At 48.7% G+C, this 142,073-nt stretch overlaps 2 protein-coding genes, 2 long non-coding RNA genes and 1 other non-coding gene across 6 annotated transcripts; 2 read left to right on the plus strand and 3 right to left on the minus strand.

Annotated features, from left to right (window-relative positions):
• The first annotated feature begins 50,115 nt into the window (after nt 1-50,115).
• EFR3B (EFR3 homolog B) lies at nt 50,116-103,206 on the plus strand. The gene is made up of 22 exons (XM_077152295.1): nt 50,116-50,192; nt 51,097-51,224; nt 59,614-59,764; nt 72,339-72,460; nt 82,055-82,204; nt 83,157-83,291; nt 83,821-83,899; nt 84,508-84,643; nt 84,814-84,975; nt 85,287-85,398; nt 85,681-85,732; nt 87,422-87,594; nt 88,106-88,181; nt 88,537-88,698; nt 89,696-89,827; nt 92,056-92,123; nt 92,850-92,977; nt 93,743-93,834; nt 96,156-96,204; nt 97,072-97,178; nt 98,435-98,484; nt 98,902-103,206. The coding sequence occupies exons 2-22, from the start codon at nt 51,118-51,120 to the stop codon at nt 99,005-99,007; spliced, it is 2,349 nt and encodes a 782-aa protein (XP_077008410.1). The 5' UTR covers nt 50,116-50,192; nt 51,097-51,117; the 3' UTR covers nt 99,008-103,206.
• Nucleotides 81,517-84,990, minus strand: LOC143676954 (uncharacterized). Of its 2 annotated transcripts, XR_013172324.1 has the most exons (3): nt 84,884-84,990; nt 82,179-82,398; nt 81,517-82,079 (listed from the first exon to the last, which is right to left on the minus strand). It is a non-coding gene; the product is annotated as an uncharacterized LOC143676954 (long non-coding RNA). The 2 variants fall into 2 exon arrangements; XR_013172323.1 differs by lacking the exon at nt 84,884-84,990 and having other exon boundaries at nt 82,179-83,036.
• LOC143676953 (uncharacterized) lies at nt 85,275-87,532 on the minus strand. Its single transcript, XR_013172322.1, has 3 exons — nt 87,402-87,532; nt 86,093-86,284; nt 85,275-85,366 (listed from the first exon to the last, which is right to left on the minus strand). It is a non-coding gene; the product is annotated as an uncharacterized LOC143676953 (long non-coding RNA).
• A 1,667-nt stretch (nt 103,207-104,873) lies between the features above and the next one.
• On the minus strand, nt 104,874-107,817 carry POMC (proopiomelanocortin). Its single transcript, XM_077151818.1, has 2 exons — nt 107,686-107,817; nt 104,874-105,692 (listed from the first exon to the last, which is right to left on the minus strand). The coding sequence occupies exons 1-2, from the start codon at nt 107,815-107,817 to the stop codon at nt 105,042-105,044; spliced, it is 783 nt and encodes a 260-aa protein (XP_077007933.1). The 3' UTR covers nt 104,874-105,041.
• A 24,530-nt stretch (nt 107,818-132,347) lies between these two features.
• On the plus strand, nt 132,348-132,418 carry TRNAE-UUC (transfer RNA glutamic acid (anticodon UUC)). The gene has a single exon. It is a non-coding gene; the product is annotated as a tRNA-Glu (tRNA).
• Nucleotides 132,419-142,073: the final 9,655 nt, after the last annotated feature.

The raw sequence follows: 142,073 nt of genomic DNA on the forward strand, positions 1-142,073 counted from the left end.
AGAGAGACATGAACAGGGGGTGATGTAAATGGCATTGAGTGTTTAAAAGTCACGACATCATCATGGGGCAGACCTCAGAGGAGTTAGCAATGGACAGAGGATCAGACTCTTGGGAAGAGACATGGATGCTTCCAGAATGCCCACATACAATTACAAATTTAAGTGCGTAGGGGGCAGCTGATTAGCAACATAGAGATACCAAAATACAACCAGAAAATAGTGGGTAACCTGAGATAACAATAAGGTGAATCAGAAAGTTTACCTAAATGTATCAAACTATGATAGACTAATGCACCTATGTTCTTTATGAGAACAATTCCATCAAGAATTTCAATCCCATTGGCAGGTATGTTCTCATAAGATTTGCAATTAAACAGGAGAGTTCCTAGTCTCAGGTCCACTGCAAAAGTATGGCTCCCTGGCTACTCCTTTCCCAGGCTCTCATATGACCATTCCCATTACGTGTTCCTGCTTTAAGAGTTGGTACTATACAATAGATAGGGTGGAGCTTTAGATGTATTAATATAGACCTTTGAGAGTATAAGAACACCCACACACCCCTGTCCCTGGTGTCCCCAATGCCTGGGACAACCATGAAAAGTAGTTCCCTCCTTGATGGCTTCTCTCAGCTATTCTATGTCAATTGAAGTTGGGAATTACTTTGCTTTTACCCACCTCACATGCTTTTATATTATGCTGTGGTGCTAATTATCATCTCTTTATTACAAAAGCATCTATTGTCTCCTTGGCTAAGCTCCTGTGGTGTAACCTTTTTTCTTTCTGTTTCCTCTTGGCCTGCCTCACCTACATGACCATTAATAAAAGCTCTCCAGGACTACCTTGTGGCAACCTTCTCTTTGCTCCATGGTCTTTGCCTTTTCTTCTGCATGCACGCATCCTTTCCCAGCCATGTTCACTAGTGCTTTCTATTTGTAGAACTCACACTTCCCCTTCCTTAGGTCAGGAGGGGGTGGGGCTCAGGAATCTGCTTTTTAGCAAACTCCCTAAGGAGTACAGATTCAAGTTGAAAGGGAAAGCCCTTTGTGGAACACCTTCTTCAGTTGCCTTATAAGCTCCTTGAATAGCGGTATTGGCCATTCTCATCTGCTACTTTTGTTACTACTTCATAAATAAGCAGCTTAATCATTTGCAATCTAGTGAGAAATAGAAGAAAGAGAACAGAGCTTGGAGGAAGACCTAGACTGGAGCCCTGCTTCTAGGATTTATTAGTTGTGTGACTTTGGGGATGTCTTTTTTTTTTTTTCACCACGTAGTTGCATATTCATCATCATGATCATTTCTTAGAACATTTGCATCAATTTAGAAAAAGAAATAAAAAGAAAACAGAAAAAAAATTCATACATACCATACCCCTTACACCTCCTATTCATTGATACCTAGCATTTCAATCTACTAAATTTATTTTGACATTTGTTCCCCCATTCTTTATTTATTTTTAATCCATATGTTTTACTCATCTGTTCATAAGGTAGATAAAAGAAGCATCAGACACAAGGTTTTTACTATCACACAGTCACATTGCGAAAGCTCTATCATTATACAATCATGTTCAAGAAACATTTCTATAGACTTGTTTTAATTAGGGCATTTTCTCAGCCTTAGAATGTACACTTACAACTTATTAAATTCCCCTTTTGAAAAGTCATTCTGTTTCTGGTATATTGCATTTGGCAGCTAGCAAACTAGAACACTGTTCTATGAGGCCGGCATCATTCTAACACTAAAACCAGATAAAGATGTCACAAGAGAAGAAAATTACAGACCAATATTTCTTATGAATATAGATGCAAAAATCCACATAAAAATTCTAGCAAATTGAATCCAATAGCACATTAAAAGAATTATACACTATAATCAAATGGAATTCATTCCAGGAATACAGAGATAACTCAGCATAAGAAATTCAATTAATTTAATACACCACATTAATATAATGAAGAAAATAAATGACATGCCCATCTCTATTGATGCAAAATAAGCATTTGGAAAAAAAAGTCCAGAACCTTTTCTTGACAAAAACAGTCAGGAAAGAGGAATAGAAGGGAAATTCATCAACATGATAAAGGACATAAATGAAAAAGCCCACAGCTAACATTGGACTCAATGGTGAAAAGATTGAGAGCTTTCCCGTAAGGTCAAGAACAAGACAATGATTCCTACTTTCACCACGCCTATCTATATGTGTACTTACTGGAGATTCTAGCCAGAGCAATCAGGCAAAAAATAAAATAAAATAAAATAAAAGGCCACCCAAATTGAAAAGGAAGAAGTAAAATTATCTCTATTTGCAGATATCATTTCCTATACAGAGAAAATGTTGAAGAATCTATAAGAAAGCCACTAGAGTTAATAAAGGAATTCAGCAGAGTGTCAGGGTATAGGATAAACATGGCAAAAATCAGTGATGTTTCTATATACCAGCAACAAACAATCCAAAAAGGAAATCAGGAAAACAATTCCATTTACAACAGCATTTAAACGAACCAAATGTCTAGGAATAAATTCAACCAAGCATATAAAGAATTGTTCACTGAAAATTACACATATTGCTGAAAGAAATTAAAACAGACCTAAATGAATGGAAAGACATCTGTTTTGGTTTGCTAATGCTCCTGGAAATGAAATATGCAAAAACAGGTTGGCTTGTATAATGGAAATTTATTAAGTCACAGTTTACAGTTCTAAACCTATAAAAATATTGGCTTAGTCCAAACTAAGGCATTAGAGAAAGATACCTTGATTTAAGAAAGGCTGATCTGTTTAGTTGAACACCATAAGTAGATGGAATCTTAAATAGGGTGTGAGATCTTGTTGGTTTGTCCAGGTTAGTGCGATGCCCCAATATATCCCAGAGTGATTTGGGCAGTGAATAAAAAGTATTCGCAAAGTCCCCTTGGGGGACTTGGGGGAAAAGAGGAATTTTCCCCATTTGGAAAATTCCTGATATTTTCACAAGCAATGGGGACAACCAAATCAATAGGCTGAGCCCTCGAGCTTGGGGTTTGCCCCTATGTAACTTATTCCAGCATTGGATAAGCTAAGCTTACTTAAAATTAGGTCTAAGAGTCACCCCCCGAGAACTTGTTTTGTTGCTCATATGTGGTCCTTCTAGCCCAACTTGGCAGGTGAACTCACCGTCCTCCCTGCTACATGGGACATGACTCCCAGGGGTGTATTCCACTTATATGAAATAACTAGAGTAGGCAAATTCATGCAGTCAGAAAGTAGAACATAGGTAAGCAGCAGCAGAGGGAGGAAGAGTGTGGGGTATCTTTTGGGGTGATGGAAAAGCTTCGGGAACGGATGGTCACTATGGCACAACATCGTGACTGTGATTAATCCTATTGACGTGTTTGGGAGTGGTTGAGATGGGAAGTTCATGTTGTAGATATATTATAACAATTTTAAAAAGAGTAAAAGACTAAAGGACAATGACAGTTAAATGCAGTACACAATCCTGGAATGGATCTAATAATGGAGGGGGAAATCCCCACAATGACATTACTGGGTCAATTGAAAAAATTGGATTATAGACCACACGCTTTATATCAATATGAAAATTCTTGGACTTGGTAATTGTACTCAATGTGTTTACATAAGTAAATATTCCTGTTCTTAGGAAATTAATGCGTGCAAGTTTTAAATGGTGAAGCATGATATATGCAACCTACTCTCAAAGGTTTAGAAAATAGCTAGATAGGTAGATACATAGATGATAAATGATGATGACAAGAGAGAGACAGCAGGAAGAAAAAGAAAGCTGGATGATAGCTAGACAGACAGACAGGAAGGAAGGAAGAATGGAATAAAAAAAAAGAAAGAGAGAGGGCTCCTTTCCCCCTTGCCCATGAAGCTGAGAGCAGAGTCAGCCTTAAGAAGCCAACTCACTGCTTCCTGTCGCCTGGGCAAGACTGAGCCCTTTAAAGTCAAAAGAGTCTCCCATGCAGAAGGCGTGTATGGCTGGTTTCTTGCCACCCCAAGGACCACTTCATAAGGGGAGGAGAAAGAGAATGCACAGAGATGCAGGTGCATTTTATACTCGCTTCCCTTTCTTTTCTGGGAAAGATGAGGGGTGGGATTGGGGGTTTGGGAAGACTTTGCTCTGTACAGCCCTGGTGTGCATCTTCAACGCTCTCATGGCAGAAGCTTCTGAAAGACTGGGTTGTGAGTCAGGGAGGACGTGTGTCTGGGCAATGGTCAGTGATGACCTTCTAATTCCATACCCAGTGGCCATCCTGTCTCCTCCTCCTCCACCTACTTGCAGCATTTCACACCGGTCATAATCTCCATCCAATTTATAGCTGCTAAAATAGTCTTCCCCACTGAATAAAGACAAAAAAATCTTGTCTGGTGCTTCAACGCCTCCCTAATTGGCCCAAATCCACCTTTCTTACTATATCTCTTACCATGTCCCTTTATTTACCATATGTTCCCAGAAAATGAACCATTTGCTTTTCTTCATAAATATCCATGACTTGCTTGCTACCTCCTGCCTTTGCTCATGTCATGTTCTTCTCTAGAAGGTCCTTTCCCTACCTCTTCACATTTAATCCCTTCCCTGAACCCTCTCAAACCACCCAGCTCTTCCTAGAACTTTACTTTTATCTCTCTTCCAACATGTCATTTTTCTGCCTTGTCTTACCTTTTTTGCCAGACTTTCAATTTGCTGGAAGGCAGGGACGATCTCATGGCTCTCTCTCTATTGTAACTGACAGTCTCTTGCATGGAGTAGACTGTTGGTAAATGATTTTCCATAAATTAGAGCATGAGCGAGTCCTAACCCATCAGACATCAGATACTAATGGGTTTCAAATTTCAAATGGACCTTCTTTTTACATAAATGCTGGTATATAGATGTCTGAACTTCTCTATTATTTTCACCTAAGAGTTACTGAGCATCCTTTCCCTTGGGCCATGTCAGTAGACTGAAGGGAGCTAGCAGTCCTGTGTCAGAAACACAAAAGCTAGGCTAGAGGTTTAGAAGCTGAGAATTGGGGCTGAGTATCAAAAAAGAATCCTGTGGCCAAGCAAAGTTCAGTGAGAGGAAAGTGCCCATGGCCAGGAATTCGTAACTACAGAACAGCCAAAGGCTCTGCCCGTGAGTATAAAAGTCAGCATCCATTGGTGGTGGCAGTAGCAGTGGCAGTGGTGGTTCAGGTGGGTGTTCAAGGGTCAAAGCCAACTGGAGGAAGTGACTATCCATGCCTGGGAATGGGAGTTAGCTCAGCAGGGCCAGGGTAACTTCCTTGGAGACCTATATCTGGCCCCATTGAAATCCTGGGGCTTCTCCTCCAGCAGCATCAATTTTCCAGTCCTAAGGTCTCGAGTCTTAGTCCAGCATCTCACATGTCCTTCTTTCTGTATTCCTCCCTAGTAACCAGGTTTACAATTTTCTGGAGGCATTTTACTCCCTCTCCTTCAATTTACTTTAAGCCACCCTTTGATCAGGCCAACCAGCCTCTGGGCAAGCCCATTCCAGCCATGGTGAGATGCAGGTCTATGTTTTCCATGGCCCAGAAAGCCAGATCTGATGTTCTGAGTTCATCCACCCCCCAAGTTGTTCACTTCCCATTTTTTCATTTCTCTTCTAAGTCACACCTAACAGCAGGAAGAGGAGATGAACAAAATGACACCATGGGCCTTCAAGTCCTTCTGAAGGTGGGTGGCCTTGGGTCTCTGAATGAGGAGTGGGGGTGGTATTACACAGGCTAGAGAGGGATGGAGAACAAGTATCTCCAGATAGCTGAAAGCAAGGAGATGGTGACTAAAGTCTGTGCAAAGGCCATCACAGAAGCAAGTGGACTTGAATATGAGGTTCACAAGGGAAAGGAGCTCCATCCACAGGGACCACGAGGAGTAGCAGCAGCTAAAGAAGACAGCCTGCTGCTGCACTGGAGGGTGAGCACAGCGTAAGCCCAAGGCAGTGCAGGTGGTGGCTGAGAGATTTGTCTGATAGTTTTAAACCTCAACATGAGCGTGATCAATATCTCAAACCTCCCTTCACTAGGATAAAATCTGCCCGACAGCAGCCTCCTCCTCGCTGTCCATTCCAGATGCCCAGGGCCTGGTCTCAGGGCAACAAGGACTCTGTCCTGCTGCAGCCCTCCTGCAGCCCAGGGCAGCTCAGGCGCACCTTGCTGGGGGTAGGTCCTCCCTACCTGGCTGTGTTGTGGAGATACATTCTCAGCACTTGGAGACCCACTACTCCTATACCTTGGCATTACTTTTATAGGCTGTTCTTTCCCTGTGCCTTCTGAGAAGTAGGTCAAGGTAATTAACCTACTCTGAAGGAGAAGTGCCAGGGGTTCAAGTCACCCTCGGGTTCTCCCTGGGTACTTCTCTAGAGTTTATGATATTTTTTTTCTTAAAGCTATATCCCTGGGGTTCTCATCTTCTTTCTTCTTCCCTCCCTCAGGAGGGCCCTTTCAAGCTGCTGGCTGCTCAGGGTGGTGCCGAGAACAAGAGCTGCTGCTGCTGTGGTGGCTGAAGCTGATCAGGAGATCAGAGGGTTCTGTGCAGACCCAGGCAGGCTAAGGAAGCTGTGTAAGGCTGGGGCATGAGGACGCCAGACCCCTGTAACCAAAGGCAGACCCTGATTCTGTGAATAAAGCCCAGGATGTAAGAGAGGGTTCCTGGGCTTGAGGTGATGGCTGGGGGTTGCCTCCTGCTTCTAAGCCTCAGGGAAATTCAGCCCCTGGTTTATGAGCCATGAGGAAACCCAGATCCTCTTTCTGGGGCTTCTCATGGCAGAGAGGATTGTTTGAGCCGCCACAGCAAAGGACATATTCAGAGTGACCATGCTAACCCAGGGAAACTTGGCCAGGGAATAGTAACCTTTAAGACATGGTTCCTCTGGCCTGACCAAATCATCCCAGGAAGCCCCAGACTTTGGATGGCCACATTTACAAGGATCCACCACTGATGAGATATAAGGACACAGCAGTTGAGGAGCCCTCTGGGATGGGAGTGGCACTTAGAGGACCTCGTTTGGTATGAATACCCTGAGATCCTCTCCAATCCATACCCTCTAAATCCAGGTGATAGATGAAGTAACATGCAGGTGAGGAAGAGGAACAAAAGCTGGGAAGGAAGGCGACATGGAGGTTGGGACTGCCAGGAAGAACTACTTGATTTAAACTGCATGTTGTCACACATATATGTACAGACATACATCTGTATGTCACTGAAGGCACCATGGCATGATGGAAAGAAGGGTCTTGGGGCAATGTCCTGCTTGAATCCCTGATCTACAGTTTGCTAGAGAGTTACCTACTTAGTTTCCCAGGTATAAAATGGGCCTCAGTTTCCCAGCTATAAGATGGAAATAATGCTACTGACCTTGCAAGGTTGCTGTGAGCATTAAATAGATGACCTGCATAAAGCACCTGGCACACAATCTGTCCCCTACAGGTCACTCGGTAAATATTATTTCCTTCCCATTTTCCTTCCTACCATGCCCATCACCGTCTTTGGATTTTTGCAGATAAAGCGAGAACCTATCCCAATCCTGACTTTCCTTCCTTTCCATAATTCACCCAAACAGCTGATTCCCACTGGGTTTCTTTTCAGGGGCACATCTGGAGATCGGGACCCTCAGGTTCTGCTCTTCTATTTCAAACTGTCAGTTAGAAGGCTGCGCTGCCCCTTTGTCTTGGTTTTCTCATAGGTGAATAGCACCACTGCCTGAGACTTCTATAGCGCCAAGTTCTGCACAGATTTTGTCTATACATCTTGACCACACCCCAGAGAACCTGAATATGAGCCGGGATTTCTCCACCACTGAGCATGTGGAGCCCAGAGGGTGATGTTGTCTGCCGAGCCCGTGGAAGAGCCGAGAGAACGAGCTTCTCCTCGCAGCTCTCACCGGCAGCTCGGTGGATTTGGAGAAGCAGCTTCCTGGAAGGGTGCCCTCTGGCTTACACAGGTCCCCAGCCCCCTGGCCCAAGCACTCATGCCAAAGGATGTAGGCTGGCCCGCGTACCTCCCACCCATGTGCCCTTAGGAGACACCTGCCAGTAGGAGCTACTTGGGAGCACAGATTACTGGGTGTTGGGGTGGGGAACCAATGACACCTTCTAAGGAACGAAGGAAAGGTTGACAAAAAATATATACAGGATACCCAGTTCAATTTGAATTTCAGATAAACACTGAATGATTTTTTAGTGTAAGTACATCCTAAATATTGTATGGAGTTATTCTGGAAATTAGGACCCTTGAGTTCTGCTCTTCCATTTTAAACTGTGAACCAGAAGATTGTGTTCTCTGCTAAACAAGGAGTAATTTATAGTATAAGTATATCCCAAATTTTGCATGAGAAATACTTACACTGGAGGTCCTGTATTTCAATTTGCTCCATCTGGTAACCTCAGCGCTAACATGGAGAACTTTGGGCACTCGAGGTCTTCCCAACAAGGCCCCAGACTTCTCAGACTCCCTTTCCTCCTCTGCTCCCCTGCCCACCCTCTGCCCCAGCCAGATTCTGTCCTCACCTCAATACTTTCTAAATTCTGCCATCTCTGACCTTTGCAAATTTTAATCCCTCTGCCCAGAATTATTTACATTATCGCTGCATTTAGAAATCCTACCCATTCCTCAAAGTCCATCTTGAAGGTTTATTTTTTTTCATTAAGAAGCTCTACCCTGCTCCTTGTACTGCCTCTGCGGTGGTAGTTATACTTTATGGCAATGTTTGCTCATCTCCTCTCTCCTAAGTGCCTTCCACAGTGTCTCACACAAGCTAGGGGGTGATCACTAGATGTTTGATGACAAAAGAATGAATTAATTCCCAATTGAAGTTTGTGCCTCTGTGCAGAATTTACCCTATTCTTCCTTGTCATGTAGTTTTTTTTGCCAGTGTTTGTCTTGTGATCCCTGCTAGGCATTTCACTCCTGGAGGATAGACCCAAGATCCCCATAGAGCCCAGTGCACTATACTGCAGATTCCAGGGCCTTCATGAGTATCTTTGTGTTGAATAGAATTGTGGGATGGGAGTATCTCTGGGTGTCCAGACCAAGCCAGAGCCCAAATTCTCCTCTTGCCCTGGTTCGGGGAAGACTTTCTGCAGATCCCAAAGGCACCTGGCCTGGTCCAGGAAGTGGAGAATAGAGACCAAGCTTCTTTGTGAGTTGCCTGAGGATCTAAAGGGGTATAAGCTCCAGGGACCTTCCCAGAGTTTCCTATGGGGCTTCCTGGGCTCACATGTACTGCTCAGAGAGGTAAAGAAACAGGAACGAAACCTGGAAATAGCAAAAGGGTGGGGGTGTGGGGGTGTGGGGCTTTGGGCTTATGGGATTGACGCGAGAGAGAAATAGGAAAAATGGGTTTGACATGCAGTGGGGAGAGCGCTGTTCCAAGAGTTAGGCAACCTGGATTCTCTCCCTGGCTCTCTCCCTGCCTTGGGTGCCCATGGTATGCTTTCCTGTAGATTTTATTTAAATTTTCCAACAGTCCTGCAGGAAGCTAATGTTCAGAGAGGGCAGATGGCTGGCCTAAAGACACACAGCCCAGTGCATCTTTGGAAGCAGAATACAAATTAACCCCACAAGGTCTCAGTTTCCTTTTCTGTGAGATGAGAGCATCACACCTGCTCTAACTGTAGTCGAATATTTTCATATTATAAAACAAAACAAATACTCAACCATTGGGCAAGAGGAACACATAGCCACTGAAAGAGCAAGGGAGTGTGCAAAATGTGGTCAAATAAAGAGGAGACTGGTTAAGGCTTTGGGAAGCCGTGGTCGCTCGAGGAGGTACCGTCAACTTGTAGGGTCTTGCCTTGAGCCTTTTGCCCTCTCTGTTTCAGGGTCACCAAGGGTGGAGAGAAGGAATTTAAACCAGCCTCCAGGCACAGGTGGAGAAGACAAAGCTCGTGAATTGCGCGTATAAATCTGGGAGGGGAAGAGCAAGCTGACTTTCTGCAGCAGTTGGGGGATGCGGGGGCTTTTCCCGCGTACCTGGCCCGGCAGGACGCTCCTCGGTGCCCAGCACCTGGACAGGGAGTGGCCCGTGGGTCACAGCTGAGGCTTAATTAGAGGCTCGGGTTTAGCTAAAGGGGCCTGGAGGGGCGCGGGTCATCTCCCAGTTCCTCCCCTTGCGCCCCAGGCGCCTATGCATCCGGACAAATCTAGGGGAGGGGGCCACGAGTGAACGCGGCTTCCAGCGTCCCCGCAGGTCCTGTCGGGCCCGTGGGCTAGGGGACACCTCGTCTGTGGGCCTGAGGACTCCGACAGCAGCAGGGAGCTCGCGTGGGTGATCCTCCAGGCCCCGGGGGCGACGGCCTCGGAAAAGGCGCACCCGGGGGTGTGGGGTGCTCGTGGGTGCCTGGGGAGTGGGGGCGGGGAGCAACAGGGGGCGGGGCCCTGCCTGGGGCGGGGCGGGGGGCCGGAGCCGCCCCGGCAGTGGCCGAGCCGAGTGGGGGGCGGGCCTCATTAGCCTAGCCCCGCCCCACCGGGCCCAGACCCCGGAGCGCGGAGGCCGGGCCGCCTGTCCCAGCCCTGCCCCGGCCCCGGTCCCGGCCGCCGAGTGGGCTCGCGCTGCTCCCCGCGCTCCTCCCGCGTCCGGCCCGGCCCGCTCCCCTGCCGCGGCGGTGAAGGAAAGGCGGGCGCGGCTGGAGGCCGGGGGAAGCGACGCGGCGCCGCGGGCCTCCCGGGCGGCGCGGGCGCGGCTGAGATGTACGGTAAGGAGCGCGCAGCTCCGGGCTCGGGCCGCGGCGGGCGGACTCCTCCAACTTCCAGGGCGCGGACCATTGTCCCCCTGCGTGGCCCCGGAGCACGGCGGGGCGCGGGCTCGGGGAGCGCGCCGCTGCGCTGGGGAGACAAAGGTGCATCGGGGAGGGGGACCCTTGGGTCCCCCGGCGCCCCCCGGCGCCCCCCGGGCCCGGCGTTTGCTGCCGTGGGCGGTGGGCGGTGGGCGGTGGTCCGGCGGGGGCCGCGGGGCTCGGGGAGTCGCGGCTTTCCCGGAGCGGCGGGGTTCTGGGGACAGCGGGTCCCTGTCCGAACCTAGCGGAGAGGAAGTGTTGGTGGAGATGGCGGTGCGCAGAATTTGCAGAATAACAAAAGCGGTTTGTGTCCTGGGAGTTATTTGCGTGGAAGCCGGTCCAGGGCTTGGGGAGACGCCTTTTGCACGCCTCAGCCTGGCTGCGGGAATGCGGGAAGCGGCGCCCGCGGTGCCCAGGGCAGGGGATCGAGTCGGTTCTGGAAGCCCCATCTCGCGCCCCTGGATGGACTTGGCCTCTGCGCCCCGTGGGACCCAGGTTCCCTGAACTTCTAGATTTGCCTTCTCCAGTGGCGACGGGAGGAGAGGGTGCACCGCCCACTTGAGGCCCCTCTACCTGCCACTGATATGCAGCCGTTAGCCAGTCCCCCACAATTCACTGCCCTCCATTATAACTCGTCTGGAATTCCTCAGACTTTGGAGGCTGTGTGGCTGAAGAAAAGGGGCACTTTGGGTCCCACAGTGCAGTTCTGATGAGTGGGGCACTGGAGAGCTAGGCCAGTGTAGAAATCCTCTTGGTCACAGAGCCCCCAGGTGCTCAGGGCTGCTTGGAGAGGTTGATGTGACCGCAGTGGCCACAGGTCCATCAGCACCCAGGGCTCAGGGCAGCGTCCTAGGGCCGGTCGAACAACTGGGGCTGGGCTCACCTCTCACCCCCACTGGAAGGTAGAGGCTCAGGTGGCACCTGAAGGTGAAGTGTTTGGGAGAATGGCGTGTTCCCAATTTAACCCGTCGCAGGGACTGCTCAGTGGCTTCGCTGAGCGAGCAGATTGTGAGTCACAAAGTTTGTTGGAAGCAGAGGAAGCTGAGCTCATGGTGGAAAGACTCAGCAATGGACCGAGGCTCCTCTATGAAAGGGGGAGGGACTCAGCCTTTTAATCAGACTCCTTCCCTGCCCAGTTGGCTATAACTGCCTTTCTGCCATCCAGGTTGGGATGCCAGCAGGTCCCCTGGCATGAATTATTGCCCTTGGAGGACCAAGTCGGGGGCGGTTGACCGCAGAGGCTTGTGCTGCTGGCCAGTAGGGACCCTGGGGACAGTATCAAGATGGTTACATTTTGTAAGCAGAGAGGCTGTGAGGGTCCCAGAAGAGGACTTTATTTTCTTACTCTCTCTGTTTCTCCCCTGGTTCTTTCCTGCAGAGTGAGCAGCCCGACACTGCAGATCATTTGGCAAAGCATGTGACTGCAGGGGCACCCGCAGTGGGGAAGGAGTGAGGCTCATCAGAATGGGCAGCACTGGGAACCCGAGTCCTGAGGGGTCTTCCCGTTGCATTGATTCTGAGGCAGTTTGATGACTGACCCTGGAATGTGGGACAGTCCGATGATACTTACCCCTGAATGATTCATAGAAAGATTATAATGAAAGAATCCTCCCCACTGGGAGGGCTGTCTGGATTTTAGTTCGCTTTTTTTTTTTGACTGTTGTTACAAAATTTAGGGATCTGTGTGATACTTGCTATCATTTGCTCCCCAGAAGTCAATAGAGTGATGAAGAAAAGATGTGGGCAGGGAAGGGAGATTGGGAAGGCATAGAATTATAGGTGTGTTATTTTTGGCTCTTATTTGCTGCCTAGATTTTCCGAGGGGGTTGTCCAAAGTGACGGTTAGATGGAACAGGGCAGAATGAAAGCTGGGGTTTCTTTGCTCAGTGCTATGCCACACACCACCACCACCCCCATTACTCCTTGATGCCTCTGGTGAAAATGCTCATTAGGAAAATGCTACCTAAGGAGCACAGGGGCGTGAGACCCCTATGTGGAGCCAAAAGTGGCCCAAGAGCTTTAGTTCAGGCAGCCCCTTGACTGCCGGCCTTGCTGACTTGATCCATTATAAACTCATATATATCATCTGAGTCCAGTCACCACCGTGAGCCCCCGGCTGCCCTGCCTCCCCATCTTACCAGCTCGGGGCAGATTTTCTCCGTATTTCCTGTTCCCCCACCTCCCCTTACCTCTGCCGTGGACAATTCTACCTTCTTGTGTCCTCAGTCTCCTGCATCTCTTCCTCCTGGCTTTGGAAGAGTAAGGGCTCCTTGCTTTGCCAGAGGCTGCTGTGCTATTGAGGGCAGCCAGGAGCCCTAGACCCGGGCTAGCCTATCCGAATGCAAGCGCCAGGTCACAGCTATGTGGCCCTGGGCAAGTCCAATGTTTCCAGGGATCGTATCTCGGCATAATGATCTGCTCAGACTGGTGAGCTGCCTGTCACCTCCCAGGTCTGTTGTGAGCCTCGAGTGGGGTGATGTCTGTGACAGCGTGTTGTATAAGGCTCTGCGCTTGCAAGACAGGTTACTCAAGAGCTTGTGCCCTTTGGATCTTCTTAGCCTTTACCTGTCTCTGTTCCTCTCTGCCAGTTCCTGCAAGCCTGCTCACTGGCCCTCCACTCCCCCCAGGCTAAAGAAACCCTCAGATCACCTCACCTTTGCTAGCTGCTCAAGCCCCTTGGAATACTTCTCTCTTTTCTTTTCTTTTTTTTTTTTTTTTTGCATGGACAGGCACCAGAAATCAAACCTGGGTCTCCTGCATGGCAGGCAAGAACTTGAGAACTCTGCCTGCTAAGTCACCATGGTCCGCCCTTTTTATAGCTTTTCTTTACTTCTCTCTTTTCTTTTACCACATTCACCCCTGCTGCCTCCCCACCACTCAGTCCTAAACCCCAGCTGTTTTCTGGAAATTGCTGTCCGAAAGTGACCATGATGTCCCACGGTCTTGTTTATACCTACGAGCACATGCTGATCAGGGACATGGAAAAATAAAGGCACTTGGAGGGGAGGAAGGGTCGTGGTGGATGTGTGCACATTCTCTGCAAAAGTAGATTTCCACTGGCTTTTCTCTCTGTTGGCAGTATGTAACTAAGTTTCCTTATTCCTCTTGCCTGGGCGAAGCTGCGAGAGGCCTGCCTGGGAGCACCCGACTCACCCCGAGGGGCGGCCGCGTTCCCTGAGAAGTGCTCCCCTCCAGAGTGAGGGCAACTGGCCAGGGGCAGGGTCGGAAAGCCTTTCCCCAGGCCCACCCTGGGTACCCCGAACCCGCAAAGACACACGCTGCTTTAATTCCTCCTCACCTCGAAGTGCTGCCCCGTATTCGCCATATGCCTTCCTCCCTGCCTTGGGAGCTGGGATGCTGGCTGCAGGGCAAACAGTAGTGTTGCACGACTTTTTGCAAATGTGCTTGACGGAGCAGCCTGCCGGGCACGTGCAACTGCAGGAAGGGGGTGTGGGAACTGCAGGATGGGGAGACTCCCCCTTTGCAGCTCCCTGCAGGCTCACCCCGCGGGACCCTCCATAGGTACTGCCGCGCTTTATCCCAGGCAGCTTCCGCAAGGGCGCACCTGCCACGCTCGCGTGCACACGTACTTCAACCTCCTACCCCAAATCTTGAGGCCTCTGTGGCCCCGTGGCTCTGTGGATGGCTCGTGCATGTGGGACTTGTGTGGTCTGCCGCCGTCTCTCCCCCCACCTGCTTCATTCCCCTTAGCGCGCACAGAGTAGCAGGGCCTGCTTTCTCTCTCTTTTGCTGCCCATGGCTCAGTGAATTCAAACGACTGCGGTTTTCTTCTTGCACATGAAAACAAGTCATCAACTTACATCTGGAAAAGGGAGGAGGAGAAAAATCACCCGTGGTCCTTCCAACCAAGACCAGTATTTTATGTTGCCACCACTATACTTTTGCACTCGCCTGCTGTTGCCCTCCTCCCACCCCCCTCTTTTTGCCAGTCGTGGCTGTGTTATCCCAGGAGCACCCACCTGAAAGCCCCACATCCCCTCAAGCCCAGGTAACCCGGACCCCAGCCTTTCTGAGCCTGTGTCCTGGCTCTAAAAGGGTAACAGTGCCCATCCTAGGGCAGAGATTAATTAACATAAGTGACTAATGTCAACTGTCCCCTTCCTTTTATACTATCTCGTTCCTCTCTGTTTCGGAGTCAAAAATAACCAACACAAACTTGGGTCCCGTGTATCTAAGAACAGGGCTTGGGATACTTTTCTTTCTATCAAACAAACAAACAACAAAGCAAAACATTTTTTTCTTGTAGTCATCCAATCCTTCTAGAAAACTTGGAAAATATAGCAAAGTCTAAACAACTATAATTGCTTTTGATGTGTGGATATCTTTCATTCTGTGCATTTGCTTATGTGGTTGAAATTATTCATTTTGCATACTTTTGCATTCTATTTTCTTCCACTTAGCATTGAAATATACACATTCCCCCCAAGTTGATCAAAACTCTTTGGATGCCATTTGTGATGACCTGTAACAGTCCACTGCCTGACTGTGGCTTTTCCTTGTTGTACATTTAGGGTGATTCAGTGTCCTACCCGTTGGATGAATAGCCTGGTGCCCAAAGCTTCCCCTGGACTTGGGCATATTTTCCTAGGAGGTGGCTCTCCGAAGGTGTGAGTCAAGATGTATAAACATCTTTAAGGCGTGGTACGTGCTGACAGATGGCTTTCAATTGTATCAGTTACACACCTACCTGCAGTTAGGAGAGCACCTATCCCTATACTCTCAAAAGCATTAAATCTTGAAGGTTTTTTTTACCCTAATCTTTGCTAATTTAAGAGAAAAATTATGTCATTTTAACCTATATTCTTTATTAATAGTAAACACTTCATATAGTGAATTGTCACATGAGCATGAGTGCTTTGTCTATTGAGGATATTGACCATTTGCCTCTCATCTACTTTATGTTCTGTGTTCCAAAGGGAAATAGACAGCAGCTATCAAGTATTTGTGGCATGCCCGCAATGTATAAAACTATGAAGTTTTATAAACCTTATAAACAGGTACAAAAACAAATGCAAGTCCTTTCCATCAAGAAGGTTACAATTTGAGTGGGCAAACAAGTCATGAAACATTCAAAAAATTAAATGCTGCAAAGGTAAGTTCAGTTAAATCTCACAAAGTTTTGCAAGGTGAAAGAGATCACTTATCAGATGGTCATTAAGTACTATCTCAAAGTGGGAGAGGCCACTGCAGGGGTCAGCCAGTTGAGAGGGCTTCGGAGGGGAGCAGAGGCTTGTGCTGGGCTCTGAGGGGGGAGGGGGGAAGGGGGCATGCCAGGTAGAGACTGCAGAGCGAGGCAGCCTCTGGACATGGGGAGAGAAGATCTATCCAGGGGCTCAGGGGCCGCTTGGATTTGGACAGTGTTTAGCGAGAATTATATGATGGTAAGGAAATGAGGTTGCACTAAGGAGTTTTCGCTTCTCCCTGTGAACTGCGGAGCCACTGAAGGTTTTGAACTGTCAAAGGACTGATTTGGGCAATGGGTGATTAGGGAAATGAAGGTGGAGGCACTGTGCAGGATGAATGAAGAAAAGTGAAGGCAAGGAAACAGAATAGTAGCCTCAGAAGTGAGAAAGCCCTGGGCACAAGTTACAGCTGACCATCCACAAGAACCAGGGCTGCCCCTAGAAAAACAAAAACAAAAGGCAGGGGGGTAGGAAGGGGTAAGGTGAGTTGAAAACTTTAAACATTCTCTTGGTACATAAAATGTGGCTTATATAAGCAGATATTAAACCAGTTGGTTTTGAAGTTGATAACAAATTACTTAGACCGGTAAATTTATAATAATGTAACTTGTTCTACAAAGGATTTAAGGAATGTATTTTATATACATATGGACATGCAGTACCATAAATAGAGATCAAAGCAAAGAAAATCTAAGAATAAAACAAACAAAAAAAGAAGCCTGGAAAAAGCTATTTCAGAAAAAAAATGAACATTAGCAGGCTCTATGGCAAATTCGGTTTAGAGCTTCCTGTAGGCCAGAATTAAGAGGCGGAAAAAATCATTTGCAAGATTTGTAGCATCATGGGACCGCAAAATGGTTCAGCTGCTTTGGAAGCCAGTCTGGCAGTTTCATGCAAAGTTAAACGTAGGCTCACCATAGCATCCAGCAGTCATGCTCCCACATATTTACCCCAATGAGTTGAAAATTGAAACCTGCAACATGAATTCTTATAACAGCTTTCTAACTGCCAAAGCTTGGAAGCAACCGAGATATCCTTCAATAGGTGAAGTACATCCATACAGTGGACTATTATTCACTGATAAAAAAGGAATGAGCTATCAAGTCACACACACAGGAAAAGACATGAAGGAACCTTAAATGCATATTGCTAAGTGAAAAGCCAGTCTGGAAGGGCTACTTACTGATTCCACCTGTAGACATTCCGGAAAAGACAAAACCATAGAGACAGTAGAAAGATCAGTGGTTGCCAGGGGGGAGGGGAGTGGGGAAGGATGCATGGGTGGAGCCCCCCCTCCCCCGCCGGCATTCAGGGGGGTGAGTCTGTATGACGCTCTGTTGGTAGAAACGTAACGTTATACTTCTCAATTCCCACAGAACTGTGCAACCCAAAAGGTGAAGCCTAATGTAAACTATGGACTTTAGTTAAGAATAATGCATCAATATCAGTTCATCAATTCTTAACAAATGTACCACAATAATGCAAGATGTTAATAATAGAGGAAACTCTGTGATGGGGGAGGAGGGGAAAGTTAATATGAGAATTCTCTGTACTTTCTCTGCTATTCTTCTATAAACCTAAAACTACACTAAAAGCATAAAGTCTATTTTTCAAGAAAATTTATAGCAGCCATCTAATAATGATTTAAAATGCAAATGTCTAGGACAAATATAGCTTTGGGGGAAGCTAAGATCTGAGGAAAAGTCCTCCCTGAGTTCTCCCGAAAGGGAAGGTATTTCATAAATACGGGTCTAAATTAGATTTTTCTTTTGAAATCATGATTACCTAAATTTGTTCTTTACCAATTTTTAGCATATAAGCTGGGTCCAAATATCCTTGCCCTGCTGGGTAAATGAACCCTGAGCTCGATTTCTCCTTTTATTTACCTCTCTGTAACTTGTGGCCCTCTGCGTATTTCAGCTCTAAATGTGTTCTGAAGAGCAGTAAGATTATTCCTCCTAGAGCTTCCACTCATGGGCGGTGAGGGGAGTGGCTCCTAAGCACGTTTTGTGTATTATCTGTTGGAATTCTCCCCCATCCCTACAGTCAGGGATTGTCATTATTCCCACTTTGTAGATGGGAAGACTGAGGCGGGGAAGGTCTAGTCGCCTGCTCATGGCTGCACAGCTGTGTGATGGGGCTAGGATTCGCCCCTGGACGGACCAGCTCCAGAACGTGCACTTAAGCCCCTACCATGCTGTCCCTAAAATAATCTGAATGTTCCAGAAAACACAGTCTTCCCCTTAGCACAGCTCACTGTACTTCACAGAGTCACACACATGAATTTGGGTTGAGCAGGAGGGTGCAGAGGACATGGCTGAACTGCTGAAGGGTCCCAGAGCTGTCAGCAGTGAGGCCTGTGTGGGCTCCCTTGGAGCCTCTGCTTCTGGCACCTTTCCCACCTCCCTTTTCTTTGTTTTGCTTTTCAAAGGGAGAAAGGTCCCCAGGAAGAGGCTTGGGGACACCTAAATGAGGAGAGATGAAGGAAGAGAACAGCCAGGGAAGTAAGTAGGTGAGGCTGGAAGATGCGATGCAAGCCCTGTGATGGCGTAGAAAACAGGGGAGCAGTGGGCATGCATTTCAGACAGACAGACAGACAAAGCAGAGTGGGCTCATCATGATCAAGATTGGGTCACACCCTCGCCTGGATTGGCAGTGTCCTTAGAACGTACCCCACAGTCTGGGCTTGGCCTGGAGGAGAAGAGGGGGGTGGGGAGCTCCTCGAGTAGGAGGAGCTTCTGTTTCTCTGATAGTTTAGCAGAGAGTGAAACTTGAAAAGTCCCCCCCTGTATCTTTAGGTCCAGGAAGGCTGGCGCTGCGATGCCTGCCTGCAGGAGGTGGGGTCAAGAACTAGGCCCCGCGTGGTGCAGGTCCCCACTATGAGCAGATGTTTCATGTTTACGCAGCAAGGCCAAGTGGTGCGTGGGGCAGCCTGGAATCTAGGGAGGGACAGTGGTTCACATGCCAGATGGCCACTTCCTAGCCTTAGGACCCTGGACAAGTTCATCCTTCTCTGAGCCCATTCCCTCCCCCATAAAATGGAGATTTTGACTCTGTCTTGCTCAGGGGAATGTAGTGAGGAATTCGAATGAGACGTCCATCTGCTTGCAGGGCACTGCCTATGAAAGGTGATGGACAGCTGACTACCATCTGAGCAACAGCCTGGATGCTTCTGGGGCATAGCCATGCCTTCCCCAGGGACAGTGACGACCCCTTGTGCAAGGATGGGTGGGTCGTAGTTACCTTTTTTTTTTTTTTTAGTCATTAGACAGAAGGATCTCTTCTGAGGTTAGAAGAAAGTTATGTTCAGTCCTGTGCACTGGGCACGGCCTCACTGACGCCCACCCACAGGGTGGGCCCCTGATAGAGGATAACTGTACATTGGCTTCTCTGCAGCACTTCCTCGGTAGGGCAGCAGTCCCTGGCGGTGGGCCCCCTCGCCCCCGCACCTGAAAGACGTGACAGTCTTCAGGCTGCAAAGAGGACTGAGGGTGACATCTTCTTCCGAACCCTTATTCTAACCCTCATCCTTACTCATGGCTAAATTTAGCGCTTTTTATGCCATGCTGTTCTGTTCGTGATCTCACTTAATTCAGAACAGCCCTTCGAAGGTGGGTGTCATTATTTCTCTGGGATTGCCGAGGAAACTGAGGTTCAGAAGTTAAATCACTTGCCCAAGGGCCTGCAGCTGGTGAGTGTCTGGTCTCTGCGCTGCCTTTGAAGCAAGCACATGATCACACAGCTTCATGGGAGATAAAAGCGCTGCTTTCCTGCCTCATGGTACACAGCAAATGCTACTACAAGCGAAGAACTCTGAACTGAATGTTTTAGTAGATTTTTAAATAGTTTAGTTATGACTTTACTTCTGGGAAGTGGGTCAGCTGCAACCCTCCTTGGGCACCCATATGTGTCATGCCCTAACGTATGTCCTTTGCCTTCGGGGGAAAGGACTATAAATCTGAGAATTGGGATTCTGGGGTTCATATGCTAACTTTCTCCTTACCTCTTAGAAGGCCCTAGATGAATTTAAGCACCCAGGGACTAGGATTCTTAACTTGGCACAGCTCCAGCCCTCATCGTAACCATTCGTGAAGACTTTTCTCTGTGCCCCAGCTTTCCTTTTAGGTGGCTTATACTTGAAATTACGTTTATAAATCTCATAAAGAATAATCCTGAAATTATAATAACGTTCATCGAGACCTTGCCAGAAGCTCTCTTAGAAGGAAACTGCTTGCAACAAAGTGATTTATTCCCAGCGTTTTGTAACTTCACACTCCTTGTGCAAGAGGGATGCTTCTAGAAGAGGCATGTAGCGTGGATGCTGAGAAAAATTCAGAGCTGTGTAACCTTCCAGCAAGTCTTCTCCGTGCCCCCACTGTATCTTATTGATTAGTTTGTTAATGCTGCCGGAATGCAATATACCAGAAATGGAATGCCTTTTATAAAGGGAATTTACTAAGTTAAAGTTTATAGTTCTAAGGCCATAAAAATATCTAAACTAAGGCATCCAGAAAGAGATACCTTGCCTCAAGAAAAGCTGCTGTCTGTCACATGGGAAAGCACGAGGCGGGTGTCTGCTGGTCTTTGTTCCTGGTGCCATTACTTCCACTTCTGATGCCAGTGGCTTCCTCTCTAAGTGTCTGTAGGCCTTCACTCACCTCCTCCAGATACAGCTCTGGGTTCCGGCTTGCTTAGCGTCTCATGCGAAGGCACGTGGCAACGTCTGCTGGGCTCTGCATCTCCAAACATCCGTGTCTAGGCGTCTGCTCTCTCTGTCAGGGGTCTGAACTCTCTCCAAAATGTTTCCCCATTTAAAAGACTCCAATAAACTAAACATGACACACCTTAAATGGGTGGAGTCTCAGCTCCAACCAACCGAAGGGCACACCCACAATTGAGAGGAATGTGTCTCCCTGAAAACAATCTAATCAAAGTGTTCCAGCCTACAATATTGAATCAGGATTAGAAGAACAAGGCTTTTCTGGGGCATATAACAATTTCAAACCAGCACACTTATCCTTTGTGTTATTTGTGAACTTGTCCCACCGAATGTCATTTATTTTTTCTCTATCTCAATCATCTTTGTTTCTTCTAACATCTAGCAGAGATATTTGACGTATAGTAAGAGCTCAATTGTTTGCATTCAGCTACAAAATAATTATATGCATCATACATATGTGCATAGCAGCCCCTGTTTCCTGGGTACAGTGACACGGGGCTCGCTGGGGATTTCTTTAAGGTCAAAGAGAATCTGCAGGGACTGCAACAGTGTTTTATCATCTTAATATGCCTTCCCACATTGGCCATCATTCCATAGAGAATAGAGAATATACCAGAGTCTCCCCATTTCCTTTCCCTCCAGGCTTTGATGATGTCAGCCTGAGAAACAGCTGCCCGGCTGGGTTGGTTGAGGCCGCCAGGGAGACGTTCTCAGGCGTTTCCTCCTTGGATTACGGAGCGCAGAATAGATGTTTCAGTCTTTTTCTTCAAAAAGGAAAAATGCCTGTGTTTATTGAAAGATGCTTACTTAAAAAGCCAAATTTCATTTGGTTGTAACATAGGGAGGAAATACTGGTCTTCCTTTCAAAATAAAGCAACTTTTAAAAGCACCATTATATTTAATTCATTAAAAAAATAATCTATGCAGCGCTTCAAGAAACAACTCTATAGTGTTGTATATTATAAACTGGTGACATCCTACTGTTGAATTATGTACCACATTTTTGTCTTTTATGCTTCTTGAGGTGTTAATGAGAAAAAAAGCTTTTTTTAAAAAAGTGTGCCTTGCTGTATTTCTTATGCCATTTATTAAAAAGCTGCTTTCGTGGTAAAATTATGTTGGTTTGAAAGGAGGAAATGGCAAGGTTAAGATGTGTGAATAATTTCTGTATATACGTATAACCAAGTACAAACATTGATGTATAATGACAGTATAAAGTGCTTTCAGGTTTGTGATGTCTAGTGATATGGAAAATATAAGCCTTAAATCCATTCGATTGCATGGTAATTAAAATTGGCATAATAAACATAGTTTATTGGGGGAAAGTAATAACAATAACTGATTTCTTTTACTTGTGTTCTTTACCAAATTGTTGCATCTGGTTCTGGGAGAATATAATATGTAGCATCTTCCAAAACATCTATATAGCATGAGAGCCTTAAAATTACTTAAACTAGAGACAAACATGAAGCCTTCACATTTTTCAGTCTTTTTGGTCACTGTAGAGATCTTGAAACAGCAAATGATTAAATCCCAGTGCCCTTAAACCAATTAAAAAAAAAAAAAAAGGAAAATCACTGAGTGGTATAATTGTGACAGATCTTTATTTTGCTCGTTCGTGCATTCTGTTCTTTCACAAAACAAGGAAGAGGGAAAAGGCCCTTCGTGCAAAGGCAGTGAAATGTCTTTTCTGTTGCTTGCGAGGGACCAAGGTGGCCCTGGGTCGGGGATTACACAGCCTCGGGGTGCTTCGGCTGTGGGAGGTGGGCAGGCCCCGTGTGGAGACAGGTGCGCTGCGCTTCACGCAGGTCAGGGCCGGACGAGGTAGCCAAGAGGACACCGCCAGGGCCCCCCACTGTTTTCACCCAGCTCCTGGATGCGGCGGGTCCTATTAGCAGGTGTGGGTCGAGAGGCTGGTGCCAGTCACGCTGAAGTCTGGAAAACGTCAGCCCCTGCCCAGAGCTATTCCTCGCGACTGCTAGAGATGTCCTCTTCTCCTGCAGCCCGCCCTCCCCGAGAAGGAAAGGGCTGCGCGTTCCGGAGGGGAGTGGGTGGTGCCGGGCGGTGCGCGGCGCTTTCCTTCTGCTCTGGCGAGGACCTCCTGGCCGGGCGGCGCTGCCTGCCAGCCCCGGCTGTCTCTCTTGCATTTTGAATTTGGGCACGAATTTCAAGTGCTCTGAGCTTTAGTTTTGCCATCTGTGAAGTGGGTGCGCTGGACCGGATGTCTCCAAAGGGTTTCCTGGCCCTCCATTCCAGCCAAGGGTGGGGAGCAGCAAGGCAGGGACCCCCGATGAGCCCACAGCAGGGGTTCCGGGCAGACCCGGGCGCTAATCCAGGCATGGCGATCTCAGAGTCTTTAACTTGGCTGTGCCTCAGATTCCTCATCCTTTATTCCTGTAAAACAGGGATAAAGATACCTTTGTTCATTTAACAGTGTCCATCTCCGGGCTTGTCTCTCGGGAGAGTAGGAGTGTCGAATGGATGGGTGCATGTGATGACTGTGCTGGGTGGGGTGGGGGGAGTCGGGTGCCTTTTGAGTGCTGGGCGCTGTGAGAATCCTGCATGGTAAGAATTCCCTTCCCTGTTTCCACTCTCCATTTTCAGATCAGGAAAATAAGTTACAAAGACTTTAAAAGCCAAGGTCCCCCAGCCCGTTATGCGCAGAGCTAAGAACGGGTCCGTTGTATGACAGCCCTGGCCTGTGGATGCTGGAACATGGGTGCATGTTTGGCAGTGACGTGCTAGTCTGTGGCTTGGGATAAGACCAGAGACGGTCATCATCATACTCTTTGGAACTGGAAAGCTCCGACTCAGTTGAAAAATGTCATGAGAGTGCCACTGTTTAAAAGAAAGAGCATGTATATAAGGGAAGGGAAGGGTCTGTGTGCTCCCGCATTCTGGGAAAGAGGCTGGCGGGATTGATCAGATTTGCAGGCTCTGTGAGGAGTAGTCTGAGTGATGCCTGGGTGGGGGGACTGCAGGGAGAGAGCCATTGTCCTGAGCTGTGACAGGTGCCGTGAGTGGGCTGCGTGGCTGCCCATCAGGAAGGCCTGCCAGACGCCTGCTGTGGGGAAGAGTGAACAGTGGGTGCAGCTGCAGGCCCCAGCTCCGTCACAGGGGCAGCTTTCGGATTGCAGGTTGATTTACCTTTTTTTTGAAACCTGTGTTAAAACTTTTTATTAAGGAAGATTTCAAACATTCAGAGTCCATTGCATGCGCTGTCTTCCTCACTGCTCAGCTTCATCAGTCATTCATATTTTTCTAGTATTGTTCCATTCCACCGCTGCCACCCTTACTTTTTGGGTGAGGACACTGAGAATACATTAAGGCAAATCCCAGAGAACTCACCATTTCCTTGTAAATACTTCCATCTATATGGCTAACCGATAAGGATATATTTTATTCTATGTAACCACTGTGCCGTGGTCAAATCTAAAATTAACAGTAATTCTTTAATATCATCTTATACATAGCCCATGTTAAATTTTCTGTTTGCCTCTATCATGTCTTTTTACAGTTAGTTTATTCAAATCATCTCCAAATAAAGCCCACAAATTGCTTCTGGCTGTTATGTATTTTGTTTCTTTTATTTATTTATTTATTTTTGTACCCTTGATTGGTTGGAGAATTTGGCTCCTCTGCTGTCTGGGCTTTAAATCTGACTCATGAAACCCCTTTGGTGCCTTTTCTTCGGTTCCTCTGTCCCCTAGGTTTCCCAGAACCGGGTAGATAGACCTACAGGTTTGACTGGGTCTTTGCTTTTTAAATTGCTTTCTAGGTGTTGTTGTATAGTTTCTACTACACTCCTTCAAGAGACTCAGATGGGCCTAGCTGGCTGGTCCCTTTCAGAGATGCTGGGATTCATCAGTGGCTTCAGGAGGGGTTGGCCTCATTGCTCCAGAATGAGGTTTTCCAGCTGCAGTTTTCCTGATGATTTAAACACACCTTTATGACCATTGCCTGGATCATCATTTCTTTGGGGTTAGCCAAGTGGTGATTTAAAAAGCTTCTATCATTGCTTCTGCATTTACTAACGGTCTATAAAGAAGAACTTCCCCTCTTCCACTGCTTGCCGACTACGAAACCTACCTTTTTAAGCAAATGAGATTTCCGTATGCAAACAATACTTAATATCAATAGTTCAGTTTAGATGTTGTCCAGTCTCACCCCAGAGTTATATGGGAATCCTTTTTTGTAAGGTTGAACAGTGAGTAGATGATGTCACCAGGAGTGGGTCGGCTTTTGATTGAACTGCCTTTCACACGGGCAACTCTAAATGGCCTAGCTACTCCAAGGTGAGGAGCAACAAGCTTTATCCAAAAAAGGAAAAGGTAATGCCACAGCAGGGAGCCAGACTAAAATCAGTGCATGTGGACTGGGCGAGAGAAGATTCAGAGAAGCCTCTAGAACGCTAGCAGTGGTTACTTCTGGGTGATGGGATCAAAGATGACTTTAATTTTCTTAAAAACTTTGTATTTTCTATATTTTATAAAGTGAGCATGTATTTTATAAAGTGGCACAACACAAATAGAATTAAAACATAATTAACATAATAGAACAAAGCTGAAACAATTTAAAAGATAAAAACATAATTAACAAAGTAATAACGATTAACATACACAATAAAAACATATCGAAATATAACAAACATAAAACAAATGTAATTAGAGCAAATCCATGATGATAGCATTCAGATAGTAGCTGGGGGGTGTGGGGACTTTCTGAAGGGGTTGGAAATGTCCTTGTTTGGGTCGGGGTTTCCCCAAGTGGATAAACAGTTGTCAAAATTCAAGGAACCAAACACTCAGGATATATGCATCTTACCGAAGGTTAATTATATCACAATAAAGCTGTGTGAAACCCAGGCAAAGAAGGAAAAAAAGGCATGCAAACAATCCCGGAGCTGTTTTGCAGTGCTGGCGGGCAGTGAGCTAGAAGCCAGCCAAAGCCGGGTGCCAGCCGGCACCAGGGATCTTGCCAGCAGCCAGTGGCCAGCACCCAGTGAAGGCGTGCATTGTGGCCAGCACCCGGGAAAGCCTGCATTGTGGCCAGCACCCTGTGAAGGCGTGCGTTTTGGCCAGCACCCGGGAAGGCCTGCGCTATGGCCAGCACCCATTGAAAGCGTGCATTCAAGCTCAGGGCACAGCAGCCGAGGAACTGGACTGGGAAGTGCGGCTAGTGGCTGGCGGCTGGGAGGCCAGTAGTGCCTGCAGGGCCGTCTGGGTGGGTGGCTGAGTCAGGGACCTGCCCTCTGAGCACTGCCCTCGGCCTCCCTGCTCTGCCAGGCCTCCGGCGCCAGCTCAGCACCGACCCACATGCGGCCAGGCAGGGCTGGGCATGTGTAACCAAGTGGATTTTCCCATCTCCTTTGCCGGCTTTTGTGAGCTCGCAGCCCTCTGATGGCCTTGTTTTTCATCTGTTTCTTGCTAATATACTGGTTTTGTGACCTCTCTGCATAAAGTCCTGTACGTCCCAGGCTAAAAATGGATTTGTTTTCTGAGCACTGAACTGAATAAATCTTGGGTTCTGCTTTGCAGGCTGGGGGTTAAGTGTGAAGACCCTGGAGCCCAACAGAGCAAGTTTGAATCCCAGCTGTATCCTTCTTAGCAGCTGTGCAGCCGTGGAAAACTTAGTGAATTGCCCTGAGCCCTCTTTTCTTCATCCATTGCTGAGGGGTCTTAAATAAAATAATGTATTGCAACTCTTAATAGCTCCTGGCACATTAATAAATGTTAGCTGATGTTGGAATTATTAGGAGAGGTTGTAATACATTTTGTAGCATCAGCTGATCCCTTTTAATGACAGTATAGCTGTAACAGGGCCACCCTCTCCGGAGGTCTGCAAATCTGCCTTGGCGAGCTCATTCTTCTCTCCTCTTTTAGAGCTTTCCAAGACACTGTCCCTTTCCAGTTGGTTTCAGTGTTCAGATACGCTTTCAGCTGCTTTCTCCTTCCATCTTGTTTTTGCTCCTTGCAATGGATAGAACCTCTTGAGGGACTTGCTTCCTCATGCATCCTTGCTCAGAAAGCCCATCCACACTGGAACTGCTTAATTAAAAATGGGTCTTGGCTGTGCTGGGCCTGCTGCTTACTTTGCATTTTTTAGTAGGGCTCAACCGGGTGCTTGTTTTGCGATTTAGCAGAATTCTGGTGCTTGCTCCTGAGACTGTTTTGCATTTCAAAAGTGTTGATTCTGAAATTTCCCTTTGGCACTGCGACCTCCCCGGTCCAAGTTTGTGTGTCACAGCTCTGGGCATGGCGCCTGATTTGTGTTCTGGCAGCACCCCTCCTGCTGCGACAGACTCTCTGATTGTATACTTGGGCTTTTGAGTGATTGATCTTGGATTCTTAGCCTGTAAGAGCCTGCATCTTAAATCTGTTCATTCGTTTGTGTATTTAAAGCACTCTTGCTCTCCATCAATTTGGCTCTGTAACAATGAAGCTTCCTCTGGTTTCTATATTTGATTCTGTGTGTGCATTTGGAAAGCTGGAGGTGCGTAACCCTGCTTTTTATAGGCTGCCCGGTGACCACAACCGGAAACCGGTCATATTTTGGGAAAGGGAAAAGCATAAATGTATTGTAAATCCTGAGTCCTGATCTCCAGTTCTCAGCTCCAAATTTAAACCACATCACCGGGGAAATTTCTAACACTGGATTGTCTTCATGGGATGGAGTCCACCCTGGGCTGCAGGCCCTTTAAGAGTCATCGACAGGAGTGCTCCTTATCCCCATAGCTCACGTGGAAAAAGAGGGGCTGTCTCAACCTGCCGAGTAGTGAGCACAAAGAGGAAAACAAATGTCAGAACACCTTTCAGCGAGCTGTGCACAGATGCACGAACTGCTTTCATTTGTTGAATAAATAATTCCTGTAATACTTTACCATGCTTCCTGCAGCAGCAGTATGGGAAGCTGAGATTAAGCCCTTCCCAGCTCCTCACCCCCCTCCGAGGTGCCAGCGTCACCTCTCGACTGAGCGCCGTCCAGGTCACCACAGAGCTGTCTCTGCCGCCTCCTCACTTCTCACTGTGGTTTCCTCTCCTGACCATCTTTCCTTCTGGAACTTCCCCCTCCCCAGCTGCCCAGGCAGGACGGTTCCTCTGGGTTCTGGCCTCCCCCCCAGCCCCCCTCTCGCCCCTCGCTGTGCAAACGCTGTGGGGCTCTGCCCGCAGCCTCTTCTTGATCTGGTCTCTAAGTGTCCCCCCTGGAAGACCCCTCTGCCTTCAGCTGTCCACTGTTCACCGACCCTCTCGTGTAGGGTCTTCAGCCTGCATCTCGCCGTCCTCTGGTCTGATCCCAGATGTCCCCGCTTGGCTTTGGGGCAGGGGGACCCCAATTGGAAGCCTTCATGTTCCTCTAACTTCCTTTTTGACCCCCTTAGCACTCTGCCTCGGGCCAGAGCCTGCAATGCCACTCCCCCATGTCATACACTAACTCGTGTGATCCCCGAAGTTTGTCATGCCTCCATCCAGACTCTTGTCTTGCCAGGCCTTGTCTGGCTCCTCTTCCAGGGTGCTCGCATTCTCAGTGGCCTCCTGAGAGGGTCCATCCAAGGAGTCTACTCCATGGGGAGTAGACTCCTTGCACATAGTAGGAGCACAGTGACGGGTAATGGTGGCTGTTCTTTAGTAGAAATGGCAACTCTCCCCTCTTGCCCTGGCCATTGAGGGTCTCTGGCCCCCTCCATGACACTTCCAGTTTCAACTAATGAAATGACCCTAGACAAAGCAGCCAACTGAGTTGGCTCCTCTGAGCTTTTGCTGATGCTGTTCCCTCTGCCCAGAAGGCTCTCCCTTCTCCTCTTTGCCCACACCTTTGCCACAGCCCTCTCTATGGGGAGCATCCAAACCAAAATGGCACCACCTCCATCCTCTGAGTCCCAGCGCCCTGGCTGTCTGACTCGAGGGATGCTTGCACTTCCTTTTGCTTACACACCACCTTTCATTGCAAAAGGGTTAGAGAATCACGGGGCAGGAATAGTGCCTCCATCTCTTTCCATCGTCCACCATGTCTGATGCACTCTGTGCGTTTGTATTGCATGTATGATGACAGAAATAAGTGAAGTAGCTTCTGGGTCTCTACTCAGCTGCTTTGCATCAAAATCCCAGGAAGAACAGAGCTAAGGAAGGAGAGAAAGAAGTTTCTGTGTGTGCTTTTAAAACAAGGAATCCAGATCTTCGAAAAGATCACTATTTTCATCACATCTTGCAAGGAGATTTTCTTAAAGGGAAACAGAAGGAATAGTAAAAAATATTTAAAATATAAAATAAAGTATAAAAATTATAGTTATTTTAAATGAGTAATACATAAAACCTTTTTGTTTAGCTGAAAGAATTCAAATAAAAATGAAAACTCCAAGTCAGGCCACCCTGGAGAACTTTCTGCAATGATAGAAATATCTGCACCGAGCATTGTTGCAGCTGTCAGCCACGTGTGGCTTTTGAGCACATAAAGCGTAGTTAGTGCACTGCAAGAACTGAAATTTCAATAATTTAATTTATGTTAATTTAATTTTAATTTTAAATAACCACAAGTGCCTGGTGGCCACCACGTGAACCCTCTTGTCTCTTCCCCCAGCCCCCATGTCCCCCAGTCCCCTCGCTGGAGGCGACTGCTGCTAATGAAGTGCTGTGTGTCCTTGCAGGGTTTTCTCTGTGCATTTTCAGTTTATTTTACACGCTTATTTACATATGCCCCAAGTTGGCCTGTGTGTATTTCACACAAACTCCATCATGCTACACGTGTTCCACAGCCTCCTTTTTAATGTACAGTCTGTTATGGAGACCTCTCTGGGGCAGTGCACCGCGGTTCTGCTTCGTTCATTTTCAGCGGCTGCAGAGTCCACTGCACAGGCCCCCGGGCTCATTTAACCAGTCCCCATGGAGGAGCATCGGACTTGTTTCCAAACAAAGTTGCCCAACCGATCTCTTACCGTTTCCCCTGTGCACATGAGCAGATACAGCTGCTGAGAAGTGAATTTCTGGGCCGGGAGGAGAAAGGATGTTCATATCCCACCCGCAGGTTTCCTAGCCCTGGTTCTCCTGGCCCCCACCCCCGGCAGGGTCAGGCTGGCATGTAGCACCAGCGCCCATGGCTGAGACGCTGCCCTCGAGCCATTATTATTTCTTTTGCAGGAAGCCAGCAGCTGCTTCCTCCTCTGATCTCTGTTTTCAATCCCTGTGCTGAGAGGCTGAGACCTCGATTTTATCAAGCAGGCTGTGATGGGCTCTGAAAATTCTGCGACATTAATAACAATTGGAAGAGAAAGATGCAGACAGCAGGCATCTGTGAGCTGAGTGAGGTAAATGCGAACTGGAGAAAACTCAGAATAGTCGGTGCCTTGATTTTAATTAGATTTCTCAGACCACGCTCATTGCATCCATTTTGGGGTGCAAGTGTAGGGGCAAAGGTCATGATAACTGGGTATAAGGGCCCCGTAGTTGCCAGCATGTGAATATCGGCCCTGAGCAGTCAAATCATTAGACTTACCCGGGGACCCAGGCCTCGGCCGCAGCAGGGGGCCGGTGCACCCAGAACGAAGGGAGGAGACGCTGAGCCAGGAAACCGCTGCCAGCTTCTGCGGCCTCTGGGCCTCCTGCACGTCCCCCACACACACCTTTTTTATTTTATTTTAATTTTAAAGCCTGCGGAACTAAATGTTAAAGATCCCAAACCAAGTCCCCAGTGGTTGCAGGAGGCTCATGGTGATGTGAAAATCTACCCCTGAAGGAGTTATGATGGCCGAGCTGGGAGAGGTGGTGGAGAGAGGCTCTGAGCAGCAGGTAGCACCTTTAAATTCAGTGTGTCCACCCAGCAGCCACAATGGGGGACAATTGGCAGCAGCTGGCCATTGTCTCACAAAGGAAGGGAGTCAAGAATGAATGTGGGACTGGATCAGCGTCACAGAGGCCTGGAGGGGACAGGCCCCGTGAATCAGTCTTCATACAGGTCATTAGACCACACTCAGAATTGAGGGAAAAAATTTGCAAAAATCCATACAAGGTGAATGGAAATGAAAATAAAGGGGAAAATTCACCTTCAGGGATTTGCAACTCTACTAAATCTGTTTTCTTTTCTCCACTTTCCCTGTTCACATTTAATCATAATGTCATCGTTTTGGCCATACTATGGACACACTTTAGTGTGTATCTGTCTCGTTAAACACGCCATCCTAGGAATTTTTTCATGTCGTCACTTCGTCTTCTAAATAATGCCAATAAGATTTGCACTTAAATTATTTATTCAAGCACATTTCAGGCAGCTGGGTAAGTCTCACCGAGTTCCTTTGTTTACAAACAGCCTGGTGAAAATGTATCCTGTGTCTCTGATTCATAGAAATCTAATAAATAGAGCACTGATACCAAAGCCTCCTAGCCATTGTTCTCCCTTTAAGAGTTTTTCTCCCCGTCACTTGTCAGATTTATTTCTAGTTACTTTTAGCATTTTTGCATGATGCTATGTATTTTTCTTCCATTTACTCTCTATATATTTTGTTTTTATTGTGGTAACGTATGTACAGTACAAAATTTCCCATATTCACGTGGCATTAATTACACTCACACTGTTGGGCACATCGACCCCCAAAACTTTTCCACCCCCCCCAAACGGAAGCACTCTACCCATTAAACAGTAACTCCCCGTCCCGCCCCCCCTCCCCTCGGGATTTTCAACCAACTTTCCAGTGCTCTGGTTTTATTGAGCAGTCTTCAGACTTGAACCCCGATTTCCTTCATTGCAAGCCTCGTGCCTGGTCTAGGGGTGCAGTACTGTTGATACATATGGCCGTTCTGCCGGGTGGGACAGTTTCTAGTCCACTTTCCAGGTCAGCTGTGGCGGCTGAAGCACCCTTGGTGGGGGGTGGGTCCCAGCTTGGTCTCTGGTTCTCAGCTCCTACCTCTGTGCCGTCTTCATGGGCTGGCGGGGGCTCTTTCTCAGGGTTTGGCCCGTCCGGTCCTTCCTTTCTGTTCTTTTGCCACTGCCCTGGGGCTGGGCCCTTATTTCTTCTGCTGCCGGCATGGTCCCTGCTCATTCGCTTGATGGCCTCCCTTCATCTCATCTCCCTCCAGTTCTTTCCCTTTCTAAACTCACCCCTAGAGGATGCTTAATTCATCCTAATTATTCTTCCTCCTACTTTGTCTCACCCTCTCTCACCTCCTTTTCAACCACCCTCAAGTAGCTGCACCCAACCCCATAGGTGAGGGCCCAGCTCCTTGCCTGGCTGCCACGACGTCTTACAGCCTCTGGCCCAGGAGACACCTACTCAGCACCTCCTCTGCAGCTGCCCTCAGCCCTCTCCTGACCCTGAACAAACAGGTCCCATTCTTGAGTTTTGAAATAGCCATACCTTTTGAGCTTATTTCTGGAAATTCAGATTATTCAAGGAAATAATCCAGCAAATGAAAAAAGCTATAGTACACACACATTCATTCCAATATTACCGTTAACAGCATGAAAATGTAAATAAGATGAATGTCCGATGGCATGGAAAAGGTTCAGTAAATTATTGTGGATCTTCTTGCTGGAATTTTAAGTACACACTGAGAATGATAATTACAGGAAAGATGCTTAGGGAATAGGATACAGGGGACCAGGGAGCTTACATTTATGGATAAATTATGGAGCACCTACTGTGTGCAGTTTGCGCTCGATGCTGTACTCATCTCCATAGATGAGAAAACCAGCAGTGGGCGTGGACGAGTTTTCTGTGATCACGTGGCTCATAATCCCAGTTTTGTTTAATTCCAAAGCCCTCTGTGATGTTGGGTTCTGGTATCATCTTGGCCAAGTGATGATGCCCAGTTATCTGGTCAGACAAGCACTGGCCATACTGTGCCATACCATTGCTGTAAGGATGTTTTATGGCTGGTTCATAAACTGGAAGACTGGTGCGTTAAGTCATCAGTCAGTCGTTTGCATCTATGGCTGACCACACCTGCTGATCAAGTAAGGTGTGTCTCCCAAATGAGATAATTCAGTCAGTTGAAGGTTTTTTAGGAAGAGAGACTCTTTCACTGCTTCTTCAGCCAGCAAGACTCTCCTGTGAAATTTGTCCAAACCCTTCATCAGAGCTGCCAGCTTCGCAGCCTGCCCTATGGTTTTGGACTCTTCCATTCCCACGGTTGCATGAGACACCATTATAAATCTCGTATTTACAGGTATCTCCTGTTGTCTCAATTTCTCTAGAGAACCCTGACTAACACAGCATGGTACCAGGACTGGGGTTCTGAATCTATTTTAGTTTGCTAAAGCTGCCAGAATGCAATACACCAGAGATGGCTCGGCTTTTAATAAGGGAATTTATTTAGTTAAAAATTTATAGTTCTTCAGGGCAAAGGCAGCTAGCTTTCATCTGAGGTTCTCTGTTGCATGAGAAGGCACACAGCAATGTCTGCTGACCTTCTTTCCTGGCTTCTTGGTTCCAGCGGCCTTCCCCGGGGTGATTTCTTTCTGCTTCTCCAAACGTCTGGGCTGCGCTGTGAGTGCTGAGATGAGGTGTGCTGACTGCTGAGCTTGCTTCTGACCTCTCTCTTTTAAGCCTCCAGCTAATTGAATTAGACCTCACACCTTGTGGAAGGTGCTCCCCTGAGCCAACCACAAATGTCATCAGCCCCAGACGCATTTCCCGTACTTTTGATTGAAGTCCACAGGAACAGAGCAACGGGGCTCCATCACCTGGCCAAGTGGATGCCTGAACCCAGCTGCCACACCCATGTTCTTTCCATGCTGTAAAATATAAAACTGTGTGCACACTATGATTACAGTTCTTGCTGGAATGACGGTATTGAGGACTGTTCATTTAAAAATTGTCTTCCATGCACGTTAGTTAAATTACTCCGCTCTGCACCGAGAGTTAGGTGGTAGTGCCTCCAAGGAACTCCCCAGGAAGGTTGAGTTCCAGAACATTTCTACCTGTACTCGTCTGGCCTGGACTGCCTGCCGCCCCTCCCCTTGGCCGTTCAGACCTACATCCTTCAAGGCTCTGCCTCTTTCTGCCTCCCGTGAAGTCTGTCTTGACCAGCCCAGCCAAGGAGCCTGTGCTCCTCTGAGCTGCTCTAGCACATGTAAACCTCCATGCGGCCCTCAGGACACCCAGGCTGGTTCGCATTGCATTTAGTGCCTGTGCCTTTTCTCACTGAGGAGCCCTGTGGGGGCCCTGAAGGCCAGACTCTGTCCTATTGATGTGTCCTCTCCCCCTGCGGCCCTGGGCACGAGGAGGGCCCACTCACGTGTTGGTAAGCCTTAGTTCTCCCTCTGGGGTGGTCATTCCTGCCTGGGTCACTCCGAGGGGAGCGGGCAAGGTCCTGGCCCCGTGTAAGCGTGTCTGCAGGCAGAGCAGACACAGTGCCCAAGTCTGCACCAGTTGCCAGGCCGCCTTGGTACCCCCTCCACGCCCGCGTCTCCCGTAGCTAAAGGGGCGCCAGCAGTGAGAATCCGATGCTGACACGATCCACAGATCCGGCTGCGTTTCCCAGCTGTGCATGACTTTAAGATGCTCCGCCCGGGAGGTAGTCTTCCTCTACAAGACACTCGCCTCACTGTCCCCCGCCTGGGTATTTACTCTCCCTTCCAGCCTCCTGTCCCCCCGAGGGGCTGCAGGCCTCCCTTGCTCCTTTCCTGGCCCCGTCGCTGCCTCCCGGGGTGATCCGGACAAGACATCTGACCTCTCTGAGCTTTGGTTTTCTCATATGAAGAGCGAGACTATTAGCCACAGGGTTGTTACATTTTGTTTCATTTTTTTAAATAAAATGCTTGGTTAGGTACATAACAGGCAGTCAGGAAACCGTGTTTTCTGCCCACCCTCTCCCTAGATGGAAAGCCTCTCTCACAAGACAATGAAATAGTTCTCTTCTGTTCTAAATCAGTCTTGGCTGACACTTTCCATCCTACTCTGGTTACCTCAGCGACCCTGCTGTGTGCGGAACGTTTCCTCGGTATGATCCTGAGAATACCTCCCACGTTCCTGCGGAATGGATTTTCTTCTCTCTTTTTACCTGTCAAAAATCCCAGGTGTTCAGAGGCAGAGGCCTCAGCTGTTCAATGCATGCAGGCCCGCCTAGTGCTCGGAGCCTGGGCTCGGCGTCCATTGTAAAGCAGTGATGCTTGTAACAGCCTCGTCGGCTTTTTGCAGAGATTAGGTGAAGCCATGCAGGTGAAACACTTAGCAACTGCCAGGCATGAAGCAGCCAGAAAAAAGTTAGCTGCCGCCGCCGATCACAGTAACCCCCAAGGAGCTTTGTCCTCGGGGCTCCGAGACCCGGCGCGGCACCCACCTGGAAGTGGACTTAGATTTCTTCCTCACCGTTTGAGCTTCACACTCCAGCTGGGCAGTAAAGCTGAAAGCCTTGAAGGGCCTTCCTCGCTCTGGCACTCCATTTTGTCCGGTTGGTTCTCTTCCCATTGGCTCCACCCTGCCTTCTTTTTCCTAAGCCGGGAAAGAGATTTTCATAATGATTGTCCTGGGGACGGCGTTGGCTCAAGCCATCGAGGCCGCAAGACCCGCAGGCTGCGCTGTGCCCCCTGGCCTGGCCTCACCACCCCTGAGGCCGAGGCCCCGTTCTTCCCATTTTGCAGATGAGGAGACTGAGGCACAGACACGCTTATGAGAACTGGACCCGGGATTTGAAACCAGGCAGTTGGGCACCTGAAAATGGCTTGGATAAATTGTTCCCACTTTCAATAATCCAAGAGTCAGGGAGATGGGAAAATATTCTGTTTATTTGAATCTGTTATTGATTTGAAGAATGACGCCAGAGCTCAAGGAAGCCCAGAGTAGGTAAACAATTGAAGCTCTGACATTAGAGCAATCGAAAAAGTTTCTCTCGTTTTAAATCCCTGTCCTCGATGAAGGTGGCAATCAGATTAGCCAAGACTGGACAGAAAGCAGGGATGTGCTGGAAGCAAAAGGAGCTTTGAAAGGTCAGCTCCTGACAGCTATTGGTTTGTCTGTGAATTCAGACAAGGTGTGTCCCAAACTATTCCCCCAGGGAGACTTCAGCTGCTGTTTAATTGCACTTCAAATTTACAGCTGTCTGGAAACTCAGACCCTGCCTCCTTTCCCAAACTCACTTTCTCCAGCACCCAAATCTTCCCTGAACCTGCCAAGACAGACCCCAAGTCTCCGCCCCGGCAGACTCATGCACGCAAGCCCCCCAGCCCCACCCCAGCCACGCAGCACCGTTCGATTTCCTTATGACCAATAAAACAAAATCAGACTCCCCCTGTGTAACTCCCAGCTTGAAATACCCAGGGTAAATCACTGCATCACTCAGAATAATGAAAAATTGAATTCTACAAAGGGGAAATAAATCAGAGTTTGGTCAGATAGTAAATAATCATTAAAATAAGGTTTTGAAAAATATTGAGGGATCAGTTCACAATATATGCCCACAAAGAAGAAAGCAGGTTTTAACACTGTATTGTGTGATTCCGATTTTATGTATATTTTTTAAAAAGCATGCACAAGCACTGAAGCAAAGGCTAGAACAAATACACTAAAAGTTTAATAGCTACCTTCAAACTGTGTGATTAGAAGTGCTTAAATTCATTTTTATTTTTTCCATTTTATAGATTTGTACACATGAGCATGTATTCCCTTTAAAACCAGAAGCAAGAAAAACAGGGAATGTAAGAGAGAAGAGAACATTTTGAGTTTACTTAAATCTTCCCCTTTGAAGGGCTGTGGAGTTTTCTTTTCAGGGACTCATCAGTCCTAACCAGCTCTCTCCAACCCTAGTGACCAGCTCAGTTGTGGCTTCTTCCAGGAAGCCCTCCTTGACTCTAGCAACTCAGTAATTTCTTCCCTTTTGTAGACTCCTTGGTCTCAGCATGCTGCAGTATCACCTTTAAGTGTCCAGGGCGCTCAACTAAAGAATAAATTCCTTGAGCACTGACCCTATATGTTTGACACCTCCTCCCCTCCCCACAGCAAGCACCGTGCACGCCCCTAGGATTCACTTCACCTCAGTGGAGCTCAGGGCCTGCTCCCCCAGCCCTGCTGAGTCTCTCGGAACTTTCTTCAGTTTCCACCAATTCATCGGCCAGGGGTGTCTGTGCCATTAGCCCTGGATTCAATTTTATTGTAAATTGTTTAAAAATAATTCAGTATGTTTTGGTGACAGGAGCAATCAAGTCCAGCCCTCGCCTTTGCAAGGGAGATTGTAAAGCTAAAAAATAAATATGGACTATTTTGAGCAAAAAGACCCTTTTCATGGTGAGCGGGGATAATGGCGTTGATGTTTACAAGAAGGAAACCAAGCGCCAGGAGAGGAGGTGATTTCCCTGGGTCCCACGGAGATCAAAGGCAGGCCCAGCCGCGCCCTGCCAGCCTCCCTCGAGTTCCGCTGGGCACAGGTAGTGTACCCCGGTCAGAAGAAAATGAGGAATTTACAGTTTATTTGGGGAAAGAAAACACGAGTCACGGAAATAACTTAGCAGGCAGGGTAGAAGACAGTGTAAGAAATGCCGTACACGATGATACTGTGAACCATTGACTGCACACTTTGGATGATTACCAGTATGTGAATGTATAATATATAGCAATAAAATTGCATTAAAATTAGAAGAAAAAAATGATAATACTGTGCAAAGAATACAGAGAAGTTGCAGTGGCAGAGGCTAAAAGATGGTGGGGTCAGAGCAAGCGGTCAGGCAGAGGCTTGCGGGGGCGCAGCCAGTCAGGGTCCACCAGGGCCCTGGGCCCGCGACCGTGGCGCTCCTGCCCTCATGCCATCTCCAGCCCCCGCACGGCCCCCGGCCCCCAGCCCCCGCACAGTCCCCCACCCCCGCCTCGCAGGACCTGGGGCACCCGCAGCCGAACTGTGCCCCTGCCTGCTCCTCCGTAGAGCCCCCCCTTCCCCCCCCCGGTCTCCTGGACGGGCCCTGGTGGACGTGACAAAGGCCATTCCAGGTGCAAAGCAAGGACAGAGGCCCACCTCTGATGGTGGATGGACACGCAGACAGAGCAACCACTCCTGCTTTGGGGGGCATCCCTTATTGAGTACTAAGCTGAAGAGTTTAATTTTGTGTATGGGGAGCCCCTTCTAACTGCTTGACTGGGCAGAAAACAAAATAAAGCAAAGATGTGCTGCAAAACGACATACAGAATGGATTGAAGCAAAGAGAATGGCCGGGGGGAGTTTCCAAGGACGGGGTGTCAGGCATCAAGGATGGTCCCAGGATGGTGGTGGCTGTGGCGAAGGACAGCACAGGAGGGACTTGCAGAATTGTTGAGGATATATTTGGTGGAAAGTGATGGAGAATTAGGGGAGCCACATGGCAGAGATGTGCGTGACACTGGGCAGGATAGTAACCTTTCTGGTCCTGTTTCTTTAGCTGTAAAACGAGAGTGATGCTCCGTGCCTTGTGGGGCTGTTATGAGCCTTATGTGAAGCATTTCTGGGCACCTGGCCTGGTGCGCGGAGCAGGTGGTGTCATTAGAGATTGAAGACCTGCCCACGGGAGGCTGGGGCGACCAGGAGGAGAGAAAGGACGTCCGTGTATCTCAAGGGGCCTGGCAGATGGTGTGGGTTGGTACTGGGGAATTGGGGGAAGGAACCTGACTATTGAAAAGCAGGTGCATTTAGCTTTTGAGATGATTTCACGGTGAGTACTCAGATCCAGAGGACAGATCCATCGAGGAGACCCAATCAGGCCTGCAGAAAAGAGGGCTGTGCTGCCTCGGGTCGTGGGGACACAGCCCACGTGGGCTGCCGGCTGCTGGGACCCTGCTGGGGTGCGCTGGGCAGGCAGAGAGCTGGGCCCGCGCCTCTCCCGCTGGCTGGGCGCCAGGATCACAGCGCAGGGACTGAAGCATCCCCACCCCCACCCACCCAGAGCCGCAAGGGTGACCGTGAGGAACTGTCAGGATTGTGACCACAGGCCAGGCCAGGCCCAGCAGGAGCAGGGGCAACCGGGGGAAGCGGGCAGGAGGCTGCTGGGTTGCACTGGCTGGGCAGAAGGAACCTTGACCCCAGGCTGTCCACCCCCCAGCATGTCCACCTCAGCCCCCACCCAGGAGAGAATGACTCCCGTGACTCCGGTGGTGGCAGCCCCAGGAAATAGCCAACGGTTGTCCAATAGGGACATTTCTCTGAGATCGCCTAAGAGGGCCATAGCCTCCAGAGAGCTTTTGCTAACTGCCTTATCATACCCTCACTGACTGAAGCTCGTGGATTTCTCTTCTTTGCGATCACACATTCATTCCTTCATCCAAACAAAAGGTAATGGCACCCCCGTGGCTGCAGCCCGGCCCGGCCCTGGGATGCAGCAGAGGCAAGCAGACAAAGCTGTCAAGGAGCTTGTGTTCCTGGGGGAGGAGAAGGCAGGAGACCAATGGAAAATGTGTCCGCTGGCAGGCAGTGCTGAGGAAAGGAAGAAATTGGGACAGATAATTAAAGGCGGTGCTATTTTAGGAATGGTGGGAAGTTCTCCCCAGTTCGGTGACATTTGGTCAGAGACCTTAGAAAAATGAGAGTGGAAGTCTGGAGGATACAGGGCAGAACATTCCAGAACATCCCAGCACATTCCAGACATAGGAAATATTACAGGCAAAGGCCCTGAGGCAGGATGTGCAAAGCAGCCCCTTTACAGTTGGGGTAAACTGAGCCAGCCAGAGAATGCGAAGGGGCAGGGAGCAGGGACGGCCTCAGGTTGGTAGTTTTCAGCCGTGGGGACCCTGAAATCTTGTAATGCTGCTCTCTGTGATCCCTCCTGAGTAGACTTTCCAGTAACCCGAGCAGCTACACAATAGTGAACCTGGCCATGTCATTTTCCCCTCAAAATAGGTATTAAAATGTGAAGCGAGGCAGATCTCGTGGTAGAAGAGGATCCTTGATGAACTGTCCTTTGGGGTGCTGTGGCTGGACCCCCCAGAGAGTGGGAGAGGACCCGCTGAGCAGTGCTTCTCTCTCAGAAATAAAAAGGCCTTTCCTTGGTCATATAGCTGTGAACTGAGCTCCACCTACTTGTGAGTGCTAACATTAAGAATAAATGCCATCGGAAGCAAGATCTAAAGGAACATAAAACACTCATCAGTTAATCTGTCATTAAAATGAACTCTTGGGCGGGCCGCGGTGGCTCAGCGGGCAAGAGTGCTTGCCTGCCGTGCCGGAGGACCCCGGTTCGATTCCCGGCCCCAGCCCATGTAAAAAAAAACAAACAAACAAAATATAATAAAACAAGAAAATGTTTAAAAATGTTAAAAAAAAAAAAAAAATGAACTCTTTTCGGCTCTATCCTGAACAAGAAGGTGGCGTGAGAAGCTTCAGGGCTCCATCCCCCCACAGAAGCTTTGAGTAACCAGTGAGACTGGTGGAAACACGTTCCCCAAAGCTCCAGAGCAGTTAGCGTGTACACAACAGGGCCAGCACCAAATCAATAAAGAGACTGCTTCAAAGCAGAAGGATGGCTTCATCAGTTGTAACCAAGGTACCACATTAAGGCCAAGTGTTAATAACAGGGAGAATTGTGTGTGTGAGGGGGGTACCTGGGGACTCTGTATTTTCTGCATAATATTCTGGAAACCTACAGCTTCTCTAATTAAGAAAAAAAAGCAGGAGGGTCTCCTGGCACCCCTGCCAGCCCCTTCCCCACTCCTTGTGACCGGCTGGCATTTCCAGTGTGGGTCCTTGGTCCCCATTTCACAGCGAGCAGAGTAACCCTCACATGTCCTGGGAGCTGGTGGCCCGAAGACTGCTGGTGGCCCCAGAACGTGCCCTGCCTGTAGGGGAGCTGTGCAAACAGGGGAGTTCCTAGGATCACATGTGCCTGCCTAGGACAGGACAGAGGTACAGAAAGGACCAGCTGGCCGCTGTACCCTGGCCTGAGGCTTGTCTCTGGGCCTAAGGGAGAGCACTTGCATGGGCCGATCCCCAAAGGCTGGGAAAAGTGTGATCTTTTTTCCTTTTGTTTTGTTGTTGTTAGTCCTTGGCATTCACAGAAAGCTCTGTCATAGCACTAGCTGATACAAGCTTAAGAAACAGCTAAATTCCAGTAGTAACACAATAAAATATCAAAATACCCAGGTTTCAACAAAAATTCCAAAACATACAAAGAACCAGGCAGTGATGACCAAGCAAAGGAAATGATTAAAGCATTAGAAACCATCAAGAGGACAATCAAACCTGGACATTCCAGACAAAGATTTTTTTTTTAATGGTCCTACATATGCTCAAAGAGCTAAAGGAAAACGTAGTCAAAGAACTAAAGGAAATCAGGAAAAGGATGAATGAACACAAAGAGCGTCTCAACAGAGAGATGGATCCTGTAAGGACAGGACGGATGCTGGACAGTCAGGCTGTTGGCTGGAGACTGTTGCAGAAGGTGCTGCTCCGGTCCCTCTTCTGTTAATAGGAAAGCCCAGAGGAACTGGCATTTATCTGGACTGTCAGTTGGATGAGATTTCGTTCTACAGTTTGAACCAGAGGTCTCATGTCCATACATTCATTGATAAATTTTCTGAAATACTCAAGCCTTGCTTCTGTATTGGATGTGATTCTAAACCTCTTACCATCTGTACAGTAACAGATGAAGAATGATAAAATACCTGTATGGCTGTCTCATTGCTGCATTGGCTTCCTGTAATTTATGGAGAGGAGGTAGAATATTACACACTATCCATGAATCTAGCACTAACAATTTTTGAAAACTGTTTCCGTGACTGAAATGAAGTTGTTTCAGCTCATTATTTCACTGGGTGTCATTGGAACTAACAGATGTTGTGAAGATTAACTGGGTTTCTGGAATTATAAGACTAAAGTGCACAAAACTGTAACTTTGTACCTCCAATAAATATATTTTAGACACGTATGCATTTGCTCTGTACTTACACATTTATGTGTTTTATAAGTGCTTTAAAAATTCCAGGTGGAAAAGAAGTGAGAGCTGTGGTCAGACAATTCCATGTGGATCTGTTGGGTTATGTACATCTTGTGAACAGAGGTGCTTACTGATCTGAACTGCCTTTTCAAGGATGATTGTATATGGGTCAGCCTTGGATGGGACAGACTGTTTCCATCTGGAGCAAAGGGCAAGCTTGTTTACTGCAGTGTAAAATAAAAATTGTCTTCTCCCTCTGAAAAAAAAATAGAGAGATGGAAATTAGGAATGAAAACAAGCAGAGCTGAAGACCACCATAATGGAAATTAAAAATTCCCTAGATGGATTCAACAGCATATTGGAGCTGGCAGAAGAAAGAATTGGTAAGCTTGGAAATAAGACAGTTGAAATCATCCAGTCTGAGGAGCAAAAAGAGGAAAGAATGAAGAAGAGTGAAGAGAGCCTGAGCAACCTGTGGGATCCATCAAGTGTACCAATGCAGGCATTGTGGGGGTCTCAGAAGAAGAAGAAAGAGAGAAAGGGGCAAAAAGAATATTCAAAGGAATAATGGTTGAAAACTTCCCAAAGTTAATGAAAGACATGAATATGCACAACCAAAATGCTCAATGAACTCCAAAGAGAACTATGCTACAGCATATTATAATCAAACTGACAAATGCAAAAGATGAATTTTGAAAGCCTCCAGAGAGAAGCAGCATATCATATACAAGGAAATCCCAATAAGATTAAGTGCTAATTATTCACTGGGAACCATGCAGGCAAGAAGGTTGAATATCTAAAGTGCTGAAAGTGAAAAATTGCCAACTAAGAATTCTATAACCAGCAAAACTGTCTTTCAAATATGAGGGCAGAATTAAGACATTCCCAAATAATCAAAAGCTGAGGAACTTTGTTACCATTAGAACTGCCCTACAAGAGATTCTAAATAGAGTTCTGCAGGTTGGATGGAAAGGACAATAGACAATAGGTCAAAGCAGTGTGAAGAAATAAAGATCTCTGGTGAGGTTAATGTAGAGTAAATATAAATGCCAGTGCTATTGTCGTTTTGGTTTGTAACTCCACTTTTTACTTTCTACAGGATCTAAAAGGCAAGTGCATAAAATGTAATGATAAATTGATTACTCTGGACTCATAATGTATAAATATGTAAACTGTTGCAAGAACTACAGTAAAGGTGGGGGGACGGAGAGGTATAGGAGCCTAGTTTATGTATGCCACCGAGGTTAAGTTGGTATCAAAACAAGTGAGATTGTTGTTGATGTACAATGTTAAATTTCGGCATCCACAAAGGAAATATCAGAATATGCAAACTCATAGAGACAGAAAGAGTACAGGTGACGGGGGTGGCGGGGGAGGCGGGCGGGTACAATGGGGAGTTGATGCACGGTGAATATAGGGTTTTTGTTTGGGGTAAAGGGAAAGTTCTCGTAATGGATGGTGGGGAAGGCACTGCCACACTGTAAATGTGATTAATTCCACTATACAATATCCTTGGAAGGGGTTTGGATGGAAAGATTTCTGTTGTATATATGTTTCTACAGTTAAAAAAAGAAACAGAGAAAAGGAGATAATGACAATTAAATTCAATACGTGATAGCTGGAAGCTAAGAATGGAGGAGAAAATGCTCAAAAAGACATTATTTGGGTATACAAAAAATTGTAGTATAGACTGTCAGCTTTATACCAATGTAAAATTCCTTTGAACTTGGCAACTACACTTAAGGTGATTACATAAGTGAATATCCTGGTTTGTAGGAAATGTGCACAGAAGTATTATGTGTTCAAGGAGCTTGATGTGCAACCTGCTCTCAGATGTTCAGAAAATAGATGATTAGATAGCTAGATAGATGATTTATAGGAAGGAACGAAGGAAGAAGGAGAGGGAGGGAGGGCAAAGACGAGGTACATGTGGACAATGGCAGCGGTGGGGGGAGGCTAGTGCACGTTGGAATTCTCTGTGTGGGGTTTGTATTCTTTTTGCAGTTGTCTTGTAAAGTTGAAAGGACCCAGAGCCTGGAGCTGCGGACCAAAACCTTCCCCAGCTCTTTGCCTTATCAGAGAAGAGACTTCCTGCTTTCCACTCTAATTACCTACCCAGGAAGTGTGGCGTGCTACACACGGCTTTCTGCCCTCTGGCTGAAATTTTTAAAAAATCCCTTTAGCTATATGATCCTTCACGTTCTAAAGTGGAGCAGATAAGGTGGTAAAGTGATAGCTTTAGGTTTGTGTGCCCAGTGATTTCTTGCGTTTCACTCCTCCAAGCAGCACACTGTCAGCTGTATGGCTTTATAGTTATCCACCCCATCCTCTTTGGAAATTCACCATGTGGTTGCTTTAAAAAAATAAAAAAGAAAAGACAATTCTTACTTTCTTTATTTTTCTCCCAAAATAAGCTGTTAATTTTGTTTCTTTATTTTTTCCTCAAAACTGGGTTTGTAAAGGGTTTTAAATAAAATTTAAAAAATAAAAACTCCAGAGTCCAACTTAGTGGGATAGTTTTCAGACACTTGTATGCTGGCCTCCTTATATGAACACCCTGCTTCCATACCTCCCAAGATTCTACTGTTAGAGATTATTTTCTTCGGCTGTTAGGATATCAAAAAATGCATGAAGCCCCTGGAAGACTGTGTATCAGCTACTAGCATCTTGTAAGTTAGTGAATAGATCACTGAGATAGAGGATTTGGGGGATACTAATACGGCACGTTTTTGGAGCCAGAGTGAGTGCCAAAAGACCCCAAATGCCTCACCTATGTAAATGTTCCCAGAATTGATTACTACCCAATCTCACACCCAGCCACCTCTGCCTTCTCTGCTTCTGTCAAGCAAGCTCTTGGTCTCTAGTTATCATACCTGGGAACCTGGAGTCACCTTCTGTACCTTCCTCCACTTCTTCCCCGGGGAGCCATGCCAGTCTTTCTTGATCCTGGCCCTTCCTCTTCTGTCTTCACAATATCTCTCTAGTTCGCGCAGCTACCCCCGCCCTCAGAGTGGGCAATTGGCTAACGTCACTCTGCCTAAACGTCCCATCCTGCGTGCCACCTCTGGATTGATTGTTACCTTTCTAGCCCGTTGTTCAATGTTGTTCTCCGTCACATCTCAGCTCTGTCTTCCACGCCTCTCCTTCCAGGAGCTGGGCAGGAAAGAAGAGGCACTCGGCAATGCGACGGGACGTGCTATCTCATTTAATCCTTAATTCCCAGTCCTCTGGGAAGGAAGCATTACCACCTTCATTTGTCATATGAAGAAACTTGGATTGATGTTTAGTAACTTATTCAAGGTCATACAGGAAGAAACTCGAAGAGCTGGCATTTCAGCCTAGGCCTGCCTGACCCCAGAGCCCAGTGCTCCGGTGCCTGGAGATTCAAAGTGTGGTCCCGGCCCAGGCCCCACCTGGCAGCCTGGTGGAAATGCTGTCTCGGGCTCCACCCCTGAGCAGCTGGACGGGAATTTGCATTTTAACAAGATACCTCGTTTGCAAGTTACACTCAAAGCTGGTTTGCCTTTAGTTTTCACCTGCGCCTTTAGTTTCCTAGTTCCATGACAATGCAAAGCCCATCCTTTCCCTGGTATACTAATTAAGAACATGACCTCTGGGGCTAGATTTTTTGGGTTCATTTCCTGGTTTTGCTATTTTACTAGCTGTGTGACTCTAGACAGGTAATTTAGTCTCTTGTTGCCTCAGTTTCCTCATCCATAAATGGGATGGGGGGAGGAGTTGTGTCTACCCCATGGGGTTCTTGGAAGGATTAAATAAGCGGATCTTAGAAAGGGTTTAGAGCCATGCCCAGCACATAAGGAATGAAGCACCGTCTTTTTCACCCCTGTGAATCCTACCCCAAGTCTTCCTGCCCCTCCTCTCCTGGGAAATCTTCCCCTGCCCATCAAAGTTCAAGTTGTTTCTCCCTCTGGATTCTAGAGGAGGCTAGGTGGGGGCTCTGGTCTGTGTCTTAGAGAACGGCTCTCCTCCTGCCATGCTGGGGAGGGCACTGAGTCTCAGTGTGAAATGACAGGAGCAGGGCTTGAGTCCGGCGCTTTTTGTTCTAAACACAGCACTGCTTCCAACATGCTGCATTCACCTGTCATAGTAAGAATAATTGTGCCTTGAAAAACAAGTCATAAAATACTTATCATATGGTAGCACAACATCATACACATAATTGACACCACTGAATTACATATCTGGATGTGGTTATGGGGAAATTTTTAGGTTGTATGTTACTAAAATAAAAATTAAAAAAAAAAATCTTCCAACCAAGGGGTAAGAGGGGACATTATTGGGATAATTGAGAAAAAAAAAATTGCAATATGGGGTGTAGGCTTTATAGCAATGTTAAATTTCTTGAACTTGATAGCTGTCTGTAAGATGGTTATATTGTGATTGTCCCACTTTTCAGGCAATGTACCTGGAAGGGTTGAGTGTAAGAGGAGGGGGATGTATGCAACTGTATTAGTTAGGGTTCTCTAGAGAAACAGAACCAACAGGGAACACTCGCAAATATAAAATTTATAAAAGCGTCTCACATAACCATGGGAATGCAGAATCCGAAATCCACAGGGCAGGCTGTGAAGCTGACGATTCCAGTGGAGGGTCTGGACGAACTCCACAGGAGAGGCTCGCCAGCCGAAGCAAGAATAGAGGCTGTCTCTTCTGAATCCTCCTTAAAAGGCTTCCAGTGATTAGATTAAGCATCACTCATTGCAGAAGACACTCCCCTTGGCTGATTACAAATGGAATCAGCTGTGGATGCAGCTGACATGATCATGATTTAATTCCATGAAATGTCCTCATTGCAACAGACAGGCCAGCACTTGCCCAACCAGACAAACAGGCACCACCACTTGGCCAAGTTGACACATGAACCTGACCATGACAGCAACCTACTCTCAAATGTTTAGATAATAGATAGATGATAGGTCAAAGATGATTTTGCACAATACTAAAAGTTGGTAAATCTAGATATCTGAGTGAGGGGACATATTAAAGTTCTATGTATTGTTTCTGTATTATTTTTGCAACTTTTCTGTAAATTTTCAGGTTTTTTTTAAAAAGGTGAAAAAAAGGTGTTCATCCGTGATATTTATATTATATAATGGAAAACAGAGATACTGGTTTCAACTGATTTGAGTTTAAGTTGCTTACTTTTCAGAGATTTGAATATGCTAATTTGCACTGAGTCTGAAATAGGGTGATTAGAAGCACGTGGCTTCATGTATTTACTTGTCCTTGAGATCCTTCTTCCGGAGAATAGCTGTTGTCCGGCAGCTAGTGTCTCATGGAACCATCTGGAAACCATAGCTTGGCCCTCTTGAGTCTCCCCTCTGGGTCCAGCGTACCTTCCAGCCCTGGGCAGCCACTTCTTCCCTGCCCCCCCCACCCCTGGGCCCCCACCCCCGGGCTCCTGAACCCCCTCAGGCGCTCCTCTACCCACTCTGGTCTGCTGTGTGCGCTCATGTTGCATCACGCTTGACGTGAGGTTTGTAGAGTTGATGCCGAGGAGGGCAGGTGTGGGGACTCTGGCTTGGGGCAGGTGGCCAGGTCACCTTGGGGGTCAAGGTCACATTACATGGTTACTTGGGGCACGTGTAGAGCTGCGCTGACAGCGCGGCCGCCTAGCAGACCCATGGGCCAGCGATGCTTAAGCTTCAGAACGAAGATTCCCTGATTCTAGGCCCCTGGGCCTCCGTCCACCTTGGTCACTGTTGCTGAGTGAGTGGTCAGAGGGGACAGAGCCACTTAGATGCGCCCAGCCCGCATCAGCCTCCTGGCAGGTACCAAAGGGCCCGGCTGCACTGGGAATGGAAAGAAGGACTGAGGCCACCAGCTACCCCTTACCCGAAGCCCCCAGGCCTGGGCCTGCTCTAGGTGCTTTCCAGGTGTTCACATAACTATCCTGTGTGACACACTCCACCCCACCTGAGCAAGAAGGACACTCACGCTCAAGGCCACCCAACCAGGAAGCAGCAGATGACCACTGTGCCCTCAGAGGGCCTGGGCAGGCGGGAAAGAAAGAGCAGATGAGAGGGAGCCCCCAGGACCTCGTTAGGAAGCCCTCCTGCCTCCCGAGAGGTGCCTGGGAGAGGCCAAAGCACCGGCACCCTGCTGGGGAGGGGACACCTGCCGGGGAGGGGACACCTGCGGGGGAGGAGACACCTGCCGGGGAGGAGACACCTGCAGGGGAGGAGACACCTGCCGGGGAAAGGACACCTGCCAGGGAGGAGACACCTACCAGAGAGGAGACACCCACTGGGGAGGAGACACCTGCCGGGGAGGAGACACCTGCCGGGGAGGGGACACCCGCCGGGGAGGGGACACCTGCCGGGGAGGGGACACCTGCCGGGGAGGGGACACCCACCGGGGAGGGGACACCCGCCGGGGAGGGGACACCTGCCGGGGAGGGGACACCTGCTGTCCTCACTTTTCCTTCCGGCTCTCTTACTCGTCCCAGCCGGTGGGGAAGTGCACCGGGGCCTGGACTGTGACAGTTTCCCACCGAGGGCCCTGCTTGGTGACTCCAGGGGCATCCGTGCTGGGGAGGGTCTTCCAGGGGGTGGCGTGGACTACACTGGAGCAAAAGAGGGGTCTTGAGGAGTCCGCCTTAGAATAGCAGGGAGCAGGGGGCACAAGCTCTCTGGCTTACACCTGGGGAGAATTGGGTCAGCGTCTCCAGACCAGGATGCAACCAGCCTGCTGCCCCGAGGCGCCCCCGCCCTCCCCCAGCCGGCTTCTGGGGCAGCCTTCTCCTGGCACCTGGGCCTCGAGCACCTTGAGCTCAGCCTGTCCAGTGCGGCCCCAGCTCACAGGCCTCCGCAGAAAGGGTTGAGGAAGGAACGGACTAGGATTTCTTTATTCCTAACTCCACCATGTTTCTATCTCCTCACTCCCTTGCAATGCAAAGGGCCAGTGCCCAGGTGTTAGGGACGGAGCCTTGGGCGGCCGCCCAGGACAAAAGCAGCCCCGGGGAAGGAGGGCAGGTGTAACTCCTGGGCGTGGAGGCCCAAGAACGTGCCCCAAAGGACGCCGACCCACCATAATAAATAGTCCTGGGCACCAACAGCGCGGAGCCCTCACCCCTTCTCCCAGGCACAGCAGGGATGAGATGCGGGACGCCAGACCCAGGAGCCGGGCAGCCACCACGTGGGAGCCCTGAGAGCTGGTCCCGCAGTGCGGCAGGCCGGGCAGGGCGGCCGAGGGCGCGCAGCCGCTGGGGGGAAGCCGGGATTGCAAGCCCGTTATCTGATACCTGCTCCCGCCAGGTCCCCACTGCCTCCCGGGCACACCCTGACTTCCCCAAGTCTCCCCGGGGCCCCAATCGCTGCTCTGGTCCTCCCAGCTGGGCCCACCCCCCAAGCCCTCCCAATCAAAACTCCCAGAGAGCAGCTTTTCTCCTCTGTGTAAAGCTCCTTGTATGATTAAAGTGATTCCCACTTAAGCAATTCATTCTTTTCTGAATGACCCGTAGGCCTAATTTTTCCAGGATGCACTTGCATTTTGAGCAAAGCGCTTGTACAAAACAATTAATTTTTAATTGGCGGAATAAGGGGGCAATTATTTGGGGAGATGGGAAGGTGGATTTTCCCAGGCTTTCGCCTGTTCTCGGCCCACCCCCCTTGCCTCCTGCATGAGAGCCCTGCGCCCCCTTCTCCAGAGAGGCCACGAGGCGTGGACTGGGGTGTCGAGGGGCACTGCTTGCCTTTGGAGAAAGATTGAAGGTTTTTGATTCTCTTTATTAATTAAAAATTTGTATGGTGGGACCTAGAGCTGTCAACTCTTTATTTTGCCAGAGTCCCTTTTATTATCACCTATGTACTAATGCCCTCGTTTCACAGCAACAAACGACTAAGAAAGATGCAATCTCAGACAGCCTTCTAAATGGACTGCCTTGAGCTTTCTAAAGATGCCCAGCATTGTTATTTCCTTCATTCTGCCCTCAACTGTTGAGAACCTCCTCAGGGGCTGGCATCTAAGAACCACCCTCTGGGGGCCCTAAGGCCCTGCCCAGCTCTAAAAATGCCACAGTTTTCAAATACCACAGTCACGCTGCATTAAAGAGGCATTTTTCAAATGTTAATAATTAATGGTAACACTAATTTATCATAGTTTCATATAACATTCCGTAATGGAAATGACCCCAGGAGAGAGAATGGGGGTGGGAGAAGCGGAGCAGAGGATAGGGGGCCAAGAGCAAATGTGGAGGTGGGAGGGGCAGGGGAGGGCACCTGCACCCACCTTCCCAGGACACCCAGCGAGATCCGTGGGCTGCAGGAGGCGGTTCTAGAGGCAGGTCCCCAAAGAGATAGCTCTTCCCTATGGCATGAAGTGGGGCCGGCTTGCTGGCTGCACCCTCACGTGTGCCCCTGTCTGATCTCCATGCCAGAGGCATGACATGGGAACAGCAAATGTCTTGGAATTTGGGGTTGGGAATCAGCGGGATGCACCAACCCCAGGAAGGACGGAGCGCTGACTCTCTAAGGGAGGGACCAACCTGGATTTGTCTCCTTTCAAGCCGTGCCCCACCGCCCCAGCCCGGTTTCTCCTCCCTGACCGGGAGGCCCCCCTCACAGGCTGTCTCCCGCCCCAGGTGTGTGTGGCTGCTGCGGTGCCCTACGCCCCAGGTACAAGAGGCTGGTGGACAACATCTTCCCCGAGGACCCCGAGGTAAGTACCGGGGACTTCTGCCAACTCCGGCATCAGGATCTGGGCTTCCTCCAGCAAACTGAGCCCTGAGCATGAGGACACCCGGATGTCTCTGAAGAATCTGCAGAAGTTTGTCTTGGCAAGCTGGGAGCTGTTGCCACACAGCCGAGACTTGATTCTCCCGTGTGTGACGGTTTCCTTGGTCTGTCAGCTCTCCTGACGGTCACATTTCTCTGCTGCTTAGTGTGACCACTCCCCTGGCATGGGCTTGGGCCCGGAGCCCATGTCCTTGTCCCCAGCACTCTCTGGTGACTGCAGGTGTCTGGGTGTGTGCACTGCCAGGACAGTTCCCAGACGCCACTCTGGCCTCAGGCTGCTTTACTGGGCTGTGATTTGGGAAGTGTCAGGATCTGACATTTTTGACTTGCTCACTGGGAATCCATGTCCCCTTCTTGGGGCAGTTGGATGGATCAGTTGGAGGATCACATTTCTAGCATCTTCTGGAGATTTCCAGAGCTCCTTCCTTCCTATTCCTGTCTTAGTGCAGGATATCTGTGTTTAATCCTGAGTCACTATTAATGAAGCCTTGTCATTCATTCACACACACTCATGTGTACACACACACACCTATACACACATATGCACATGCATCTGTGTATATATGTGCGTACACATGTGGGTGTTACAAGCACATGCACACGCTCGTGTGCATTTACATCACTTGTCGTTCTCACCCGGGTGGGGAGATCCTGGGAGGCAGGGGCTGTGCTGGCATCACCTTGGCAGCCCAGATTCCCATGCGCCACCTGCAGCACAGATGCCAGGCCCTCCGTGGGGGCCAGTTAAATTGAACTGCTTCTTGCCTTTGGACGGGCGTGCTTCCAGCCAGGGCCGGCCGTGGCCATGTGAGCTGTCTTGTTTACAGGATGGCCTGGTGAAGGCCAACATGGAGAAGCTGACCTTCTACGCCCTCTCAGCCCCGGAAAAGCTGGACCGCATTGGCGCCTACCTCTCGGAGAGGCTCATCCGCGACGTGGGTCGCCATCGATACGGGTGAGGGGGACAGGAAGGTGGAGAGAACGTCACTGCAGGGTGTGTGCCTGGGGCCCCGCACGGCGTTAGTCGACTGCATAACTGACCACCCTGAGAACACGGGACAGGGTGGGCGGAGGGGTTTCCACTCGCTCTCCCAGAGCAGTTGCCGTATGACCCCAGGGTCACCGAGATTTGGGGAGGGCGATGTCCACTGCCCTGGAGCCGCTCCTTCATCATCCAGTCTCGGGCCAGGAGCCCCGGCACACACAGTCAGGGGCCTGGAAAATTGAGTCTAGCCCAGAATGTTCCCTTGCTCAATTCACTGTCTCAAATAGTAAGAGGAGCCATCTACATCCCAGTGGGAAGGCAGTGTTGGGTGTGATTTGTCCATTAAAAATACATGTAAATAAAATCTTTATAGTCTTCTGTGAGGGATGGAATTCCTATGTTTAAAAGAGAGAAGAACTCTTAAAAGAAATGACCACTCAATGCATTTAATTCTTTAAAAATATTTTAATGTCAAAAATAATAAAAATGTAAAGGACAGAAACTGAAAAAACTGTTTTAAAAAAATAAGGGAAAGGATTCAAACTCATAAGTTAGTAGGTCATAACAAGTAGTGGGAGTGAAGTAGGAAATTCATAAGCTGAAAGGTTTGAGGCAAGGACTACAAGCAAGCAATTTGCAAAAAGGGAGACAGATTCTGTGACAAACATGGGGTAATACTCAACAAAATTGTAATCAGATATGTGAATTGGAATAATAAGATATAATTTTCACTTATCAAATTAAGAAAAAAATAAGTATAATTTTCACTACTAACCAAGGGATGGTAAAATGAGAGGTCTTTTTAGCTTTTCTAAAAGGAGTGTGAATTCGTTAAACCTTTCTAGATAATAATTTTGGAATATGCATCAACAACCTAAAAAATATCTATGCTCTTTGACCCAATAATTCCATTTCTATCAATCTACTCCAAGGAATCGATCTTAAATACAAATCTAGCTTAACCATAGAGATGTTCATTATGGTTTTTTATGACAGTGAAAATAACTTAAATACCCACCAAGAGAATAGTTCAGTAAATCATAGTGTTTACACTTTGATGAAACGTTACCTAGTCAATAGAAATGGTGATTATAAGAATGCTTTCCAAATAATTTGGAAAATGCCTTAAGTAAATAAAAAAATAGAATTCATCATATGCATACAGTGTTTACAATTAAGTTAAAAATAAACAAAAAGGACAACAAATTTCAAAGCCTAGAAAATATAGTATAAACAAATATGCCAAAATGTATATTTTATATATACCAAAATGGATATTTGTGGGCAGCGTGGTTGCGGGGTTTTGTGTTTTGTTTTCCATCTACTTTTGCAATGAGTTTTCTAAATACCCCTTTTTGAGCGGTGTCACTTCCACAGTGAAAAAAGTGACCTGCAGGGCAGCTGCATGTGCTGTCCCCACCATCACCCAGGATCCGAAGAGCGGCCGGATGGAAGGCTGAGTTCTGGTGCCCCTGGTGACATCGCTCGCGGACAAAGGGCTGGGAAGCCTTAGGGCAGTTGGTCCTATGTCCTGTTGATTCTGTTCTCCACAAGGCCTTCCGCATCCCTCCTCTTCCTTCCTCTGCTCCCTCCTTTCTCCCGGTGGGTTTAGCCCAGAATTGGCTGAAGCCTTGGCTGTTGCCTCCTTGCGTCCCATCTTACCTTTTCCAGTCCTTCCATGTGAACACTGCTGAGTATGAGCCTCCAGGACATGAACTCAGAGCTGCACGTTGCTGACTCTTTCAAACTGACATCCAAGCTCAGCAGCTTTTCTTCCAGGGTCTTCCCTGACCTGCTCGCCACGGCCCCCGCACCTGCTCTAGACTGGTGGCCCCAGAACCCCCAGGCCTCTGGGCCTCTCTCTACCCATTAGACCTGCCGGCCCCCGACCCGCCTCCTGGGGTGGAGGGATGTCGAGCCCATCCCGAACTGTTTGCACAGTGCTGGCAGCGTGCGCAGCATCAGAACGCGCCATCAGCAAATCTTAAATCAAACCACCCCTGTTGTCAGAGGACCTACAACATTACAGTTCCATGACCATTTAAGTAGCAATATTACATTACATGCCCAATAAAAGGAGCATGAATATACTGTACAAGCTGATTATATAAAGGGCCTTGACATAGTATCGAGTAGACTGACGCACGGGGAAATGACTTTCTCCTAGACTGAACCTAAAACTAATAAGCTAGCTAGAATATTAAGCATTTAATACTAATTTTGCCTGCCCTCTCTGCACTGATGGTTCTCGCCATAGAAATGCTCTGTAACCAGCAGAGGCACTTAGATTTATTCCTCTGACCTTAGAACTGCACACTGAAGTTGTCACCATCCTACTGAAAATAGCCTTTCAGCATCTAAGTATTTAAAGCCGTGACGGTTCAGTGAGGGCTTTAATCATAAACATTTGGAGAAGAAAAAATCTCTTAGATCCGATCTCTTGTTTTCCCTCCTTGCCCTCCCTAACCTCCCCTTTCCAAGCCCACACACATCACCATCATCTCCCACGCCAGCGAGGGCAGCTTGGAAGAGCAGAGACTATTTGCACACAGATGTCTGAGGCCCGTGTCTCCCGGATGTGACGCAGGTGTCTTTAGTTATGGTTTGACCACACGGACCCAGACTCAGATGTCAGGTCCAGGGACAGAGCCGCCCTCTTCTGCCTCCTCGCCGGTTGTGTGTGAACTCCGTGTTCATACGTGTTGGCATCGGAGGGGATAATGAAATGTGGGCAGAGAGGGGATAAGACGTGTATCCCAGGGTATTGCTAGCATGGAACAAGACGGGCAGTGAAATGCAGAGCAGCAAATTAAATGAGAATTCCTTATGTTTCTCCTTCGTTGTGCCATCCCTTCCCAGCACAGTCCACCTTCTCTGCAGTACCCCTCACACTGGGGAGCCAGGGCGCTACCGGCAGTGCAGGGTAAGACTCAGTCAACAGGGAGGATGGGTTGGTGGCGTGCAGTCAGGATCCCCATGGCCTGGAGCTCTCACCCAGTCTGGCTGAGCCCTGGAGGATGGAGACCCCCATGCGCAAGAGAGAGCTGGGCTGCTCCCTGGGGGAGCCCAGGAGCTGAGCCGGTCTGGCTCCTAGAGACACAGATTCCTTTGAAGGACTGAGAACCTGGTTTCTGCCAGATGAAAGGGTCCATCCTTTCCTCACTTGGCTGAGGACAACCTCCTACTCCTACCTTGGGGTTCTAAAACCTAGGGGGTCCTGCCCAAGAGTGAGGGTAGCCAAACACATTCAAACTACCCAAAAATAAGAGGTTCTTTGCCAAAGCCATTGATCTTGGAGTGATTCTTGAACAATGGCCCTACTAAAGCTGTCCCCCCTCTTCCTGCCTGCTGGCCCTAACCCCTGACCCTGAATCTGCCTTCCTCTCCAAACTAAGTCTGGTTCCCACATTTTGCATTATTGTTCCTCTCTTCCTGGAGACGCATTGCCTTCCCTGGTTCCTAGGGTCACTGCCAACCAAGCACAGAGCATTCAAGCAGAGCCAGCTGCAGATTCTGGGACTTAATACAGATACTTCTTACTCCATCCCCAAGCACCAAGCCCCCTGAGTGTTTTTCTCTGTTGTTATACTTGCTTTCTGCCTTGGTTCCTGATGCTGAGTTCCCATGGCTATAACCTGCCAACTCCCCTCCCCGGCCATAAACCCTAGTCCATCCTCAGTCCTCCTCACCTACTGGGAGGCTCCTCTTAGACATCTGGGACCCTTGTTTGTCCACTTGGGCTGTGGTCTCTAACGTGCTTTTGCCTTCACCCATGGGCCCTGCAGTGGCCCTGTCCTCCTCGTTAGCTCCCTCTGCCCATCCTGCTCTGAGTGCCCAGCCGGCCTGGGTCAGATTCCAAGATGATCGACCACCTTGGGCCCCTTCCAGGACACCAAGCCTAGATCAGATCTCTGCTGAGACTGGCTGGTCTGACCCTGATCTTGCGGAGTGGGCATCACCCTAAGTGCCCCATGCTCTGTTCCTCTTGACAACAGAGGCCTGGAGGGAAGGACGTACCCGGGAAGGTGACAGGAAGATGGGACAGACGCACACAGCACTGGGTGGGGCTCCGCGGTCCATAGAGTTCCCATCTGCTGAGGAACTCTGAGAAGTTGAAGTTTATAATTACAATCCTTCCATCCTTAGTTTGGAGTCTTTACATTGTGGGGTCAGAGATGGAAACAAAGGATATTCCAAGAATTAGACCTTGAACTTTTCTACTTTTCAATGTCACCCTTTTACCAAAATTTTCACTTTTGGTCAATAGCCAATTTTTTTTTTTCTAACAAAGGATGGTTTTTCCTTATCCAAGCATTTTCTGGGATTTTTCTTTTTCCCTGAAAAGGGAAAGCAACAGTCAAACCTCTGGGATTTGGTAGGCCTTCTCCGTTCTTCTCTTGGCTTATTCCAACCCACCCTTTGTTTTCCCTCATAATTGAAACTCCATAAAATAATGGTGAAATGCCTGCTGCCTTCTTCATATTGAAAGGTGCTAGAATGGTTTACAAGCAAGGCAGAAATCCACCCTGCCTGCCTTCTTTCCTGCCTGCAGTGTCAGGTTGCCTGAATGTGCCCGCATTTCTCCGCAGGGAGAGCCTGTCCCCCTTGGAAGGGCTCCAGCCCAGGTGGCCCCACCAGCCCTGCAGGTTCAGAGTCTGCTTCACCGGGGCTGGGGCTGCAGGGGACGGCAGGGCTGTGCGTGCAATCCTGTCTCAAGGACAAGGCATAGGGAGCCCAGGCGAGGCTGATCCCCCGGAGTAGGGAGGATAGACTGGGCCTCAGGCTCTCGAAGGGGCTCAGAGCCCCGTCTGCCTTTGTATGTGAAACACTCTAGATGAGTGCAAGCATGTTCCATTTGTGAATATGCACAGAAATGATTATTTCAGAAACTTGGCTCATCGAGAAGAGGAGAGAACGATTTTATAAAAGTGGAAAGGAAATGTTCACAATACAGAGGCTGGTTTTCTCATGGTTACTTGGTGTAGGGGTGAGATGAAGGGTATCTGAGACATGGCATCTGATGTCTTAAGAAAAAAAATAACAATTTAGAAGATGTCATGACACTGCTATTTATATAATACACTGTATTGCTTTATATGTTTGGTATAAAGCAGACATGTGTTCAAGGTAGTTTGGACACACAAGTGAAATCGGGCACTGCCACAAGAAATACCCTGCAGCCTTGCTTTGTGGACCTGTCCGATAGTCATACTTCCTGTGCTTTTTAAAAACTTAACTAAACTTTGTTTTAAAAAAATCAAGAATTTTTAGCATGTGTCAAGCATTCAAAGATGGATATGGTTTGGATCAAGACATAAAGAATAAATCTTTTAATTTATCCTTATTATATACATTGGCATATGAGCCTCAGGCAATTTAACATTTTCAAAAGCCCGAGGGACAGCTTTACTGCCATCTTTTAAGAGAGTGTTTTGCTACTTGCTTTTGACTTAGCATTAACTTGATTTGTTAGCACTGCTTTTAGCTTTTGGAGCTCTCTGCTCCCTTTACACTCCCTGCGTTTTCCTTTAATCAGGAAGTACTTTTCCATTCCACCTAGATTGGCTTAGCAAGCAGAAGGAGCGCCACTCTTTCGTGGCACCTAGGCAGAGAATCTTGTGAACTCTGAGTTCATGAAGTCTTGTGATGACCTCACCTCTATCGGGATAGAATTTCCAGTCTTTAATTCTTCTCTTTCTGATGACGTCAGTCACTCACTTAATTTGCTTTGGGCTGCCTTTAATTTCACCATCAGGTTTCTTAAAGCACTCCTAATTCCCATTAGGCCCCTGGGTTATTCACCAAAAGTTGGGTGGCTCTGGCCATACAGGGTGTTTATTTTCTCTCTTTTTCATGTAGCAGACCCCTGGTGCATGGCTTTCATCTCTGAGTCTCCAGTTGTTGCCCCTTCCCAGCCAGCAGAGAGTACAGGGCGCACTTTGGTCCTTTAAGCTGGTGATACTGAAGTTGCTCATGTCACTTCCCCCCATTTTAATGGCAACATTTTTGTCACGTGGCCTCGCTTAGCCGCAAGAGAGGCTGGGAAAGGTCTCTAGAGAGCAGCCGCATGCACAGCTAAGAGTCTACATGTCTATGAGAAAGGGAGAAAATGCCTTTTAGGGGACATCTAACACTCTGCCCCCAGAAACCTAGTTCCTTAAAGGAAATTGTTAAGATTTTAACCAGAATGGTTTCTGAGAGATTTGCAGCGACTTTCTCATTGGAAGTAAAACAATAACCTTTTACTCTGCATGTCTTCCTTGTTTTGTTTAGGATGTGAATGCTTTGTCCAAAGGGTACATCTTTCCATGGCCGGGCCCACCTACCCAAGCTGGGTCACCGCCCGGGAGCAAAGGCTGAATTTGAGCTTAGAGATGTATTCTTCAGTCTGAGTAGGAATTTGATTCCTGGAATTTTTCTTGGGATTTAGGAAAGGCATTTAGGAAGACAATGACTGAGATAATTGGGGGTTGTCCTGCAAAGGCCAGTCTGGGAGGGTTTGGATGTTTTTAGCATGGAGAAGAGAAGAGCAGAAAGACGAGAATGCTGTTTTCAAGCGGCTGAAGGGCCGGCAGCTAAGACAAGAGCCCTCCTCCTTTTTTTGCTCTTCTTGAGAAAAAAATGTGAATAAAGGATGGAAATTATTAGGGCTTAGCTTGAAATGGTAAAGAAGCTTTTATTTGGTTGTGCAAGCTAGAGTGGCCGACTTTAGTAAACTGTTCACCATTGGTGTCGGGTATTCCTAGTCTTTGGAGGTGCCCACTCAGGTTTTAGATGTTAGAGGGATTGTTTAAGATGCTTGAGACGTTAGCCAACATGGAGCACCCACTTCATAAGGAGGAAAAGAAATGTTCATCTGTGTCTGTATCATCTTGGCCTACAGATGCTCCTTCGGTAGGATAGGTGGCATTAGAACATGGCATATGCTGCCAGCCATATTGTTGGCATAGAACTTCTGAAGTTTTCAAATACAAAACTCACGAATTTTGTCTTCTTTAAGTCTTACAGTTGGCTGGTCCTCAGGTCTATCTCAGATTCTTCATAAAGTTATTCCTGGCTTCCTCCCTCCTTGAGCCATATCTCCCCTTCTTCTGAATTCTTATGGGACATCACGCATGATTTTCTTGTGGTGTTTGTTATTTTCTCTTTAAAGGAGGTATCTATGTATCTATCTCATGCAAGAGACTCCAGGCTCCCTAAGTTGAAAGACTATCTTCCTTGTCCTCATGTCACCTGCACTCACTGGGACAGAGCTTTGGCCTCAGTGCATGCTCCATAGACACTTCTTGACTTGAATAATCGTCTGTCAGTGGCCTTAGGTTCAGAATTTGCTGGGCATCAAGCCCTTTCACTTGTGCAGTTGATCCTCATTGCCTGTGGCTTCCATAACTGCAAATTCACCTACTTACTAAAATTTATTTGCAGCCCCCAAATCAATACTCACAGTACTTTCACAGTCATTCACAGACATGCATATAGGACAAACAATTTGAGTTGCCCAACCCATGCCTTTCCAACTGAGGTCTAATTTAATACTTGCTTAGAGCTTTGAAGGCTCTTGGTCTTGGCTAACCTAAGCCTCTAGCAAAACAAGGTGAAACCATCTTTCTGTTTCATTTCTCACGCAGTAAACAAGTGTCCTTTTTGTGCTGTTTGCATTTTTGCTGGTGAGTTCATTGTTTAAAATGTCATCCAAGTGTAGTGCTGAAGTGCTGTCTGGTGTTCCTAAGCACAAAAAGGCTGTGATGCACCTTATGGAAAAACTGTGCATGTTATGTATAAACTTTGTATTACAAGGCATGAGTTTTAATGCTATTGGCCATTGAGTTCCATGTTAATGAATCAATCAGAAATATTAAATAAGGTGCTTTTAAACAGAAACACACAAAACAAGGCTGTGGGCTGATGAGTTGATGAAAACACTGTGACCAGAGTGTCCCAGGAACCTGGCCCTGAATCCCTGCTGGAAGCCAAGGTTCATTCATCTCTGGCACAGTATTTGTGGTGACTTTATCAAGCTGACTACAGCAAATAAAGAGAATAAATCATATTTACTCATAAAATGGTTTTCCAAATCTCACCTCATGTTCTTAACCCAAAAAAGAAGGAGGGGGGGAGGGCTATGTGACTGGGTCTCTAGGTGCCCTTCCAGCTCTAATTCATTGTGATTCTCGGCCACAATGGGCTGCAGAGGGAGACTGGTGGGATCAGCTGCCCAGGCCCTGGTAGCGTGTAAAGGAGCCTCCTGGCCCTGGGATCTGCCCGGGAGGCTTCCACACTGAAATGCAGATGGCCCTGCTCGTGCCGCAGGGCCGGGGCGGGCGTGAGGGCACATGACGGCCGTGTGCTGCTCTCACAGGTACGTGTGCATCGCCATGGAGGCGCTCGACCAGCTGCTCATGGCCTGCCACTGCCAGAGCATCAACCTCTTCGTGGAGAGTTTCCTCAAGATGGTGGCCAAGCTGCTGGAGTCGGAGAAACCCAACCTGCAGATCCTCGGCACCAATTCGGTAAGGGGGGCCCCGTGAGGGCGAGGGAAGGCGGGGGCCCAGCCTGCATCTGGGGGGCTGAGGCTGGGGCCAGGTGGGTCAGGGTTATTGGGTTTGGTTCCAGTCTGGATTCTGACCCTAAGATCAAGACATGGCTTGTCTTAGTGTCCCCCTTCGTGTGAACACAGGGGCATGAGTCTTACTTTCTTAGATGAGTTACAGTTCATACACCATAAAATTCACCAATTTCAAGTTAACACTCAGTGATGGTTAGTACATTCACAAGGTTGTGCAGCCATCACTATATCTAATGCATTTATCTTCTGGCTAAGGTTTTCAAACTTTTGTTGTAGTTTTAGATAGTTCCCTTAAAGGGCGAGTGGGGCTCAGCTTTGGGTCTCGGTAAGTCCTCAGGCTCTGCAGTCCAGTCTCAGTAGAAGTGACAGCTTCTAATCATGAGGGTTTATGGTTCTGTGGGAGAAGGGCTATCACATATCACGTATGTAATGAACTCCCAGTTGCATGCATGTTTCTGTAGCACACGCTAGAATGTCCTGGTTACTTTCTTTCATGCCTTGTCTTCTCTCCTCCTCACTCCCCTTTCCCCTTCAGGGCACACTTGCAGCTCCAGCTCAGCATTAAAGCCCTGTCTGCACCTACTTTTACAGGGTTAGGTGAAGCTGTGAGCTGCCTGCAGGTATTGCAAAAGAAACCAGGGTTCGCCCCCTAAGCATTCCCGACATGAGTTTTCCAGATTTTTACAGCATAGGTTAGAATTGCTTTCCTGTTAGGATGATTCAACTGGGAGATAATCTTCCAACTTTACTTTCAAGGACCAAGTCTACCCACCTCTTCCCTGCTTTTCTCTCTGTGAGCCAGCTGCCTTTGACAAATTACATATACAGGGTAAAGTCTTTTGTCAGGTTGCCCTGGCAACAGCTTCAGATACCGTTTCGGTTGTCCTGTTTAAGATAACTACAGTCTAGAAGAGAACATCTGAATAGGAGATAAACCAGTCATCAGGCACCCAGACAGCATCTCCCGGAGACGGACAGAGAAGGTGGCCTCCGGCTCTAGCCTTCCCCACATTGCAGCCTGGCCTGGGGTAGGCCCTTTGTAGCTACAGTTAAAAATTCTGGGCCCTGCAGATTTCTGGGTTCCATTTCACAGTGAACCACTGCATTAGCAGAAGAGCAAGTAAAGTCATAATTACTGCACTGCAGACAATGGCACTCATTCAAGGGCAGGCCATTATAGGTAAATTAAGTCAAATGAAGTCGGAGGCAGTCTTCCTCATTCTGTCCCTCATCAGATGCTCTGTGCAGATCTTGGAGCCTCTTGCTTTGCAGTCTGGGATGGCTGCTGTCTTCCTGAGAAGAGGGCTGTTCTTGCCTCATTAGAGAACCCCCAAATAATGCTGGTGCTTGGCTGGACCTTAGAGGCAGGAGCTTGGGAGCTCCAGGCTGCCTTCCACAGGGGCGCAGGGCTTCGCGGGAGCTCCAGGTTGGCTGGGGGTGGAGGAAGAAAAGAGCTCCTGGCTTCATTTTAGCTGTTTGCATGGAAGCTCACAAAATTTACTGGATAAAGAGTTTTGCTGCCAAGACATTGAAAGAAAAGGAAGGAAGGAGGGAAAGAGGCAAAGAAAGAGGGAGAGAAAAAGAGAAGAAGACGAAAACCTTTGGATTCTTGAACAGCCTCTTTTTGCTGGGTGTCTCTGCCTGGACATGAAGGTGGAAAGAAGTCAATGACTTGCCCATGTCCTGCAACCAGAGCACTAGCTTTAGACAGAGGTTTATTCAGCCCCAGAGCCTGTGCCTAGAATCTTCCTGGAATCTGGCAGATGGCAAGGTCAGAGACACCTCGTCGGGCCCCACCCAATGTGGGGTCCTCTCCCTAGAACCCTAGCCATGGACCCAGCCTCTGTGCAAATGCACCCCTGCAGCCAGCCTTACCATGCCACCAGATGTCCACAGCCTAGTGGGTGAGAAGTCGAGAAAAATCCCCCTCGTCCTGAGCCAGCTCTGCCTCCCTAATACTCTCCCCTCACACCTGGCTTTGCTCTGCCTGACTCAGCTCAGAATGAATCTCCTCCTTCTACAGAGCCCCTCTGCACACACCCCACCCCCGTTCCAGGTTCCCGAGCCTGGCCATTGTCAGAGTCTTCTGGAGACCTTTGGAAACCTACAGATTCCCAGGTTGCAACCCAGACCTACTGCAGCATCTCCAAGGTGGGACCTGGGAATCGATATTTTTTAAACTTTCCCAGGTGATGCTCTCAGCCACATTTGGGAACCACTAATACAGTCCAGTCTTAAACCTAGGTAGGATTTCTTTCTTTTCTTTTAATTCTAACATCCCTGATGGTGATTCATCCATTTTGTACTTGATAACCCTAATGACCAAGGGGTCTTGAGACTTTTGCTACAAAATCCAAACTTGCTAATTCCACTCCTACCTATCAATGCAATAAAGTACAGTTTTTAAAATTTATGCTTTCAAGCCCTCGATGACAATACCTGTGCTTTAAGTATTCTCCTTGGGGACCAGGAAAGTCAGGAGAAGTTGGGGAGTGAGGTCCCAGCTACGCTCCTTATATGCTCAGGGATTCACTTCTGCACACCTGCCTTGCTGCACAACGGGTCCGCGTGTGTGTGTCGGGGAAAATGTAAAGGACCATGTGCCCTGGCCTCTTGGGGTCACTCATGATAACAGACTGAAAATATTAAATCTGAGTATACAGAGATCCTACAACATGAGCAAGTAATATATCCCACCTAGTGCCAACAAATATTAAAATATTATGTAGACTCATGGATTTAAAATGTGCACTTTCGACTCTGAATGACCCCAAAGTCAATGGCATGTTGGTATTGTGCTTTCTTTACTGCACAACCTTAAGTGGAACACACACTGAGGCTGGTGCAAGAGCTGACCCGGGCGAGGGCTGCCTCCCTACAGTGTGTTCCAGCAAGTTCTCTGAGTTCCAGCCTCAGTCTCCTTCCTGGTGAAACAGAAGGGCTGTGGCTGCTCAGTGTCCATCCTTCCCCCACCTGCTCCCTTGCCCTCCCCATCCCCATCGCGACCTCTCACCGCCACACCACCCTGGGTCCCTGCTTTTCTCTCCTAGGTTCAGCTCCCACTGAGGCCCCTTCGCTTCCTACCCCAGCGCCCGGACCCAGTAGGAACCACACTCGGTCCCCCTGCCTCGCCTTCCCCAGCCCTGCCATGCCCTGCCATGCCCGCTCTGCCCTCTCTGCCCAGAGGCTCCCGCCTCAAAGCCCAGCCTCAGAAAACCACCCGCCGTGGGAGCCGGGGCCCTAGAAATGCGGCTTTGTAAGTTCTTCCCGGCTTCCAGGTGGCCCCTTTGCTGATTCTTCGACCACTCCCTCTCGCATCCCTCTCAATGATCATTTCAAGCCTTCTAGTTTCTCCTCAAGTCCCTTCCCAAACCTGCTTCTTCAGTCTTACAGATGGCCTTGCCTATTTCTGCCCACCGAGAAAATAGGGGCTCTCAGGGGGTTCACTATAGCCCATGGTTTGCATTGGGCTCTATAACAGTGTTGTATAGTCCCATCTTTAAACATTTTTCTTCTAATACTATATATACAACCTAAAATTTCCCCTTTTAGCCACAAGTGTATAATTCAGTGCTGCTGATTACATTCACAACGTTGAGCTGCCCTCACCACCATCAGCTACCAGATCTCTTCCATCACCCCAGATAGAAATAAAGTGTCTACTAAGCATATCTCCCCATTCCCCACCCTCACCCTGGCCCCTGCTCCTGTATTCTCCTTTGTGTCTCTATAAACTTGCTTATTCTAATTATTTCATGGGTGAGAGCATACAATATGTGCCCTTTTCATCTGGTTTATTTCACACATGATATCTTTGAGGGTCATCAATGTTGTCACATGTATGAGAACTCCATTCCTAGTTACGGTGATATTGGCCTCAGAGAATGAGTTTGGGAGTATTCCTTCCTCTTTAAAGGACCTAAAGTCTATTTTGCTATACTTTAAGTCAAAAACCATTATGAGGGACAAAGAAGGTCACTGTATATGGATAAAGAGTTCACTTCAACAAGCAGCTATAATAATTATAAATAACTATGCAGAGCCCCAAAATACATGCAGCAAACATTGACAAATATGAACAGGGAAATAGATAGTTCTACATTAACAGTAGGAGACCATTTTCAATCATGGATAGAACCCCTAGACAGAAGATTAAAAAGGAAATAGAAGACCTGAATGATACTCCAAACCAACCAGGCCTAGCAGACCTACGTAGAACACTTCCCCCCAACAACAGCATGCGCAGTCTCCTCTAGTGCACGTGGGTCATTCTCCAGGATAGTCCATATGTTAGGTCAAAAAACAAGTCTCAATAATTCCAAAAATATTTAAATATACCGTTCTAGCTATCCTAGCTCTCTTTGGTTACTGTTTGCATGGTATATATTTTTCCTTCCTTCCATTTTGAACTTACTTGTGTCTTTGAATTTAAGGTAAGTCTCTTGTAAACAGGATTTCGTTGGGTCATGCTTCTTTTTATCCATTCTGCCAATTTCTGCCTTTTGACTGGAGAGTTTAATCCATTTACATTTTTTAACTTTTTTTATTGTATAGTATAACATATATACAAAGCAAAGATATAAAAAAGCAATAGTTTTCAAAGTACTCTTCAACGAATGGTTACAGGGCAGATCCCAGAGTTTGTCATGGGCTACCATATGATCATCTCATATTTTTCCTTCTAGCTGCCCCAGAATATAGGAAACTAGAAGGCTTAAATACTTTTTTATAATCACAGTCGACTTTTTTTCCTTCTATTTTGGAAACAATAAAATATATACAAAAAAAGCTATAAATTTCAAAGCACAGCACCACAATTAGTTGTAGAACATATTTCAGAGTTTGACATGGGTTACAATTTCACAATTTTAGGTTTTTACTTCTAGCTACTCTAAAATAATGGAGAATAAAAGAGATATCAATTTAATGATTCAGCATTCATATTCATTTGTTAAATCCTATCTTCTATGTATAATTTACCATCACCTTTGATCTTTCCATACCTCTCTTTAGGGGTGTTTGGTAAAGGCAATTCTAAATTTTTGATATTGGAAGGGTCTGTCGCTAATATGGGGTAGGGAGATGGAGCTAGCTGATGTTCTGGAGAGGCTGGGCTAGGTTCCAGGACTCATCTGGATAGGGACCCATCTGGAGGTTGTAGGTTTCTGGAAAGTTACTCTAATGCCTGGAACCCTTGTGGAATCTTATATATTGCCCTAGGTGTTTATGATTGGCTGGAATGGTCCTGGTTGGGGGTTGGCAGGTTGTGATAGGTAGCAAGGTCTACCTGAAGCGTGCATAAGAGCAACCTCCAGAGTAGCCTCTTGACTCTATTTGAACTCTCTCGGCTGCTGCTATCTTATTAATTACACTTCTTTTCCCCCTTTTGGTCAGGATATAATTGTTGATCCCACAGTGCCAGATCTAGATTCATCCCGGGGAGTCATCTCCCACATCGTCAGGGAGACCTTCACCCCTGGATGTCATGTCCCACATAGAGGGGAAGGCAATGATTTCACTTGCAGAGTTGGGCTTAGAGAGACTGAGGCCACATCTGAGCAACAACAGAGGTCCTCCAGAAGTAACTCTTAGGCATGCCTATAGGTAGTCTAAGCTCTTCCACTACCTACATAAGCTTCACAAGAGTGAAGATTGAGGGCATGGCCTATTGATTTGGGTATCCCTAAAATTTGACACAGTATCAGGGGATTCCCTGATGCTAAGGTTTCATAGTTCCACAGTCTTTCTCCCCTCCCTCAGGGGACTTTGCCAATACTTTGATTATCTTCTTAATATACTCTAGGATGTTTCCAGGCATTCTATTTACATGTAAAGTCACTACTGAAAGTGCAGATTTTTCTTCTGCTGTTTTGTTATTTTGTCTTTATAAGTTGTTCTAGTTTGCTAGCTGCCAGAGTGCAATATACCAGAAACAGAATAGCTTTTTTTTTTTTTTAATTACATGGGCAGGCACCCGGAATCGAACCCGGGTCCTCGGGTATGATAGGCAAGCATTCTTACCTGCTGAGCCACCATGGCCCGCCCTGAATAGCTTTTAAAAGGGGAATTTAATGAGTTGCTAGTTTAACAGTTCTAAGGCCAAGAAAATGTCCCAATTAAAACAAGTCTATAGAAATATCCAATCAAAGGCATCCAGGGAAAGATACTTTTGTTCAAGAAGGCCGATGAAGTTCATGGTCTCTCTCTCAAGTGAGAAGAGAGATGGCGAACAGGGTCAGGGTTTCTCTCTCATCTGGAAAGGCATGTGGTGAACCCGGCATCATCTGCTAGCTTTCTCTCCTGGCTTCCCTTCACGAAGCTCCCCGGGAGGCATTTTCCTTCTTCATTTCCAAAGGTCGCTGCCTGATAGACTCTGCTTCTCGTGGCTATGTCATTCTGCTCTCTCAGAATCTCTCTTTCTCCAAGATGTTTCCTCTTTTATAGGATTCCAGTAAACTAATCAAGACCCACCCAAATGGGTAGAGACACGCCTTCACCTAATCCAGCTTAACAACCACTCTTAATTAAATCACATCTCCAGAGGGATGATCTAATTACAGTTTCAAACATACAATACTGAATAGGGATTAGAAGAAATGGCTGCCTTTACAAAATGGGATTAGGATTAAAACATGGCTCTTCTAGGGTACATACATCATTTCAAACCAGCATACAAGTCTTACACCTTTTTTGATGCTCAATTCTTAAATTAATGCCTACTTTTAGAGTTACTTGATTTTTTTTCATATTGTACCATTATGAATCGCTTCTATTCTTTTCTGTATATATTTTCAGATATTTTCTTTGTGGTTACCATGGGGTTTACATTTAACATTCTAAATCTGTAACAATCATGCTTGATCTGATACCAACTTAACTTCAATAGCATACACATACATTATTCCTATAACCTACCTTTCTGTTGTACTTCTTATAAATTATGGCAGTATATATTATACGCCCCAAACCATAATTTATCATAATTTTTTGTGCATTTGCATTTTAGAAACGTAAACATTAAAAAATTGAGTTATGTATCCAAAAATACAATACAATAGTACTTGAATTTATATTTACCCAAATTGTTACCTTTACTAGAGGTTATTTCTTTATGCTGCTTTGATCCACTGTCAGTGGCCTTTGCTTTCGGTATGAAGAACTCTCTGTAGCACTGGGAAAGTCTAGTGGTGACAAACTCCCTCAACTTTTGTTTATATGGGAATGTCTTAATCTCTCCCTCATTTTTTAAAGAAAGTCTAGCCAGATATAAAACTCTTGTTTGGCAATTATTTTCTTTTAGCGCTTTTAATATTTCATCCCACTGCTTTCTTTCTGCAGTGGTTTCTGATGAAAAATCAGAAATTTATTTCACTGGGACTTCCTTGTACATAAGTCATTGCTTTTCTCTTGCAGCTTTCAGTACTCTCTCTTTATCCTTTATAGTTTCATTATTATGTGTGTGGGTATGGTTCTCTTTGCGTTTATCCTGTATAGGATTCACTGGACTTCTTGAATGTGCATATTTGCATCTTTCTTTAAATTTGGAAAGTGTTCTGCCATTATTTCTTTTACTAGTCCTTCTGCCCCCTTCCCTCTTCTCCTTCTGGGACTCCCATGGTGCATATATTAGTATGCTTGATGATATTCACCGGTCTCTTATGATCTACTCTTACTCTTTTTTCTTTCTGCTCCTTATCCTGAATCATTCCAATTGTCTTATTTCAAAATCACTAATTCCTTCTTCTGCCAGCTCTAATCTGCTGATGAAACACTTGGAAATTTTTCATTTCAGTTATTGTAGCCTTCAACTCCAGTAATTCTGTTGGATTCCTTTTTAAAATTTCTCTTTATTGAGACTCTCATATTGTTCATTCATTGTTTTCCTCATATCCTTTAATTCTTTCTCTGTGGTTTCCTTTATCTCCTTGAGTATATTGAGTATCTTTTTTTTTTTAAGTCATTTTCTGGTCCTTTGCATTGATGGTTTCTGACTTTTTAGCTCATTCCTTTGGATGGGCTATCATTTCCTGTTTCCTTGTCTTTGTCTTGTTTTGCACTGTATATTTCAATATTTTAAAGTGTGAACTCTGAGATTTAGTCTCTGAGCTGTCTGTTCCTTAAGCTTTTATCCAACCAGTGATAGGACAGAGATTTCCTTGAGTGCCAGGAGCTAGCAAATAAAACCCAAAATAAAAAGCACCTTTCACAGTATTTGCAAATTAGCTCTGCTTTGACTGATGTCTCCTTCAGTGCTTAGCCTCTCCCCCCGTGCCCCATCAAGAAGATAAGCATGAGGCAAATGCAAAGTGCAAAATCATCTCTCTTTTATCTGAGCCCAAGTAGAATCTCCTTTTCCTGGGCTCATGTTTGCTTGTGGCCTTAGGAATTCCCATTTACAAGAATTGGTATGCCCTCTCTATTCCCTACGAAATAGGCTTTCATCCTTTCCTGGATGCTATGTTGTGTAATTTAATGCAGGCAATCCTTTACCCCAAGCCACTTCAACTTAATTATTTCTTTACACCACTTTAGCTGCCTACAAGTTGTTTCTGCCTGCAGGGCAAGTTCTTAGAGGGTGAACCCACGACAGGTTTCCTGATTCAGTCTTTCAGCTTGCAACCCAATAGTTGGCACCAAAATACAGCCACCCCCATGTGCACATAGGAGTTATTCTGCCCCCTCTGGAACAGGGCCAAGGGCCCACAGTGGAGCACAGGCCTCACCGCACACCGCTCCAGGGAAGGCTTGGGCGAATGGCCAGCAAGAGTGCCATGAGCTTTGCTACCCTTTTCAGCTGTGTTTTCTTGTTTCAGCACTTGCCCTGTTATTGAAGCCTTTAACTATTTTCCAGAGTTTTGAGGAACATGGCTCTGCCTTTTTTAACTTTTTGATTACAATGTATAACATATACAAAGCAAAGAAAGAAAAAAGCAATAATTTTCAGAACATACTTCAACAAGTAGTTACGGGACAGATCCCAGAGTTTGTCATGGGCTACTATTCCACCATCTCATATTTTTTCTTCTAGCTGCTCCAAAATATTAGAGGCTAGAAAGAATATTATATAGTGATTCAGCAGTCATTCTTTTTTGTTAAATCACATTTTCTCTGTTATGCCTCCTCTTTCTCCTTTGATCCTTCTCCCAATCTATATAGATCTTTGGGCAATGTCCCTTCTGACTTTTTCATGCTGAGAAGGGTGTCAGCACTAAAGAATAGGGGGATGTAATTAATTGATAATCTTGGAGAGGCCAGTCCCTCTGAGTTTTGGTATTTATCTGACCTAGGATCCCTACGGGAATTATAGTTCCAGGAAGGCAAACCTAGTGCATGAAACCTTTATAGACTCTCAGTTCAAGCCCTCAGTGTTCCTAAGAGTCAAAGAGAGTGGCATTGTTTGGGATTTAGCAAACCATGGCAATTAACACTAACTGAAACTTATATAAGAGTAACCTCCAGAATAGCCTCTTGATTCTATTTGATCTCTCTTGGCCACTGATGCCTTATTTTATTACACTTCTTTTACCCCTTTCGGTCTGGAAGGTGTTGTTGATCCCATGGTGCCAGGCCAGACTCATTCCCAGGAACCATACCCTACATTGTCAGAAAGATTTTCACCCCTGGATGTCATGTGCCACATAGGGGAGATGTTAATGATTCTCCTTGTGGAGTTGGGCTTAGGTAGAGAGATGCCACATCTGAGCAACAAAAGACCCGTCTTGGAAACAACTCTTAGGCCTCCTTATAGGTAGTCTTAGCTTTTCCCCTACAGAAATAAGTTTCATATAGGCAAGCCTCAAAAATCAAGGGCTTGGCCTATTTTCTTGGGAGTCCCCAATAGCTAAGAGGGTAACTGGGATTTCCTAGATGGAAAAGCTTGATAGTTCCATGTATATATTTTTTCCCCTCTTTGGACCTTCAAGGGACTCCACCAATACTTTTTAATTATCAACCCACCATAGTCTTGAGATGTATCCTGCTATTATATTAAGCTATACAAAAACACAAGGCCTCTAAAAAATAATAATAAATTTTAAAAAAAGAAAAAGATAAAAAACACAAGGCCTTATTCCTGTTCTGCCAGTTTTTGCTAGTTGTTCAAAGATTCCATTTGGGGACAGTCCCCTGGAGCATCTCACACCACCACCTTGGTTGACTGGACATCTGTAAAGAATGTTGACAGTGGGAAGGTGTGAGGTGAGTGGACAGGAGAGTATGTTCTAGGTCTAAGGAATTACTTATGCCTTGGTTGGTAGCCAGGAGATTTGCAGGACATGATCAAGTCACAGGAGGACTGTCACTCTGTTTGTAGTGAAAGCTGTTCCAGGTAAAGAAGGTTGCAATAAACAAGGGCAGTTGGGAGAAAGGGACAGTGGATTGAAGTCAAAACCACTTGCTTCTCAAGGGCTGCCCATCCAGCTAGGATTTGTCTTAGTGAAACAAAGAATGAGTTCCCATTTCTTCATGTGTAGGTAAGCAGAGGGAAAACGTCCTGCAGTCTAGAGCCGTGAGGCAGTTGTAGTTCGGTGGGGGTGGGGGTGGAGGATATTATGGTTAAACTTAGTATTTTTAGTTATAGCTCCATTGTTGATGGCAGGAAGTTGTTTGGCTCAGAATGCATGTCTGTTGAAGAGGAAAAAGCTACTTCTGCTTGGAGACACTCAGCTGGTGCTAACGTGAGGCCAAGCAGCTCAGCTTCCATTTTCCAGAACAGGGGAGGGCATTTTTGCAATGTCAATATTTAGCAATTGCTTTCTTTTATTCGCCTTTAGTGACCCTCAGTTTTCACGCAATTGTGGCTCCTTCTTGCCGTTTGTGAAGGTTGGCGATCTCCTCCTGCAAGCTTGGCTCCCTTTGTTGCATATAAAGAGCTGAAACTTTGATCCTGAGCTGAAACTTTGATTTTGAAAGGGTGGCCATAGCAGCGCCCGTGGCCTTTGATGTGCTCTGTGGTCAGAACCTTCAGTTCGTTGCTATGGAGATCTTCCTCACCATATCTTAAAAAAAAAGAAAATCTTTAGTCTTTCACACTCTTGAGCATTAGCAAAAGGGTTTTAATAAAAGCCGTCTGTTAGTGGGAATTAGCTATGGAGGGATGAAGCAGACCAAACACAGAAAGGAATTTTAAAAACATAGTCACTGGTCACCCAGGTAAGAAGGCCCAGTGAACTCCTGGAGTGTTGACAGCAACCAGATGCACCCGTCGGGGAATAAGGAGCTGGCAGAGTGCTGGCTGTTTCAAGCCTATAGGGCAGGTGCTCTTGCTGCCCCCATTTTACAGATGGGACACCTGAGGCACAGGGAGCTTAAGTCACTTGCCCCAGGTCATCTGACCAATAAGTGGAAGAGCTGGGATTCAAACATGTAATGTGGCTCCAGAACCTTCTCATAACCGTGCACAGCCTCTTCCAGCGGGGCTGAAGGTCTCGCTCCCTGCCTCCCCAGAGCCTTCGAGTCCCCACCCCATCCCGGCCAGGCCTTGACACATTTTCCAGAGGCACCTCCACGGTGGGGTGGCCCCTTGACTAAGACCCCGTGAGGCACCCCTAATTGGCCCCCTTGGTTTGTAAACCAAGGTTTCCGGGTTTGTCATCCTCGTGTTGGCTCCTGGAGACTCCAGAGCCCTCGGGGGGTCCTCTGGGAGCTGCCCACCCCCAGGACCGAGCCCCCCAGCCAGCGCTCCCTGACAGGAGCAGAGGGTCTCTGCTTCCCCACCGGCACACTCGGGGGAAGTCTGTCCACCCACGGGCCCCTGAAGCTCCTGGGGAGACCTGGTACTGAAAGGGCCCATTTCCTCAGATTGTCCCGTCGTACCCCTCGTGTCCACAGGGCGTTGGGGACAGGCACGGGACAGTCTCAAGATGGAATGATGGAGAATGGACTTGAGGTCTAATCTCTTTACAAGAGTTTGGGGCACTAAATTTATAACACTAAGCAAAGTAACCTCTAAGAGTCATATTTGACTTTTAGTAATTTAACTCCATTTAGGCCATGACTCGCTTCTCCACCGGAGCTGGCGGAAGGCGCCCACCGGGGGCTGCACGTGAGCTGCAGGGGGCGGCAGCCGAAGCAACCAGCGCCTGAAAATGCTGAACCCGCCCCGAAATATCAAGCCTTAAAAATTTATTCAAAATTTTTCCAATAAAAGCAGCAATCACGTTTTTAAAAACCCAACTTCGGTTGTGTCCTTGTTTCCCAGATGTCATCCCGGGGGTGGTTGGACTCTGAGTTTCGATCTGAACCTCAGTCTCTCAGCCCCGTGGGTGGGCTCAGCTATCGGCTCCGGGGACCCCCTTGGTCCTTGCTCCGCTTTTGCCCTCTGCTCACCCCCGCAGGGAAGGGCCGAGAAGGGTCACTGCTGTGCAGACAGGACAGGAAGCGGGGACGGGGTGCTCAGCCCCGGGAGGCTGGGCTGTGGGTGCCCGGGGCGCCATGGGGCAGGTGGGGAGCTGGCTCCCTGAAGGAGAGGAGGGCAGCGGGTGCCCTCTCACGTGCTTTCCCTTCCTCCTCCCTGGCAGTTTGTGAAGTTTGCCAACATCGAAGAGGACACCCCATCCTATCATCGGAGCTACGATTTCTTTGTGTCCCGATTCAGCGAAATGTGCCACTCTAGCCACGATGACCTGGAGGTCAAGACTAAGTGAGTCCGGGACGGGAGGAGGGAGGACGCCAAAAGCCTCCTGGGCCTGATGGTTCCCAGTCCAGGGCTGCCCGATTTCACTGGTGTTTACTTCTGTGCTGATGTCACTGGGGAGACAGCCCCGTGAGGCCGTGGGAGCAGAGCAGGAAGAACACCTGGTGGGGCACAGGTGGGCAGAGAGCACCTGGCGGGGCGCAGGTGGGCAGAGGGCACCTGGAGGGGCGCAGGTGGGCAGAGGGGACCTGGAGAGGCGCAGGTGGGCAGAGGGGACCTGGAGGGGTGCAGGTGGGCAGAGGGGACCTGGCGGGGAGCAGGTGGGCAGAGGGCACCTGGCGGGGAGCAGGTGGGCAGAGGGGACCTGGCGGGGAGCAGGTGGGCAGAGGGGACCTGGCGGGGCGCAGGTGGGCAGAGGGGACCTGGAGGGGCGCAGGTGGGCAGAGGGGACCTGGAGGGGCGCAGGTGGGCAGAGGGGACCTGGAGGGGCGCAGGTGGGCAGAGGGGACCTGGCGGGGAGCAGGTGGGCAGAGGGCACCTGGAGGGGTGCAGGTGGGCAGAGGGCACCTGGAGAGGCGCAGGTGGGCAGAGGGGACCTGGAGGGGTGCAGGTGGGCAGAGGGGACCTGGCGGGGAGCAGGTGGGCAGAGGGCACCTGGCGGGGAGCAGGTGGGCAGAGGGGACCTGGCGGGGAGCAGGTGGGCAGAGGGGACCTGGCGGGGCGCAGGTGGGCAGAGGGGACCTGGCGGGGAGCAGGTGGGCAGAGGGCACCTGGCGGGGCGCAAGGTGGGCAGAGGGCACCTGGAGGGGCGCAGGTGGACAAGCAGCCAGCTCTAGGCCCCCTGTGTGTAGATTCTAAAGGAAACACCTCTTGAGCCAGAAAACAGGGCTAAACTTCAGATGCTGGTCCTTTAGTACAATTTGAGAGCTAGTAACAGAACACGCACACAACACACTGATCATTCTTTTGTTCAGAAGTACATGCATTTACAGACCCCAGAAACCACCTACTCACCATTATCCATAGAAAATATACACCCAGACCAATCAAAAGGCAAAGTCCTTACCCCACTAATGAACCCTGCTGACCTCTGGCCGCCTCACCACCTCTTCTCTCCCCCAGCTCCCTCCCCTCCAGCCACTGTTCTCACTGTCCTCAAACACAGCAGGGACATTCCCGCCACCTTTACACAGCCTGTTCCTGTGCCTGGAAAGTCTCCTCCCAGGGACGCGCAGAGCTCACTCCCTCACTGCGTCCAGCCTCTGCCCCTTGGCCCTGCCCGTGAGGCCTTCCTCTCGGCCCCACCCCCACCCGGCACACTCCCCTGCCCTCAGCTGCCCGGCTTTCCCTGTAGTGTGCATCCTCTCCAGACATGTTCTGTAGGTTACCTGGTAGGTCATTCACTGCATCTCTCCCCCACTGGAATGTAAGCTCTGTGAGGGCAGGAATTGTTGCTGTCTTTATGGATGCATCCCAAGGGCTAACACCATGCCTGGAGAACAGGAGGCGCTCAGTAAAAAAGCGTTGAGTGAATGAAGGAAGGAAGGAAGAAGGAAGGAATGCTTTCAGATAAACATCTTAAATTACAGAACACACACTTTTAAATTTTTTAATTTAAAGTTTTAAATTTCACATGCACACTTTCAAGCTGATAAAAAATAGTTCTCATAGAAATACACTCTCCATAGAAATAAAATCACAAAGAAGTTTGCACAAATATACACTTGCACAGATACAGGAAGCAAGGCACACTGTCAGTTGGAGAAATTAGTAAATGGGTGTTTGGTGCCAGGCATTGTTCTTGGAACTGTAAGATGCTAAAGAATTAGAAGGTAGGTCCCTGACTATGACAAGTGTGATCAATTTGGTGAGGCTCTAGGAAACTAGAGAATATGTTTAAAGGAGGAGGGTGGGGAGGCTGGGGAGAAGGAGGAAGGGGAGGAGGGAAGAGGGAGGAGGGAGAGGGTGAGGGATCAGCTCCCGCAGCAATCTAAGCTCCAGGAGGAGCTCCCAGGAGGAAGTGGTCATGGCCGCAGGTGTCCTCTGCTCAGAACGCTGACAGCTGGGCTGCTTTTGACCCTGAACTCGGCTGCTGGCTCCTGCTCCTCTAGCATCTCAGAGGGTCTCTAGAGTGCTGAGTTTTGTGCGACAGCAGGCCAGGGACTCTACAACAAGCTGCTTCACCACAGCTGGTGATCTGGGTTGGATGGAAGGGAAGGGGAAAGTGTCCAGACATCTCTCTCCCCTGCCTGCTAGCTCCCAGGGCTTCCAGGGCTGCAGAAGGACCCGGGCAATCCCGGGGCCCCTTCCCTCCAGGCTCCCACCTCCCTGGCTTCCCCTCCTCAACCAATTAAGGACTTTCTGGGTCTGGGGCTCCCAAGTGCCTATGATGAGACCAGTGAGGGCTAAAGGGGGAGGGAGCCCCTTGCCCTTTCCCGAGTTTTGCCTCTCTGAGCAGCCACCTCACTCCAGAATTGGTACAAAGAGGCAGAAGGGGGCAGGAGCAGCTGGGGCATGGCATGTGTCGTGGGAGGTGTAGACTTGTAATCAGGGGTGACTGTCACCGGTGCTGGTCACTCAGGCAGTGCCATGCTTTTAGCAAGGAGAATGGAGGGCATGCTCCTTGCGCGGCCACATGCACACGCACACACGCGCACACAGGCTGCTCAGCAGGAGGAGGAGAAGGCGCAGAGGCAGGCCTGCTCAGCACGGCATCCTGACAGCAGCAGGAATCTTCTGAGCAGCAGCCAGGTTGCTGAGGTTGCCCAGGGGAGGGTTTTTCTAGCATCTTCTTTTTGCCTCTCTCCTTCATAAACTCCCAGTACCCGCTACTTCCTGAGGTTTCCACCTGCCGCCCAGGGGCCAAGTCCCCAGCAGTGGTGGGCGTGCTGGGTTATGGGGACCCAGAGGGTGCTTCCGGTTGCCTGTGGTTCCCCTATACAAAGTCTCACAAAGAGGGGCGTGTTGCAATTTATCAGAGCCGGGGTGTCAGCAATCTCTGAACTCCCCTTAGGGTTAGAGGCTTCTCAGGCCCCTTGTGCAAGGGTAGGTCCCACAGAACCCGTTGAAAGGATCCCCCAAACCTGAGCTTTCCAAACTTATCCTGAAAGGGTCAGCCAGCTGCAGACCTCATGCAAAGTAATGTGGTCATGTGGAAAAGGGAGTCTGGGGAACCCAAAGGAGTGCAAGGGGAAGAAAAATCAGTCACTTTCACACATAAGGGAGCCCTGGGTAGAAATGTTTCCAACAGGCCAGGCTTCTGGCCAGCCAGGCTCTCTTGGGTGCAACACATGAGTCCAGCATGTTTGGGATGCAATGCTCTTGTGCATTTGGGAGTTCATTTAGCCCGGAGCCAAGAATCCTAAGTGGAGAGGTATACTAGTCCCGGCACTCTCACGTCTGGACAGAACGCAGGTCAGGATCAGATTGGCCGAGAGTTTCCCTGGGGAGTCGGTGTCCACTACTGGCAGCCCTAACTCATCCTGGGTCCCGGTGGTGACAGGCTCCCCCCACCCCCAGGCCCGGTCACCCAGGTATGTTCCAGGGAGAGGCCCTAGTTTCATTTAAAACTGCAGATGAAAATATAAATGGCAACTAAGCATTCAGAAAAATCTGCTCAACTCCAATACTAATCAAAAGGATGAAAACTGGTTTTGGGGTGTTGACCTTGTACCCTGCCACTTTGCTGTACTCATTTATTAGCTCTAGTAGCTTTGCTATAGATTTTTTGGGATTTTCGACATATAGTTGAACTGCAAACAGTGAGAGTTTTACTTCTTCCTTTCCAATGTGGATGCCTTTTATTTCTTTTTCTTGTCTAATTGCTCTGGCTAGAACATTTATCACAATGTTGAATAACAGTGGTGATAGTGGACATCCTTGTCTCGTTCCTGATCTTAGGGGTAAAGCTTCCAGTCTTTCCTCATTGAGGATGATGTTGGCTGTGGTTTTTCATATATTCCTTTTATCATGTTGAGGAAGTTTCCTTCTATTCTTATCCTTTGAAGAGTCTTCATCAAGAAAGGATGTTGAATTTTGTCAAATGCCTTTACTGCATCAATCGAGATGATCATGTGTTTTTCTGCTTTGACTTATTGATATGTTATATTGCATTAATTGAAACAGCCTTGCATACTTGGAATAAATCCCACTTGGTCATGGTGTAAAATTATTTTAATGTGCTACTGAATTAGATTTACAAGTATTTTGTTGAGGATTTTTGCATCTATATTCATTAGAAAGACTGGTCTGTAATTTTCTTTTCTTGTAGTATCTTTGTATGGTTTTGGTATGAGGGTGATGTTAGCTTCATAGAGTGAGTTAGGTAGACTTCCTCATTTCCAATTCAAAAAATTGGAAAGGATTGATACTAATTCTTTCTTGAATGCTTGGTAGAATTCACACGTGAAACCATCTGATCCTGGACTTTTCTTTTTTGGGAGCTTCTTGACAACTGATTCAGTCTCTTTATTTGTGATTGGTTTGTTGAGGTCATCTATTTCTTCTCCAGTCAGTGTGGGTTGTTCATGCCTTTCTAGGAAGTTGTCCATTTCATCTACATTGTCTAGTTTATTAGCATATAGCTGCTCATAGTATCCTCTCATTACCTCCTTTAATTCTGCAGCGTGAGTGGTTATGTCCCCTCTTCCATTTCTGATTTTATTTATTTGCGTAGTCTCTTTCTCTTTCTGTTTGGGTCTTTTTTTTTTTTTTTTTTTTTTTTGTCAGCTCAGCTAAGGTCCATCATTTTACTGATTTTCTTGAAGAACCAATTTCTGGTTTTGTTGCTTTTCTCTTTGTTTTCATAGTCTCAATTTCATTTATTTCTGCTGTAATCTTTGTTATTTCTTTCTTTTTGTTTGCTTTGGGGCTCATTTGCTGTTTTTTTTTTTCCTCTGGTTCTTCCAGGTGAATAGCTAATTCCTTGATTTTTGCTCTTTTTTTCTTTTTTATTATTGGTATTTAGAGCAATACATTTCCCTCTTAGCACTGCCTTTGCTGCATCCCAAAAGTTTTGATATGTTGTGTTTTCCTTTTCATTTGCCTAGAGATATTCACTGATTTTTCTTGTAATTTCTTCCTTGACCCACTGGTTGTTTACGAGTGTGTTGTTTAACCTCCATATATTTGTGAATTTTCTGGCCTTCTCTTATTGATATCCAACTTCATTCCATTATGATCTGAGAAATTGTTTTGTATGATTTCAGTCTTTTTACATTTATTGAGACTTGCTTTGTGACCCAGCATATGGTCTATTCTTGAGAATGGTCCATGAGCACTTGAGAAAAATGTGTATTCTGCTGTTGTGGAGTGTAATGTCCTGTAAATGTCTGCTAAGTCTGGTTCATTTATCACATTATTCAAAATCTGTTTCTTTATTGATCCTCTGTCTAGATGTACTATCCATTGATGAGAGTGGGGAATAGAAGTTTCCAACTATTAATGTAGAGGTGTCTACTTCTCCTTTCAGTATTGTCTGTGTTTGCCTCATGTACGTTGGAGCACTCTGGCTTGGTGCATAAATATTTACAATTATTATGTCTTCTTGTTGAATTGTTCCTTTTATTAATACAGAGTGTCCTTCTTTGTCTTATTTAATTGTTTGACATTTGAAATCTAATTTGTCAAATATTAGTATAGCTATTCCTGCTCTTTTCTGGTTGTTGTTTGCATGAAATATCTTTTCCCAACCTTTCACTTTCAATCTGTTTTTGTCCTTGGGTCTAAAGTGAGTCTTCTGTAGACAGCATATAGATGGGTCCTATTTTTTAATCCATACTGCCAGCCTGAGGGTGAGACACAGCAGGTTGACAGACATTCCCATGTCTTTTGATTGGGGAATTTAATCCATTAACATTTCATGCTATTACTGTAAAGGCAATACTTTCTTCTACTATTTTGTCTTTTGGATTTTATATATCTATCTTATTTTTTTCTCTTTTTACCTTTACTGATAGCCTTCATTTCTACACTCTTCTCCACACCTCTCTCCTGTCTTTTCCTAGCTACCTGTAGTGCTCCCTTTAATATTTCTTGTAGATCCAGTCTCTTAGTCACAATCCCCATCCCTAGTGACTGTCTGAAAATATTTTAAACATCCTCTCTCTCTTTTTTTTTTTTTGCATGGGCAGGCACCGGTAATCGAACCCAGGTCTCTGGCATGGCAGGTGAGAAGAACTCTGCCTGCTGAGCCACTGTGGCTATCCCTCTCATTTTTGAAAGACAGTTTTGCTGAGTATAGAATTCTTGATTGGCAGTTTTTCTCTTTCAGAATCTTAAATATATCATACCACTACCTTCTCACCTCCATGGTTTCTGCTGAGAAGTCTGCTCATAGTCTTATCAAAGTTCCCTTGTATGTGATGGATTGCTTTTCTCTTGCTACTTTCAAAATTCTCTCTCTGTCTTTGACATTTGACAATCTGATTAGTAACTGTCTTGGAGCAGGTCTACTTGGATCTCTTCTGTTTGGGGTATGCTGCACTTTCTGGATCTATAACTTTATGTCTTTCATAAGAGATAGGAAATTTTCAGCGTTTATTTCCTCCATTGGTCTTTCTGCCCTTTTCCTTCTCTTCTCCTTCTGGGACACCCATAACATGTATGTTTGTGCACTTCATGCTGTCATTTGATTCCCTGAGACCCTGCTGATATTTTTCCATTCTTCTCCCTATCTTTTCTTTTGTGTGTAGGATTTCAGATGTTCTATCCTTTAGTTCACTAATCCTTACTTCTGCCTCTTCTACTTCTGTTGTAGGTCTCCATTGTTTTTTTTTCCATCTCTTCTATTGTGCCTTTCATTCCCATAAGTTGTGCTATTTGTTTTTTCAAACTTTTGAGTTCTTCTTTATGTTTGCCCAATGTCTTCTTTATAACCTTCATCTGTTTTGACATTATCGTCCCTGAGCTCATTGATTTGATTTTTGATGTGATTTTGCATATCTGTTCAAACATCCTGAATTAGATGTTTTAACTCCAATATCTCATTTGAAATGTTGGTTTGTTCCTTTAACTGGGCCATATCTTCCCTTTTCCCCATTATGACTCATTATTTTTTCTGGTGCCTGGGCATTTGATTTCCTTAGTTTATTCTGGAGGCCATTTTCACTCTTTTACTCAGGGTTTTCTTGTTTGTTGGCTTTGTTCTCTATCTGTTCTTTGGCATTCAGTTCAACTTATTCTAGACTCTAGCATAGGTTCTGTTTAACTGATCAGAATTTTTCAGCTCTTGTTTTTCTGCTTCTTGCCCTGCCTATATGGAAACTTTTTGGGGGAGAGTCTTCTCAGAATGATCAACCCCAGTCAGATTTTCCCAGACAGGAAGGCCCACGTCTCAATGAAGAGAGTAGCCACTATCAAGTTTCCCTGAGGGCGAGACACAGTAGGTTGACAGACATTCCCATGAAGCCTCTAGATCCAGCCCAGCATGTGATACTTGTGTGCCTGCAGCTTCCCCCCAGTGTAAAATGATGTGGTGCCTTTAATTTCAGCAGCCTTTCCCTGACATTGGGGTGATTGAGACAGAGGCTGAGGTAGATCATGGGCTTGGGTTGCTTCTGTTTTCCAGCCCCTGGGGGCTGAACTCCCTGAAGGAGGGTCTCCACTAGAGCTGGGCCCCATCCCCCTTTTCTTGGGGAAGATACACCCTTTAGGGAATTGTCCCCATTCACCTATTTACTTTGTCTCTCAAACATGCCTTAATCCTGCCCTTGCCTGGAGCAGTACTGAAGCCTGAGGGTGCTTGCATTTCTATCTCATGAGCTGTAAAAAAGTAAAAAAAAAATTAAAGAGAGGGAGAAAAAGTCTTTTCAGAGCAGGACCCTAGCTCCCCAGATTTGCCAATTAAGATTTGGAGTTGGTATGTGGCTCTATGTGTTCCCAGGCTCTGTGTGCCCCCTATTCTGGGAGTCCAGTCCTTTTCCATTATTTTGTGCTGTCCAACTCAAAAAGTCTCTGATTTGTTTGTTTCCCCCCTGTCAGCCCCTCTCCCTCTCTGCCAAGGGGAAAATTCCTGGTTCCTTTAGTGGTTACTCCAGGTTTACCTGTGCTCTGGATCTAGTTTAGCTGTCCAAATTTGTTAATGCTGCAATTGGAGCTTGGTTGAGCTAACTTCCTTGCTACTAGAGGATAGAACTAGAGGCTAGAACATCTGAAATCCTACACACAAAAGAAAAGATAGGGGAAAAAATGGAAAAATATCAGCAGGGTCTCAGGGAATCGAATAACAGCATTTCCTTTCCCCTCGGGGAACCAGCCTGCCCTGCCCATGGGAGAGGGTCTTACAGTCTATGTGGGGTTTCAGCCATTCCACCCATTCCAGACTGGGGTAGGCTGTGTGTCCGGTCACTAATGTCCCCCCAGCAGTTGTTCTGTATGATTCCTGGCTATTTACTAGCTGCTCTGGAGGAGGAACTAAATTCCACACCTCACTATGCCACCGTCTTGCCCCACCTCAAAAGGATGCAAACTGAAATCGCTGCAAGAGTGAGCATTTTTCTGGGCCAGGAAATTAGAAGGTATATTTAAAATGAGATCCCCATTGCTGCTGCAGGCACGGTGAGAAAGGCGTTCTCCTGGAGCTGTGCGCTGGGGATGGGGAGAGTGTTCTGGGAATATTGGGAGCCTCTGATTTCTTCCCTTTTGATTCAGTCATCCCACACATGGTAGTGAATTGAAATGTAGTAAAACATTTATATGCAAGCCTGCCAAACATTGCATTATTTATAGTAGAAAAAAAAACAGAAGTAATTTCAATAACTGATTTAGTAAGTAGTTTAGTAAGTTCTTATGACAGTATAACATGCAACTGTTCAACATATTTATGAAGAGTTAATGATAAAGGAAATAATATTACATATATATATTTAATATAATATTATGTGAAAAAATCCAACACAAATTATATTTGTAATAGGTTCTTAATTCTGTTAAATTTTATGCACAGAAAAAAAGAAAGACACCAAAATGCTAATACTGGTTGTCTCTGAAAGGTGGCAGTAAGGGTAAATTTTCTCTTCTCTATTATTGTATAATCATAAAATTTTGATGTTTGATTTAAAAAAAAAAAAAAGAAGAAGGAAAGACGGAAAGAATCTTTATTCTACAATAAGTGGGAACTGGAGGCCTGTCTCCCTGCTGAAAACCCTTGGTGCCTGAAGAGTCTGGCGACTCTGTCTCTCCCTCCAGGTCTAACCCCCACCCCCACCCTCAGAGCCCTATATTCTACCTTGTAGGCTCTTAGCCGTGCTTCGATACTTTTATCTTGGGCCCAAGCTGGAACAAACCTGATGAGAGCTAGAGAGGGGGAACCTGGGGCAACCAGCACCCCAGGACTGAAGCCAGGACAGTACCAGGCCAAGGACAATCTGGGAGTGTCCTCAAGGAGCCAGAAGACTTAGCTTCTTGGACTCGTGTTCCCCAGCATGAGAAGTAGGTCAAGACGTGGAAAGTGGGAGGTGCTCTCCACTTGGCGTCCACTCTCCAGTCTAATGGGCAAATGCATGCATCTCTAATCCCCGAAACAAGCTTCTCTCCTTGCCACAGACGCTGACTTCCCAGGCTTGAGGATTTTGTGTTCCCGTTTTGCCCTTTTTCTTACAGAATTCGAATGTCAGGCATCAAAGGTCTGCAAGGGGTGGTGAGGAAGACGGTGAATGACGAGTTGCAGGCCAACATCTGGGACCCACAGCACATGGACAAGATCGTCCCGTCACTGCTTTTCAACCTGCAGCACGTAGAGGAGGCGGAGAGGTGAGCGGGCGGGGGTCTGGCGTCAGCTGCAAGGCCAGGGATCTTGACTTCTATGGCTTGTGCTGCAAGTGAGTCCAAAGCTGGCTCCCTAGGAGCCGTGGGCCTGGCCTTCTGCCTGCCTGCTGTACCTCTCAGCATCCGCATTAATGAAGAGAGGACAATAACAGTGCTGGACTCCCGGGGGGCAGGCGTGGCTGGTGAGAACACAAAGAACCAAGTGTCTCTTGGGAAGCAGCAAGCCAAGGCGGTTTCAAATGCCTTTCATGGCAGTGACTGAGGTCTTTCCCTCCCTGACCTTCCTTCCTCCCTCACTTCCTAATGGTATTTCAGGCCCTTAAAAGTTGATTGCTTCACCAGCTAGCAGCGGTACCCACTCAAAAAGATTTGGAGTCTGTGCTGCTGTTAGAGGGGGACGTCTAAGTTTGCCCTCTGGTGGCCAAACCTGGGATAGCACCTCCCTGAGGCGCTCGCTGTGGTTTCTGTGGTCTCGGGGGCGGGGGACCTGGCCCAGGTCTGGGGGCACCGCTGTAAATCAGGTACCCCTGAGCTGGACCTGAGCCAGCCACCGTGCGGTTCCTTCCTTCCTCCGTCCCCCTCTCCCTTCTATGTCCTCTTTGCAGCTTTCTTTTGGTTCCTCCCGCTTTTCCGTCTGCCTCCCTCTCTTTGCATCCCATTGCTTTTCCCTTCCTGAGCCTTAGGCGCTCGGAGACACTTTGGTCCGAGCCTGGCCACACCCACGGGACCAGGAAACCCTTCCTGCGGGGCGCGCAGGCCCCTCCTCACCATGTGCGGCCAAGGACCTTTGTCGCCCCCGCGCGATCTCCCCCCACCCCAGGCCGCCTTCCCTGTTGTGCCTTCTGCGGTGCTCCCCTGTCCCCCTTCATGGCCCTGTCCCCGGGGGCCACCCGGGGCGCACAGCCCAGCCCCCAGCTTCCACCCCGCCCTTCCGCAGCCGGTCTCCCTCGCCCCTCCAAGCCCCCGAGAAGGAGAAGGAGAACCCGGCGGAGCTGGCTGAGCGGTGCCTCCGGGAGCTGCTGGGCCGCGCTGCCTACGGCAACATCAAAAACGCCATCAAGCCTGTCCTCATGTGAGTGGCCCCCGCAGCCGCAGCCCGCCCTCTGCCGAGGCAGGGAGAAGGCAACAGAGCACCGCGGTGTGGGGACATGGAGAGGGCCCAGGCCTGGCTTATCCGCTCAGCTGCCTGAGTCGGTCCCCTCTGGGCTGGCCCCTCCAGGCTTCCCTGAATTAGGAAGCAAAAGCCATCTGGGGGGGAAATGGGGGGGCAAGCACAGGTGGGGGAGAGGAGTCGGTAGGAGAGCCTCCGGGGCTGAGGGAGAGGTCTGGCTTCACTCCTTCATTCCCTGTGCCCACAGCCAAAGAGCCCTGTCCTTGGTGTTCCCCCGACTCCGGGGTTGGACCCCGAGGTTGGACCCCGAGGTCCTTCTGTTCCCTTCTCCCACCGATCCCCAGCAGCATGTCCTCACCTACCTGGGAGCCCGCGAGGGGCTGCGCTCTGCTGAGCCTCCTGGGAGGTGTCATCTCCTACCAAGCTAGTCCCTAGTCTCTCCTCCCGGACACCCCTTTGAGTTTCACAGTGTCCCCTTTTCTCTCTCAAGCCACCTGGATAACCACTCTCTTTGGGAACCCAAGGTGTTTGCCATCCGCTGCTTTAAAATCATCATGTACTCTATTCAGGTAGGCTGGCTCCCTGCTGTGGTTTGCCTCCATCCGAGGGCACCTCTGGATGACACGTGCTCCACCCCGCTTCGTGCCCTAAGCCCCTTGTGGTCTAACCCAGTGAGAAGGACCAGTTTTGCTTTATTCCTGATACAATCTGCAGATCAGTACTTCTATGAAACACAATGCAAAAGAACGCACAAAAGAATGAAATGAAAAGCTCTTACAAATTACAGGCCCACCGTCCAGCAGCGTGGCTGCAGGGCAGTGTCACATTGCCTAGAAACACTTAGGTCTTAACTGGCAGGGGCCATGGGCCACATGTTGACCCTGGGCTAAATCCTACAGCCCTGACCAATAAGACCAGGTCTAGAGGGCTGGAAAAGGATGACAGCATTTTGAAACGGACTTTGGATCCCTTGGAAGTGAAAGGGCAGGAGTGAAGGGTGGAAACGCTGGGGACCCTGTTGCACCAAGGTGGGAGGGGCTCCAAGGAAGGGGCCCCGGGCCCCGGGCCCCAGCGGGCCGCCTCTGGCACCATGGCTTTTGTTCACCCCCAGAGGGGGCTCCTGGCCCGGAGGCACGCGGGTGGCTGTCTGGGGCCCAGCGCCGTCTCCCTCCCGCAGCCGCAGCACTCCCACCTGGTTATCCAGCAGCTCCTGAGCCACCTGGACGCGCACGGCCGCAGCGCGGCCACCGTGCGCGCGGGCCTCGTGGAGGTCCTGGCCGAAGCCGCGGGCATCGCTGCCACCGGCTCCGTGGGTAAGGGCGCCCGGGGGGGGAGGGCAGGAACCGCCCCGGGTGGGAAGGGGGCGGGGCGGGGGGTGAGGCAGGAGGGAGGCCCCAGGAGGGGAGGGCTGGGCAGGGGGGCGTCTGGTTGGCGGGGGCGGGCGCCCAGCCTCGGGTCGGGGTGTCCCTCCCGCTGCGCCCAGGGCCCACGGTGCTGGAGATGTTCAACACGCTGCTCAGGCAGCTGCGGCTCAGCATCGACTATGCCCTCACCGGGAGCTACGACGGCGCGCTCAGCCTGGGCGCCAAGATCATCAAGGAGCACGAGGAGCGCAGGTTCCAGGAGGCCGTCATCAAGACCATCGGTGGGCCCGCGGCGCGTCCGGGAGGGCTGGCACCCCGGGGGGCGGGGGAGCAGGCTGGGGCCGCCGCGCGCGGGGCAGGGGCTCCCCGCCTTCAGGGCCAACCCACCGCAGGCCTGTGGGGGTGCCGGGAGGTGCGCTCGGCACGGGGGCTCCTGGGTTGCGAGTGAAGGGCCCTCCGGAGGCACCCATCGCGGAACCGCCGCGGCATCACCGTGGGCGGGGTCGGCTCTTCGAGGGAAGAGGCCCCCACGCGCCCCTGCTGCTCGCTCGGCGCCCGGGCCCGGCCGACCCGCCCCAACCCCTGCCCGCAGGCTCCTTCGCCAGCACGCTGCCCACCTACCAGCGCTCCGAGGTGATCCTCTTCATCATGAGCAAGGTCCCGCTGCCGTCCCTGCATCACCCCGTGGAGGCCGGGAAGACCGGGTGAGGGGCCGCCCCCGCCCGCACCCCTCCACCCCCCGCTGCCTCGCCAGCCTAGACTGCGGGGGTTTGGGTTCTCTTGCCCACCCCCAGTCCCGCTCACTCTCCTGACCCTGCCCTGACTGTCCTATTCCCAAATCCCTCGGCAGTGTCGAGCGAGCGGGGCTTCCGGGTTCCAGAAGAGCTCCTCAGGTTGCCCCATTAATAACCACTCTTCCATCCTGGGGAGCCATTGCCTCCACCAGCCTCCCCGTCCTTCTGAGGGTTTGTGTCTCTAACCCTCAGGGAGAACAGGAATCGGCTGACCCAGATTATGCTGCTGAAATCCCTTCTCCAGGTGAGCCTCCCTGTCCCCATCCCTGTGCCACCTCTGCAGGAGGCAGCCCCTTTCCAGGGACCAGCAGAGGACAGCCACATGCGGCCTTGCAGGTTGCACACTGCACAAGTGGGCCAGCAAACTGGCAAATGGGGGACTCCACTCACCACCAGGCTGGGCTGGCCAGAGTGGGGATGCGGGCGGGGCACTTATGTCTACTTTTTACAAAGATTCCTTCAAGGCTATGTGTGGCCTTTGTCACTCAAACACTACCTCTGTCTTGAGATGAAAGACATGGTCTCCTGAGGTTCCTACCCTTTTCCCCTGCAGGTAGCCCCCCAGGGCCCTCCCCTATTGGTTTCCCCTGAGCACTGTGCCCACCTCGGCTTCCCAGCCACTGTCTTTTCCTTCATCAGTGTTTATACACCTTTTCTTTACCATCACTGCCGCTCTCTCTGGAGTCTAGATCTGCTGTTCTCCAATGCCAATCCCAAAATCAGCTTGCTCTGAACACAATCTGTGCTTGTTAAGAGCTCCCTGGGTAATCTGATTCACAGCTTGGCCTAAAAAACTCTGGACATCGCACAACTAGATTATTCTCCATCTCACCTCACCCACTCTAAACCCAACAAGAAATGCTGTTTCCCCTCTATTGCCCTTTGTTTCAGAGGGGGCCTCAGTTCCCGACAGTTATACATCTGATTCAAACCTCTCAGCCTGCAGTTGGAAGGTCTCCTGTCCCCTCTCCCTTCCTAGACCCCCGGCTCACCTCGGCCCCTGCCCCTCTGCTCCAGCTCTGCGCAGACCCCCCCCTCCACCAGCCCACATGCTCCACGTCACTCTGGGTTCATGAAGCCCTTTCACGCTGGCACTGCCCACATCGTGCTCCCCAAGCAGTCTGCATTGCCCTGCCATTCTTTTGCTGCGTTTACCCTCCTGAATTTGTCCCCAGCTTTTTACGAAAGTGAGTCTGGGGCACCCGCAGATGCGTACCCCTTCAGTGAACACCAATGTCATGATTGCTGCCCCCAGGCTGTGCTGGAGCCTGGGAGGGGGGATGGTGTCTGAATCAACAAAGGCACTGGTTTTATGGGGGAGGGTTGTTCTTGTGTCTTTAAAGCACTGTTTTGCAGCACAGACTTAACTTGATGGACATTTTGCTGCGTACAAAGGCTTTGACAGCCCCACGGGTGGTGTGTGTGTTTGTGCCAACAGGCTTTAATGCGAAGACCCCCTTTACTGCGGTGGTGCTAGGGATGTAGCCCAAGGCCTGTCTTTGGGTGGCCTCTGGTTCTTGCCATGCGTGTGTGGTTCTAAATCTTCAGCCCAGCTCTGAGTGCTTCCGCCATCTCTCTATTTCTCCATTACTACCCAGAGACCGTTAGCAAAGCGTTGTGCATGGTGTATGTCAGTTGTGCCTGGACTGGCTCGAACGTTAGATTCCTGGCTCCTGCTCCTCTCTAATGCTCATTCCTTCCTTGTGTTTGATATACTCGCCCTGCACTCTATTCCTGTCCACCGAGTGTCTACCGAGCTGAGCTGAGAGGTCATCTGGTGGGTTTTAGAGGCCTCCAGAGCCCGGGGTGGGAGGCAGGAGGAGCTGGACTGGGAGATGCCTAAAGCGCCAACTTTGGCTGGCTGGTCCTCCATCTCCTCCCTGCCCCAAGAGGGATGGCACCCCTGAACACGCCTGTCCTGGGCTCCTTGCAGGTATCCACAGGTTTCCAGTGCAGCAACATGATGTCAGCCCTGCCCAGCAACTTTCTTGACCGCCTTCTCTCCACCGCCCTCATGGAGGATGCAGAAATCCGTCTCTTTGTTCTAGAGATTCTCATCAGTTTCATTGATCGTCATGGCAACCGCCACAAGTTCTCTACCATCAGGTGAACTTGGGGCCCCCCTGCAGTGCTGTGATGGGGGAAAAGGCTCCCCGTAGGACCTGCGTCCTTGGCCAGTAACCTTGAACCCAGGTGGCTGGTTGATTCTGAAATTACATGAGACCCACCAGGGAGTTGATGACCAAGGCTGACTCCGGGGTTCCAGGTGGGCAAGGGAAGGAAGGGCCCAAAGGGGACTCTGACCTGGGGGAGGGGAGAGGCGGATTGGAGATTTGGGGGATGAAGAGCAGGGATAGAAGGGAGTTTCCAGGTGGGGACAAAGAAGGGGATGTGGGGCTCAGAGGGAACTGGGGAGAATAAGATAAGAAAGAATAATCAGGAACAAGATTTAAGAGATGGGGACGGGAACTTGAGAACTTGGGAGCAAATGGAGATTAGGCTAAGAAACAGGGCTGGAAGAGCAGGGCAGGAGGCTTCGGTACAAACCAACATTCAACCAGTAAAAGGCGCAGTGACAGCAGGTGAGACTCAGGCAGCCCTCGTGTCCCGCCCCCAGCACCCTCAGTGACATCTCTGTCCTGAAGCTGAAAGTGGACAAGTGCTCCCGACAGGACACAGTCTTCATGAAGAAGGTAAGGACCTGACCGTCCAGCCTCCAAGTCACTGCTGACCCCACCCCCAGAGCCAGCCTGCCCCCTCCGGGGATAAGCTCAGTTCCAGTGACCAGCCGCCCCCTCTCAGGGGCCAAGGCCAGAGTGAGGAGCCCCCGGTGGGCACCCTGGGCCATAGGCTTTCTTCTCACGCTGGCTTTGAGCCCAGCTTTTATCGCGGGTTCCCTCCGGGGCCTTCCGTGACCCCAGGCCAGCCTGTGTCATTCCACCCGAGGCGCCCACTCCCCGGGGCCAGAGAGGGGCATGCGCCGCCGTCCCCACTCAGACTGGTTGTCCCTGCCACCATGGCCTCTCTGTGTGTCCCCTCCCACCCCAGCACTCCCAGCAGCTCTACAGACACATCTACCTGAGCTTCAAGGAGGAAACGAACGTGCAGAAGCACTACGAGGCACTCTACGGGCTGCTGGCGCTGCTCAGCATCGAGCTGGCCAACGAGGAGGTGGTGGTAGACCTCATCCGCCTCGTGCTGGCCGTCCAGGTGGGGCTGCTGGCCAGAGCAGGGGGCGGGGACAGGGCAGGGGGTGGGCCCAGGGGCGGGGCAGGACCGGGAGGGGGCGGGGCGTGCCGCGGGACAGAGCCAGAGGCAGAGCCAGTCTGGGCTAAGCACTTTTCAGAGAGTATTGAGTAGGACTGCTTCAGGACTGCTTGGGAGGCCAGAAATAGGTGCACTTGAAGCCCCCGCACCATGGCCCTGTTTGGGAAGCCAGGAGGGATGCCCTGGGCCACCTGCAAACAAGAGGAGACACTGGGGAATGCAGCCATTCATCACGCAACAAACTTGTTTGTCTAAAGGGCCTCTGGTTTCCAAACCTAACTATGCTTCCGCGTTGCTTCGAGCGTTGGCTGAGCGTGCCTATTTCCACACTGGGGCTACTGAATGTTGTCTGAGCCTGGGTGCCTGGCACTGCTGCTGGGAGTTGGAGTGGGTCCTTCGCGCTCAGGCTCCTGAGGCTCAGCGGGCACCTTATTCCCCGGTGTGGAATCCAGGGCTGGAGGGTCTCGGCAACCCCACTTGACAGTGTCAGGTCCTGCAAGACGAACCCGGCCACTGCAGCCCCTTGGGGCTGGTCACCCTCAGCAGCTAGAATTGGGTGGTTCCCACGGCTTTCTCAACGTGTGGGCCCGGCTCAGCAAGCGAAGCCAAGCCCTCGAGGATCACCTGCAGGCTCTAGGGAAACAGACAGCATCCTAGGAGGCTGAACGAAAGGACTTTGGACAGCGAAGCCCACCGAGTCGGGAGCTGCAAAGGGGGAAGCCGAAGCCATCGTCTCGTGGGTGGTTGTAGGGACCCTTCAGTTCAGCCTTCGTGAGAATGAGACCTCTGTCTCCCAGGAAGTTGTGGGGCAAATGCTGAGAAAGGCTTAGTCTAGAGAAGTGCGCCGTCTCCATGGGAGGTTGGTGAGAGGTTGGGAGGCGGGCAGGGCACCTGCAGAGTCTGTGTTGAAGACTCGGGAAGTCCCTCTGTGTTGCCCCAGGATGTGGCCCAGGTCAATGAAGAGAACTTGCCCGTGTACAACCGCTGTGCGCTCTACGCTCTGGGCGCGGCGTACCTCAACCTCATCAGCCAGCTCACCACGGTGCCCGCCTTCTGCCAGCACATCCTCGAGGTTGGTGCGGGTGGCTCAGCGTCCCTTGTTGCCCTGGGGCCTTCGGAGGCTCCTGCCTTGGGGCTCCCCAGATCAGCTTTGCCCGATTTGCAGGAGCCCTGTGCACAGTCTTGGGCGTCGATGAGAATTTTAAATGAAGACCTAATAACAGTGAGAAGTTCTCCTTGAGGCAGCATTTCCTGATTGTTTTCTGGCTGGGACCCTCTTGTAGATGAAGCAGAGTGTGACATGAAATGACGAGGGTGGCGTGGGGAGAGCCTGGTCCCCTTCCTAGCCTGTTTCCTGCCCTTCCACCCCCTGCCTCTCCACCCTCCCCCTACTCACGGCGGCATACGTGCAGACGCCCACCGTCATGTGGGACTCAAGGTACTTAAAGAAAGTCTTGGCTGTGAAAATGTTCAAATATCACCAAAGCAGGGGGGTAAAACCATTGTCACTGGACAATCGTGGTGGATTTTCTGCCTGATGTGCTCAACGACCAATTCCTGAGACACGGCTTTCAAAGAGAGAGAAATTTATTGCTGGGCGCAAAGCAGGAAAGCAAATGACCTAGCGGCCTAAAATCCGTCTCCCTAAATGGCATTAATTCTGACAGTTTAATAGTATCAAATGCTGGGCAGGTTTTAGGATAACGAGTACAGTGGCCCCAAATGATGTGATTAGAGGTGATCTACTGAGCAAGCACAGATTGATTGCATGCTCAGTCACAGAATGTGTAAGAAAATGGTCATCTTACTATGATGATGGGACTGATTTTTAGTATTATAATGAGGAATTTCTAGTATTACAGGTTCATATCTGAGCTACTGCGCATGTCAGACAGGCCCATTTTGGTTAGATCCAGTCTCGCGCTAACTTTGGACTTGGGATGGGTTCGTTCTGGGCTGACCCGAGGCCCTTCATTAATAAATATTAGGGGCTGTCTTCAGTGATCACAAGACTCCAAAGTCAAAAAAACAGTTAAAATGGATACTAGTGAGGGTGAGTCATGAGGCTTTTGCAATCGCAGGGGCACACGATAAAGGCAGTACAGTCAAGATCAGAGATGAAGGCGGCTGGGTTACAGGGCACAGATTTCAGGTATTTCCCTCTCTCTACTCCAATGTACCAGAAAGCAAAAAGGAATATCTGTGTAACGATGCAGCAGTCATAATTATCCCTTAAATCCTACCTTCTCAGCTCCACCTTGAGCATCTGTATACTTATCTTATCGATTAAACCATTATCAGGATCTTCACACATTTGCTTCATCTATTCCCTTTTTCTTTTCCTTTGCTGAAATATTTCAAACCAAATCCCAGCCAGTATGCCATTTCACCCCTACATACTTCTAAAATAATTGCCATGCTATTCATCTTCCAAATTAAAATATCAATAATAATCTAATACCCATTTTATAATCAGATTTTCTTAGTTGTTGCAAAAAAGATCTTTTAAAACATACTGCAGTATTTATAGATGACATGACGTGACATCTAGGATTAGCTTTAAAATATGCACACAAAGCAAAATAAAGCAAGAATCCCCAGGTCTCCGCTGGCCTGAGCTGCCTGGCGAAGGGTGACAGCCTACAGCACCTGCCAGAGACCACCCCAGGGGGGCAGCCGAGGGCTGTGAGGGCGTCCGGGAAGGCCACGCCTCACACCCTCCTCACTTAAAATAGCCGTGCCTGCGCCTCCTCGCCTCCTGCTCAGGCTGGCACGCCAGCCACCCTCCCGCTTCTCACCAGCTTAGTGACTTTCACCTCTTGTCAAAAATATACAGAGGATACTGAGGAAATCTCAAGCTGTCACCTGTCCACCAGGTGCTTTGGCAGCGTCCCTGGGCTCTGCAGTGTACCATTTGGGAAATGGTACGATCTTCAGTCCCTTTTGATGCGTTTAAATCAAAAGCACAGGAATAGGGCCCGGGAGAAAGAAGCTGCGGTCTTAGGTGTCAGGGTCCCCGCGTTTGGAGGAAACCTGACGCGTGTGGGGGTGGTGGTGGCATCTTGAGCAGGGCACCTGGGACTTGCAGTCTGCTCCAAGGGTCTGTTGGCCCGACTTTCTCCGTCAAGAAGCCCAGCTGCAGCATCGTCTGCCAAGGAGTTGGGGGTGGGAGAGGGGGGTGCTTGCTGAGCCGCGGCGGGAGCCCTTTCTTGTCCTTGGTGTGTTCTGAGCTCCCTCTCCCGGCCGCACCGAGCCCTTACTGCTGGATTCCCCCCCCCCCCCCCCCCCCCCGCCCTGCAGGTCATAGAGACCAGGAAGAAGGAGGCCCCGTACATGCTCCCCGAGGACGTGTTTGTGGAGAGGCCCAGGTGAGTGCCCCAGGGCAGCTGGGTGAGAAGGTGGGAGCCTTGGAGGGCTTGCCCCGACTCGGGGACACTCAGGCCTCCGTGGAGCCAAGGGCAACAGTGGAGCTTGCCCGCGGCCCAGGGCCTGTCTGAGGCCCACCCCACCGCGGTCCCGCAGCCCACGGCTCAAGCATGTGGCACGGAGCCCCCCCTGGCACCCAGCATGGGGGGGTGGGATGGGGGGCAGCCTCGGGGGGCTTTGGCCAAGCTCCTGGGAAGTGCATCGTGGAGGAATTGTGCCTGCCAAGACCCTGCCACGCATCCCGGCTGTGTTCTCGGGCTGTGTTCTGCCACTTCAGCGTCAGAGGAGCTCAAGAAAGAACATTCTGAGAAACTCAAAAAGTCCAACAGTGGGGCGGCCGTGTAAATCATAGCCCAGCCATCTAATAAACACCCGGCGGCCCATTCATGATAATTCTCGGTAGAATATTTACCGTGAAAGAATGTTCACGCCATGGGTGGTGAATAAACAGATGACAGGAGAGGAACGGGGGTGTCTGTGGGTGTGCAAACGCGTGTGACTGAGGGCCATGTGCCGAGACATGCGCGTGCTCATCTCCAGAAGCTTGAGGCTGCGGGCGGGTCTCATTCCTTTTGCGTCTCCGTCATAGTGTATCATGAACGCGCTGCTTTAGTGGTTGGGAAATCACCTGCAGCTCTAGCTCATCTCTGCCCCGCTCGGTCTCCCAGGCTCTCTCCGAACCTCGACACTGTGGTCATCGAACTCCTTTTCTGCCAGAGCAAGATCAGTGAGGTCCTGGGGGGCAGCGGCTACAATTCAGACCGGCTCTGCATGCCCTACACCCCTCAGCTGACAGGTAGGGGGCCGGGCGGGGAACTCCCATGTGGCCCCGGCTTCTAGGCAGGTGGGCTCTGGGTGGGCCCTTCAGCCACCTTCCAGGGCCCCTTGGAGGCCACACGGGAGCTGATGGGCACAGTGGGAACTGATGGCGCATCCTCTTGTCTCCCCTCTTCTCCTCCTCACTGCAGAATGCCTGGAGGTAACAGGCTGGCGTGCGTGCCTGGCCCTTGGAGGGTGGGGGGCACTGTGGTGGCCCAAGGGGCACTCGCAGACTGTGGCATCAGAGACCCCATGTGAGGCCCCTGTGCAGCCCGCTGCCTGAGTGATCTGGAAAGAGTCCGTTAGTGTCTCTGAGTTTGTTTCCTTGACTTTAAAACTGGGATATTAGTAAGACCTGCCTCGGAAGGTGGATGCAAGAGGTCCGTGAAGTAATGAAGGTCATAGCACTTAGTAAGTGCGACATAAATGACAGCTTCAGCTGCTGCAGGCAGGTGATGCTCGCATATGTCGGGGAGTGCTTTCTGACCATAGGCAGCTCTTTTGGGTGCTTCTCAAAGATTTCAAAATCTCAGCCCTAAAAAGCAAAACTTACCAACTTAGCTGACAGAGAAGGTCCAGAGCATACTGGAAATTTCTGTAAACTGCAGGTGAGGCCTGAGTGTGTGGTGAGCCCTGAGAGCTGCGGGCCCAGCGAAGATAAAGGGTCTGGGGGGCAGGCCGGGAGGCTGTGGATCTGGCTCTCTGGGTGGGGAGCGCTATGTCTGGGACTCGCCTTTTCCAGATGAGGATCGTTTATCCAAGAGGAAGAGCATTGGAGAGACCATTTCCCTGCAGGTGGAGGTGGAATCGAGGAATAGTCCAGAGAAAGAGGAGGTGAGTCTCCTGTCCTCTCTCCACTGTCCTAGAAAAACCCAGGTTCCCCAGGGGTGGGTCCCTGCCCAGCCTCTGCAGCCGGAGACCTGATGCCTCAGGACCCCTCAACCACACAAAACATCAAGGGGCACATGGAAGGTCAATTTCTCATGTAAATCCTATTTGCTTACTGACTCTCATCATATATAGCATAGATATTTCCATCTGAAAAATTATTTAGGCTACACACAAACACACACACACAGATGGCATGAAAATCACTCTTGAAAGGTTTGCTGGTAGTTGTTCCCTAGCAGCTGATGTGCCCCGTGTTGGAAATGGGAAGGTTTCACAGGATGACAGTAGTGTGCGTGGCATTCTTTGCAGGTATATCGATAAAGGGCCCTTTTCTTTTATTGTTTAAGAGAAAGCTGCAGTGGTGCCTTAAAGAACTGTCTTCCATCCTCTCTTGAAAACTAGGCATAGCTCATTTCAGCTCAGATTGACATGTGAGATCTCCATTCATGACCGCACTTCTTCCACCGCAGAGGGACACAGCAGACGTGCCCATGGGGAAGGGAAATAGGGAATCAGCGTGGAGATACTAAATGTCCTTCCCCCCAAGAGAACGAAACTGGGGAGCAGAGGGAGGAGGGAGGAGCCCTGGGGCCGCAGGGTGCCTGATGCTGCTCTGCATGGGTGACAGCAGCTGCCCCAGTGACAGCGGCCGACAGAGGTGGGGTCCCAGCAGGAAGTGCAGGTGGGGCTGGGGCAGGGAGGGGGGGGTGCCCTGGCTCAGGGGGGTTGATGTTTCCTGAGCATCGCCCCCCACGCCAGCCTCTCCCCAGATGTGATGGGAGCAAGGGGGAACTCTGGGGCGGGAACAAGCCCCCCTCTAGCCACGCCCTCCGCCACCTTGGCAGTCTTCGTTTAGTGGGGCAGATTCCAGCCCAAGCCCTTGTGAGCTTGTGTGGCACCTTCCCAAGGGCGGGAGGAAGCTCCAAGGTCTTGCGGCTCTAAAGGGCTGGGACCCTCAAATGGGCCAGGGTCTCGGGGTCCACACATTGTCCCGCCATAGGGGACGCTCCTTCCCCAGCACCAAGCTGGGGAGGAAAGGAAGCACCGGGAGGAGGCGACTGCTTCCTGGTCTCCAGCATCGCCAGCATAGATTCCTTCCCCAGTTCCAGGGTGGCTTCGCCTGGGGGGCGCTTGGTGGCTGGAGCCGGACTGTGGGGGCCTCCCCCCCATGCCCTTCTGCCGTGCGACACGTCTTCCACTCTTGTCACAGGCCGCCCAGCTCGGGCTCCCGGAGGCCTTCCGTGCCCCTTGTGCAGCGCCCCAGCCCAGAGCCGGGCTCAGGGGCCTGGTGGCCGCCCCGGGGAGCCCCCCAGAGCGCAGCGCTATTCCCACCCCCAGCCCGCAGCGGCCCGCCGCCCTCTGCCACGCTTTTTGCCCCCGGGACCGAGCCACGAGCCTGGCTGGTGCCCAGCCCCCACCCCCAGCCCGTTTGTTGAGTTACTTCACCCCACGCCAGACCCCTGTCCAGAGCGTCCGCGTGTCGCCACAGGCTGCACGGAGCCTCCCCGCGGGGCCCCGCTCCTGCCCTGGTCGCCCTGAGACTGTGAAAATGAACCAGTCCTCTTCCGTCCGTTCCCTGCGCTCAGGGTGGGGCCGTGCGGGGCTGGGCCTGGCCGCGCGGAGCTCGGGTCCGGGGCCGCCTGCGGGGGCTTCCTCCGCTCCCCGCTCCGCGCTCAGCCCGGCGGAGGCGGCCGCCCGGGGGCCCGGGACAGCGGGTGACCCGGGCGCACAGCCTCGGCGGGGGCCTGGCGACCCCCCACCCTTCCTCAGTCACCTTGCGGATAGTTGTGCGGTGCGGGTTTCCTGCGCCATCCCCACACGCCACACAACCCGCCCAGTCTCCAGATGACTTAACGTCCTGAGTCGCAAAACATGTTCCTCAAGTCTTAACCCGCGCTTCCGAGATTAGTTGCCATAGGCGCCCCTTGCTGTGGACGTTTCGGTCACATTCTCCGAAGCTCTTTTTCCATGACCCGGTGTTCTCTCCCACGCGCTTGAAGGGACGAGTCCGGGGCGGGGGGGACCCCGGGAGATGCAGGTCCCCTGGCCGGCCTGAGCTGGCCCCCTGCCCGCGTCTGCCTCGCTGGCCCTGAGTCGGGGGGCCGCCGGGCCTGCTCGGCGCTCCTGCAGCCCCCGGGGACACCGCGGGGCTCCAGGAGGCGTTTCTCACCATCGGGACCTCCTCCTGAGAAATGGGGTGCTGCGGGGTGACAGGTGAGGCCGGAGCTGCCCCCCGCCTCTGAGCCTCTCTCCCTCTCCCTCAGCGCGTGCCTGCGGAGGAGATCACCTACGAGACACTGAAGAAGGCCATCGGTGAGTCTGGGCGCGTGTGGGGCCCTCCCGGGGCCGGGCGACGAGGGGCTGGCGGCATCCCGTGATCCCGTCACAGCCCCCGGGCAGCAGGCGCAGCCCCTTGCTGTGCCCACAGTGGCAGCAGCTCGCCCCGGCCTGTGTCAGCCCCCCTTCTCCACCTGCGACAGCTGCCCTTAAAAGCAGCCAGCTGGGGGTTACAGCAGACAGGGAGAAAGCTCTTTTGTATAAATATTTTGACTAGTTTTTGGTGGAGCCTGATGCAAAAGAAAACACTGACCCGGTGAAAACCATGGAGAACAAATCATATTAATGTCTATTTAATAACGGCGATACATTTTTCAGTGCAATACCCACTTACCATGATTGAGCAGTAATCGTATTCAGGAAGTGCTATTTCTGAATGTGCACAGTGCTCTGCCTTCTTAAACCCCGCATGATGAATATATCCCTCCTTTTCTCATGCTAACTCACTTTTCATATCAGGTCAGGTGTGGGGACCCCTGAGCTAAGCGGCCTCAGACCCCCCTGCCATGGGGCCCAGCTGGGCCTCTGTGGTCTGCCTGACTCTCCTGTTGTCCTTGTACCGTTTCCGTCATCCCTGGTCCAAGGACTAATCGTTCCAGAAACTTCCACTTCAGAGTGTTCCTGGCAGGGTAGCCTCCTGAGGCTTTGGAAGCTCAGCTGAGGGTTCATTTAGCTCGTTCTCAACCCCCAGGGCCAGAGGCAGAGTCAGGACCAGAGGCAGAGTCAGGGAAAGGTCTGGCCTCCCTGGGGCCAGGCAAGGGCACCCACTGACCTGCCGCACGGTACCACCCTGGGGGCCCACCTGGGGGCGGGGCACCCACTGACCCCTCCTCGGTCCTGCAGTGGACAGCGTGGCGGTCGAGGAGCAGGAGCGCGAGCGGCGGCGGCAGGTGGTGGAGAAGTTCCAGAAGGCTCCCTTCGAGGAGATCGCAGCGCACTGCGGGGCCCGGGTACGTGAGGGAGCCCAAGGGTGGGGCCTCGGTGCCACATGGAGACCGGCTGTGGGCCCAGGGCAAGGCTGAGTCTGTAGGGGATCTTGGGGCCTTGTCCTCTAGAGGTACAGCTCAGGTTCCAACCCGCTGAGCTCTGCTTCAGCTTCACCAGGGTCTTTCCCAAGCCTTGGCACTACGTTGCCCTTCCACCTCATAATTTTCAGACAAGGAAGACGACCTAAGCTCAGGCAGATTGTAATAATCCTCACCATGGCCAACAGCTGAGTAGCACCTAGCGTGAGCCAGAGCTTTCAATGTTTATTACTCATTTTGTTCTCATGACAAATGAATGAACTCTTTACGCTGTGAGGTTGGAGACATTATAATCCCAACTGTACCAGGTAATGGGGAAGAATCCACGGCAAAGGAAAGATGGCCAGCGTTTGCAACATGGCCAGCTAACAATGGGGGGGCCCTGGCGGGGGGCCCAGGCAGCTGGGCTCTGGGAAGAAGGTTTGAAAGAGAGGCAGCTGGACAAGTGTCAGCTCTTAAGGGAGGTAACGAAAGTTTCTTGAAATTGACCAAGTGTCAGGATGTGTTAGCCACAGTGTAAGTCTTAGAATAATGAGGCATAATTGTAAACATTCGAAATCTACAAATCACACATTTTATTTGACTTGGTCTTCAATAGAAATATGTGTAATTTTTCATTATATCCATATGCATATATGTATATATACATAATACAGACTTGCCTGGGATGGCGTCCATCATGCCATCTTGAGAGGTAGATGCTGCCCGTCCCATGAGCTGGGAGCTTTGGCCCCACTGCTGGGCACATGCACACTCGCACTCTGTGTTCACAGACTTAGTTGGCACCAAAAAGGACCAGAGAAACCATCTTCTCTAACATTCCCTCTCCCCCCATTTTTGCAGAGCTGCTCCTCGTGAGTTAAGGGGGCAGCTGGGACTAGCTCTGGCCCCTGATTCCATGCCCAGCAGCCCAGCAGGGGCTGCCTGCTGAAGGCCCCCCGAGGTGCCTGGTGCCGTGCCCTGAGTCCGGCCTTCCATGGGTAGTTCGGCCTCATCTGAATCCACACTCAGGGTCCAGCAGACAAGTGCCGGACACCAGCGCCTGCCGGCTCCTTCCCTGAAGCTGTCACTGCTTCCCCCCGCCCCCCCCCCCCGGCCCTGGGCACACTCTAGATGGGTGGGACAGCCGGCAGTGGCTCTGAGGAGCCCCCCAACTCCCACTCCTCTCTTTCTGTATCTAGGCATCACTGCTGCAGAGCAAACTCAATCAGATCTTTGAGATCACCATCCGGTGAGTGCAGGGCGGGGAGGGCCCTGCCTGGGTGGCCCAGCCATGGGTGCCTGCTCCGGGGCTGCTCCTTCTCACACCTGCTTCCGTCCCTCCCCCTCCCCCAGTTTCTGCCCCTAGAGCTGGGGTCAGGACCTGCCTCTCCCTAGACAAGGAAATAGAGGCTGGAGAGGGAAAGAGGCTCAGGAAACTTGGAAAAGAGCTTCACCTTCTAAAGCAGCTCTGTGCAGCAGAGCTTGGCCTCTAGCTATAGATTTTAGAGCAACTTGAAATCCGGGCACCCTGGAGTGACACAGTGTCTGGGCACAGGTTAAAGAGGACCCCGGGTCAGCTGCCCTGTTTAGTTGCACGGGGTGGGACCCCCACCCCCATCCCTTCTCCATGCCTTCCTCCTCCATGCATGCATTCCTGCGCCCCCAGGCCCCCGCCGAGCCCGTCAGGAACCATCACCGCCGCCTACGGTCAGCCTCAGACCCACTCCATCCCCGTCTACGAGATGAAGTTTCCGGACCTGTGTGTGTACTGAATTCCAGGAAGCCGAGCCCCTGAGAGGGCTGGGGTCTGGGGGGGCCACCCTCAGCCCTCCCCTGCGACATGACATCTAACGGGGATTCCCGACGAAAACGGCTCTCAGACGACAGCACCTTCCTGAGCTCGGCAGAGGTGGAGCCTCCGGGCCGGCTCTGCCCACCTACCCCCCCAGCCCCTCCTGCCCCCCTTGTCTTGCCCGAGGGACAACCAGCCACTGAGGCCAATGGGCCTTGCCTGCACCCTTTGTCTCCTCTTTGGTGTCAGCCAGGGGAGTCGTGGAGGGGTCTCCAGAGAGAAGCCAGGGGACCTTGGAAGCTCCCACCTGGCGTGCTGAGCGAAGGGCTTTCGCTGGGGGGCACGTGGGCCATTCCCCAGGGGAGGGCCCCGGATGAGAGGGGCTTCGGAACTAGTGGAGGCCAAGTTGGTGAAAGAAGCCACAGGGAGCCGAGGAAAGCGGCTCAGGCAACGAGTGACAGTGTCAGGAGCTGGGAGGTGCCTCTTTACACCCACCCAGGGGCTCGGGGGCCTCACGTCATGGGCGTTCCCTCCATTTTCTTGCTCACCTGCCCTTGTCTGTCTGTGTTCCTTTCTATTATTCAATAACCTTGAGCCCTTATAACGGGAGCTTGGGGGAGAGACGCCGTGGGGCGCAGCAGCGATGAAATGAAGGGCAGGCCAGCGACACGGACGGCGCTGGGTCTCCCCGGGCTGGGGGCTGGGCGGGGGCCAGAGCGGGACACCCCTGTCCCTGGGAGTATCTTCTCACCGCCTCTGTCCCGGGGAGCTCCTCTGGGCCCTCCCACGCTTCCCTCCCTCGGGATGTGTCCCTCAGCCGGGCTCTCTCTGGGGATCTCAGGGTGTTTCTAGAGCCTCGGGGTTGAGAGCAGACAGGCTGCAAAGGTGGAGCAACGCCGGGGGCGCCCCTGGCCTGCCCACTCACCCCCATGGACGGAGCACCGGGTCCTTCCTGGGCGGGGGCGGGGGTCGTGCAGGGTCCAGTGGGATGAGCGGCACTTTGGGGCTCAAGGATGTGAAATGGTGACCTTTTGGATTTGAGAAAAGAAGGATCCAGTACCTAATATTGGAATGATTTCTTCAGTCTCTGGACAATGTCCAGGACATCCGTGCGAACTGGCAAGGCCTGCAGCCCAGGGAGAAGCCGAGGGTGGCCCGCTGCATGCTCCCTGCTCCCTGCTCGCTGCATGCCTGTCCCTGCGCCCTGCACACCTGTCCCCACGCCCTGCATGCCTGTCCCCATGTCACCAGTGTACAGAGGCGACGTGAAGGGAGGCAGTGGTTTGCTGCTCTCTCACCTGCTTTCCCTGCTGGAGCCCGTCTTCAGGGGCTGTTTCCCTCCAGGAGCTTCTCCTGGGCCTCGCTGAGGCTGCCATCCCATGGCCATGCCCTGTGGTCCAAAAGAGCCCAGACATCCCCTGCCTCCCCCGAGCATCCCTGCCTTTTCAGAACTGCTGGGACTCACCAGGATGTGCTGGTCAGAAGCTTTGCCCCGGAGGATTTCCTTTTCACAGAGGTGGAGGGAGAGTGGGCTTCTCGGCCTAACCTTTGCAGGGTGCAACTTTAGGCCATGGGGCCTGGGGTCAGATGAGGGCTCTTTCTGCCACCTCTGCCCGGCCCCGCATGGCTGCACAAAGGGCCTGATGTTAGCACAGGTGGCCGAACCAGGGAGGACCTCGACATGCTCATTTTCCCATTATGTGTGCGATAATTCTCTTGGCTGGGGGATCTCTGGCCCTCCCTCTAGCAGTTTCTTTGCCCTTGGTCACGCCTCCGTGCTGTGAGCTCATTGCTTCTCCCAGGCCTGCTCAGCTACAGGGCCCAGGGGCCAGGCTTGTTGGCTGTGCACTGTGGCTCTCATGCTCGACTTGACCAGCATGAACTTGGATTTCTCTTTAATATATCTTTACCTAATAACCAAGATTAAAATCACTTTAAACGAACTGGAAAGCAACTTTGGGAACAAACTTTAAAGGAACTCTAAATCCCGAGCCACAAACAAGTCTTTCCTCGCTGGCTTGTCCCGTCCCCTAACTTCTCTCTGCCTGGCGTGGTCGAGAGGCCCTCTGTTTCTTTCCAGACGCTGCTCAGCTTTAGCACCGCCCCCACCCCACCCCGGCAGCCTCACCCTGAGCGGATTGCAGGTGCCCTGGCCCTGGGACTAGGAAGCTCCTTCCCAGGGGCCTAGCGGGGTCAGCAGCACCGGCCGCCTGCAGACCCTCAGCTCCGATGTCCCTGCCCCACATCCCCTACCTAGGAAGAGCACGGGGGGATTGCACAGGGTTCCAGCTCTGCTTGGACGCCACTGCGTTCCCTCTTCATGGGTCCTGAGGTCACCTCTGCCTAGCAAAGATGTGTTTCTTTGGGGGAACTGGTCGCATTGGCATGCCCTCTTCTCAGTTTCCATTTAAATTTCACACTAGAGTATTAGATGGCCTGCTGCTATGAAGTAGAACTTGAATTCTCTCCAAATTATGTCTCAGAATCAGAAAGGTTAAGGTGAGCGTGAACTGGAACAGAAAACTAAATGGAAAATGAAGGAGTCTCCTTCCCCCACCGCCAGCCCTGGGAGTGGGGTAAAGCAGGGCCTGGTGGGCTCTGGGTGCCCTCAGTCCGGCATTGCCACTGCCTCCCAAGCCCTTTGGCACCCGGCAGTGTCATCTCATGTGCCCGACCCCTGTTTGCTACCCTCTGTTGTCAAGAAGCCCATTCTGATGTGCTGCTCCCAAAAGCCACCAGGACCCGTGCTTTGTGGGCAGGGGTAGAGTTGGTTAGCACTTTGCAGGGTGGCTTTGAATTTGGGCAGTTCTGTTATCTGGGTGAGTCTTGCAGGTGCGTCAGAGGCAGATTCAGAAAGAGCATCTGTGATCCTGGAGGCTCCTTCTCTCTTCCTTACCGCAGGGACCCTTGTGTCCTGTGCCTCTTCCCGTCTTCCTCTCCTTGTCCTTGACCCCATTCACACATACAAACAGAAGGGGTGAGCAGTGGGAAGGGTGAGCCTGGGACCAGTAGAAGTGCTTAAAAAGCACTGGGGCCACGTGTGTACTGTGCTTTGCACTGGCAGTTCTGGGACCCGTGGGACAAACTTCAACCGGGCTAAGAAACAGAATGGCCTTGGGGTTCCTTTAAACAGCTCCAAGGCCAGACCCCTGGGCTCCCTTGGGGGACCCTGGGTCACGAGGCCTTTCAGGTGCCATTCCATAGTCCACAGGCCTTTCTACCTGGGGACAGAGAGGGCATGCTATTATTTTTTTCCTATACTTGAGACTCTTTTCTCAAATTCCTCTTCATGACCAGAAAATGGGAGCTGGCCAGCTAAGCAAGCGCTTGTGGGAAAGGACCAGGCCTTAGCTGTTAGGTTAAGTGTCCTGCTCAAAGGTTGGCAGGGGAGGTGGTCCCATGGGGCAGGCCACGCCTGCTTCCAGTGTTTCTAGGAGGCATCTCCAGGGTCATGGAAAAACAAGGCATCTTCCATTTGACGTTTAGGGCAGCTTGTTGCTTCTTCATCGCATTAACCCCAGAAATCTTCAGGTTAAGATGACCCTTGCCCCAAATCTGGCCCAGGTCCAAGATCACCAAAGAGTGGCCATGGTGGGACATGTCCTGGAGCCCAGCTAGCTGGGGCAGCAGTGGTGGTAGAGTCTCTGTGGTCTCCTGGGGGCCTGAAGGTTGTGTTCTGTGCTCTCCTCCAGCTGGGGCTGGGTGACAAGGTCGCCTCTCCTTCAGGAGACACCGAGGCCTCAACGCATCACTTTCCCTTCACGAGCTCTTCCTCCATGATGGTTGATTCTGGCATGTGGCGCTCAGAGTTGCAAAGCCACAAACACTGCAGCCCACACGTGCATACATTATAATGCGTCTGTGCCCACTTAGACCCTCAAGACCTGGCCGAGTGTGTGTGCCTGCCCGTGTGCGCGCATGTGTGTGTAATGTAGTTTGTAATTGAAGATATATGTATATCATAGCTGGCGTATTTATATGTGAGTGCAGAATTAGTGCCTGTGGCAGTTTTCTGTATTTTAAACTCATCAAATCAAATTGGTTTTATTTTAAGGAAGGAAAAAGGGAAATGGGGGGATGTAGGAAGAAGGACTCTTAGCAAAATCATCCTTTAGGATTATTAGTTGTGATTTCCCAGTGAGGCTTTATGATGCCCTTTTCAAATAAATGTTCCTGTTGTCACCACATGGTTGTCTATTTGATTTCTTTAACATAAATGAGTTTTTGAGCTGCAAACAGGATCTGAAAATTCCAACAGTTTACCACTGACATTTAGCCACCCCCACTGAACATTACTCTATCTGCCTCTGTAGGAAGGCGGTAGGGAAGGGTGCTGCCACACTGGAAATACGAGGGCCAGGACTCACAGGCGGGGGCTCTCTGCAGATAGGAAGGCCTGAGACCATTGCTTCATTCTAGTGACCAGAATCTGGCCTATTTAATTTACTGCACATTGGAGGAGAACCTAAAAATCTGGACAGCCTTCTAATGCCCCTCGTATCAGGACTTCCCAAGGTGAGTGTTCTTTAGTTTTGAATTCCCAGCTTTGGGAGCTGGGGAAAGTCCTGAGGCCCTGTTCACACTCCTGTAGGAATCCTACTTTTGGCCCACCTGCTGCTGGGCAGTCTTTTCCCCCTGTGGGAGGAGGATGGGGAAAGTGGCCATCAGAGAAGTGTTGGACTCCTCCCATGTCCCAAAATTTATTTGGAAAAAATCCAGACTGATGGCTACACACGGAAAGGAAATCACCAACGGACAGGAGAATTGGGGCTGTTTATGGCACTGTCTATCTAGCTGCTTCTGATCCTCTCCACCACCAGCTAGCCCAGCTGCTGCCCCCTCAAGGGCCTGGGCCATTGGTGGAGCCAGCCTCCCTCCAGGCAACGTGGCCTGTGCCACACAGGGCAAGGACTGGAAAACCCTTGAGGATGGGGCAAATGAAGTTACTGCTTTGTCAGCACAGATTATCACCACCAGCAGTAACAACAAAACCCTGACAAAGGTTCTCCCTCCATCTTTGGGCCTGGGAGCCAGTGAGCTCTCAGAGAACACATATTCTCCCCACCTGGCTCCTTCATCTGGAAGTCTGGTGACCAAGGCCCAGATACCACTTTGTGGCCTGAACTCCCAGCTTTCTAAAGTTCAATGCCCAGACTCCTGCACAAGATGATGCCCAGGATGACAGTTCTTTCTTCCTTCCTGCCTGGGTACTGTGATGGCAAAGAGGATCTGGACAGCTTGGAATGGAGGACAGGATTTGAAGAGCAAAAATCAGTTTTGAGCAGTGGAATTTGTATTCTCTATTTTCTGTCCCGAATTGTTTCGCTCATATTGTCATTGTACATATTGAGGGCAGGGTTTTATCTTCTGCTGAGATCTTGTAGCTCTGAATGAACTTGCTTATCAAATGACTGCTGCTTAGACCTCTGTGGTGCCTTCTGAGAAACGGAGCTCCTGGTCTGCAAAACACCCTCAGATCACAGAAATTAGAGGTGGATAGGGTTTGTATATAGAGCTAGTAAATGGTTGGCTTCTTTTTTAAGTGTTTAAAATAAATATGGACTTTGCATTTCAGAAGGAAAAGGACAATGATATAGAAAGAAAACCACTTTGAACCATCATCCAAACTACTTGGTTCCCTCATGGCCCATTTATTGGGAGAAGGTACGTTTTCTTAATTTTCTCACTATTTCAGGGCCTGTGTAATAGTCTACCAATTGGTCACATGGAAACCACCCTGTCCCTCCTCCACTATATGCAGTTCTTTATTTGATGCGTGCATATGTATGTTTATTTTATTCGCCCAGTCTACATTCAAAGTCGAGTCAGATGTGAAATGTGGAAGATTTTTATTTCCTAACTACAATAGCTTCAAGGGGCTAAAGCCCTGCCACCATCAGCTGGGTGGGTACCACGCCCAGGCAGAGGGCGGCAGGAGGGCAGGGGAGGTCAGGAGAGGAGGGCTTTGGGGTGGACTTCCCCCGGGAGAGAGGCCCCTTCGGCCCACTGTGCCCTCACTGGCCCTTCCTGTGGGCGTTCTTGATGATGGCGTTTTTGAACAGCGTCACCAGGGGCGTCTGGCTCTTCTCGGAGGACATGAAGCCGCCGTAGCGCTTGTCCTTGGGCGGGCTGCCCCAGCGGAAGTGCTCCATCTTATAGGGCCCCTCGTCCTTTTTCGCCGCCGCAGCCGCCGCCTCGGCTTCCGCCACGAGGCCAGACTCCAGGTCCGCCCGGGACGCCGCGCCCTCGGGGCCGCGCGCCGCCCCGCCCCGCTCCCGCTTGAACTCGAGGGGGAGGGCCTCGGCGGACTCGTCCTCGGCGCCGTTGGCGTACACCTTCACCGGCCGCCGCTTCTTGCCCACCGGCTTGCCCCAGCGGAAGTGCTCCATGGAGTAGGAGCGCTTGCCCTCGCGCAGGCCCGCCTCGGCGCCATCGCCGCCATCGCCGCCATCGCCGCGGGGCCCGGGGCCTGCGCCCGCCGCCGGCCCCTCCTCGCGCTTGCGCCCCGCGCCGCCGCTGCTCTCGTTCCGGCGGCCAAACCGGTCCCAGCGGAAGTGGCCCATGACGTACTTCCGGGGGTTCTCCGTCAGCGGCTGCTCGTCGCCATTGCGGGGGAATAGGGGCGTCTCGGCCGAGAGGCCGGGCTTGCAGGCCCGGAGGCACGCCTGGGGCGGGAGACGCGAGGGCGTGAGGGGGTCCCTCCGGCCGCTGCTCTCCCCGCGCCCTCCGGGCCCGGCCTCCAGGCCTCGGCCTCAGATGTACCCCCGTTCGAGCACGTGGGCCCGCCCGCCCTTCTCGGTGGCCTGGTCTGAGTCTCAGCCTGGACGTGCCTATTGGGGCCCTGTCTTCCATTACCTCTTTCTGTCTGGCAGCTCCCACACCCCATCCTCCTAGGTGCTTTACCTGTATCTCCCCATAGCTTCTGTGAGCAGGCTCAGCGTCTTCATGTTCAGTGCCTGCTCTATAGGAATAGCTCCGTAAGTGGTCGGAGGGTGATGGTTGCTAGCACTTAATGGATATTTAATCAATTAATAAATGTGGTTTACTTCAAGTCCTGGACCAGCATTGGCTGAAATTTGAGAGAGAATCTCCCTAAGTGGTAGGAGTTCAACTTCTAGTGTTTTCTGTACCACATCAACGTTGCCCCACTGACCTGCAAACCTACCTCATGTTCCACCCCAGTCCTGTCTGCAGCACCATCAAATTTTTCCAGCACCCACCTGGCACTTTCTCCAATTGTTTCAAGTCTTCTGAGCTATCCCTCTGCACCTTCCCCAGTTAAGGAGCTTCCCTGTCACCCCCTTTTGACTGGAGGAGAGGATAGGAAGCCAGGGTTACTTCCACTGCAGAGGTCAAGGAGGCTGTGTCTCTGTTATCCGTTCCTGAAGGACTTAACTATGGTAATTATTTGCTTAGGAAGGTGACTCTGAGGACGCAACCTTGAGTTTTCCGTTTCTCCTGTACCGCAGAGGGGGAAACAGAAGGAATTGGGAGTTTCCTATGCCTTGAATTTAGTATTAACAGTGGGGAAAAATTAAGACCATCTAGTTTAAGCCCGGTCTGCCCCGTGGGACAGATGATGAAACTGGAGGCTCAGAGAGGTGAAAGAACCTGGTCTAGGTCCCAGAGCTCATTGGTGTTGAAACTGGGACTATCATCCAAGGGCCTTGGCTGTGTCAGGGCCGCTCTCCTGGTGTGCTCTCAGCAGGAGAGGCTGTGCAGTGGTTTCTTGGGTGTCTCTGAAGTGTAACTCACCCCAGGGCTCTTCTTCCTTCCTATTTTATATTCCACATGAAATCTGGACTGTGTCTTTGAGGAAGACACTTCCCTTCACCTTAACTCAGCTTTTCCATTGATGACTCACACAGAATATAGTGCTGTTCATCCCATCCTCACGTGGCAGGTGCTGGTAGCAGGATGGAATCTTAGTCACTGATGCCAGCAGTGTGTCTTTAGTCCTTGGACTTTGTAATATTCCTCATTTATGCTACCCCCAACATGCACACACATGCACGTGCATACCCTGTGGGAACCTAAAGGGAGCTCCAGCTTTTACATGCTCCTGGAAAAGCTGTAGAGGAACCTGGCCAAAGACCAGTCCTGGAGAAGGAGCATGAGACTTTTATCACCAGTTAGAGGAAGATGGCACCTTGGTTTGTCCTTCCCCTGCTAGAGATGAGTTGTGGAACTGTCTAATTAGCTTTGTAACTGACAGTTCAGATAAAAGGGAAAAGTATATAGAGTGGAGGGGGCAAGTGACATGAGATTTACAAAGGAATAATTTGAGGGCTAAAAGATTGAAATTGAAATATATAGGATCAATTGAGGAAACAATTATGGTTATTATTATTTTGATGGCATTCTAGGGAAGCATTATTTCTAAATAGCTTAAATGGTGTAGAGTCTCCCTACAAGAAGACAGAACAGGGAGTGAGGACATCAAGCAGAAATTATGGAACAAGCCCATCTTCCTGAAGCTACTTCCTTCATTGGCCGGATTCTGACTTCACCCCTAAGTCTGTTCCCGCTGTGGGTTGAGCCACTCCTATCACTGGGCATGGGCTGTACTTCCCCCTACCCCTTTCTTCTGAGCCATCCCCGCCTCAGCCCCAGGGCCATGTAATGCCCAAATCACGGTGGCGGCCATGGCCCACATACCAGCAGGTGGCTTTCCGTGGTGAGATCCTGACACTGGCTGCTCTCCAGGCACCAGCCGCGCACTTCCATGGAGGCCTGAAGCAGCAAGACCAGCAGCAGGGCCCCAGAGCCGCTGCAGCACAATCTCGGCATCTTCCAGGCAGACTGAGGCTCTGCAGAGACAAACAGAATTGGTTGGACCCCTACAAGGAGCAGAACAATGCTGGCCACTCACCAGGAAGGACTGCAAGCCAACATTAACAATGCACTTTCCATGGAGGTCAAGGCATTTTGAGGACAAGAGCAGTGCTGAGGGGACAGGAGGTGTCAGGGTGATGTTGGGAGGAAAGAAGTGGGACTGCAATTCTTCCCTTTATCTGCTGTCGAAATCAGACCCCTAAGAAGGCTATATCAGAGATCATGTGGTCCAGCCCCTCACTTGAGTGATGGGGAAATTGAGGCCCAGAGAGGGACAGTTATCTGTATCCTTCATGACAAGGTAAGGCTAAGTTCTCCAGTTCCCAGTAGAGTTTTCCCATCTCACTAATTACATGAAGTTACAGTTCCAACACCTGAAATCTAAAGGGTTAGGAGCAACTTGGAGAGGACAAAGAACTCTGAAATTCCTGCTCAAGATGGCTCTGCCCCTCCTCCTCCAGCAGGAACCCACCCTTTCCTCTGAAACTCTGTTTCCTATGAATATTAGGTTTGCATAAAGGCAAATAAAGCCTCTGGTCAACTGGGTCAAAACCCTAGCAAACCCAATTTGGTGTCTTGTGCACAAATCCCTCAGATGGTTACTGTTTCCCAGACCTCAGTAACTCTGGAGAAATGTGTTTTTTTAATGCAGACTCCCGTTCTGTTAAAACTGGCTTATCTACTGCACACATTACTTGTCAGATCGCTTGTTGTCTGGGTTTCTCAATGTGGTCCGAAACAACTTGACTTGAAGAGGATGTAGGTATGGAGGGGAAAGACAGAGCAGAAGAAAACCACCTTCCACTGTGAACAACTACCAAAGACACTTCCAGAGAATCCAGGAAGTACCTTAGGGTGATGCTCAGATGGAGACTGGGATGCAGTAAAGAGGGGAGCAACGAAGGTGTCCCTTGCCACCCTGTGCCAAAGCCTTTGCCCAGTGCCTCTGTGCCATACACTGTCCATCCCCTCCCCGGGTTGCCCGGAAGCAACCCTGCATTCTGTAATCCCTCACACCAACCCTACGTCATCTTGGTTTTCAGCCTATCTCCTCAGCCAGATGTTAGGCAGCAGCCTAATTAGATAAGAACAGTAATTCACATTAAGGTATGGATGATTTCTTGTCACTCCTCATGAACATTTGCATTTTAAAGTAAGTTTGCCTAAAAGAGAGCTCTCGTTTTGGAGATGTGTGCCAAATCTTTTTTTTTTTAAGCATTTAACAATTTTTTTTTTTCAGTAGAGGCTTTGGAAGTGGAAGTCCTCCCTGGCGCTCGGTGTCCACTACAGGAAGACACTCTCTTCTCTCGGTCCCACCCCCGCCCCTCCACTAAGATCAGGGCAGCTCAGGGCTCCCGATGCCCGTGCAGCTACGCACTGGCTCAGCGTCTCCAGAGCAGCCATTAGGTGGCGCCGGCGGCCTGGGAGCCCCGCAGCGCCTCTGCTGAAGGGGCACCTGGGGCGTGGACTGGTCAACGGAGGCGCCCCGTGGTGAGCAGGGCCGGGCCGCTGAGGCTCCCGCCCGAGCTGGGTGGACAAGGGCGCTCAGCGCTCTGAACCCACATTCCACGTGCCAGATGTTCCCGGAGAAGCAGAAGAATGGTGGTTACGGTGGGCAAGGGTGATATAACATCTTTTTAGAGAAATAGTGAAATCACACAGGTCGGACAGTCCCATCAACCGTACTTCAGTTCACCTCAAAGTTGACCATTGCAATTATTTCCATTTTCTAAAGCCCTACCTCGGGATGTCAGGCCTTCCTGAAAAGCCCCAAAGACTGTTTTCTCTCCTTGTGCCCCACTGGTGGCGTGTTACAACATGGCAGCGTTCTCACTCCCGCCCTGTCAGAGCGTCATTCTGCCACTAAAAAGCTGGATTTTTCTCTGAAAGCATTTTTCTACAAATAAACAACTACAACCATGTTTGCGTCATTCTTAAATGATGAAGTAATGAAGCGATGAAATAATGAGACGTCATCAAGTCCAATAATTGAAAGCCTTGAAAAATTAAATAGAAACTTACGATTTGTAAATCTTTACACTAATTTTATATTGAACTACACTTACTAGAACTTCACATGTGTGAGTGAACTCTATGAGCTCAATAAAATATTTTCCATCTGTTGCTCTAAAATGGCACACCAGCCATGCCTGTCTGCAGAGATTGGGGCTGCAGAGTTTTGTCCTTGCACCATGGCTCACACTCATAAGTCCTATAACAAAAATGTCACAGGAATATTGTCATTCAATTATCTATAAGTTGTGCATAACTTAACAAATGACAAAACAACTTCACAATTTTACCTTCCTTGGCTCTTCCCAGCAAAGGCTCTGAGGACCCTCCCTCCTTCCCTGGAAACAGCCCCCTTGCCTGAGCCTGGGTCCTCTCAAACGACTGCCCACCTCCCATCCCAGGCTCTCCAGACGAGGTGACCCAACTCCTGTCCCGTTGAGGGCACCTGAAAGCAGACAGGGCGTTTCAGCACCTTGGACAGACCCGGCCGCGGCCACCTGTCATCCAGCCCAGCAGGGTCTTGGAGAGAAGAACTCTACTTGTCCTATTGTGTAAGTGACACAGGAATCGCGAAATTATCACAGGGCAGCCACGTCGGGTGTCTGAGGTGGGCAGGGAAGCGAGGACCCAGTGGTCTGAATCCCAAAGAAGTTTGGAACGCAGGGAGTTCCTTGTGACTTTTAGTCTTTTCTCCAGTCTCCAATCCCAACATTAATTTGCCCTGGAGTATATGGTACTTTACTTTTTTTTTTTTGTATGCTGTACGGCGGGGCCACATTTCATTCTTTTTGCCATGTGAGTATCCCATAATTGCAGCACCATTTGTTGAATTTTTTTGTTTGTTCGTTTGTTTTGTTGGTTTCTTTGTTTGAGAAGAATCGAACCCGGGTCTCCCACATGGCAGGTGAGAAATCTAACATTGAACTCCCCTCGCACTCCCTGTACTTTACTTTTAAGACGTGTCACCTACCAAGAAAATCGAGAGGAAGAGAATCCAAAAGACTGGATTCTTCCAAGACGTCCCCAGCACGTGGGAGACGCCTCAGGGGTCCTAGCAGCCCCGCTGCCCCTGTTTCTGCACCCGAGCTCCAGGACCCGTCCCCCGACTGCGCCGGTCCCCGGGATGGGGTGGGGAGGGGACGAGGCCGCCGGCTCCTTGGAAGCCCCGCGTGCAGCCTCGCCCGGCCGTCGGGAAGCCCCTGCTGTTGCGCTCCGAGCAGCCGCTCACTTCGCGGCCGGGACAGAAAGTTTCCGAGGAATCCAAGACGGCGGAGAGCCCGAGGCGCCTCAGCCCGGGGAGCGGTGGGCGCGGCACCCCGAGAGCGCAGGGGCGGGGGCCCCGGGTGGGCGCTGGGCGCGGCCGGCTGCGCGCTTACCGGTCTGGGGCGGCTGCAGTGGGAGCGACGCCCGCCGCGCTGCGGGGAGGGTGCTGGGCGGCCTTTCTCCGGCACTCGTCCTTCTCCTGCTCCTTTGCCGCCGCCTGGTCTCGGCGCTGTCCTCGGTCCTTATATACCAGGTGGGCGCCGGACGTGACCACTCCGCGGTCTGCGGGAAGGGGGCCGGGGGGCGGGGGTGCTCCCAGGTAGGGGCTGGGCGGAAGGGCGGACGTGCTGGAGAGGGGCCGCCTCTGCCCTCGGAGGCGGAATTAGCACCGTCCTGCGAGGGCTGCACTTGTCCGCCGCCAGGATGGCACTTAATTAGGGCCGGGGTAGGGTGGCCGGTCCGGAGGGGCCCACGACTTAGCACAGCGGTGGGGGGCGGGCCCGGGCGCCCGCGGAGGCCCCCTCGTGCTGGCGTCTGACTCTTTCGCATTTACAGGTAACTGTCACAGTGAAGGGAGTGCGTTTCCCCAACGTCTGGAAACCGTGATGCGCACTGAATCCGGGAATCACAGTCACTGTGTTGCTTGATGGGGGGTAGGGGGACGCAAAGAAAGTCAGGGAGTCACCAGCAGCCCAGGACAGATCCTTCTTGGGGGTATGAGGCTGCCTTGCACAGCCCCAACCTCAACCCCACCCACACACTAGGTCTGCTCCCCTTCTGCGTCCCAAACCTCAAGGAAAAGGTCCCTTATCCTTAACACGTTAATATGGGGGCCTGGGGGTGGTCTGCGAAAAGTAGTTGTGTCTCTGATCCACCCCCATGGTGACAACCCTGGAAGAGCAGACTAGGGACCCTCAGACCATCTTCAACGTCTGGCCTGGCCTTTGGGTTCCAGTTTGGACTCTAGTCTCCACTGCCAGGTTGGGGAGCAGAGGGCACCCCCAAGCCAGGAGAGGGAGAGGCTCTACTTAGCCTGAAGTAAAGGAACAAAACCCAGTTGTGAGGAGTCATGTGGGGGCAGAGCGGAGTTAGAACTAAACAACTTCAAATCAAGATGTTTGTCGAATCCTCCACCTATAGGAACCTTCCTACCCCCCAGGTGCTATTTTGGCCTCCAGGACTCTCTTGAGAATTCTGCTTTTCTGGTTGGTGATGTTGGGTTGATATTCAGTAATCCTTTCCTTTTGGGCCTTGAGTGAGATCCCAACTCCTTAATATAAATAAGATGCTTTCTCACCTGGCCTTGACCTCTTTCCAGCCTCATCTCCTACCTCTCCAGCTTCCACTCCCAGCACATCCACAACGATTACACTTCAGTGAAAGCTGCTTTCTCAACCTCCCACTTCTTTGTCCATGCTATCCCCGTTCAGCCACCCAGAGAAATTGGATTCTTGCATTAAAGTTTAACTCAGCCATCACATGTTCTCTGAAGCCCTCCTTGGCCGCTTATCCTATGAAGAGCATGAGTCTGGCCTTCTTTCTTTCCCAGAAAACCCCGCCCATCCCTCTGCACATGGAGCTTGCATTGCTGGAGCTGAGTCCATCTTCCCTCTTCCACTCACCCCTTCTCCTACCACCTCCATGCTGCGAGCCCTTTCAACCAAGGTGGGTTTTGTCTTATGTGTCTTTTGTATTTTTTTATAACTTGAAGAGACAGTCTACAGCAGCCAAAAAGTAGGAACAGGAAATTCAGACTGATCCAGCCCCAGACTCCTCCTCTGTCAGCTGGGTTTCTAAGTAATTAATGCATCAGAAACCTGCTTTGGCGAATGTGAACGGAAAGGTCATTGAACTGGGCAGGCTGGGAAACCAGGAAGCAAAAATGGGCAGGGACAAAGAGTGGCTGGAATCAGGGTCAAAATCAGGTCATTGACTGGATGCAATGAGAAAGAAAATCAGGTCACTGCTAGGAATAAGAAGCTGCAAGTGGCACTGTCAACACCACAAGCATTGAATATACATGTCACTTCTATCCTCAGGATGGGGCACTATCCTCCCCACATCAGCTGCTGCAACCAGAAAGGATTCACCACTGCTCTTGCTTCCGTGTATCACTAGCTCCTCTTTGAAAGCCTGAAGCAGGTGCCTTTGATGGTCTGAGATGATAAAAAGATTTTCCCTTTATTCTATTAATATGGTGAATTATAATATCTTTCAGTGTTAAATCTACCTTGCATTCTTGGCTTAAACCCAACCTGAATATAATGTATTATTCTTATATAGCCCTGGATTCCATTTGTTAGTATTTTATGTAAGATTTTTGCATCTGAATTCATGTGAGAGAGTGGCCTATAATTTTTCTTTCTTGTAGAATTCATGTCTGATTTTGGCATCAAATTATGCTGGCTGAAGCATAAAACAAGTTGGAAAGTGCCCCCACCTCCATTGCTTTTTTAATCTTGATAAAAGAAATTGTTTAATATGGTGTTATCTCTTCCTTAAATATTTGTAATGATTCACTAGTAACACCGTCATCTGAGTCTATTAAGTTTTTTGTTTGTTGAAAGGTTTTAGTTGCTTAATAGATACAACACTTTTCCCATTTTCTACTTCTTCTTGTGTCAGCTTTAATAAGATGTGCATTTCTAGGAATTTGTCCATTTTATCTAAATTTTTTTAATTTGGGGGGTTTATAATATCTTCCTAGCAGCTATGGGGTCTGTAGTTTTGTTTCTCCTTTCCTTTCTGATATTGGTAATTTGTGTCTTCTAATCTTTTTTCTTGCTTTGTTTCTCCTGGAGTTTATCAATTTCATTAGCCTTTTCAGAGAATCAATTTTTGTTTTGTTGATTTTCTCTGTTGGATGTACACTTGTTTCTATTTCTGAGATTTCTACTCTTACCATTATTTCTTGCCTTCTACTCTCTGTGGGTTTAACTAGTTGTGTTTTTTCTATCTTCTTGAATTGGGTATTAAATAAATGCTTTTACTTAGATAATTAATATTCAACTTCTATTCTTTTTTATATATGTATATATAAATTTCTTCCTAAGTATGGCTTTATTGCATCCACAATAAATTATGCCCCAACAGTCACTCCCAAAGAACCTCTTTTGTTGCTCAGATGTAGCTCCTCTCTCTAAGCCAACTCTGCAAATAAACTGACTACCCTATGTGGGACATGACTTTTTTTTTAAATGCAATTTTTTTAATTTAATTTTTTTCCTTCTTTTTTCAGATGTAATTTTGTTGAGATATATTGAGATACCATATAATCATCCAAAGTATACAATTTATGGCTCACAGCATCATCACATAGTGGTGCATTCATCACCACAATCAATTTTAAAACATTTTCATTACTCCAAAAATAAAAATAAAAATGAGCACCCAAAACATTCCATATCCCTTATCCCCCCAATTATTTATATTTTTGTCTTTATTTTCTTACTCATCTGCCCTGGATAAGTAAGCTGGATAAAGGGGGTGTCAATGACAAGGTTTTCAAAATCACACAGTCACACCGCTATGCAGTTATATAATCATCTTCAAGAATCAAGGCTACTGGACTATAGTTCAACAGTTTCAGGTATTTCCTTCCAAGCTATTTTAATACACTAGAAACTAAAAAGGGATATCTATATAATCCATAAGAATAACTTCCAGAATAACTTCTCGACTCTATTTGAAATCTCTTAGTCACAGAAACTTTTTTTTTCATTTCTCTTCCCCCTGTTGGTCAAGAAGGCTTTCTCAATCCCACGATGCCAGGGCCAGGCTCACCCCTGGGAGTCATATCCCACATTGCCAGGGAGATTTATACCCCTTGGGGTCATGTCCCACATAGGGGGAAGGATAATGAGTTTATTTGCAGAGTTGTCTTAGAGAGAGGCAACAATATCTGAGTAACAATAGAGGTTATTTGGGGATGACTGTTAGGCATAATTATAAGTAAGCTTACCTTCTTCTTTGCAGGAATAAGTTTCATTAGGTCAAGTCCCAAGATCAAAGGTTTGGCCTATTAAATTGGAAGTCCCTATTGCTTGTGAGAGCATCAGAATTCCCCATGTGATGAAGCTTAGTATTTCCATGTTTTTCCCCAGTCTCTCAAGGGGACTTTGCAAATACTATTTTATTTTCTGGAATCCCACACGTTTTGATAATGTCATATTTTCATTATCATTTCATTCAAAATATCTTCTCATTGTCATTGAAATGTCTTCTTTTACTTGTGCACAACTGAGAAATGTGCTCTTTAGCTTCCAAACATTTGAGACTTTATAGTTATGTTTTTAAACTGATATTTAGCTTAATTCCCCTGTGGTCAGAAAACATTCTCTGTTTGCTTTCAGTCTTTTGAAATTTTTTGAGGTTTGCTTAATGGATGAGCATATGGTCCATGTTGGTTAATGTTTCATATGCACTTCAAAGGAATATATATTCTGGAGTTGTTGAAATATTCTATATCCATATCCTTTCTAATTAATTGTCATCTTATTCAATGAATTACTGAGAGAAGTGTGTTTGCAAAGCGCCCCATTATTTCTGTGGCTTTATCTATTTCTCCCTGTCCATTTTTAAATTTCTGTTATTAAGTGCATGTAATTTGGAACTATTATTTAGAATTAACCTTTCATATATCATTATGAAATATCCTTCCATATTGTTGGTAATTATTCTTGACATAAAGTCTATTTAAGTATAGCTATAGCAAATTCTTTCTTTCTTTTTCTTTGTGTATATGTATGTGTATGTGTGTAGCATACTTTTTTCCTCCCTTTTATTTTCATCCTTTCTGTGTCCTCATATGTTTCTTAAGTTTCTTATAAGTAGAGTATGATTTGTTTTGTTTTATCCATGATTCGTTTTGTCATTTAAGTGGGATGTGGACTAAAGCTGTAACATTTAATGTAATTCCTTACATATTTGGGCTTAAATATGGCACCGTATTATTAACTTTCTGTGTATCCCCCCTAGTAAGTTTTCTTTTCCTCTCCTTTGTTAACTTCTTTTGGAATGATCAAGTATTTTTTTATTACTTCATTATAATCCTCTACTAGTTTATAAGTTATAAATTATTTTACTATTCCTTTCATGGTTACTTCAGAGATTACAACATGCAGTCTTCATTTTGTAAAGTATAATATAAATATAAATGCCTTGGAACATTTATCAAAACCATTTATCTGTTTCTGCCTTTTGTATTAATTTTTCACGTATTTTAATTCTGCCTAAATTTTAGCCCCATCAGATATCATTATTGTTGTTTCATTCAAAATATTCATTTAGATTTACTTACATGCTTACCATGAAGCTAATGTGTCTGAGAATTCCAATATACGATCCATATGTGGGTTTGTTTCTAGTTTCTGCTTTTCTTCTATATGTCCTATCTCTTGGTATTCCTGATAATTTTATAACTATAAATCTGCAGCACTGTGTTCAGAAAAGAGAGAGGCAGCCTTTGGTTGAGAGCTTTTTCCAAAAAAAAAAGGGATTTTCTTTAGCCTCTGGCCAATTGGTAAAGAAGGAGCAGATCACCCTAATCCAATTAGAGACTGAGCTCATCCAAACTTGATGGCCTTCCTACTAGGGTAGAATCCTGGAGTGTCAACTAGGGTCCCTCTGTCTTGACCCTGAACTCCAATTTTTCTCTATCCAGCACCACAAGGCTGCTGATAGCTCTCCTTAGATTTCCTTGCATTCCCTTTGTGTTTCGTTTCTCCACCTCTCAGCCTCTATCACTTATGAACTGGTAAATAGCCTAAGGGGAAATGTGGTGACGAATTTCATGGCCACCCGGATGAATTTCCCTCCTCTATGAGATCGCAGTCCCTCAATGCCTTGGTAGTTCTCCAGCTCCTTCGACTTCGGTTCTTTTAGTCCGTTTGGTCCACAGTGGGAGGATTGACGGGGTACCTGGTATCCTGTCATCGTCGGAAGAAGAAGTTCTTGAAAAGTTTCTAAGAACTTGTGACAACACTGGTATTTCTTTAATCCCCAACATCTTAATGATAATTCTTAAGCCTTTTTCTGTTTTATTGTTCTTTTATTCAGTTCAAAATAGTTTTAAATTATAAAAGTTATAGTAAAGTCATACAATGGAATACACTCAAAATAGTAATGTGTATACTTATTTCTAGACATAGAAACATGTCTATATATTGGCAACTATATATTACCAAGCAAAAGGAAATAGAAGGCATAAAGATGTGAATGTAGGGAGAGAGAAAGATTAAAAGATACTGTGCTGGTTTGAAACTGTTGTGGACCCCAGAAATGCCATGTTCTTTTATCCTCATTCAATATGGTTGGGTGGGATCTTGTTCCATGAAGATGTAACCTACCCAATTGTGGGTGACACCTGTCAGTTAGGTGGTTTCCATGGAGATGCATGTCCACCCGTTCAAGGTGGGTCACTTACTGGAGCTGTTTAAGAGGGAATTGTTTTGGGAAAAGCTTCAGAGATGATAGAGCTAACAGAGCCAACACGAGACTCAGACAGTTGCAGATAAAGAAAGAAAATGCCGCTGGGGGTGTTTGAAACTAGAAGGCAAAGGACCAGGAGACGCCAGCCATGTGCCTTCTCAGCTGACAGAGGTGTTCCAGACACATCGACCTTTCTTGAGTCAAAGAATCTTTCCCTGGATGCCTTAGTTTGGACATTTTAATGGCCTTGAATTGTAAACTTGTAACATAATAAATTCCCTTTTTAAAAGTCATTCCATTTCTGGTATATTGCATTCTGGCAGCTTAGCAAACCAATAGATACTAAGGTGTTCATTGTAGTAGGTCTGGTTATCTAGGGCCGTGTCACAAACCACCCTAAAACACAGTGGCTTCAAACAACAGCGCTCATGTCGTTCAGGAATCTGCAGACCGAGAGGAGGGCGCAGAGGGGCCAGCACACGCCTGCTCCCTGGCACACCTGTGGCTGGCACCTGGAGTAGGAAGCTGGGGCTCTTAGACATGACTCTCTACCTTTAGGTGATCTTGCCAGGTTATCTCTTCAGCACAGTGGCTTAAGGGTGACATGTAGCTTCGGGATAGCCAGACTTCTTATCATTAGGGGAGCACCGGAGAAGAGGAATGGAGGGGCAGACCCGGAGAGCTTTGGAGTCCGGCAGCAGGTGAGCTCAGGTCAGAAACCCGGAGTGTGAGGGTTTCTGGGCCGGGTGTGATGTGCGCACACCTGCCAGGGCCCTCCAGGTGGCTGCTCTCGTCATCCCGGCTTTTCACCTGTGAGGGTTTAATTGGAAAAGCAGTGTCACCAGGGCGTGAGTGCGTGTCAAAGGCAGGTGCTGCACTGGCGTGGGCAGGAAAGGCAATGGGGGGGACAGCGGGCAAGATGGGGTGGCAGGGGGACCAACACGGCGGAGAGGGTGCTCCAGGAGGGTGGCCTCTGGGTACTGAGGGAGGGCAACGGGGAGAAGAGAAGACTTAGGGGCAGGGGCGGGGACGAGGCTGCCAACTGCCTTTGGCTGGCAGCACCCAGTCAGGCCTCGAGGGCAGGGGCGAGAGGTAGACAGAAGGAATCGCAGCTTCGCTTGGACAAGCCTGGGGCGCTGCCCTTCCTGCCCCGAGTCAGAACTCCTGACCATTCTCGGGGCTCCCTGGCCTGCTGCTATGGTCTGGGAAAGAAGGGCCTGTGCCTGCTCAGCAAGGTACAGTAGGACGAATTCCAAGCAAGGGGCTGGGAAATGCCTGAACAGAGGGGGTAGGAAGGGGGCGCCCCTTGCGAGTCTCAGTTTGCAGCTCCTGATTCCCTGAGTCCTTCCCTTACTTCTCCTGTAGCTCCTCTGAACCTCACCCAGGGAGCTGGTCTTCCCCTTTCAATTGTTCCGAACTAGAGCTAGCTCCAGCAGCTTCCCCTCAGTGGGGGGTGTGGTGAGGGTAATTGGGGCAGTGGGGGGAGAGCTCACGCATGGATGCTGCCCTGACCCAGCTGCTGCCACCGGGAACCCTCCTTGATTGCAGCGGCCCAGGGTCCAGGCGGCTTTGGGGGGGACCCTGGCTCCACGTGATCCCAGCCTAGGCCCCTGTACGAACCCTTTCAGAGGTAAGAGTGTCCTGCCTGCCCAGAGCACCAAGATGCCAAGGAGAGGGCCTTCCTGGGGAGAGGGCAGAGCAGCGTGCAGCTGCTGGAGGCCAGGACTGGGGGGGGAGGGAAGTGGGCAGGAAGGTTCAGAAAGGGGCACAGCCAAGGCCTTGGGCCCCCTGGATGCTGGGGAGAGGGAGAGAAAGAATGCGGGGCTGAGGGACAGGCCCGGGGGACCTAGAAAGGGGAGGGGGTTTGGGGGGCGGGAGCGCGTGGACATGTCGGCCTTGAAGCAGCTCCTGTTGACATCTGCTCTCAGCCCACGGCAGGCGCCGCCTGCTCATCCAGGGGCAGCAGGCGTGGTGGGAAAAGGCGACCAGGAGTGCGGAGACTGGCCATGTCATTCGTTCATTCCTTCACTCATTCATTCAACAAATGTGCCTGGACAGACCTGCTCTCTGCTCTCAAGGGCCTCCAACTCCATCAGGTAGAGAGATAACTAAAGAGCCAACAAATAATCTCAAATTGTGGTAGATCCAATAAAGGAAGCGCACCCTGGGGCAGAAAAGGTAGAAGCTTCCGGGTGCCGCGCGGTGGGGGTAGGGTGGGGGCAAGGACACGGGGAACTCCCCTAGAAAGGAGGGACAGGCACAGAAAGGAGGCCAGGAAGGTCATGTTGGGGGACAGCTTAGATTTTATACCAAATCCAAAGGGAAACTTGCTAGTTTTAAGCAGGGGAGTGAGGGGAGTCTAACTTTTATAAGAGAAAACCATGACAAGGGGGAGCAAGAGACAGGCTGTTTTGGAGTCTGAATCAGCAGGACTTGGAGTAAATGTGGAAGTGAAGCCGAGGGAGGAATTTAGGATGGTTCCGGATTTCAAGTTTGAACATCTGGATGGCACATGAGTCATGCATGGGGGAGGTCTGAGCAGAGAATAGTTTTGGAGGCAAAAACCATGCACTCTGCAAGCTTGGGCAAGTCACTTAACCTCTCTGGGCTTTTCTGAGAAGATTCAAAGCCCTCCCCACAGTACCCGAGAGGATTCGCCCAAGACTTGTAAGCAGATGAGGGAAATTCCAATCACCATTATGATTCTTGTCAGTGGAAACAGTAAACAAAAATACCCCCGGCTAAGAAACAAAAGAGCAAATATTGTATGATCTCGTTTAGAAAATACTTATAAGAAAACCAGGACCTAGATTGTAATCTCTTATAGCCGTCACATTTAATCTGGAGGGGTAACTGTTATTTCTGGATTTTGAGGGGCTGACTTATATATGTAAAACTTGGTATTTAGAGATAAGAATGAGGCCGATCTGGTGGGGATTAAGGTAATTCAGAATACAGGGGTAAGGAAGACATTGCCAGTATTTTAGAACTTCACCTAGTCTTCAAGACCAAAAGAAGAAAGGTTTATTTTGTCCAGAACCTTAATTTTCTGTAGCACATAATCTAACTCAACCTGTCTGGATAGATTATTTAAACAATCCAAACACAGAGAGCCCAGAATAAGAATGAGGGCCTTTAATTCTGTGTAGTTTAATGTAATGCCTGGATACATCCCAGAGTATTTTAAGCAGATAATCAAAAAGTATTGGCAAAGTCCTTTGAGGGATGGGAGAAAAAAATATGGAGCTATTAAACTTTGCCATCAGGGAATCTCCTGATACTGTGTCAAACATTAGGGACACCCAAATCAACAGGCCAAGCCTTGGTCTTTTTTTTTTTTATTAATTAAAAAATTTTTTTAAAATACCAAAGAACACCAAACACAAATATTTGTAATTTTTTATCATTCCGTTCTACATATATAATCAGTAATTCACAATATCATCACATAGTTGCATATTCATCATCATGATCATTTCTTGGAACATTTGCATCAATTCAGAAAAAGAAATAAAAAAGAAAAAAATTCATACCTACCATACTCCCCACCTCTCCCCCCTCACCTATCACCAGCATTTCACCCTAAATTTATTTTAACATTTGTTCCTCCTATTATTCATCTTTATTCCATATGTTTTACTCATCTGTTGATAAGATAGATAAAAGGAGCATCAGACACAAGGTTTTCACAATCACACAGTCACACTGTGAAAGCTATATCATTATACAATCATCTTGAAGAAACATGGCTACTGGAACACAGATCTATATTTTCAGGCAGTTCCCTCCAGCCTCTCCATTACATCTTGGATAACAAGGTGATATCTACTTAATGTGTAAGAATAACCTCCAGGATAACCTCTCGACTCTGTTTGGAATCTCTCAGCCATTGACACTTATTTTGTCTCATTTCACTCTTCCCTGTTTTGGTCGAGAAGGTTTTCTCAAACCCTTGATGCTGAGTCTCAGCTCATTCTGGGATTTCTGTCCTATGTTGCCAGGAAGATCAACACCCCTGGGAGTCTGTCCCACGTAGACAGGGGGAGGATGGTGAGTTTGCTTGTTGTTTTGGCTGGAGAGAGAGGCCACATCTGAGCGACAAAAGAGGTTCTCTTGGGGGTGACTCTTAGGCCTAATTTTAAGTAGGCCAAGCCCTTGATCTTGAAGCTTGCTCTTGTGGAGCTTATGTAGGTAGCAGAGAAGCTTAGCCTACCTATAGGTATGCCTAAGAGTCACCTCTGGAGAACCTCTGTTGTTGCTCAGATGTGTCCTCAGTCTCTCTAAGCCCAACTCTGCAAGTGAAATCATTGCCCTCCCCCCTATGTGGGACATGACATCCAGGGTGAAAGTCTCCTTGACAATGTAGGAGATGACCCCCAGAGATGAGCCTGGCTCTGGCACCATGGGAACAACAATTTCATCCTGACCAAAAGGGGGAAAAGAAGTGTAACAAATAAGATATCAGTGGCTGAGAGAGTTCAAATAGAGTCAAGAGGTTTCTCTGAAGGTCACTCTTACACAAGGTTCAGTTGGACATTGCAACCTATCCTATGACAGCTTGCCAAAAACCAACAACAACCTTTCCGGCCAATCCTAAAGAACACCTAGGGCAATATATAAGATTCTACAGAGGTTCCATGCACTAGGGTAACTCTCCAAAACCTACAACCTCCAGACGGGTCCCTGGACCAGATAAGTCCTGAAATGCAGAGGGGCCAGCCTCTCCAGAACATCAGCTGCTTCCATTCTTCTAGCCCATATTATTGACAGCTCCTTCCAACATCAAAAAGTTAGAATGGGCATAGCCAAAATACCCTTAGCATGGGAGAAAGATCAGTGGTGATGGTGGAGTTATACAAAGAAGGTCAAGTTTAACACATGATTGCTGAATTATTACATTGATATTTATTATAGTCTCCATTACTTTAGAGTAGCTAGAAATAAAAACCTAAAATTGTGGAATTGTGACCCATACCAAACTCTGAAATTTGTTCTAAAACTAATTGTTGTGATGTACTTTGAAATTTACTGCTTTTTTGTATATATGTTATTTTTCAGGAAAAAAAGAGAAAAGGAGGAATATAACAGAGAAGGACAGGATTTAAGCAATGGGTATGACTGCTGGACCTTTATACTGATGTCTCTTATTGTGTCTTGGAGCAGCTAGAAGGAAAAGACGAAATATTTTGGATCTGTAACCCATACCAAAGTTTAAAATCTATTCTATAACTACTTGTTAAAATGTACTTGGAAATCTAATACTTTTTGTATATATGTTATATTTCACAATTTTAAAAAAATACGTTAAAAAAAAATCCCCTGGCTGGGGTGGAGCCAGTCCAGGGAAAAGGGCCGTGAAACTGCAGCCCGACAGGGGCTCCAGAGCGGGTGAGGCTGAGGCTGGGGCCGCGGGCGGGGCGGACGGGTCCGTGGCGCCCCAGACGGCCGAGGGGAGATGTGGGTGCCCTGCCGCCTGTCCCCCCGCGGCTGCCCAGGCCCCTCACCCCCCATCCCCCACCCCCCACCCCCCACCCCCCCCCCCCGCACCGCTCCCGGGCCGCGCCGCAGCGGGACCACTTCATTGGCCTTGGGTTTGACCCCAAGGGCAGAGAGGAATCAATTTGAGCAGAGAATTGGAAGGAAAGCTATTTCAATTGACCCTTGAATAGGGTTTTAATTTGCTTTATTACAGCCGAAGGCGGGCTGGCGAGGAGACCCTTGAGACGGCTTTCAGCCGCTAATGCGCGCATTAGTGCCGCAGCGGGGGGCGGGGGGGCACGGGGGAGGGCGCGGGGCGGGGAGCAGAGGTGGGGGAGGGGCGGCCGGAGGGGGCCCAAACAGAGTCAGGAGAAGACCTCTCGGCCGCAGTCTCCTCCCCTGCACGGGGAATGGGGGAGTGCGGGACTAGAAGGCCCCTTGGGCGCTGCTCGGATTAAACCCAGATCTAAAATCAGGCTTTGTGGCAGAAACAGTCTCACAGAAGGACGCCCAGAGGCTCCGGACAGCTAAACTCTGCCCGTCGCCTCTCGCGGGCCTCCCTCAGGCCGGGCCTGCCTCTCCCACGTGGCGGGCCACCCTTGGGGTTGCTAGGCTAACTGCCCCGACGGTCCTTGGAAGCTCCCGGCTGTAGCACCGGCAACGCCAGGTCTCGCTCCCTGAGCTCTACGTGTGCACCGCGGGCCGGTTTGGAACCATTCCCTGATCCCAATCCCTTTTTGCAAAACTGGGGCCTTAGTTCCTGCGCAATCGAGGTGGACTCCCTGGAGGCGAGGTCTGGCTGAAGACGGACACTGGGCGCCCCAGGCTGTCCTCCACGATTTCCCCAGCAGCCGCCTGTTCCGGCCCTAGCCGGGCCCCAGCCGAGCCCAGCCCGGCAGTTCTGAGTCAGGGATGCTTCTAATGGTCCTTTTGTGGGGAAGTTGCCTTTGTGAAGGTCCTCAGGCCTGACCCAGCTTTGCTTTTCAGTAAGACTGCACAATTCTCCAACCCGGCTCGAGCCAGGGCGGGGATGCCGGGAAGGACGCTGATAACGTAAATCCATTAGTGTGTCACAGGAGAGGTATTCAGAAGCCTGGGCCGCAGGACCCAACAATGACTGCGGGGACGCGGCTTCAAGTGGCCTCTCTACCGGCGCTCGGCTCCATCCCCACCCTGGGCCCGGCCCTGAACAAAGGAAGGAGCGGCCAGGACAGTGAATCCAAGCCTCCCTCCCCATGCTGAGGCCCGCAGAGGCCCCAGCTGTGCCCTCTGTCCCGCTGCCCTGGGAGAGTGACGCCAGGCCAGGCAGCGCACGTGCAGGGTGACCTGCCCTGAGGCCGGCTCCAAAGGCCCACCACTCAGCTTGCACGTGTGCAGGCACGCGCGTGTGTGTCTGTGCATGAGTGTGTGCGTGTGTGAGAGGTGAAGGGTCAAGGGTGTCTGAAGGCCGAAGTTGGGTTTGGTTTTATTTTAACACGTTGTCCGGAACCGTTATGTCCAGTTGAAAGCGATTCTTCTGGAAGGATCCCCTTGAGCATGGGGAGATCCCTGTGTGGGAGTGGGGTGTGGCCCGGATGGGTGCGGCCCGGATGGGTGCAGGCTTCTTTCTGGGGTGATAAAAATATTCTAAAAGCAGTTGCAGTGAGGGTTGCACAGCTCTGTGTACCCCAAAGCCATTATTTTTAAAAGGGCAGAATTTTGAGGAAAACATGTAAGCTAATTTGTAGTATAACCATATAATGGAATACTAGTCAGCAATAAAAAGGAGCAAACTACTGATACATCCAACAATATGGATGAATCTCAAAACGCTATGCTGAGTAATAGAACGCAGACACAAAAGACAAGGGACTGTGATTCCATTTACGCAGAAGTGCAAGAACAGATGAGGAGAGGTTTCTGGGAAAGGTTGCGCAGAAATTTCTGGAGTGGTGGAAATGTGCTACATCTTCATCAAAGGGTTGTAGCACAATGGACAGCAAATTTAAATTCTGTGCATTGTATATACCTCGATAACCAGAGGGAGAAGGAGTTGATGAAGTTGAGAATCACTGAAATGCTTCATTCAAAGAACAGGAACCAAATTTTCAGCTCTTAAGAAGTCAAATTTACCTTCCCAGAATTTGTCCTTTCATTTTTTTTTAAGCTTTGCATTGTGGAAATTTTCAAACACAATAGAAATGAAGCAGATAGGACAACGGGACCCCGAGCTGCCCGAGACCCAGCCTCACAACCATCCCCCTTCTTCGTTCTTGTTTTAGATATTCCCCTCCAACTTGAATTTTCCTCTTCCTAGAGAATGTCAAACAAATCCCAGACATATTAGCTATAAATAATTTGTATGTATTACTAACAGAGAAGGATTAAAAAAAAAAACCATAATACCATTATTAAATCCAACAAAATTGACATTTCCTTAATATCATCTTATATCCAGCCTGGGTTAAATTTTTCCCAGTGGCCGCAAATGCCCTTTTATATTTGTTTTGTACTAATCGGGTTTCAGACAAGGCCTGTGCACTGTATTTGATGGCTGTGTCTCTGAAGTTGGTCTGGATCTGTAACGCCCCCCTCCAACGTGTGTGTGCGCGCACGCGCGTGTATTGTGTGTGCGCCATTTGTTTTGCTGGGGGCGCTTTTTAATTGACCTCCCCTGGCCCGGGTGCGCCCCTCCCCATCAGGGCTTTGGGCCTTTCGGAGCGAAGACTTGTATGGGCCCGGCGAGCCCCTGCCCCCACTCCTGGTAAAAGTGGCTCCAAGAATGTCAAACGGTACAACCGCTGTGGAAGGCAGTTTGGCGGGTCCTCAGGAAGCTAAGTATAGAATTGCCATATGACCCGGCAATACCATTGCTAGGTATCTACTCAGAGGACATGAGGGCAAAAACGGACATTTGCACACCAATGTTTATAGCAGCATTATTTATGATTGCCAAGAGATGGAAACAGCACAAAGGTCCATCAACAGACGAGTGGCTAAACAGGCTGTGGTATATACATATGATGGAATATTATGCAGCTGTAAGACAGAATAAAGTTATGAAGTATGTAACAACATGGATGGGCCTTGAGAACATTATGCTGAGTGACAGTAGCCAGAAACAAAAGGACTCATTGATATGAACTTTACATTAGTGAATGAACTTGGAGAATTTCAGTTAGTAACAGAGACCATCAGGAGATAGAAATAAGGTAGAGATTGGGTAATTGGAGCTGAAGGGATACAGATCGTGCAACAGGACTGATTGTAAAAATTCAGAAACAGATCGCACAATACTACCTAACTGTCATACAATAATGTTAGAACACTGAATGAAGCTGAATGTGAGAATGATAGAGGGAGGAGGCCTGGGGGCACAAATGAAACCAGAAGGAAAGATAGATGATAAAGACTGAGATGGTATGATCTAGGAATGCTTAGAGTGTACAATGATAGTGACTAAATGTACAAATTTAAAAATTTTTTTGCATAAGGAAGAACAAAGGAATGTCAATAATGCAGGGTGTTGAAAATAGATGGTAATTAATATTTTAAAACTTTATCTTATGTGTGAGACTAAAGCAAAAAATATTTATTTGGTATAAAATTTATATTTTGACTAGTGCATTTCCTAATATAACTTATGTGGACAGTCTAACTGAACATCATAAGTACATGGAACCTTGAGTAGGGCATGAGATTCTTCAAGTTTGTCCAGAGTGATGCCTCGATAAATCCCAGAAGGATTTGAACAGTGAATAATAAAGTATTTGCGAAGTCCCCTTGGGGGAATGGTGAGAAAAGGGGGAAAATTCAGCTTCCCCAAGCGGAGAATTCTTGATATTCTCACAAGCAGTGGGGACAACCAAAACAATAGGCTGAGCCCCCAATCTTGGGGTTTGTTCATATGAAACTTAACCCCACAAAGGATAGGCTAAGCCTACTTAAAATTAGGCATAAGTCACTCCCAGGAGAACCTCTTTTGTTGCTCAGATGTGGCCTCTCTCTCTCAGCCAACATGACAAGCAAACCCACTGCCCTGCCCCTCTCTAAGTGGGACATGACTCCCAGGGGTGTGAACCTTCCTGGCAACGTGGGACAGAAATCTTAGAATGAGCTGGAACTCAGCACCCAAGGGATTGAGAAAATCTTCTCAACCAAAAGGGGAAAGAGAGAAATGAGACAAAATAAAGTGTCAATGGCTGAGATTCTAAACAGATTTGAGAGGTTATCCTGGTAGTTATTCTTATGGATTAAACAGATATCACCTTTTTAGTTAAGGTGTAACAGAGAGGCTGGAGGGAACTGCCTGAAAATGTGGAGCTGTGTTCCAGTAAGCATGTTTCTTGAAGATGATTGTATAATGATAGAGCTTTTGCAATGTGACTGTGTGATTGTGAAAACCTGTGTCTGATGCTTCTCTTATCTAACTTATGGACAGGTAAGTAAAACATATGTATTAAAAATAAATAAAGAATAGGGGGAACAAATGTTGAAGTAAATTTAGTAGTTTGAAATGCTAGTGATCAATGAAGGTGGGGGGTATGGTATGTATGAATTTTTTTTCTGTTTTCTTTTTATTTCTTTTTCTGAATTGATGCAAATGTTCTGAGAAATGATCATGATGATGAATATACACCTATGTGATAAAAAAAGAATGTTCATATTGTATGTTGATTGGTTTTATTAATAAAAATTTTTAAAATTAAAAAAAAAAAGTGGCTCCAAGAGCACCCTCTGGCCTTGCCCCTAGGGGCCCAGGGCCCCATGTCCAAGCATCACCGTATCATCTTCTGGACCCTAAGATGTGGGCCCTGCACGCACGTGTGGACTCGCCTGAGCTAGACCGGGGAGAACCCCAGCCTGTGGAATACCCCTGACTTGGCTGTGGGGGCGGAGACATAAGTAAAGGGGTGCGGTGGTCCCCGAGAGGGGAGAGGGCCCTTGGCAGACGCAGACCTGTGAGCATCTAAGTGGGCTCCTGAGGTGGACCCAGTCGGAGGGAGGAGGAGGGGACGATGGGTGGCACACAGTGTCCCTGGATGGCGAGATGCATTATGCTATAATGTCAGTTCTCCCCAATCGTTCCTTTATTCATTCAGCAAACATTCCCAAGTCTCTGACCATGTATCAGGTACAGAGTAGGAGCTGGGGATTCAGCAGGGAACAAGGCCCAGTCTCTGCCCTCATGGAGCTTCCATTCTAGAAAAGAGAGAGGCAGTGAACACCCAGACTGGTCCATCTCCACCAAGTGGGATGGTGACAACCATGAAAGCAATGAAAGGGGGTCTTGGAGGGCAGAGTGGGAGGAGGCCCCTGAAGTGAGCAGAGACCTGAAGGCGGCAAGGGGCAGAGACTGAAAGGAGCAGATGTGACAGCTGGGGCAGGCACGCTCCAGGCAGAGGGAGCAGCAAGGACGAAGACCAAGGAGGGTGCAATTTTTGCACACCTGAGCACCATCAAGCGTGGGGCTGTGGCGAGGGGAAGGAGAGCTGGGTCTCGGAGCAGAGTCGCAGGCGGGGCTGGAGCTTTCCGTCCTTTGTAAGAGCTGAGCCTTTGGGCACCCTGGCCACTGTGCGTGGAGGCGCCTCTGTCCCCTCAGAGTCACCTCGGCTGCTGTGGGGAGAGCAGGCTGAGGGAGGGTAAAGGGGGACCAGCTGGGGGGCTACTGCAGAAACCCTGGCCACAGGTGAATGCCCTGACCAGGGGGGCGCAGCGGAGGCCAGGAGAGGCAGCCAGAGAAGGTGGAGCCACCGGGAGAAGGGATGCAAGGCAGGCAGGGAGAAAAGAGACCCAGGAGGAAATTCGCATTCAGACCTGAGCAATGGAAGGACAAAGTTCTCGTTTGCTGAGATGAGAAAGACTGAGGTAGGAGCAAATTTGGGGACCAAATTAGGGGCTCAGATGTGGAGACGTTAATTCAAGTTCCTGTTAGAACCCAGTGAATTGAGTAGGCAGCAGGATTTATGGGTCTGGAGGGTGTACCAGTTTGAAGCTATTATGTACCCCAGGGAAACCGGGTCCTTTAATCCTCATTCAGTATTGCTGGGTGGGATATTTTTCATTGTTTCCATGGAGATGTGACCCACCCAATTGTGGGTGGTAACTTTTGATTAGATGGTTCCATGGAACTGTGTCTCCACCCATCCAAGGTGGGGTTGCTTACAGGAGTCCTTTAAAAGGGAACCATTTTTCAGAAAGCTCAGAGTCAACAGAGCCGAGCGAGCCCACACAGCCTAGAGACTGTTGGAGATACCGAAAGAAAACACCCCGGGAGAAGCGGCTGGAGAAGCCTGGGTGAAAGTCAGCAGACGCTCATGCCTTTCCAGCTGAGGGAGAAACCCCAAATGTCATTGGCTTTCTTGAGCCAGATTATTGTCCCTGGATGCCATTGTTTGGACATTTTTATAGGCATGCCTTAATTTGGACATTTTCATGCCCTTAGAACTGTATACTTGCAACTTAATATAGTCCCTTTTAAAAGCCATTCCGTTTCTGGTATATTGCATTCCAGCAGCTTTAGCAAACTGAAACAGCAGGGAAGAAAGAGGCTTGGACTGGAGATGTAAATTTGGAAGTCATTGGTGTATAGGTAATATTGGAAGTAATGTAAGACAGGAACTCCGTGTAGACTTAGTCAAAATCCCAAAAGAATTTTTCAACAATTGACAAGCAGATTTTAAGGCTCGTGTAGAAGAATAAATGCATAAAAGTATCCAAGAAAATTCTGTAAAAGATCAATGAAGGGGACTCTGGCCTCCCCTTAGTTTCCCTGTCCGAGTGATCCTGGACCTTCTGCTCCATCTTTTCGCCCTGCAGCAGCTGTCAGATAGAAGCTTCTGGTTCCAGGATTCTGCAGAGGCCTCAGGTGAAAGCTGGTGTGCGCTCACCCACTTCTATGGATTCCTGCTTTCACCCTTTTCAGATTCTTTATTTTCTGAAAGTTTGCTACTCATTTACAAATGTTTTAAATATCACTTATTAGGCTTTTTTTTAGTTATTTTCACTCGGAAAGGTCTTCGGGGTGCCCAGTCTGCCCTATTGATGGGACTAGAACTTTCACATTCAATCTCACCAGCCAGAAGACACATTCCTTTCTTCATATAAAAGTTTAAAAAGTATATGTTCCTAACACTTCTACCAACGGTAGCAATATTTTCAGATATGTGCATATTAGTTTGCTAATGCTGCCGGAGTGCAATATACCAGAAATGGAACATCTTTTCGAAGGGAATTTATTATGTTACAAGATTACAGTTCTAAGAAAGTGTAAAGTGTCCAAGTTAAGGCACCAACTAGAGGTTACCTTCACCCAAGAAAGGCTGATGCTGTCTGGAACACCTCTGTCAGCTGGGAAGGCACCGTGTTGGCATCTGCTGGTCCTTGGTACTGGTTCATTGCTTCCAGCTTCTGATGCCAGGGGTTACCTCTCTAAGTGTCTGTAGGCCTCCATTCACAACTCTGGGACACAGCTCTGGGATTAGGCTTGCTTAACATCTCATGGGAAGGAACGTAGTGACGTCTGCTGGGCTCTTCCCGTGTGGAGGCATCTGCCCTCTCTGTGGGCGCTCCAAGCATCACCAAACATCCGTGTCTCTGAAGTGACAGTTCTCCAAGCATCTGCATCTGCTCAGAACTCTCCCCAAAATGTTTCCTCTTTTAAAGGTCTCTAGTAAACTAATCAAGACTCACCTACAATGAATGGAGTCCCATCTCCATCTAATCAAAAGGTCGCACCCACAACTGGGCATGCCACATCTCCCTGGAGGTAATCTAATAAAAATTTCTGTCCTGCAATGTTGAATCAGGATTAAAAGAAATGACCTGCTCCCACAAGATTGGATCAAGTTTAAAACATGCCTTTCTGGGGTACATAATTGTTTCAAACTGGCACTATGTGTATTGTCTGTTTAGAAGGAACTTCTTTATTATTATTTTAACCACTTATGCATGTACAATTCAGTAATATCAACCGCATTTACAGTGTTATGCTTTTTCTGGGCATTTCATATCAGTGAGATCATACAGCATCTGCCCTTTTGTGTCTGATTTATTTCAACCAACATTACGGTTCATCCATGTTGCAGCATGTTAAAAGACAATTTTATGCAGCAGTTTTTGAGACTCTGGTATTTCTGAACTCCATTTATAAACTCTGTAAGCTTAGAGTATATTTAGAGAAATTACAGATTCCAGTGACACAGCTCTTTTCCAGAAGGGGCAGTTCCTTGTCTATTAAAGCAAAAAAGGTTAAGTTACATGTGCTATTATTCTGGAATCATCTGTTTGATGCGCCAAAGCAGTCATTGCCGAGCCTGTGACGTCTTTCTCCATTACTGTGTCAGTCAGGAGACTGTAACTCAGGGGCGCCTGTGTGCAGAGAAGAACTTTACTTATTTGGATTTTGATCAGTATTCAGTGTATTAAAGTTACAAATATAGAGTCTACTTTTCTTTAAGCCTTTAAACGCAACTTTAAAATCTTAAATTTACTTGTAAATCATAACATTTTGTGTTTAAAATTAGAAGCACTTATTTTTATTTAATCTTGGATTGAGGCTCAATTAGCTTACAAATGTGTTAGATTAATTCCCCTAAACATTGAACTCCATTTGTGCTTGATTCAATGCCCTGAGACCCTTCAAACTGTGTTTACAAATGCAATATATCTGATTCTGTGAAACACTTCACACATCAAGCCTTAGCAAATCCAGCCAGCAAAATTCTTTTAAGCAACTCTGCAAAGCTAATAAATCAGTGTTATTAAATTTGATTTCCTTAAGGGTTTGAAACATCTTTTTTAAAATTCACGGTATAAGGACAGAAACCCTAGAATGATCTGGGACTCAGCATCAAGGGATTGAGTAAACCTTCTCAACCGAAAGGGGGAAGAGAGAAATGAGACAAAATAAAGTGTCAGTGGCTGAGAGATTTCAAACTGAGTTGAGAGGTTATCCTGGAGGTTATTCTTACGCATTATATAGATATCCCCTTTTTAGTTTAAGGTGTATTAGAGAGGCTGGAGGGAAGTGCCTGAAACTGTAGAGCTGTGTTCCAATAGCCATGTTTCTTGAAGATGATTGTATAATGATAAGGCTTTCGCAATGTGACTGTGTGATTGTAAAAACCTTGTGTCTGATGCTCCTTTTATCTACCTTATCAACAAACCAGTAAAACATATGGAATAAAAATAAATAATAGGGGGAACAAATGTTAAAATAAATTGAGTAAACTGAAATACTAGTAAACAGTGAAAGGGAGCAGTAAGGGATATAGAAAAAGAAAAATGGGGGGAACATAGGTTAAAATCTGTTGAGTAAGGGGGCATGGGTGGTTCAGTGGTAGAATGCTCGCCTTTCATGTGGGAGACCTGGGTTCGATTCCCGGACCATGCACCTCCTGAAAAAAGATAATCTATTGAATAGATGGAAATACTAGTGGTTAGTGAGAGGGAGGGGTAAGGGGTTTGGTATGTATGAGTTTTTTCTTTTTTCTTTTTATCTCTTTTTCTGGAGTGATGCAAATGTTCTAAAAAATGATCATGGTGATGAATGTACTATTATGTGATGATATTATAAGCCATTAATTGTACACCATGCATGGAACGTTTGCATGTTAAGAATGTTCATTTTTGTATGCTGTTTTGGTTTGATAATACAAAATAAATTTTAAAAAATTCACAGTATACATGAAGCAATACAATGATGAAAAAAATGCTAGCACACCGGGTAATGGCCTCACAGAACAACCAATTTATTAAACTCATGAATTTCTGGTAAGCAGAAATTTAGACAGAGTTTAGTAAGGATGGCATGTCTTTGCACCGCAGTATCTCCGGCCTTGGGGGGAGTTCTTGTATTACTGGGAAGAACCCCAGCATCTGGGAACTGGAATCATCTGGAGGCTCCTGCACTTACATGCCTGGTCCCTGGACTGGCCTGACTCAAAGGCCGGTTTAACTGGGCCTGGGGACTGAAGCTCATAACATGGCCTCACACATGGCAGCCTAATTAGGTAATGGACTATTCACCTGGCAGCTGCAGCGCCCGAGGAACAAGTGTTCCAGATAACAGGGTGGAAACGGCATGGTTCTTTAGGACGCTGCCTCAGAAGTTACGTGGCATCACTTCTGCCATCCTTCATGGATAAAGCATTCGGATGCTGTTCTAGTTGCTAGATGCTGGAATGCAGTATACCAGAAACGGAATGGTTTTTAAAAGGGGGAATTTAATGAGTTGCTAGCTTACAGTCCTAAGGCTGAGAAAATGTCCCCATTAAAACAAGTTATAGAAATGTCCAATCAAAGGCGTCCATCCACGGGAAGATACTTTGGTTCAAGAAGACTGATGAAGTTCAGGGTTTCTCTCTCAGCTGGAAGGGCACATGGACAGCACCGTGTCATCTGCTGGTTTTCTCTCCTGGCTTCCTGTTTCATGAAGCTCCCCGGGAGGTGTTTTACCTCTTCATCTCCAAAGGTCGTTGGCTGGTAGACTCTGCTTCTCGTGGCTATGTCTTTCTGCTCTGCAAAGGTTTCCTCTTTTATAGGACTCCAATAAACCAATCAAGACCCACCCAAATGGGTGGAGACACATCATCACCTAATCCAGTTTAACAAGCACTCGACTAAATCACATCATCCAGGGAAATGATCTGATTACAGTTTCAAATATACAATATTGACTAGGGATTATTCTAGCTTTATGAAATGGGGTTTTGATTAAAACATGGCTTTTCTAGGGGGCATACTTCCTTTCAAACCAGCAGAGATGCCCACCCGATTCCAGGGGAAGGACCCAGATCCCCATCTCTCAAAGGGAAGGGCAGCAGGAGAATTTGCAGCCAAATTTTAAGACCATCATACCATAGGCCCATTTATTTCTTCATCCTGATAGTACAGATTTTATTCACCCAATATATTTTTTTAGAAGCAACTGGGGACTTAATATATATATATTTATATATATATATTTATAAATATAATATATATATTTATACACAAACACACGCCCACACACACACCAATGTCAGTGTATTTAATTGGTCCAGGCTGTGGCCTGGGCAAGGATATCTATTTATTTACTTACTCGAGACATTGTAGGTTTACAGAAAAATCAGGCATAAAATACAGAGTTCCCGTATACCACCCTATGATTAACACCTTGTGTTAGTGTGTTATAGTTATTACAATTGATGAAAGAACATTTGTATAGCTCTACTATTAACTATAGTCCACGGTTTACAATAGGGTTCACTGCTGTATGGTCCTACGTTTTGTTTTGTTTTTAATGTTACTCTAGTAACATATATAAGCCAAAATACCCCCCCCTTTAACCAATTCAAATCTATAATTCTCTGCTGTTAATTATGTTCACAATATTGTGCCACCATCACCACCCTCCATGACCGAAGCTCTTTCATCACCCCAAATGGAAACTCTGCACAATTTAAACATTAACTCCCTGATCCCTCCCCGACCCTCACCGAATACATTTTATTCACCTGACCTGATCCCAGATCCATTTGAGGAACTGAGGTTACTGATTATTTGTCAAAGATCCTGAACACACCCACCATGTAGCAGGCTGATCACCTCAGGAAATAGTGCCATTTCGGGGGCTGAGTGTGGGTGCTGGCAGGTTGGGCACTCAGCAGTGGCTGCAGCCAGGTCAGCCTTGGTGAGTGGAAGTCCATGCTGCGGAGCCCACGCATGCCCTCCTTCCCTCCCACCAGGCCCACTTTGTTCATGAGCCCATCGGGCAATGGCAGGAGTGGCTGAGGAGAAAAGCTGACTGGTATCCACAGAATGGGTCATCTTATTTGATTGGTGAAACCTTCCTCTGCTGAAGTCACCCTCTGGTGTGCATTCACATGGGACACAAATATCTTCATGTTTTTAGTCCACTCAGAAAAGTCTGTCCACATACCTCTTCCCCAGACCGCTTTGTCACCGATTTTCCGATCATGCTCCTTCCATATCCCTGACCATCCAGCCAAACCATTAGCAACAGCCCATGAGTCAGTGTCCAAACGCGCCTCTGGCCGGTTCTCCTTCCAAGCAAAATGAACAACCAGGTGCACGGCTTGAAGTTTCACCCACTGGGAGGACACCCCATTCTGGGATGTCCTTCCCTTTAGGAGGACTCTGCCAGTTGCTGAGTATGTTGAGTCCAATTACGCATTCTGGAACAGGGGAAATGACCACAGAATGGCTCCAGGGACCCACTGGACCCACTGTGAGACAGACCCAAGCTAAAACTCTATCAATCACCTGACCTCCATAAGCCCCTGCCCCGACTGGTGGACCAGAGTGACGTTTTGGGTCTCCTGGAATTAGTGTCACTTTTGAGCCAATGTTTAATAATCCCTGAAATATCGTGTAATTTCCTTTTTCCCAGTGCACAGTCATCTTGGTAAAAGGCTGTAGATCTCCTTGGGGGAGGCTGGGAGAAAGGCTAACAGTGTAAGTTTTAGGCATGTAAAAGGGTCCTTCCCCAACTGTACTCAGCCCGCCCCTCATTCAAGGGCCCCTGGGTCTGTAAACTGTCTCAAGTCTGGGAATTGATTAAGGGGACTTGACTCTCTGTTTTCGTAATTCAAGTTGGACTTCTGTTCACTTGACCTAAAATTCTTCTGCTTATACAGCTCAGACAAAATTTAGTAGACTGCCCATCTATTTTACTTCTAGGTACTCCATGATCTACTAACCAATGCCCCAAGTCTCTCCAAGTCAGATTACTTTGACTTCTGCTTCGAGTCTGCTGTCCATTACAGTGGCCACATCCACCTTGTCTATGGTGATTAACTGTCCCCACATGGCTTCTGCCAACGTGGGATCTGATCATCCCCACTGTGTTAAGGATTCTAGCTCAGTGACAGCAGTTCCCACAGTCACAGAGAAGGCAGCTACAGAGCTCTTCAGGGATGATGGAGCTAGTCGCATGAATTTATTTCTCAAGGTTTTGGTGAAAGATATGTCCTCTAGACATTTTTGGGTGTTTGAGCAGGTCTTCTATGATAAATCCACTCTAACATTCCAATCTCTGTAAGCCTAACATCTCCAGAAAATCTCTGCTGTTCTTCAAATGTGGTCTCTCTCTAAGTCAAACTTTGACCTTCCCCCCAATGTGGGACATAATTTCCAGGGGTGTAACCTGGCCTTGGCATTGTGAGGATAACTGGCCCTGGCACTGGGAGACATAAGTTCTAAAGATGAGCCTGGCCCTGGCATCGTGGACTAGTTGACTAAAAAGGGGAGGAAGAATAGTTTCAATGGCTAAGAGATTTCAAATCAAGTTGAGAGGTTGTTCTGGAGGTTACTCTTATGCAAGTTTCAGCTAGATATTATAAACTGCTACAGTACGGCAAACCCCAACCAACAGTATTCCTGGAAACCCTGAAAGATATCCTGGGCTTTATAAAATTTCACTTATTAAGTTTGTTTTTCAGAAACTTAAAACCTCCAGATTGTTCTAATGCCAGGGAAGTTCTGAAACCCAGAGATACTGGACTGCCCAAGAACAACAACTGGTTTCATTGTTTCATTCCTCTGCCCCTTAATGACAACACCCCTTTCCAGCTTTGAAGCCGTCAGAATCATTGTCCAGATATCCCTCAAGACTGAAAATTATCAAATGAGAGGGAGGAATTGTAATGGAGAAATTAGGATTGAAGGGATGATTTTGATTACTGAATCATTACATTCCTTTTTTTGCCTTCTGGTATGTTGGAGTAGACAGAAGGGGATACCTGAAATTCCTAAACTATAATTCAGCTGCCCTGATATCTGAAATGATTGTAAAAGCACTTATCTTGTACCTTTGTGACCGTATGAGCAGTTACTTCCCTTATCTGGTCATTTTCTTGTAGGGCAAAGGCTCTAATGCTAATGAAGAATTTGAAGTCAGCCATTAATTAGCTTCAGACCCGGACCTTTTAAATGGTGTCAGCTGGACACAATTTGAAAGATAGCCTGTCTCCCTTCCTTTTCGATTACACCTTTAGTATTGAAGTGATGGCTCTGTCTCCCCTCCTTTCAGCTCATGTTCTCCTATTGAAATGATAATGGTAGCACTGTCTCCTTTTCTGCTTTGAACTTGCTATTCAAAATGACCTCATCCTCCCTTGCTAAAATCCTTAAAAACCTTCAACCCCCTAAAATCAGGGAGAGGTTCTGGGCTGCTGGGCCATCTGCTCTCCTACTATGCAGGGAGGAATAAACTCTCTCTCTCTCTCTCTATATATATATATTTATCAGTGACTGGCAGAGTCTCTGGAGAGCAGGGCTGCCTCACCCACCCACCCTGCCCACCTTGCAGAACGTGGTCCCAGCACCCTGACCTCGGCCCATGCTGGCAGGTCCCAGGGCTGCGGTGGCCTGGCCTCTGGATGCTGACCTGAACAGTCACTGAGGAAAGAAGTGTCATCAAGGGGCCCGGACTTCTTAAGTGGGGTTGGGGGAGAGGCGTCCCGATGGCCCCGCTGCAGCCCTGCCTGGGAGGGGCCGGGGGGACACAGAACAAAGCGGGTGGTCAGCATTTCCGGCTCTCTCCAGGGCGGAGAGGCAAAGTGGCTTGCGTGGGGCTGGGCCGAGGAGGACGAGTTCCCTGACGGCGCTGCCGGGAGCGGGGTTTTCAGGAGAGCCAAGCCCGATGCATCAGCGCGGCCAGGAGGCCATTGTGCCCGCGGCCTTGGGGTGGGTGAAGTGGCAGGAACAAAGGCCCCGGAGCCCAGGGACTCGCAGCCCCGCGCGGGATTTAGACGCTAATGACGTCCAGGCCAGGGTAATGGGATGTGAAGGGCAGTGGGGAGGAGGGGAGGGAGGAGGGAGGGAGGCGGCGGGGGGTGGGGGTGGGGGGGTGGGAAGCAGGGGAGGGAGGGGGCACCCTCGGAAGTTCTTAGGGCCCCGCTGGGCGGCCTGCAGGGACAGCCTAAGACCCCCGAGGCTTGGACGTGGCCCGCCGGTCCTGACCTTCATAATGAGAAGGGACAAGGCTGTACCGGGTCCCCCAATCCTGAGACTGGCCAGAGCCTGTGGCCAAGAGGGGGTTCTCTCATCTGCCATCCCCTGGGCCTAAGGCAGGCCCAGTGCACCCCCCGCTGACATAGGGGAGACAAGTGGCTGCGGACACGGGCACCCCCAAAATAGGGCACTCAAAAGTCTCTCTTAGGCACATCCTTTAGGGAAAAGCAGATTGTGCAAAACCGTGTGAGGGTGGGGACAGAGGTGCACGCTGGGTTGTTAAGTGGTAAGCAGCAGGTCACAAGTCAGGGTCTGGGGCAGGACCCCATTTCCATGTTTTTAAAGAGAATACATAAGAATACTAGAAACTCTGGAAGATGGGCACCATATGCTAACACCACCTATCCAGGGATTACAGAGAATTCCTATTTTCTTCTTTTTGCTTGTCTAGATTTTCCAAATTTTCTAAAGTAAGCATAAGTCCTTCTGCAAGGAAAAATATTTTTTATTAATAAAATTTTAACTGCATAATAGATAAATGACAAAGGTCTGTAACTCACATGCTGCCACAGTCTCTGAAACACCCACAGCCCAGAACAGTCCTCTAGGGTAGGGGCTGGCCTCAGGAGCGGAGGGGGCAGCGCTGGGGGACCGGCCCCGAGGGGGTCGTGTCCCCTCCATGCACCGTCACAGGGCCGGCCTGGGGGGAACTGTGCCAGGGCAGGGTGTGGCAGCCAGTCCCGAGGCCGGCAGCACCCCGACGTGGGTCTGCCCTGGGGAGTCCCCCGTGGAGGTGCTCTCCTGCGGCCCTGCCAGGACTGGGCTTTTGAGACACTTTTAAATATGACCTGGAAGAGAAGGTGCTAAAGGTGACACTAAGCTCTACAGGAGGGTGAAACCCTGAGTCTCTGGTGACAAAAGTCAAAATCGGGGTGAGGTGTGGCGGGAAGAGGGGGAGTCCAAAAGGGGCAGCTAGGCAAGTGGGTTTAATGTGAGCTGAGCTCCCTGTTAAGATCCCAGGAAAGGGATCGGGACGACAGTCTGTGCCCCGCTGGGCCAGCTGGTTAGTGCGTCCAGAGACACCACAGAAGGCGGGGACAAGTGGGAAGTCCTGGCCGCTCCCCCGATGCCAGACACATTGGAAAGAAATCAATACCCAGATAATTGCATCCCACCCTTCAGGTCACAAACATGTTCAAGCATGCTGCTACCCCAGGCGACCCAGGATGGGGCAAGTCGAGCCTCTCCCCCCTGGCTTGGGGAATCTAAATGGAAACAACCTTGCTGAAGTGCAACCTGGATTTCATATTTTCAATGGACTTGCCTTTTGTCCCAGGAATCCCATTTCTAGGGCTTCAGTCTCAGAAAATAGAAGAAAAAAAAAGTTGCATAAAGATATATGTGGAGGATTTTTGTAACTTTAAGACAAAAAAAAGGAAATAACATAAATATCTACCAACTGGAGGTTGGTTTAATAAGTCATGGACTTCCATATGCAATAGTGACCATAAGCCCCAAGAGGGCAGAGAGCAGATCTGCTAAAGTTTAGCACAGTACCTGGCACATGGTAGACTTTCGTTCAATGAAATAAGGAAGGAACAAATGAACACAGAGATAAAAGCAATGTTGTATAGCGGTTTAAAAGAACGAGGCTTATTTTAAAACTTCAACTTTGGTGTGAGATCAAAGGGAGAGATGTTTATTTGGTGCAAAATTTATATTTTGGGGAATGCATGCCCTAATTTAACTTGTATGGTCAGATTAGTTGAATACCATAAATACAGGGAATCTTGAATAGAACATGAGATTCTGTTGGTTTGTCCAGGTTAGTGTGATGCCCCGATAAATCCCAGAGTGATTTGGACAGTGAATAAAGAAGTATTTGCAAAGTCCCCTTGGGGGAATGGGGAGAAAGAAGGAAATATTGAACTTCTTCATTTGGAGAATTCTGGATATTCTCACAAGCAGTGGGGACAACCAAATCAATAGGCTGAGCCCTCAATCTTGGGGTTCACCCCTATGATGCTTATCCCTGCAAAGGATAGGCTAAGCCTACTTAGAATTAGCCTCAAGAGTCATCCCCAGAGAACCTCTTTTGTTGCTCAGGTGTGGCCTCACTCTCTTTCTAAAGCAAATTGGCAAGTGAATTCACTGCCCTCTTCCTTACACGGGACATGACTCCCAGGGGTGTAAACTTCTCTGGCTACGTGGAACAGAAATCCCGGGATTCACCAGAATGCAGCATCATGAGATTGAGGAAGCCTTCTTGATGAAAAGAGGGAAGAGAGAAACGAGACCAAATAAAGTCTCAGTGCCCAAGAGATTTCAAACAGAATCGAGAGGTTATCCTGGAAGTTATTCTTATGCATTATGCAGATATCCCTTTTTAGCTTATGGTGTGTTGGAGTGGCTGGAGGGAAGCATCTGAAGCTGTTGAGCTGTGTTCCGATAGCCTTGATTCTTGAAGGTGATTATATAACAATATAGCTTTTACAGTGTGACTGTGTGATTGTGAAAACCTTGTGGCTGATGCTCCTTTTATCCAGGGTATAGACAAATGAGTAAAAAATATATATGGATAAAAATAAATAATAGGGAGATAAGGGGTAAAAGAAATTGGGTAAATGGAAATACTAGTGATCAGTGAGAGAAAGGGTAAAGGCTATGGGATGTATGAGTTTTTGTCTTTTTTCTTCTTATTTCTTTTTCTGGAGTGATGAAAATGTTCTAAAATTGATCACGTGATGAATACACAACTATGTGAGGATATATTGTGAGCCACTGATTGTAAACAATGTATGGACTGTGTGTGTGTGAAGATTTGTCAGTAAAAATATATTAAAAAAAAGGAATGAGGTTGACATGAAAATATAGCTACGATATGTTGTTGAGCAGAAAATACAGGTCACCACATAGCATGATGGATTTGTACATGAGTTTGTTTAAGCCTGAAAGAATTTACATGAAAACAAAAAACAAAAGGCTTAGAAAGGATACATCGGCAATATTAACAGTGCTTATGGCTAAATGGGTTAGACTGTGGGGCCTTTTCTATTTCTTTTTGTTTATATTTTCTGATTTCTCTGTAATAAGCACACGATTCGTGTGTAAGAAAAACACAAAGGTCATGTAAGAAAAACACAAAGTTACATTAAATTATTTAAAGTATAGGGTGGAGGTAAATCCCTGACACCCAGCATCCTTGATAATAAAATAATTGTTTTGGGTCTGCTAACTTTTGGGTAACTTGTTATGCAGCAATACTAACCAAAATAGCAACGATAAGGAAGAGTATTCAGCCTGTATATCTTGTTGTTTCTAAATGCCAAACACCATTTCATTAGAGACATAGTCTACCATTTGTCCAACAAACCATCCACTGATGGCCATACACGTCTCCAGTTTTTTGCTCTTCATTTGTTTAACAAATTTGCATTGAGGATCTCCTATGTGCCAGGCACGGAGCCAGGGCTGGAAATATTCTGGCAAACAAAGCACACTTTGTTCTAGGAGCTTATATACCAAAGAGAGAGAGAGACAGACATTTAAGGAAGTAAACAACTAAATAAATACAGAGCTACAAATTGTGATAAGTACCACAGATGAAAAAAACTCTGAAAAGTCCCTAATGTGGTGGAACACTCGAAAATTATCAGGATTATGATAATAATAATAAGCAGTGCAAAGAAAGAAACAAGCAATTAGAAGCCTTAGGAAAAGCACAGAGCTGTCTAAGAAAGGAAATATGATCAGGGTACAAATTTGTCTTTGCAGTGAACAATATTTACATAGACCTAATGATTTAACTAAATGTAAAGATCAGTTTGGGGATGATGGGGAGGAGTCACAGGGTTAGAGGAAATCAGTAGATGTTTAAAATGGATAAATAAAAATAACAGCAGAAGCATGTGATTTAGAGAGACCAAATTAACCACCAGAAAAAAATAATGAAAAGTGGTTGATTCTGGGGAAGAGAATAGAAGGTTGGGAAAGAGATGAGGGATGGAACTATTGTTTATAATTTGCTCATTCATACAACATATATTTATTGAGCTAATTGGTGCTACGTCCAGTTTGGAGTACTAGGAATA

Source organism: Tamandua tetradactyla, chromosome 3 (genome assembly GCF_023851605.1).
Source record: "Tamandua tetradactyla isolate mTamTet1 chromosome 3, mTamTet1.pri, whole genome shotgun sequence".
NCBI classification, from domain to species: Eukaryota; Metazoa; Chordata; class Mammalia; order Pilosa; family Myrmecophagidae; genus Tamandua; species Tamandua tetradactyla.

What these genes read in the sequence shown, in the direction of transcription:
- POMC (XM_077151818.1), bottom strand. Translation starts at nt 107,817, where the DNA reads ATGCCGAGATTGTGCTGCAGCGGCTCTGGGGCCCTGCTGCTGGTCTTG. An exon ending in CCACGGAAAGCCACCTGCTG is followed by an intron (nt 105,693 to 107,685) that starts GTATGTGGGCCA and finishes CTCCCGCCCCAG; the next exon opens with GCGTGCCTCCGGGCCTGCAA.
- EFR3B (XM_077152295.1), top strand. Translation starts at nt 51,118, where the DNA reads ATGGAGAAGCTGACCTTCTACGCCCTCTCAGCCCCGGAAAAGCTGGAC. An exon ending in CACAAGTTCTCTACCATCAG is followed by an intron (nt 87,595 to 88,105) that starts GTGAACTTGGGG and finishes TCCCGCCCCCAG; the next exon opens with CACCCTCAGTGACATCTCTG. An exon ending in CAGCGCACTGCGGGGCCCGG is followed by an intron (nt 97,179 to 98,434) that starts GTACGTGAGGGA and finishes TTCTGTATCTAG; the next exon opens with GCATCACTGCTGCAGAGCAA.